The sequence below is a fragment of the Tiliqua scincoides genome, chromosome 5, assembly GCF_035046505.1.
Source record: "Tiliqua scincoides isolate rTilSci1 chromosome 5, rTilSci1.hap2, whole genome shotgun sequence".
NCBI lineage: Eukaryota > Metazoa > Chordata > Lepidosauria > Squamata > Scincidae > Tiliqua > Tiliqua scincoides.
Window position 1 is genome coordinate 139,637,902 of NC_089825.1, and position 123,500 is coordinate 139,761,401.

A 123,500-nucleotide genomic window follows, 5' to 3' on the forward strand; every position below is an offset into this window, starting at 1 on the left:
ATATCCTGCCATTTCATTTGTGTGGAGTGCAAAGGACAAAGTGCCATTGAAAGATTGTGGTGTGAATAGATCCAGATGGAATACAGAAAAGAAATCCCAGTGAGCTGTTACGATCCAAACCCTCTCTATTGGTTTCATTTCATCACATTCACTTTTTGACAGAATCTTGCGTAAACCCTCCATGGAACGAAACGCCCCATGAACGAGAATCACGTTGCTTTTGGCTGAGGAGATGGTAGAACGTGTTCGTTCCAGTTGGTCATGAATCTGCTTTTCCATTTCTTCCCAGAAGGACTTGAGTGTTGGAACAACTTCCCTAAAAGCAATGCAAATGTGGCTCTGGAGGAGCCTGGGCTTGAGGTTCCGCCAGAAGGTCTCTCCGCTGTCGTCATCTGAGACAATGAGGCCAACCCAGGTCCATCCAAAATGCCGAAGCAGCTGCACAATCCCATCGTACTGAGCTTTTTCATTTGGGATCATCCGGTATAAGGAGGGGAACTGAGTTTTGTCACTTAATGCGGGATCAAAGGAGCCGTAACTGAGCTAAAAGGAATGCCAGGGATATTTTCAGAGCTAAGAACCATTCTGCAAATGTCAATCGATGCCCCAAATGTGTGACACAATAGAAGTTTGATTTCAATTTGTGTTTCATTGCCCAGCAAATATTGTGGAGACTTCTGATGCTGCAGTCTGGGCAGGATTACTGGAGTACTAATTATACCTTATGCACAATGCCACATGTCAGAGTCCAATTAAAATTTTTAAAGGGTTCAGGATTTGGCATAGAAAATGGGCAGGTTGTACTTTCTTTCCCTGCCCATTGCTTCTTTACTACCAATTTCTCCAATTTTCCCCTTCCCCTCAGTGTACAAAATGAAGGCCTGCACATGTTATGAACACTACCAGTTGACACATTGCTGGTAGCAGAAGGGCTTAGCTTCTGGTTTTCTAACTAGAAAGCAACCTAACTCTAATATCCTGTATGCACATATTCTCATGCAAAGTGTAATTAGAACCTGATTGAAACATGAATGACCAATGCTAAGCAAAAGAGCAAAACAGAGTCCTTTGGCCCATCAATCTGGGTGAGACATATGTAGAAATACAGCGTGTTTGCCTTCCCTAACTTTTCCATTGCTTGAAAATATACACAGAGATGAAGGCACATACCTGTGGTATCCTATAGAGATTGACAATGTGGGGCATCTGCCTGGCGTTATAAGTGGTGAGTCCTCCAATGATAGCCCTTAGCTTGACTTTTGTTCCACAATTGTAATTGAGGGGATTCTGAAATGCTGAGAAAAGAACTTCCATGGTGCCAGCACAGGATCCTTTTGCATTGTAAGCATTTAGGGAGATTGTGTAATTCAGTGAGTTGTTGGGTAAAAGGTTGGAATTTGTGTTGATCTCACTTATGGCAAACCATAAAACAGAGACATGGTGGAAGTTCTGAGGCACTAAGCTATAAAGAAGTATGCTCGTTGAATATTAGACCTTGTACGTGTAGACAAGCATAGTATCTCTGAACTAAGGTATAGCTACTAGGCACTGAGGTTTGTAATACTTAATATCTCATAGTAGGTCTTTTGTATTTTGATCCTTTAGAACAGGGATGGCCAAACCGCAACATACCCCATGCCATATTTTATGTAGAGAATCTTCATTGTGCAACTCCACTTTAATGTCACTTTTAGCGATTACCATGACAGATAAGTAGAGCTATTAGAGCCTCCAAATTTAAGGGCAGTATATCTCCCAGTGCCAGAAGGTACAAAGCAAGAAGGCTGGGAGTGCTGTCTGGTGCTTTCTAAAGTCATCTGATTGAGACCAGAAAGGTGGCCTGCATCAACCCTGAGTCCAGCCCAGCAGGACTTGTTCCAAGGTGCATGTAATGTATGTTCATTGCCCTTCTGCACAGCGAAGCCTCCCTCTGCCTGCCCATCTTCTCATCCTCAAAGATGATCTTAGCCAGGATCTCTTTGCAGATGGTTTTTCTGAAAATGTGATCTTTGCCAAACTGGGCGTTGCTGATCTTGTTGGTCATCTCTGGTTGGCACCACCACCTTCTCAGTGGCACCACCCCATTCCGTCCCTGCCGCCTTCTACAGCCACCCTTTGCCTTTTCAGTGCTCTACCAATACCAGCCTTCTCAGGTAAGAAAGTAACCCACCAGTTGGCGGAATGCAACTCACTGGCATCCGCCCTATTGGTTTTCTGTCCTGTCTGTCATTCTTTTCCTCCCCTTCTCCCATTTTCCAACTAGAGCAAACCAAGAGGAGTGGGCGTGGCTGCCCTGAATGGACCCATTACGGTGTTAGAAACTTGGGGGCATGCTGTGTAAGGAGTTGCCAAGGAATCAAGCAAACCATCAACTGCTGCAATGCTTTCTTTGTTATGATTTACATGTTTTTCAGAAATGCATGGCGACTTTGTGAGTGCCACTTGGAAAGTGTCCATGTGCCACTAGCGGCACATGTGGCACAGGTCAGCCACTCCTGCTTTAGAACATTGGTACATCGTTGGAAAGGAAAGAAGGATGAGGTGGAGGCTAAGAGGCAAGAATGGGACAGGCACCATTGGGGAAGCAAAGGAAAAGAAGGAGGGGGATGAGAAGTCGCTACTAAACTGGAGTGATGAGAAGCGCAGAGGAAGAGAAGGTGGGGCAGTGGTAGCAGGAAGGAGAAAGAGATGAACACTACAAGGCAATGGGCGTGGCCTGATGTAGAGAGGAGGGCAGGCACCCAAGAGCAGGGGTGTCAAACTCGTTTCATACAGAGGGCCGAAGTTAGCATTCAGGGCTCTAGCTGAGGGCCGGCAGTGATGTCATTAAGCAGAGAGTGACATCATTAATCAACTAATGGTCAGAAATCAGACCCTGTTCTCATATAAAAACTCATTAACTGCAAATGACAGAAGAGAAAGTACGCAAATCTTGATCATATCTCAAGATTTGGGAGAGCCCAATTTTCATTTGGACCGCCTTTTCAGCAGTAACACCTCAGAAGTTGAGAGACTGAGGTCCGGATAAAAAGCTTCCGGGGCCACATCCGGCCCCTGGGCCTTATGTTTGACACCCCTGCCCTAGAGACTGGGGGAGCTTTGTGAGGGGAAGAGGGCTATTACCAAGGAGTGGCCACCAAGGTCCTGAGTTCTGCAAAGGATGGCACTGGAGAAACGGGAGCCCTAATGCAGAAGACTCTAGACTGGGAAGGAGTGGAGGCCAGGAGGAGGGAAGAGAAGGAGGGAAGAAGCAAAGTCTGAAACTGAGCAGAAACGAGAGCAGAGAACCCCTGGCTTCAGCATTTCCAGAAACTACATATCTAGCCATCACTGCATGATATTGAAAGTCAATGCACATTTTTAAACTTCTGCACCTCAAACGCTCCGCATCTGATTCCTCTGAAATTTGACCAGTGTATGCTGCACAATAAGGCTGCAATCCTATACACACTTTCCTAGGAGTAAGCCCAGTTGAGCACAATGGAATTTACTTCTAAGCAGACATGCATAGGATTGTGCTGTCAGTATATTCTCTGAGCATTGGTTGATACAGTTCAGAAAATATTTTTTCATATTACAATTAATGGAGTGTTTATAATGGGGAATGCAGTTGGATTCATCGGCATTAAATGGCCCCATTATAACGAGATCAAAGATAATGACGACTTTCCCCCTTCTAGTCACAGAAATATTGAGAATGTCCATTTTCACACACTGAGGAACTACTTACAAGCCACTTTGTGAGAAAAGTGGGCGTGTACTAAAGTGGAACTCATCCCAAAAGTTAAGGAAAAGAGAGACAAATTCAGCAATCAGTATTTCATCTGGAGAAACTTCAATAGGAGTTGGAGACCTTGGCCTCCAGCCACATTGGTAGTCCTGGTGCTTGCAAAAAAACATGAGGCAGCAAAAGGAGCAGCAGCAATGCCATCTGCCCGCAGTTCTTGTCCACAGCTAAACCGGTCGAAGTTTGTTGTGCGACACACACCAACTGCGCAATTGCCACAAGAATCAGTCTTGAAAGAGGCTCCTAAAACCAAGACACTGCTGCACCCAATTCCCCACCTGGAGTCTCAAACATTCAGTTGATCCTTTCTTGCCTGCCTCCAATTTACCTTGAAGAAGCTGGTAGCTGACAGGTTGCTTTGGAACCAGCCTTCATAGATGGAGTGCCTCATCAGCTCCTGGGATGGATTCATCTGTTTCTGTTTTGAATTCTGCTTGTGGTCTCTGGTTAGCCATGGGACTTTTGGAGCTAGATAAGTATAATTATCTGAATTACAGGGTTGAGAATTGCCATTTCCAACTTGCTCAGTTCTCTTCAAAACTCAAGAAGTTATGTCTGTTGGCTATACAGCCAGGGGCCAGATGCACTGCATGATGGGTATTGAGTAGAAGTTTCTGAATTGATTTAGACTAGCATGAGAACAGTGGAAATAGGAGGAAGAAGTGACCACAGGTGACCAGTTCGGATTTCCATCTGTGGCATTTAGCCAGCAGTAGTGGACCTACCATTCACTGAAAAGGGCTAATGGCCAGATGCAAAGCTCTGCATGCCTCTAGGACCACGCAGAAGCCTTACTGAGACTCCAGATGTGGTCGAACATGTGGGGAAACCTCAGATGCCCTCCTTGGTTTGTTCTGGAGTTGTGCGAGGCTCTGTAGCGATCCCATGAGTGGGGTGTGTGTGGATTCGAGCACAGGGCGGTGGCAGCATCTTGCGGGGGAGCCATCACAGACCTTGACCCTGAGCGTGGGGCTGGGGAAGTCCACCACTGTTAGCCAGCCAACCAAAAAGTCACCCCAGATAACAGGATAAGTGAAATACAGTATTGAGATCGTACTTATTTCTTTTCATATTTTGCATTTAGCTTTTTGCCTAGCATAGAAAATGCTAACAACCCGATCCTATGTGTGAGACAAGCTGGTATAAAGGAGCCCTGCCAGCACTCTGCTGGCAGAAGACAGTTTCTGCTGACAGACGTAGACCTAGTGCCAGCCAAAATGCTGCACCACCGCGTATCAAACACAGACGAGATGCTAGTGCAATCCCAGCAGCATGAGGGCATTCCATGGGTTTGCCACGGAGTATGGCAGTGCCAAATCCGATCCCTGCCCCGCTTCTTGGGTCTTTCTGGGGCCTTTCTTGGGTAGATGGGTGCCTTCCTCTCATAGGACTCTCTATGGGCCCTAGGAGGGAGGGTTTGTCCCTGGGGTGGTGTAGTCCCTGGCCCACTTTGCACTCACCTTCACTAGCTAATGTACTGGGCTGTGATGGGCTCCTGGATGGCAGTGCCTCAGGAACTGCTGGGCTGGCTTTGCATCGGTGGGTGGGATGTCCATGGCCCTTGTCATGAATATGTGCAGTTTAGGCCTAGTTGCATTGCAAAGCCTGAACCAAAGTAACCCAGTAACATAGAAGTGGCTTGCATCCTCCATGTTGGCAAACTTCAGTCTCGAAAGACTCTGGTATCACGCTCTGAAAGGTGGTTCTGGAACAGCGTCTAGTGTGGCTGAAAAGGCCGATTCGGGAGTGACAGTCCCTTCCACACCGGGAGCAAGTGCAGTCTGTCCCTGGTCTGTCTCCCTGGCTATAGGCTTGTATCCTAGCTGCAAGGAATTTACAACTCAATGAAAGGTGAAAATGTACACCTCAGCAGACCGAGAGGTGCCCATGAATCCCCAGTGGGGAGGGGGAGAACTAAGAGGGCTAGCATCCAGCCCCACTTCGAGAAGATTCTGTCCCCAAGAGTTCTGATTGGTCAGTTCAAAAAAGTACAGAGTCACCTCATCCTGTAGCATGAGAAGTATAAGAACAAAGCCCAAAGGGGTGCCTTGTCTCTTATTCTTTGGTCTTTCTCTCTTGGTGGGAAAGGTGGTGGGTGCTCATCCTGCCCCGCCAGGGCCATGTGGCCTCATAGGTAACTGGGGCTGAAGATCTACAACAGAAGCTGACCCAGGTGGGAGTTAGGGAATAATAGAGATAGCCAGTTAGCTTTATTATTTTAATGCTGAGATATTTCCTAGAAGTTTCATGCCTCTAGTATTTGCTGCCTTTTGGAACTTTATGTAACCTTATGTACTTCATAAAGTAAAAATCCTTTTACTAAGTTGTTCATTGTCTGTTGGGGACAAAAGTTCAGAATCCTGCCTAGCCGTTCAGCAAGCTACCAAATACTCATTGAGGACTAGTAACTTGAGATCTGAGGCTTTAAATTAAAGAAAGTACTCAGTGCCTGCAAGGGATAGAATTAAGCCTACAGGGTCTCAGTGTCCCTGGAAAGAGACACTGGCACATACAGGGTGGTGGCAGTTCTACCGAACAGGGGTCCTTGAGGCTCTAGGGTTCAAGAACTAAGAACTCTGAGCACCCAAAACCCTGGGAGTGTACGACAAGTATACGACAGCCCTGAGCCCCCTTCCCCATCAGCCAGGGCTGCTGTGTTCTTCTACAGGCCATACTGTGGAACATGGCACAAACACCTTGGCAACCTTGGTCCTCATCAGAAGCCCCCTGGATAGTTGCAGGCACCAGAAGAACATCTTCAGCATCCCAAACACACATCACAGTCATGGATGGTATGCCATGTTGAACCTGGCCATAGGCCTTGGGGGCTCCATCACATAAGGCATCATGGACTAAGGCCATGGGGGTAGCCATGGTTAAGATGGAGGCAGCTGGCTGTGACTGCATGGCCCTCCAACCCCAAGTCCCAACACCTACCTAGGAGCCAGCCATTCCTCTCTGGCCATGATGGCAAGGTGGCCTTGATGGCAGAGGTGTTGAAAACCTGGGCACCATGGATGCTGCCAAGGAACTTGGCAGTGATGGTGGTGAAGAGTCCCCAGGCATCACAGGTTGCCTAGACATTCAGGGTGTGCTGCTGATGTCTGTTGTAGTTCATCCTGGGCACATCAGGTGGAGTGGATATACCCACATGTGTCACATCAACAATGGAGATGAATTTGAGAAACAACATAACACCATAGTATTCTTACGGAGGTGATGCAGCTATGCCGCAGCAGTGAGGAAGGTGTCATAGACGGACAGGTGCAGGAACGTGGCATTGAGGAACACATCAACTGGTAGATAATTAAGTAGTTCCTATGTTGACACGTGATGACCCCTGGAAGCTTTCAGTCCCCAGGTAGTGGAGGGTTATCAGGAATTTCTGGAGGAAGGGGGTGCTCTTCCAGGTTGGGACTGAATCCTGGGGCTGAAGAGCTGGCACAGTCCCCTATCCAGCTGGCACGCCTGGATGCAGGACACATCTGTAAGAAGGGCCTGATGGATGAGAGGCAGGGTCCTCTAGGGGCGGTACTATGTATGCCAGGGGTGCTCAGACTTTCAACTTTAGGGATGCTGGACCTTTAACAAGTGTATAGAAGAGAGAATTGCAGCAGGTGCAACTTGTCATCCCACAGATGACAAGCTACACCTGCTGAAATTCTCTCTTCTATACACTTGTTAGGTCCAGCATCCCTAAAGTTGAAAGTTTGAGCACCCCTGATGTATGCCATTCCTCTCGCTCGACGAGGTAGTGTGCAGGAGTGGCACATGCAGGGGGTCCTGACAATTGCTGGGAGGGAGGAGTGCCACTGCAAAGAGCTTCCCCAATGGAAAAATGAGTGCCGTGGGATATGACCTGTGTTTTTTGTCCTGCTGGTGTGCATCAGGGTGCTGCCATGGCCTGCTGCTCCCAGCCCCCCAGATGTGCTTGCCACATCTGGAAGTTCACAACATCGCCACAGCTTTTGTGACATGGTTAAGAGGACATAACAGCACTAGAGTGTGAGATCTGCTGCCGTGGGCTCTCTATGGAATTGGGCTGCCCGACTGCTTTTTCCCATGAGTCTGTGAGCCCACCAATTTTCTCTCCCGAGGAACTTCCATGGAACAGTGAGGCACTACAAATCTTTTTGTTGCCTGTGAATTATTTATTTTCAACTTTTGTATCCTGCCTTTCCTATGCTGAAACAAAAGCGGAAGGTGGCTTTTGAGTGGCAGAGTGCAACTTTTGAGTGGCAACTTCAACTCAGCCCTCAATTTAACTTCCCATCAAACAGAAGGAAAAGGTTTCATTTGCTTTAGTAAATAGAGTAATGTTTATAGAGAGACGGCTTCATTCAACATCACCATTGATTATCTTTTGACTATGAGGTGCTTCACAAGCATAAAAGTGGACCAGATTTTGCCTATAGCTTTAAACAAGATAATAGACAATACGGAAAGTGCAACAGTGATAAGAGGAAAGGAAGAATTTAGGTAAGGACCAAAATTACTTTTTCCTTACTAGCTGTTCTTTGGTGTTCAACTCAGGCCTCAGTACAATAATGTAGACTTTAGGGATGAAGATGCAACCCAGCAATCCAGCACTGGAGGCCAAGATGGAGATCTCCACAGCCACCATGTATTTCCCCTTGGTGCTCAAGTAGGCCGGGATTAATGATACCCAGACACTGCAAAACACCAGCATGCTGAAGGTGATCAGCTTGGCTTCATTGAAAGTATCTGGCAGTTTTCTGACTAAGAAAGCCACGGCAAAGCTGATGATGGCCAGAAGGCCCATGTAGCCAAGCACAGTGTAGAACATGGTGGGTGAACCTTCGTTGCATTGCACTATGATCTGAGTGGGCTGAGAATTCATGTCTGATTCTGGGAAGGGGGGAGACGTGGTCAGCCACACTGCACAGATGCCACTCTGAGTCAGAGAAGAGAGTATGATGACTGACACTGCCAGCCTTTTCCCTACCCATTTCCTCATCCTGTTTCCTGGCTTGGTGGCCATGAAGGCCACCACCACAGTGAGGGTTTTGGCCAACACACAAGAAACAGCAATGGAGAAGATGATGCCAAACACGGTTTGACGGAGAAGGCAGGTCACCCTCCCAGGCTGGCCAATGAACAGAAAGGAGCAGAGGAAGCAAAGCAGCAGAGAGCAGAGGAGGGCACAGGTGATGCTCCAGTTGTTGGCCTTGACTATGGGAGTATCGTGGTGTTGAATGAAGACCCACATCACTATTCCAGTGACTGCAGAAAAGAAGAGAGGACACTCAGTAGCAAAATCATCCATGGATTCAGGTCATCATGATTTACTGTTTGTCAAAAGCATTCAGTTCACTAACGGCCCAATCCCAGGCTTCCTGGAGCCCGCTGGAGCAGCAGTGCCAAAGTGGCCACACAGGAAAGCACTTGGAGGTCTTGGGACTTTTTGTTCCTTTTCTCCTGGGTAAAGCCCCAAGCCCTGCAATGGGGGTTCTCAAGTCTGTGCTGGCTATTTTACCAGCGCATAGTTGAAAGACTCCATGTCAGGACAGAAGGCCCAAGGCAGAGTTCTGGATCTGGTGGAACACAGCTCTGCCAGTCCCACCCTCCTCCCGCCCCTGTTCCTCCTCCTCCCACGCTCCCCCTGCCCTCCTCCCACCACTGAACACCTTTGTCCTTACCCTGATGAACCTCACTGCCGCTTGGAGCTTTTCCTTTGCTCCAGGTGGCACATGGCTGGAGCAGCACTCATCACAGACTGGCGCTGGGTTGGCGCCAGGACGGACCCCATGCAAATTGTCAGAGGTGTGACTTATGGAACATTTGCAACACTCTGCACTTGCGGTATGCCAGCAGTACAAGCTCAGGATTGGGCTCTCAGTCAGCACCACAGGCTGAGGAGAACAAGATGTTTACAAACACCATGTTATTCCCCTTTCCTTGGGACAAAGGACCTCTATCACTGAGAAATGCAAGCCTGCTGAAAGTGCAACATGGATTCATTGAAGTAGCAGAAAACTGACTAGCCAAGAAAGCGAAACTGAAGTTGTTTCAGGACCTGTGACTTTGTAGTACTAAGTAATACTTAATCTGTACCTAGAGCAGCAGTTGAGTTGAACCACCTGCCTGTACAATTAGTTGGGATGTGCTATGGGGGTGAGGGAGATGTACATATCTATGTTCCTCCTCCTTGAATTGAGATGCATTGTCCAAACCGACCAACAATGTGACCTACACATCTGCCGCTCTGCTTGAGATTAGTATTTGTATGCATAGAAACCACCAGAAAACGCTGATCAGACTGTTGATCGCTTAAGACGGCCTAGATTATTTTCCAACTATGAAGAAGACACAACTTGTCCGTAGGATTACATAGAGACTGGGGGTGGGAGGTGTGTGATGAACTGGGAACATTAGTTAGTGCTGCAGATGTTTGTGTCTTACCAGCTGCTCTCTGGTATTTAGGTTAGGTCTCAGTACAATAATATAACACTTGGGGAGAAAAATGCATCCTAGTAGCCCAGCACTGGAAGCCAAGATGGAGAAGATCTCCACGGCCACCATATATTTCCCCCTGGTGCTCAGATATGTTGGGACAAAGGACACCCAAACACTGCAAAAGACCAGCATGCTGAAGGTGATCAGCTTGGCCTCATTAAACACATCAGGCAATGTCCTGGCTAAGAAAGCCACAGTGAAGCTGATGATGGCCAGAAGCCCCAGGTAGCTCAGGACTAGATAGAACATGAGGCCTGAGCCTTCATTGCACTGCACTGAGATCTGACAGATCTGGGAGTGCATGTCTAATTCTGGGAATGGTGGGGACATTGCAAGCCACACAGCACAGATGACAGCTTGAATAAGACCACAGGGAACAATGACTGACACGGCCAGCCTCTTCCCTACCCACTTCCTCATCCTGTTTCCTGGCTTGGTGGCCATGAAGGCCGCAATGACAGTGACGGTTTTGGCCAACACACAAGAAATGGCAATGGAGAAAATGATGCCAAACAGTGTTTGACGGAGAAGGCAGGTCACTGTCCCAGGTCTCCCAATGAAGAGAAAGGGGCAGAGAAAGGCAAGCAACAGAGAAGCGAGCAAGGCACAGGCGATGCCCCAGTTGTTGGCCTTGACAATGGGAGTATTTTGGTGCTTTATGAAGCTCCACATCACCAAAACTGTGACCAGAGAAAGGAAAAGAGCAAACAAAGCCAAAGTAATTCCTAAGGGCTCTTCATAGGAAAGGAAGGTTATATATTTGGGGATACACCGATCCTGGTTCTTGTTTGGATGATGACCCTCAGGGCACACGTGGCAATCTTCTGCATCTGGGAAGAAGTGGAGAAGTCTCAGTATTTTAAAAAGTGGATGCCCTGTTGACGCGGATGCATTAAAAAGTGGATGCACTGAATTTAAAATATTCAGTGATAACAGTCTAGTGTAGGTGTGGCATGAAATGTAGCACAGAGTAGAAAATTACAACAGAGTCCTTTCAATTTCTATCAGTGAAAAGTTTTCAAAGGGAAATCACGAAACTACCCTTGAAGCTTTCAGACTTCAATACCATCAGAACTCATCAGTATTTCTACCAAAGGATCATCACAATATTTCACCTGGACATAAGTAATGGCCCAGTTCTATCCCCCTCCATGTTATAGAATGCAACTGTACTTCATACAGCAAATGTTGCATGCTACTGCATGCTGCAGGAGGTAAGTAATTTTTTTTAATCTTTAATTACTATTTTTTACTTACCTCTGATAGGCTGCCTGTTCACCTATGGGTCTACCTTGTCTATGGCAGCTATATTGTTGGCATAAGTCAATGAACAGCCAAGGGGCAGAGAGAGCAGAAAAATGGGGCATCCAGCATGTCACCGAATCTACCCTACTGCCCGGCACAGTCGCTCCCCAACATTCCCTGTTATTCCTCCTCCTCACCCAAGATGCACCCCCATCGCCAACCGGAAGTGATGTCATGGTTGGAAGTGATATCATCAAGCAAAATAAAATAATTATAAATAATTAAATTAAAGAAAAACAAATAATTAAATAATGGGAAGCCAGCCCTGTTTCACCAGGTGAATTTTCTCTGTAGCCTGCCTGCAATAATACACCCACCCCCACAGAAATATCAGTGAGATTTTCAGCCCTCCCCAGTGCCCAGTTCAGTGTAAGTTCTTCTATTGCAAGCATATCACTATCAGGACCCACCTGGCTTTGCAAGTCTAAAAACAAATAAAAATTGACCTTACCAGCTGAAGCCTCTGTTTTATTCTTGGGAGGGGGGTGCTGCTTTCTGGAGCATTTCTTGAGCTCCACTTTCATCACATTGGGACCATGCTGCTAGCTTTGCATTTCCCTGTGCCTGACTTGACCAGCAGCCAAGGCACGTTTGCTTACTCACAAGTAAACACGACTGTGTGGCTTATTTTCACTTTCCATAGGGCTCAATACGTTGGTCTGCTTGGAGGGAGGGACTTCCTTCTTGGGTGTTTTTTGGGGTTGCTTTCATTGGATAGGAACCATTCTGGTGTTGGTGGATTTCTCTCAACCTGCCCATTCCGATGGACTAAGGCAAGTTTGCCTATTTGCGAGTAAACATGTAATATGACTCAGTTTCACTTTCCATAGGACTCCATGCATTTTTTGTTTTCCATTTTTGGGGGCACAACGTTTGATGAAAAGGAGATATTTTATTCCGGTTTTTTGCATTGCATTCTGCTGGAAATTCCACATCCAATGGTATATAGCATGATGGGGTTATTCGAAACCTCCACAATGTTAGCAATGTTGGTTCATTTGTGGTGTCACCCCACCCCAAGGGAGGTAACTGGGGTGGACCGCCCCCTGCCCCTCGCTAGCTATGCCACTGGTTGGTGGTTTGAGGTTTTTATGAACAAATATGCATAGCAAGAAAATGTAGAAAATAAAACTTCATGGAATTATAAGTTCTCAGAAAGACAGGAAGGGAGTGACCACTGAGAAGGCCCTTCTGCAAATCCCAATCAGTCAACCTTCAGATAGGAGGGGAAGGTGCAAAAGCATCTCCCCAGAAGATTTTTGGACAGATCTAGAGATGGGGGTGAAGGCAATACTTTGGATACCCACTCCCCAAGCTGTTTAGGATTTTAAAGGGCACCCAGAAGCAAACTCATAACGAACGGAGCCCCTCTTATTGCTCTCACAGATGCATTTTGTTTCTCAGTATTTTTCAAGGGGTTCTGTGAGACACAAGTGCATGAAGGAATCAGCCGTAAACCCTCCATGATCTGTGAATTCCCATGAACGAGGATCACTTTGCTGTCGGTCAGTGACAGAACAACACTCATGTTGTGGAGTTTATAAAACGGTGTTTCTTTTGACCAGTAAGTCTTCAGTGCTGGAATCATTTCCCGAAAAGCAAAGCAAATACTGTGTTGGAGCAACCTGGGTGCCAGAATGCGCAAGAAGGTTTCTCCAGTCTCATCATCAGAAACCAGGAGTCCAACCCAGGTCCATCCAAAATGCGCCAGCAGATCAACTATCCCAGAGTATGGAGGGTTTTCATTTGCAACTATCTGGAAGAGAGGAGGGGACTGAATTGCATCACTCATTATAGAGCCAAGTGCTCACTCAGGGTCCAGTCCTATTCAGCTTTCCAGCTCTGATGCAGCATATGCAGCACTGAGGTAAGGGAACAAATTCTCCCTTACTGAGGTGGCCTCCATGACTGTTCCCCCACAGCAGGATGCAGCATGTGCCCTGTTGGCCAGGCTGCATCCAGGCTGAAAGGTTGGATAGGATTGAACCCTGACTAAGCTCAGAGGAAAGGCAACTATATTGTTGCAAATAAGACAAGACAGAGTGAACTCTCTGTGTGTCATCTCCAAGTTATATTTTATAGACAAAGGTGTATTTAAAAAAAAAAAAAAAAAACCAAAACCAAAACAGTGCTATACTTGCAAAAGAGTTAATTACATGCCTCCTGCAAATGCAAATCCCATATCCTCAATTTTGTGTTTTCTACCACAAAAGTAGGTTGTGCAGAGATTTTGGAGGAAGAGTGGCAAAATTGGGGTGCAAGTTTGGAAGGGGAAAATTTGAGCAGAAAAGAAATGAGAGAAAATATTTAAACCCTTCAGTGCCCAAGACTTCAATCTAGAATATTTCCCTTCCCCATGGAGTTGAACTCAAGTGTTCAACTAATGTGAATGTGATGGGCAAAGAAGATGGTGGAATTGTGATAGATTCCTAATGGAGAAGATGATGTGCAAAAATGAAAAAAATAAAATTCTTGTAACTGCTTCTCTGCCCCCAAATCCCCCCACCCCCACCCCCAAAAACTGCTTCTCTTGAGGTGGCACAAGTCCAAGGAGAGTGGTGGCTTGAAGCTGCTCTGTTCTCCCTGCGAACGGGGGTTGGGATCCGGGACAACTGCGGAACCCCAGCCCCAACTCCCATTCCTTGCCCCCGCCCGCCCTCCCCCTGCCCAGGAACACCTCCCCCAGCCCCCCCACCTCCTTTCCCTGCCTACCTTTGCTGCTTGTGTCGGCCCAGCTGGCCAATGCAAGCCTCAGAGAGGAAGCAAGTGCAGAGGCTTCCGTCAGCCCCTGCAGGCCAGTGCTTCTTGGAACGCCAGCCTGGCTTCCTCTCAAGGAAGCACAAACATGTCTTATGGTATGTTTCCGACCCTCCTGGGCTGGCGCCCAAGTCATTTCTAGGAATTAGCCCTAAGTAACTAGATCAGAGTCCTTTGACCACTTTCGGGAGGGGGCAGTAAAAACACAAATGCATCTGTTCCTCTACCTTACCTAATGACTGGGCCTGTACCTATGAAAGAAAGGACATGCCTGTGGAATCTTGTAGACCCTTAAGATGTGGGGCATCTGGTTGGCATTGTGGGACGTCAGCCCTCCAATGATGGCCAATAACTTCTGTACCCTACCGCACTGGTGATTCAGAATTTTCCCTTGCCTTCCAAAAAGGAGATCCATAGTGCCTAAACAGGTCCCCATTGAATTGGTGGCACTCTCTCCGATCTGAAATCCCAGTGTCTTGTTGGGCAAGAGGTCAGCATTCTCGTTGATTTCATTGATTGCAAATACAAAGCTCAGGAGTTGGTGGTATTTTTTGGAACAAAGCTGCAATGACAATTTCCCTTACTTAATATGCACATGATTCCTATTTTCATTGTATAGACCAGTGGCGTAGCTAATGATCATTTAGCCTGGTGCCAAGCTCAAAATATTGACCCAGAAGTGACGTCACAACCAGAAGTGACGTCATGCCTGAGTTTTTTAAAAAGTGAATATTGGGAGAAAACCTGCCTTCTCCCCTCAGCAGCTTGCCACCCACTTGCTCTGCTGCCTCCCCCCAATCAGTGGCATAACTAAGGCATCAGTCTGCTACCTGGGGTCAGAGATTTGTAGCCCCACACCAGACAAAATCAAATTTATTTAAGTAAATAAATAAAAAGTATGCCCCTGATTGGTTCAAGACACTCTGCTGGTGATGGAAATATTTTAGGATTCGTTCTCTGACGCAATGCTAAACAGTCATAAAGCCTTTAGATTTCAAAATGTAGACTTTTATTTACAGCTATTTACAGGTTAGAAACAGATTTCAGATTCAGGTTGGATACAGGTTGGATACAGAAGTTTTACCCTTTTGGCTGGTTCCTTTGTTTCTCAGAGAACCACACCCAGACCTTCTTACTTGTACTCTGTAACAAACAACGGACTCATGTGATATTGCATGTGACTTCCACTTCCTTATTGGGCATACTGGTGCATGGTTCCAGCCCTAACTGGGAAGTCTGTTACCCATCTATGGAGAAATTTCTGGCCTGCAACTTTGATTACACAAGAGTCTGGAATTTTACTTCTTGGGATACTATGACGTACATGTTCTTTTGTGAAGGTCAACTTGACATAATGGCTTTCCTATCCTGTTTTTAACAGCAACACTAGTCATTGCTTTGGCTCCTAATTTTGGTTGTTTTTCTCATCTGAGAGAAGTTAGGTTAACCCTTTAAAATCCCCATCACTGGGGTGAAGAGGGATGGTTATTCTCTCCCCGCTGATATATATAAGAGGGGCACCACTTGAAAAAGTGCCTTTTTACCCAGTTAGCAGGGGTAACTATATTATGGTACATTATGGACTCATATTATCACCTTATTGGTTTCATGCTGTATCATGATAACATGTCATTGGCTCTCAGAACAGTTAGTCTCATAGGTCAGTTTTGATTTAATAAAATCCACTTTTTGTACCATAAGGTTTTTCAATTTTTAGTTAATCGGCCATAACTTTTGATAGTATACAGATATTCCAATGCAGTTTGCTTCATTGCATTCAGCATTAAATTACCTTTCCAATGATATATAACATGATGATGTTATTCATACATGCCAAGACTTTCACAATTTGGTCACTAGTGTCAACCTCAACTTGTTGCCCCCCTAAAGCTTGATGCCTGGTGCAACTGCTACCCCCTCAACCTCCTTAGCTATGCCACTAGTATAGACAAAAGGTCAGTTCGATCACACATTTATGGCAGTGGATCTCGCGATCTGCTACTGTTAGTCCATTTACAATGGCATGAGAGGGGTGCTACCATCAGGCACTTGGGAGCTGCTGGTGCAAATGTCCTGAGTCTCCAATCACTGCTAACATGACTGCTTTAACTCCTGGGTTCCTCTCTTCTCCTCTCCCCCTTATCTTTTTTTTTCCCAGCAGCCAAAAAAAGATGTGATTTTGACTTACCAGCACCGTAGAATTTCGCACATTTATATTCATAGTTACTATATGATCAATAGCTTACGCTAAGTGCGTGGCTACAGAAGCCCCTTCCAGACACAAATTCTCCTCCTGTTCAAAATCTCCTTGACAGAAGCAGAGAACTTAAAGGATCCTATTTGCATGCAACATGAAGGGTGCAATCCTAACTGCACCCTGAGCCGGCACAATTTTCCTTGGGGGAAATTAGCAAATACTGTATGTACGATGGACTATCGTTAGTCTCAGGTCAAGTTTTATGATCATCATAGCTTCTTGGAAGCACCTTAAACTTTTCTTTAAAAATATATCACCAGGCTCGACACTGAGGTGGCAGTAGTTCTTCCAGCTTTTAACTCTGGATGGTGCCAATTTTCTCTCTTGCTAAAGCTGGTGGTGGAATGTGTTGTGGTCGATCCCTCCTGTCCACCAGCAGAACATATAAGACATGTTGAGGGACTGTATGCACACTGGGCATTGCACAAGCACCCACCACAAATTGCATGAGACAAGATGGTATAAATTGGGCCACTTCATTGCTGACAGAATTCATTCAACTTAATCATGCTGTGGATCCTGACTGGGGAGCTCCTCCCATCCCCCTTTGGTCTGGACACCTCCCCTGAGGGAGTCAGATGCAGGTGTTCATGTCCCCCTTGGGGTGTTAGCACCCTGGCTCCAACCAGCGATCAGCTCAAGCCAACCTCTGATTCCCCACCAATCCCTGGAAACAGGGTCAAGGCAGCAAAATTGCTCAGCTCATCCCAAGCTGGAAAGCATTTAGGATGCACCTGGCAATTCAGGCTTTAAGGGTCACCAGCCAGCATCCCCAAGACAGCACCTGGAGATGGGTATTTGCTTCCCCTGAGGCCCTTACATACCATAGATGCGCATGAGATCCCTGTTCCTAGCCCCAAACCTGTACTGTTCCTGCCAGAAGTGGCCAACTGGCTAAACCAGGGGTGTTAACCAGGGGTGGGCAGGAGGTCTGGTCTAGAGGGTTGATCCTCCATTTGCCTGAAGATAACATCTGAAGGTCACCAGTTCAAGGCCACTGGCACTGTGCGACCTTGAAGCAGCTGACAAGCTGAGCCGAGCTATTCCATCTGCTCTGAGCGTGGGAGGATGGAGGCCAGAATGTGCAATCAGATCAAGAAAGAAACATCTGATTGTTGTGGTTTCTTGAAACATAGAAACCTTCTTTCAAATTGTAAAAATCCCTGTGGGGATTTAAATTGCCTGCCTATGTAAACCGCCTTGAATAAAGTCTAAGAAGAAATCTGAGGACCAAGAAAGGCAGTATAGAAATACCTGTATTTCTATATCAATTGGGTGGACAAAGTGGGAACGGATGACATTTTGGATGTGGGGGTGATGCAAGGCTGTCATCAGACAGCCATTGTCACAAGGAGGCAGCCTGCTCAGCTGTGTCAGTGTTGTTATGGATATTAGCAGAGTACCTGCACCTGCAAAAATAAGGCAACTCTTTAATGACATCTCTGATTCTTCCATATCTAACAGTTGGACCAATTTACAGTCTAAGTGGAATCTATGAATGCTTCACAACAAATTATCTTCACAACTGTTGTTCGGAGAACTAAAGAAAATAATCCCTTTTGCTGCTATTGTGAGAGAAATGTGTCAGTGCTAATAAGCAAGTCGGAAAAGTCAGTTCATCCTTGTTTATTCCTTGTACGGTTGAAACCTCCTAAATGTTTTACAGACATAGCAACAGACACAAGCTTGTCCACAGCTTTAGGTTAACATTTGGATAAAAGAAAAGACACAATATTGAATGGGAGGAGAGAGAGGCTTAAAAAGATTGGAGGTGATCAATCAAGTGCTAAAATTCTTTTTCTGCACTAGCTGTTCCCTGGTGTTCAGCTCAGGCTTCACCACAATAATGTAGAGTTTGGGGAGAAAGATAAAACTCAACAATCCAGCACTAGAGGTCAAGATGGAGAAGATCTCCACGGCCACCATGTATTTCCCCTTGGTGCTTAGGTAGGTTGGCACAAAGGACACCCAGACACTGCAAAAGACCAACATGCTGAAGGTGATCAGCTTGGCCTCATTAAAAGTATCAGGCAATGTCCTGGCTAAGAAAGCCACAGTGAAACTGATGATGGCCAGGAACCCCATGTAGCTCAAGACAATGTAGAACATGATATTAGAGCCTTCATTGCATTGCATGAGGATTTGGCCCATCTGAGAATGCATGTCAGACTCTGGAAAGGGGGGAGAGGTGGCCAGCCATACTGCACAGAGGCCGGTTTGCGTAAGAGAACAGAGAACGACAATGGACACCGCCAGTCTCTTCCCCACCCATTTCCTTATGTGGTTTCCTGGCTTTGTAGCCACAAAAGCCAGAACCACAGTGACGGTTTTGGCCAACACCGAGGAAACAGCCCCAGTGAAAGCGATGGCAAACCAGGTTTGCCGGAGAATGCAGGACACTTTCCCAGGAAAGCCAATGAACACAAAGGAACATAGAAAGCAAAGCAGCAAAGCAAAGAGCAGGGTGCAAGTAATGCTCCCATTGTTGGCTTTGACTATTGGAGTCATCCGGTGCTGAATGAAGCTCCCCATCACCACAAGCGTGACCACAGAAAAGAACAGAACAGAAGAAGACAAGATGTTTCCCAAGGGCTCTTCATAGGACAAAAACGTTATGATTTTGGGGACACATCGGTCCTGGTTGCTGTCTGGATACTGGTCTTCTGGACACTTGTCACAATGATCTGCATCTGAACAACGAGGACACTGTTTTAACATGTCAAAATGTGCATGGGTCATCTTACCTGCTTAGCCTAGTGGCATCAGTGCCTTAGTCTTATGATAGGTTGACCCTGAATGGTATGAAACATGCCATTGGACCAATACAAGTTGAATCACACACATGGCCTGTGGTCAATATCACTAGTAGTCCAAGAGCATGAGGTGTGGTGGCTGAGTGGTTAAAAACACTAGACTTTAGGCTGGAAGGTCGGCAGTCCAGGAGTCCAAGACCCTGGTGTTGAGGTACAGGGTGACCTCCTGTTACTTGCCTCAGCTCCTGCCAACCTAGCGGTTCAAAAGCATCTAAATGCAAGTAGATAAGCAGGTACCACTTCAGTGGGAAGATAACAGAGTTCCGTGTGCTTCAGCATTTAGTCACGCTGGCCACATGACCGCAGAAGACGTCTTCGGACAACGCTGGCTCCCTCAACGTTGAGATGGAGATGAGCACCACAACTGTGCAGGGGAAACCTTTACCTTAACTTTTTATTCCGATAACAGATTAACGTTCAGGGCTTGATTTTGTTTAGCTGAGTTTGGCATTATAATGATACATCATGGACAGAGAATCATGATCAGACTTCATAAGTTGTAGTATACCATAGAAACAATGAACAAAGCATTAATTAAAAATCATATTCATCATATCCCCCTGCTCTCTCCAAGTGTGAGATCTCTTCTTTTCATTTTGGAGTAAATAAATCAATAAATAATATAGAATTTCCTGATTTACCAGTGGAATAGGAGCTGGCATGTCTCCGTTCAGCTAATTAATTCAGCATCACACATTTCTATGGACATAGCATTCCTCTGGAAATAATGCAACATATACCTATTAAAACGGACCACAAGGAACAGCTTCAGAAAGCTTGAAAACCTGAGAGGCAGTGTAGTGCAGTGGGTAGAATAAGGCACTGGAGGATTGAGATTAAATTCACCATTTGACCATAAGTGATCTTAGCCCAGGAACTCTGAGCCTAACGTAAAGTACTTTTCAGCCCAATCCTATCCTCTTTTTCTGCTGGCACAACACATATTCCACCAGAGGAAAGAGAGGGTAGATTGGCCCATCATTCACCCATTTCTGTGATCACTGTGATTGCAGGCATTTATGCCTATATGAACCAGTCCTTTCTGCAGATCACTTATACAAACGTCGGAATGGCCTCCCCATTTAGCTTTGAATGTGTTTTCTTACCCATCTGGCTTGAAATCCTCCCTTCAGAGCACTGAGCACAGTCATAGCAACAAACTGGCTCCGCCTGACGAACCACTCTGCTCTGGCCAGGACGACAACTCTCAACACATGTGGATTGGGGCAGCACCTCAAAACAACAGAAGAGGTTTTCTGGGGAGAATTGTCATATTGCTTCATGATACTTATACCGTCAGCCACCCCAATGCAGTTACAGATATATGCACTCCTGTAGTGGGAATGCATAGTCCCTCTACTCACTTCCCAATGAATTTAAATTAGACCTCTTAAGCACTCTGGGGAGAGCTGCAAGGTGACAGTAGAATGTTTCCCTGTACTCTTCTGCTTTTAAAAGTAGCATGTTTGAGAGCAGTGTCTGAATATGTCACATTCATAGAGCAGATTTTAAGCACTTCATATGGTATCTGAGGTTCAAACTACACAATGCATTAAATGAGTAGATTGTCCCTTTTCAGATCATTGGTGTCTGTAACCAGGTGGTGTCAGATTGGGGGCAATCTGCATCAGGAGGGTGATGTAAAGAAAAGGGACTTTTTTACTTTTCTCCCAGTGCAGCCCCAATTCAGACCTATCTGCCCCCTTGGCTCCTACGTGAAAAATAACCAACAAGCATACAAGGGCCAAATTATGCATTTAAAGACATGTGCAGTTGACTATAAAAAATAATTACAATAGCTCTTTAAGTATATTACATGCACTTGACCAAAAAAAAAAAAAAAAAAAAAAATCAGAGAAAACCAACAGTTTAAACACTGCAGACAATTTACCACCTGCAATTCCACTTATTAAATGCTTACCCCAGAGTGAGCCTGAGACTGGAGAATGAAGCTGCTATTCTCTCTATAGGTCTCACTTCCCACATACCAATCATAGTTTTTAATGAGACAGCATGTATTTTATGAATAAAAGGATTTGCAAGGTAATTTTGAGTATGTGCAATTTTAACTTTACATGCCGACTCTGGAATGTAACCCTTGAATAAGATGCAGGTTGACTATATATCTTATTGCAAATGCCATCATCAACTAGCTCCACCAGCTTTATAAGAGCAGCCAAGAGTATCTCAACAGTTACCCAACAACCTGGATTACAACTTGCAACTGTAAAACCTACAGTTTGGTTCTTCCTACAGTAATGATTCATTACCTACAGTAATGGTTCTTTCTACCTGGTTAAACCTGTGATTCCACACAATGGCACTTTCATTAATGGCAAACTCTTTTCCTCCAGGAGCCTGGTGGAACATCTCTCCAACTTTGACTTTATGGAAGGATTTATTGGTAAATGCAACCAAATTGATGATATCATATCAGTAGTATAAGGGACCCACCTTCTGTCAAAATACCGGAACCACGTGACCGGATGCAGAAACCCCTCCCCCCTCCCCGCCCCCAGAAGCACGTGACCGGATGCAGAAATACGTCAGCGGAAACCACGCCCCGGAAGGGGTGGAGGGTGGGCATGTGACCCCTCTAGGAACTCCTCACGAGACTCCTGACCACGTGGTGGAGGTTTCAGAATGGCAGGACCAGGGGGGTGGGTGGTGCCCAAAGGGCACCATTTTCTGCGCCGCCCCCCGGAAATGGGGTGCCATGTGACCCCTGTAGGAACTCCCCTCGGGACCCCGGACCAATAGGAGGGGGTTTTAGGGACCACGGGACCGCTGCGTGGTGTGGAGGGTGGTCCCGAGGATATGCCAGGGCATGTCTGGACGAGAGGGGAAATTTAAACTGCCGGGGAGAGGGGAGAAACCCTCTTTCTTTTGCAACCAGTAGAGACTTACCACAACAAACAAGCAAAAATAAATAAATAAATAAAATGGAGAGACCCGTGGAACTTGACTTGCCAGAGTGTTTAGGGACGACAATCAATTTTTATAATCTGGAGCCAGAGCAAGGTGTTGCAACAATAGACTGGGCTGCATATTTGAATCACGGCGAACAACTGAGTGAGAATGCGACAGCCACAGTCGCAGCCACTGTGGAAAATGCACCGGTCTCTTCCCTAGAGACACCCAAGAGGCCTACAGAGCCAAGCAACCATGCAGCAGCCCCACTGCGAAAAAAGCAGAGGAAGCGTTATCACAGTACCAGCTCAGACGATTATGAAAAACCCTCTCTACACCTTATGTACAAGCTTGCCTTAAATGAAGAAAGCTGCTGTTACCCATCTGTCCCATGCAAGTGTGATAAAAACGAGAACAATATTGGACAGCATGATGCTGTGGAATCTTTGAAAGCCAAGAATGCACAGGTAAGATTCTTTTGGAGTTGTGAACAAAAAAAAAATGTTTTAGGATGTGTGAATAGTTCTGAAAGAGGGGTCTAATCAATTTTAAATTACTTTAAGGAACCACCTGTGGAGAAAGAGGGCCCCAGCTTACCTGAGAACAGACAGTATTTGGTAGGTGACCTTCTGGGGTGGGGTGTGGGGGGGGTTTGGTTATATTTTAAAGAAAATTTAATATTTGGCTAAAAATATTTTGCAGGATCTTTTAGAAAAACAAGAATCTTTCGTTACACTAAGACATCTGTTAGGACTGCAATTGACAGAAGCGGATAATGTCCTACCAAGAAACTTCTCAAGTGCAACACGTGGAATAGCCAGAGCAGTTGTTCACAGCGTGCTGAAATTGTGCTTACAGAACTACTTACATGAGCTGTGTCAAGGCTGCCAGGTGAATGCCCCTGGGCAGCTAGCACATGAGTGTGTCAACTGGAGACAGTCTGATATAGACACAAGTTTGATGCAGAAATACGTTGGAACTTGAATGTACCCGCCATACTGCATCTTATTTTAATGCTTGGTTTTCCAATGCACTGTCTAGATGTGGATTGTGAAACAATCCAATACACACTGTCCCTCATTGAAACAGTGCACAAGGTGCCAGAACCCCAAAAAATGTTATACAAGATTTTAAAATTATCAGATCAGAGGTTTGTACAGCACATGCAGCATATCACGGGGAGAATGAATTATCATAGATTCCTTGTGAAATGATTGACTTTTAAATATTGCTGTGTTTTAGATTTTTGTAGCCATTGTACATTTTTTTTATGTTGTATGTGTAAAAGCAGGAATAAAAAGATTTATTTCAATTTAGCATTCTGTAGTTACTATAGTATTTTTTATATTCTATGTGTAAAAAGCAGGAATAAAAAAAAAGTTTTGTTTCAAAACAGGCTGGCTGGTCACAGGGTGTGGAAAACCAGCACAGGCCTCCATTTAAACAGTGATTTAATCAATTCAAACCTAAGGAAACAGTTTAGCAGCACACCTTCCCCAAGCTCACATGCTCATTAACAACCTGAAGCTGCTGGATTTGGGGGGTGGTTGGGTGGGCGGCTCTGATCTTTTCTTTGCAGGAGCTGGGGGGAGGCGGAGACCACTCCCAGAATTCTGAGCAAGCAGCCAAAGGAGCAGCCAATCATAGGAGGCCAGGCAGAGAGCCATATAAGCACCGATCTCAGCCACCATCTTCCTCTCTCCACCTGAACCTGGGTAGACAGACTTATCTCCCACACAGGTGAGTATATACAGACCTCCATCTTGGGTGGCAAGCCCTGTGGTTGTTTTTGCTGCAAGTGGGGAGGGGGGTGGATGTTTGGTGGGGCATGGGGTTTGCTAAATGCAGTTTGTTTGTTTTTTTCCCGTTTTCCTGGGGTCAGCCTGGTTGCCAGCTGTGCTCCCTTGAATCTGGGTAGCTATTTTGGGGGAAAGCTGTCTGCATTCTGGATAAATTCCCTTTTTATAGATTTAGTTTTCTGAGTGAGGCTTGCATTTGTGAGCCTGGCCGCCATCTTGGGTGGCAAAGCATGTGCTTGCTTTTGCTGGAAGGGGGCGGGGTGGGGGTGGATGTTTGGTGGGGCATGGGGTTTGCTAAATGCAGTTTGTTTTTTCCCCGTTTTGCTATGGCAAGACTGGTTTAATGTCCTGTTTATAAAATGTTTATATATGTTTATAAATGTTATAAATGTTTATAAAATGTCCTGTTTATAGATTTAGTTTTCTGAATGGGGCTTGCATCTATGTGATGTGCCTGAAATCATTGTCCGTTTGTTAAATCTTGAATGTTTTTTTCAAGTATTTACTACCCAGGTGACTGTGAAAATGGCAGAGCAAGGAGGCTTCACAGAATCACAGATGGCTGGTCGGTATTCTTGATTATTAGTCTGAAATTGCACCTTTTTTAAAATAAATAAAAAATAGAAATAAAAATGGCAATCAATGTCTATTCTCTTCCCTGACTCAGCATGGTTGGATGAACCCATGTTAGGAGAGGCAGCCCCTTCCAGCATTCCCCAGAGAGATAATTCCTACTGTTTAAAGCTAAAAAGAAAAAGAAAAAAGGGGGGGAGGCCCTTTTCTTGTTTCACAAAACACTAAAGCTCTTCCCCCCCCCCCAGATCCAATGCCACCAAGACAACCAAGACACACAGTGGCCCTAGGTAAGGATCCTTGACCCAGGCCATGATTTTGCTCTGCATGCAGGCCTGTGTTCACACCCGTTTAGGGCTAGTCCGTTTTTAAATTTTTGTTGTTCTTTCTTTCAGATACTGCTGCAACCCCCAGAACAATCTGTGCACCCATGGGACATTATTCCTTTCACAGAGGTACGCATACACCCGCCCCTGTTTTAAATACAGTTTTTTTCAGTGCATTGAGACAGTTGTTTAAAATAAAAAAAAAATTAAAAATTTAATGTCCTGATGTTTGTTTCCCAGGAGATGGCTCTAAGGCTGTGAGCCCAAAGTCACACACCAACACCACCCCCCAGAGAGGTAAGTCCTTTTAAAAAGCCCATTTTATAATGTTCTCCTTCCCAGCAGCCTTTACTTAGCATGTGGTTGGTCTGTGGAACTCCCTGCCACTCCAGCGGGGCTGTCCTTATGTTCTTATGGGCGTTAACTCTCTCAAAAACAAAACACACACATACATACAGGCACTGCAGCGCACAGGTCTGTTTTAAATATTGGGGGAGGGGGGGTTTCCACAGCATTCAGACAATTTAAAAAATTTAATGTCCTGATGTTTGTTTTCCAGGGGAAGGCTCTAAGGCTGTGAGACCAAAGTCACACACCAGCACCAGCCCCCAGAGAGGTAAGTCCTTTTAAAAAGCGCATTTTTAAAAATGTTTTTTCCCCAACAGCCTCCCATTGTCCTTTGGAAAGGTTTCTTAATGTGCTCTTTTTCCCTACAGCTGCCAACCCTCAAAAACGTGTTGCAACACAGAGCACATGTGAAGATGAGCCCCCGTGTAAAAAGGCTACTGACACTACCCCACTGCCAAGCATCAGCCATGAGCAAATGGAGACAGGATACATGTTTTCAGACTGCAGGAACGCCATACAGGAAAGAGAACGCTACCTCACCTCTTTGATCACAACACAAGTTTCAGCATTGAATGCCCGTTTGAAAGAACACTGATTTAGATTCATAGCTGGGACTCTGGAAAAGGCTGAGCTTGTAGCATTCCTAGAAGAAATTAAACATGTCCAAATTTACCCAGGGGTTCTGAGCCAATTTGGGGCAGGGGTCCAACCCACACCAGAAAACCTGGTTGTTGATCAAGGACTCCCTGATTCAGTGGAATCTGATGACACCGGTTCTCCTTCCCCAGAGCTACCAGCCTCTCCAACAACATCTCACAGCTCTGAACCAGACCACGAACCCCTACATGTTCCAGAAACACAGGGTCCTGCTTCAGGAACATCTCACAGTGCTGAATCAGATTCCGATAATGACCCCTCAAAAGTCTATCTGGAGAGGGTGAATCGGTGGGAGTGGCATGCCCCCCATTTACCAGTTTTCCGAATTGGAATGTCTTTTCGGTTTCAAAACCTTGAGCAACTGGGCCACCCCCTTCTGGTGCAAGAGGCAATAAGCAATTGTATTCAACAGCTATTTGATGAATTAAATGGCCTCTTGCAAGATGGCGATCTGGTTCAGATGCGCCTAGAAGGCGGGGGGTTAAATGACCCACTCTTTTCTGTTAGAAGGCATAGAGGGGCTCTGAGTGCTCAAGATTTTTTGAACTAAATCTCACATCTTATGCAGAGCAACACTGAGATTCATCTTGATGGTACACTACGCCTCATAGTGAGTGTAATCAGAAATAAGGGGGGGTGTGGTAGACGCGTGGTCAGCTCTATACTCTATAGCCAAATCATACATAAAAAGCGGCACCACCTTGTGGACCTCGGTAACATTGGTGATAACCTGTGTTTTGGGGGAAGTCTTCTAGCAGTCCTAGCACCTGGGAAAACTGTAACACAGTTAATGCAGGACACCAGACAAATGTATGACGAGTTGTGTATTACGCCTCAGCAAAAGTTAATGTTAACAGATGTGCCAATCTTTGAAAGCCATTTACACGTGAATATCGGGGTGGTCATACACGGCAAAAAAGGGTGGGGTATTTTTAGAACAGGGCCCCCTATATATCCCAAGTCCTGCTTTCTGCTGCTGCACGATGACCATTATTATGGGATCCTAAACATGAAAGGGTTCTTTGGTAGAAAAAATTACTGCACTCTGTGTGGAAATGCTTATACCCATACACACAACTGTGCATATCGCTGCCATTTATGTTTGGAACCCCAGTGTGCACCGGGCAAAGCACAACGCTGTGACACTTGTAAATTATTAGCAAAATCTGCACGCTGCCTGGCAAGACATAAAGAACTGGCAGCTGAGAACAAGATAATTTTAGCACCACAATCTATGTGTGACACCTGTGAGGCATATCTCCCTAGAAAGCACAGATGCACAGTAAAGTGCTGCAAGCAATGCCAAGAACCGCTTGGCCCTATAAAGAGTCACCAGTGCTTCATGCCCCCTCTTAAGGAAGTTGAGGTATCAGAACGGTATATCTTTTATGATTTTGAATGCTCTCAAGACACAGGTACCCATGTAGTCAACTACACTTTTGCAATGGGTATGGAGGAAAAAGATACCTGGGAGTTCAAAGGGGAGGGGTGCATTTCTGCCTTTGTTAAAAAGTTTATTGACAAAAAGTTCAAGAACTATACCTTTTTGGCCCATAACGCCAAAGGTTATGATTCTTATTTTGTAGTTCGGGAACTACTGGCTGAAAAAATGGACATAGATCTCATTGTGCAGGGGGGCAAGCTGATGTGTGTGGCCGTAAAATGACTGGGCATAAGGTTTATAGATAGTTTAAACTTTCTTCCCATGAAGCTGTCAAAACTCCCACAGGCTATGGGGTTTGAGGGGTGTAAAGGATTTTTCCCACATTTTTTTAACACGGCTGAAAACAGCACTTATGTGGGATCTTTTCCTGATAAAAAATATTATGGGCCTGAAAATATGATGCCAGGTGAGAAGAAGGATTTTCTCTCCTGGTATGAGGAGAACAAAAATAACACTTTTGATCTCCAGCGAGAGCTTGCGCACTATTGCCAGCAGGATGTAAAAATATTGAGGAAGGCCTGCCTCTTGTACAGGGAGGAAATCCTAACTATGACTAAAGGAGAGGGTAAGAATGAGGGCATAGATCCTTTCCAGTTGTTGACACTTGCTAGTGTTTGTATGGCCATGTTTAGATACATGTTCCTAAAAAAAGAAACTATTGCTCTTCTCCCCTGGGACAATTACCACAGACAGACAAAGAGATTTTCCACTCCGGCCATACAGTGGCTTCAGTATCTTGAACATAAAGAAGGAATTGAGATCAGGCATGCTCTAAAAGGAGGTGAACACCAGGTGGGGAGTTATTTTCTGGATGGGTTTGCAGTTGTCCAGGGCAGGCCAACTGCCTTTGAATTTAACGGCTGTTTTTTTATGGGTGTCCTAATTGTTACAATGAGAATGCTAGAATCACCATGACTGGTACAAGCTTTCGTGACCTCCATTACAAAATCCAATTTAAAGCAGCCGATCTCAAAAACAAGGGGTTTGATGTCAGGACCATTTGGGAGCACGAGTGGCACCAGATGTGTCAAACAGATGCTGAGCTTAGGGGGTTTCTAAGTGAAAAAAAATTCCCACAGGCTTTAAAACCCCGGGATGCGCTTTTTGGGGGCAGAACCAATGCCATAACTTTGTATTATAAGCCTACAGATGGTGAAGAGATCTGTTATTATGATTTCACAAGTTTATACCCCTTTGTCAATAAGACTAAACTTTATCCAATTGGGCATCCAGAAATCATATTTAATAATTTTGGACCTCTCTCTGACTACTTTGGTCTTGTGAAAACTAGAGTGCTCCCTCCAAGAGGTCTCATTTTCCCAGTATTACCAGTGAGGGTGGGGGAGAAACTCATGTTTCCTCTGTGCCGCACATGCGCAGAGGCTAGGCAGCAGGAAACGTGCCACCACACAGATGACGAAAGAGCCCTAGAAGGCACATGGTGCAGTGGAGTTAATGAAGGCTATAGAAAAGGGGTACACAGTTTTGGAAATTTTAGAAATATGGCATTTTGAAAACAAATCTGAGGATCTGTTTTCAGATTACATTAAAATGCACTTGCGCCAGAAACAGGAGGCTTCAGGGTATCCAGGGTGGTGTACAGATGTGGAGAAACAAAACAAATATATTAATGATTACTATGAGAGAGAAGGGATTCAATTACGCCCGGATCATATCACTGTGAACCCAGCAAAGCGTCAAATAGCAAAACTGTTTCTAAACTCTTTGTGGGGGAAGTTTGCACAGCGTTCAAACCTTCTGAATACCACCATTGTGAGGGACCCTACGGAGCTCATGGGTTATGCCTTTTCTCAAGACTATGAAGTCTCAGGCTTTGAAATTATTGATGATGAAACTGTGAGTGTATCGTGGCGCCATGCTAAGGAGCGTTTTACACTGTCTGGGAAAACTAATGTTTTGATAGGGGCTTTTACAACTGCATATGCCCGGCTGGAGCTTTATAACCTGTTAGACAGGTTACAGGAGAGGTGTCTGTACCATGACACAGACTCTGTGATATTTGTACACCGCCCAGGGGCGTGGTGCCCTCCCTTAGGCGACTATTTAGGGGATCTGACAAGCGAGATTCCGCCACATGAGCGTATCACAGAGTTTGTTTCATCTGGACTGAAGACATATGCTTATTCTTTATATCCTTCTCAAAAACTGTCTATGAAGGTTAAAGGAATAACACTGACATCGGCTAATTCAGAGCATGTAAATTTTCATAGCCTGAAACAGATGGTTCTGGACTACGGGTCAAATCCTAAAGAAATTGTTGTACAGCAAATGGGTATTTTGAGAAATAAAAAGCAGTGGAATATTGAAACAGGGCCCCTAAAGAAAACACTAAAGGTAGTATATGACAAGAGGGTTCTGGTAAAAGATTTCAAAACCCTGCCTTATGGCTTTTAAGATGGATGTGCGCTGGAGGCACCCGTTTTCAGCCATTCTAGCTGGGCCTAGCCACTGCGGGAAAACATACTTTATAAAAAATATGCTGGATAATGCTGATACTGTGTTTTCTGTTATGGCTGAAAATATTATTTGGTGCTACAGCTGCTGGCAACCTGTGTACAAAGAACTCCTGTGTAAATACCCCCATATTCGCTTCATGGAGGGTCTTCCTGAATCCTTCAGTGATGACCAGTTGCTCCCCCCAAATAAAGTGAACTTTGTCATATTGGATGATCTAATGACCTCTGCTTCTAACAGCGCGGAAATTGGCAACGTCTTTACAAAATATGTACATCTCCGTAATCTAAGTGTTTTTCTCATCACACAGAATATATTCTGCCAGGGGAAAACCAGTCGCACGACCACCCTAAATGCAAAATATATGGTACTGTTCAAAAACCCCAGGGATAAACTACAGGTTGTAACGCTGGCCCGCCAGATGTACCCAGGAAACAGTAAGTTTTTCATGGAGAGTTTCCAGGATGCAACCACCAAGCCTTATGGTTATCTATTGGTGGATTTGTGCGCAACCACCCCGGAAGCTTACAGACTAAGAACGGGGTTGTTTCCCCCTGATTGGCCTGTTGTATATATTATGAAAAAAACCACAACCCATAACAAAAGGAGGTGACTTAAGCACCTGGCTTCTCACTTGTAACTGCCCGCCAGCCCACAACATGTCTAACTGCATTAAGAGAAATCTGCCCCTTTTAAAACTGCTGATCAAGGCTTCCCCGCGCCAGAGACACTTCATTCTGTCTCATGCTTCATGTGACTTAATTTCTGCCATCTCAGAAATAGCGCTCAATACTTTAAAAGGCAACGTACCTCTATCTGCCCGGCAGATATCAGTGTTGAGAAAAAAACGTGCGTTTATCAAAAGACTGAGCAATAAAAGGCTGTCTTTGAAAAGAAAGAAGCAGCTTGTTAAGCAGTCGGGCGGTTTTCTTGGCCCCTTACTAAGTTTTGCTATTCCACTAATAACTGGCCTTTTAACTAGCCAGTAATGGAGTATGCTGAAAAAATGTACCTTGTGCCTAGCCACCAGCTAGAGCAACTCAAGGCACCTACTCCACGAGAGGAAAACATCAGGGCTGCAGCCATGTATTCCTTAGATGGTGAAATGCAAGGTGTTCTTCAGAGGTGGGATTTGTCCCAGGACGAGAAAGCTAAACAATATACTGCACTGCTTCAAAAATACCTGGTCCATGTCAAACAGGCTGACGCTGAAAAGGAAAAACTCAGTTTGTTTTTACCATCAGCCCCTGAGCCCGGTGCTGTTGCTGCAGAATCCCCTGCAACTCACGCAGGTATCTTTCATGAGGTCTTGGACAGCCTGCCTGCCCGATTTAAGAATAAAGTGCGGCTGCTGTTAAACAAAATGAAGCAGAATCAAAGTATTTCATCCTGGGATGAAAAAGGTGCTTTTGTTTACAGAGGGGAACCTGCTCCTGGTTCCAATATGCAGTACTTGGTGAAGGGGATCACCCAGTTTCATGCTCTGCCTGCCCGGCACATCCCTAAAGGATGGGATTTATTTCTCCAGGCCATGGCTGAACTTAATGTTCCATCCACAGTTGTTGGGAATCCCACCATCAAGGACATTTTGGAACACATGAAAAATCCAGGCCCTGTTACAGAGTTGCCACAGGTGCCCACCCCATCCAGGAGATCTTCTAGAAAGCAAAGACAATCTAACACCCTTAATTGGCTCAGCTTATGAATAAAATAAGCTTTTAACTCCACCCCCACTGCCTTTGCCTTGTTATTAACAAACAAACAAATAAACCAGGCACATAAATTTCATTTTTAAGCCGGGGGGGGGCACTTTATTGAGAAACACGGCCATGAAAATCATTACAGGAGACACATGTCTGGGCATGTTGAAAAACACAGGGAGCAGATCGGTGCATGTTCCTCTCCTTTTTAACAAATTGCACCACCATCTGGTCATTCCTTGGTAAATCATCAGAATACAGTTCTTGAATCTGTTTAAAACTCCGGCCCCTACAGCGCTGGTCCAGAAAAAACACACAGTGGTACCCACAGGTCACAGCGTCTGGGGCCTGTAGTTGCCTTGTTTGAAATGTCGTTACAGAGGCGTTTTTTCTTAAAAATGTCATGATGGCTCTGGGGAGGCGGGGATGGTCTGGGGGGTGTCCATAGGAGTCAAAAAATTCACCGTGGTTGTCTTCTGTCAGGTATATCGCGAGCCAGTGTTCTCCAGGCAGGTTGTGTGGATGTGTGTTGACCACTAGCCCCAGTGGTCTCTGCAGAAGTTTCTTTTTAGGCAACTGGTCAGAAGGAAATACACCTTTGAACATCTTCCTGGTATAGGAGTTTGTATCCATCAGGCGTGTTAACTGCAGCGTGTCCATCTTTACATATAATTAAACAAAACACTCCTCCTGTGGTTAATTTCAATAATATTGTCAAAAGATGCAGTATGGCGGGTACATTCAAGTTCCAACACAGTTCTCTCAACATTGTGTCTATATCAGACTGTCTCCAGTTGACACACTCATGTGCTAGCTGCCCAGGGGCATTCACCTGGCAGCCTTGACACAGCTCATGTAAGTAGTTCTGTAAGCACAATTTCAGCACGCTGTGAACAACTGCTCTGGCTATTCCACGTGTTGCACTTGAGAAGTTTCTTGGTAGGACATTATCCGCTTCTGTCAATTGCAGTCCTAACAGATGTCTCAGTGTAACGAAAGATTCTTGTTTTTCTAAAAGATCCTGCAAAATATTTTTAGCCAAATATTAAATTTTCTTTAAAATATAACCAAACCCCCCCCCACACCCCACCCCCAGAAGGTCACCTACCAAATACTGTCTGTTCTCAGGTAAGCTGGGGCCCTCTTTCTCCACAGGTGGTTCCTTAAAATAATTTAAAATTGATTAGACCCCTCTTTCAGAACTATTCACACATCCTAAAACATTTTTTTTTTTTGTTCACAACTCCAGAAGAATCTTACCTGTGCATTCTTGGCTTTCAAAGATTCCACAGCGTCATGCTGTCCAACATTGTTCTTGTTTTTATCACACCTGCATGGGACAGATGGGTAACAGCGGCTTTCTTCATTTAAGGCAAGCTTGTACATAAGGTGTAGAGAGGGTTTTTCATAATCGTCTGAGCTGGTACTGTGATAACGCTTCCTCTGCTTTTTTCGCAGTGGGGCTGCTGCATGGTTGCTTGGCTCTGTAGGCCTCTTGGGTGTCTCTAGGGAAGAGACCGGTGCATTTTCCACAGTGGCTGTGACTGTGGCTGTCGCATTCTCACTCAGTTGTTCGCCGTGATTCAAATATGCAGCCCAGTCTATTGTTGCAACACCTTGCTCTGGCTCCAGATTATAAAAATTGATTGTCGTCCCTAAACACTCTGGCAAGTCAAGTTCCATGGGTCTCTCCATTTTATTTATTTATTTATTTTTGCTTGTTTGTTGTGGTAAGTCTCTACTGGTTGCAAAAGAAAGAGGGTTTTTCCCCTCTCCCTGGCGGTTTAAATTTCCCCCCTTGTCCAGACATGCCCTGGCATATCCTCGGGACCACCCTCCACACCACGCAGCGGTCCTGTGGTCCCTAAAACCCCCTCCTATTGGTCCGGGGTCCCGAGGGGAGTTCCTACAGGGGTCACATGGCACCCCATTTCCGGGGGGCGGCGCAGAAAATGGCGCCCTTCGGGCGCCACCCTCCCCCCTGGTCCTGCTGTTCTGAAACCTCCACCACGTGGTCAGGGGTCTCGTGAGGAGTTCCTAGAGGGGTCACATGCCCACCCTCCACCCCTTCCGGGGCGTGGTTTCCGCTGACGTATTTCTGCATCCGGTCACGTGCTTCCGGGGGTGGGGAGGGGGGAGGGGTTTCTGCATCCGGTCACGTGGTTCCGGTATTTTGACAGAAGGTGGGTCCCTTATACTACTTATGAATGGTAAGCAACCCTTGAAAATCATCCATTTTTCTATGTCTTTCACTTTCTTCTCATCAATCCCAGTTACGATTGTGCTCTAAGGGCACAATCTTAACCAACTTTCCAGCACTGACCTAGCCACAATGCAGCCCCCAAATCAGGTAACAAATATGCCTTTACTTTCAGGAGGCCTGCTTGACCTTCTCCCCTCTGAAGGATGTAGTGCATGCCCCATTGGCACAGCTATGTCAGTGCTGGAAAGTCGGTTAGGATTGCACTTTAAATCTCTTGTGCTCTCTCCTCCACAACACTGACTCCTTCAACAATTCACCTCTCAGGAAAGCATGGAGCATGCAACAATAATGCACTGGGCATGTAACAAAAATATTCCGGAAAGCACGTTTGCAACTCCTTGTGAGCAGACTAGGCCAGCGCAAGGACACACATCAGTCTCCTTGTGCTCGATCCCCCACGGGGCAAGGGTAAGTTTGCCCCAGCTAGGCTGGCCAGCATAGGGGGCTGAGGAGGGTGGCAGGAGGTTAGAAAGGGGCATTTTGGGGAAAGGGAAAAGCAGGCTGGTGGGCAGACCTGGACCTGGAGAGGGGTGGAACTAGCCTGGGTGACCTAAGCTGTATTCTAACACACACACCCGGCCAGGGCCTCTCCAACCAGCATGGAAGCACAGTGTCAGCCCATGCGGGCCTCTGTACTGACTATACAACAAGAACGCAATCAAAAATCATTTATTTAAAAAATTTATACTCCACCTTTCTGGAATCTCAAGGCAGCTTACATAATGCGAAACAATAAAACAGCAGTATTCCTTGGAATATTAATCTATTGCAGTGTTTCTCAAACTGTGGGTCGGGACCCACTAGGTGGGTCGCGAGCCAATTTCAGGTGGGTCCCCATTCAATTAAATAGTTTATTTTTAATATATTAGACTTGATGCTCCCATGGTATGTGACTGCATTTGGGGAAATGTTACAGACCTGTACTTTGAACAGGCTACCAGTATATGCTTTTAACAATGATAGTCAATGAAACTTACTTCAGGGTAAGTGTGGGTAGGATTACAGCCTAGGATTCTTAAAATTTTCCTGCTTGATGATGTCACGCCCGGTCATGATATCACTTCTGGTGGGTCCTGGACAGATTCTCATTCTAAATCGTGGGTCCTGGTGCTAAATATGTGAGAACCACTGCTCTGTTGTGATATTCAAATGGTTGCTCTGCCCGTGGACTCTGTAGCCTATTTCAACAATGAACACCCTTTGTGCAGGCACACTGATATGTGTGTTTAAATTCATTTGGACTAGTTGAGAATTACCTTTTAAGCCTCTTTTTAGCCACCTTGATTGGGTTCTTTATATCATTGAAAGGCAGCACACAAATCCTCAAAGTAAACCCCAGCCTTTGAGCGATTGTAGCAAAATACCAAGAGGGCCCTTCAACTTTTATTCTCTAACTTCTTCCAACTTCTTATCCGCTTTGCTGATTCCTTCTTTTTTCCAGTCTGAGGAGAACAGAGAGCCTTGATAGCCCTATCCTATCCACACTTTCCTGGGAGTTAGCTCCATTGACTCTAATGGGACTTACTTCTGAGTAGACATGCATAGGATTGGGCTGCCAGGCTGCAATCCTAGACGTGCAATCCTAAACTTACCTGGATCCTAAACTTACCTGGAAGTAAACTCCATTGGGAAGAATGGGACTTACTTCCAAGTAAACATGCCTGGAGTTATGTTGCAACTGCCCTCCTAGGCACCCTTTCATTGGGGTATGTTTCACTAAACATAGTGAGCCTTGCTTCCAGTATCAACTTGCTCTGTGGAGGAAGAGGGAGGGGGGAGAGTGAGAGAGAGAGAGTGAGATCCAAGGAAGGAGCAAAAGCAGAGGAGGTAGTCAGAGAGGAGCTGTAAGGAAAAGGGACACTGAAGAACGTAAGTGCCCCTGGGTTGCCACTTTTGTTGCTGCTTCCAAGCATTCTGCTAGCACTTCAGCTAAGTACTTCTGGTCACCAGCAGAGATGGGTCTTGCCTAATGGGACAGACTTTCTACGTAGATTTCAGTGCAATGTCACAGATATGTATACACTTTCAGGTATGTACAGGGTATACCCCTACAAGGCACATTTGATTTTTAAAAACATTTATAATGACATTTTTAAAATAGGTAGAACTTTTTATAATGGAATTTTGAAGTCTTCACTGAAACAACTTTAAAAAAAATTAGTATATAAAAACAAGAATAAAATTAATTAACAAATCCTGAGTAATAGTGTGAGTGGGTGGTTTAAAGGTAGCAGAAGAAGTGAACAATCACACTCCTCTACACACTCCATAGAGCACAGAGCTCTATTGAATGTTCTTCTTATTTACACTGTTCTGTCCCCATGTTTTGTAGAAGATGGCAGCAGCAAGATGGAGAATGGAAACCAATCCATTGTGAAAGAGTTTGTGTTGTTGGGTCTCTCTCAGGCAAGAGAGACCCAGCTCTTCCTATTTGTTCTCTACCTTGTCTTCTACTCACTGATCCTGCCAGGAAACATCCTCATCATCGTGACCATCCAAAGCGACCCCCGAATGAGCTCCCCCATGTACTTCTTCTTAGCCAATCTAGCCTTCCTGGACATCTGCTACTGCTCCGTCACCCCACCCAAGATGCTTGCTGATTTCTTCTCCAGTCACAAAACAATCTCCTACAAAGGCTGTATAGTCCAGATCTTCTTCCTTCACTTGCTGGGGGGATCTGAGGTCATCCTTATCATTGCTATGGCCATTGACCGCTATGTAGCCATTTATCACCCATTGCGCTATGCCAGTCTTATCACCAGAGCAGTCTGTTGGACTCTGGTCTTGGCCTCTTGGGGTGTAGGCTTCGTGCACTCTATTATCCAGATCATCTTTATTGTCCCACTCCCTTTCTGTGGACCCAACGAGTTGGACAATTTCTTCTGTGACATCACCCAGATTGTCAAGTTGGCTTGCAATGACACTTATGCTCTGGAATTCTTCATGTTCTTCAACAGTGGCCTGTCCAACATGATGTGTTTCATCCTCCTGCTCATCTCCTATGGAGCCCTGCTGGTCAAGGTGAAGATGGGCTCCTCTGAAGGGAAGAGAAAAGCTGCTTCCACTTGCATCACCCACATCATCATCATCTTCATCATGTTTGGTCCTGCCATCTATATCTATTGCCACCCCTTCTTGGACTTTCCTTTTGACAAGGTGGTGGCTATTTTCCACACAACAGTCTTCCCTCTGATGAACCCCATGATCTACACACTGAGGAACAAGGAGATCAAACAAGCCACAAGGAGGTTGTTGGGCAAACACAGACCTCTTGCTTGGCCAAGCCTGGTATAAACTCTGCCATTCTGAGCCCATGCCTAAACAACAGAACAGTTCTTTCTGCCTATCAAACCAAATTTGATACCAGTGGTCTAGCTTGAAAACAAATCATTCAAGTTAAGTTTGGGCGTGACAGCTACAGTGTGGACCTGGCAGAATCGCACAAAACTGCCTTACCCAGTCTACACCTTCAACAGGAAGCTTTCTACATCCTGTTAATGTTCTCCTGTGTCCCCCTTGCATGCAGGGTGCCTGCCTGCTTGTTGGCTATAAGGTTCAGTTTTATAATACCCTGTAAAAGCAAGATACATTCATTCTTAGCACTATTGGTAAGAATAAAAGTGAATTGGTGCCGGGGGGGGGGGGATGCAAGGTCATGGAGAACCGTGGATCACTGGATCCACAGATACCGGATCTGGGGATATCATGGATGTCTGTACACACTTAGGGCCCAATTCTATCCAATTTTCCAGTGCCAGTGCAGCCATGCCAATGGGGCATGCCCTGCATCCTGTGTTGAGGAGGCAGGCACAGAGGCCTTGTCAAGATATGGGGACTTTTTTCCCTTATCCTAAGGCTGCATTGCAGCTGCACTGGTGCTGGAAAGTTGGATAGGATTGGTCCCTTACGTGGCAGTAGGTCCCAATGGACTCAGTGGAACTTCCTTCTGATTAGACATGTCTAAGATTGCACTGTCAGCCCAACGTGACTTATTTTCAGGTGTTGTTGCTCCTTGTTCTTAAGCCCAAAGAATGAAATGACTTAAAAATCAAAATACATGCGGTCAATTAGACTCACCACCTTTAACAGAAAGAAAAAAAAACTTGAGATATCACCTTGTCCAGTATTAACCTGTTCTGTTCGTTCACTTGTACCATCATATTGAATTAATATGTTTATTGAAAGGTGGTCTCTGATATTCTTTGGAACGATACAGTTTCAGATAGGATTTAGTCAGGTAAGATTGCATTGTTTGTCTATCACAGTGATGGCGAACCTATGGCACGCGTGCCACAGAGGACACTCAAAGCCCTTTCCGTGGGCACGCGCACTGTCGCCCCAGTACAGAGTTTCAACTCTGAGTTTGAAGCCCCAGAAAGCCATGGGGCAGCAGCTCTGGAGGCCCGGTGGGGTGTTGACTGCGAGAGGCGGGCGGCAGCTCTCCATGGCCTGGCCCCCTCCTGTGACCCCGGGCTTCCTCGGCCGGAGTAGGGATGAACTGACAGCGCCGGGGCTTGTTGCGTGCTGGCTGCCGGGCTGAGTGGCCGGCTGCTGGGGGGTGCTGTTGGCTGCCTTGGTTGGTCAGTGGGTCTGCAGGCAGGGTGGTTGTTGGAGCGCCTGCCTCCGCCATGAACAAGCAGCAGCAGCAGCAGCAGTTGGCCATCCAGGCGGAGATCCAGCGCTTAGATCTGAGAGCATGTCATTGCCATCGAAGCTGGGTCGATGCTCCTCAGTCGCTCTCAGGCTCTCTGTCCTGGGCACATTCACTGGCTGCCTGGGGGCTTCATCCCCGCAAATTGGGCATCAGGTTGAAGCTTCAGGCTGCAGTCCTGTCCACACTTGCCTGGGAGTAAGCCCCACTGACTATAATGGGGTTTACATCTAAGTAGACAGGCCCTTAGAGCTCAATCCTACCCAACTTTCCAGCACCTGTGCACCCCAAGGTAATGGACCAAATGTTCCCATACATTGAGGAGGTTTCTGTGACTGCACCCCCCCCGCCCCACAGGAAGCAGTGCATACTTCATTTGCACAGCAGCAGCAGCACTGGAAAATTGGATAGGATTGGGCCCCAACTCTGTAGTTGTCCTCGTTCCACCCCCACCTCTCTTTCACTTGGGCATGAATCTGGTGCAGGCTTTCTCAGAAGTAAGCCTTTTTTCAACTGAATTCTGAGTAAAGTGTCACAGGATCACTCTGCACATTCCCTGTTCAGTTGTGCCTGCTGCCCTATTCCTTTGCTGTTGTATTTATACAGGGGGTGGTAATAAGTATTAATAAGTATTTATGCAGCACTTCAAAAATGCTGACCTGTCTTGTCATTGTCTTGTCCATACCTGCATTGCCTTGTCTTGTCTTGTCCATACCTGCAGTAACTCTCAGGTAGGTCAGTCTTATTATCCTCCTGTTGCAGATAGTTGATGTCTCTTAGCCACTACACTACACTTGCTAAGGTTCATTTCTCCCTAGGTAGTGGAAATGCCCTTCTTATTCAGTGTAACTTTGGTACCTTCCTTATGTTTAACCTTGTCTAATTGGCTCCTAGGCAAAAAGTCATCTTTTAAAGTAGGGGAGAGCAACTGTGTACCCTCTTTACCTGCGTGAAACACTTGAGAGGATAGAAGGGATGACAAAGGACAGCAGTGTGGAATTCTCTGCCAAATAATTTTAAGTCAATGAAAGTACTTGGGATTACTTTGTTTGGATCATCTTATGCTTGTGAGCAGCTGTTTTCAGCTTTGAATGATATCAAATCTGACACCAGAAACAGACTAACAGATGACCTGAGTGCTGCATGTGTTGCTCTCAAACTTACAAAGTATGAACCAAGGTTAGACAAATTATCAGCATGCATACAACAGCAAAAATCACATTAATGGTTCAAAAGCAGGCCAAATGCAGACTTTGACCTTTCAATAAAAGGTTGTATCATTGAAAGCTCTGTTATTGTGTTTTTCTTTAAAGACAAAAGATGTTAATGTACGATTTGTTTTTTCTAAACTAAAACCTCAGTATTCAGGTTTAATTGCCATGTTGGCACTTCGCAATAAATAAGTGGGTTTTGGGTTGAAGTTTGGGCACTCGGTCACTAAAAGGTTTGCCATCACTGGTCTATCATATTAGTTTGTTCTAGATTGCTGATAATGAGTATTCCTTAAACATCAACGTATTTGATTAATAAATCTTGTCTCTACCTGGGGGAGGAGGGTGCTTGGCTTAGCAGGAGTTCCTATGGTCAAAAGAAGGAGCTGCATTACACCATATAATTTTCTTAAACCATCCCCATGGAAGCAGTATCAAATACACAAACATGCCTTCGACTGAATCATGCCCCAACCAAAAGTATTCAAGGTGAGGGAGAATTTTCCAGTTTCTTTTCTTGAATAGGGAGAGTGATCAGCAGATGCTGCTCAGCATTGCATGGTTCAAATTTTCACTCCCTGCCATTAATATCAATAGGATTTCAAAAGACTTGCGTGTGGCTGGATCATGACCACATCCGAACTCCCTTCCCGAGCCTAAAAGCCCTACAGGATACTCTCTCCTGAATACTGGAGTCTAACAGCCCAATCCTATGCATGTCTACTCAGAAGTAATTCCCATTAGAGTCAATAGGGCTTACTCCCAGGAAAGTGTGGATAGGATTGGGTTGTGAGCAAGGTGTTTTCAAACCCACTTTGTGCATGGCTCGGGAGTGGGGGGCAGACAACTCACATCAAGGTGGCTCAAGTACAAGAGCCAAATCATAGGACACTAGGAAAAGAATCATCTGATCAAACGGTGAACTAATTCATGTTCCTAGTCCCCCGAGGGGCTGCTGCAAACTCAGCCACTAACTTTTTTTAACAAGGTCTCTGAGTGCTGGGCTGGGCTTGGTTCCAGGGCTAATCACAGACTGGATCTGTTCTTCCATCATCAGTGCTTCTTAAGGGTCCAGAAGCAACTTGGTTTTGGGATGTGCAGACAACCATGATTTGCTAAGGGCCTCTTTTCCTATCCAGATACTGAGCAGTAAGTCATTTATTCCTGTCTTTTAATTTCTGGACACTCTCTGCCTGCCTTCCTCTTTCTCTGTTTCTTGTCCTAATTGTGACTCTAAGGTTTTTTTTTCTGATAGCTAGAAATTTTAGAGCTCTTTCTCACACTTTTTCTGGTTGTTAATTTGATACCTTCCCATCCACTAGATTTTTCTTTTGAACCACCACTAAAGGCTATTGTGGTCCTTTCAGCACGAACCAGGAAACAACCTTCTGATAACTTAATAAACAGCCCTACCCTTTCTTGAGAGTACATGATCATGAGGAAATGTATCTTATGCTATAGCTGCCTGTTGCTTAGAATAGACTTTACTAACCTCTTAAGGCACCATGTAGGAGAAAATTATGTAATGGAGCTCCCTGAGGCTGGACAATGGCATGGATACCTCCAAGCTCATACTTCAGTTCCTCCACAGAAGCAGAGCAGATAAGCTGCTTTGTGTGGGAGAGGTCATCTTATGAACTGAGGCAAAGTGTTATGAACTTCAGTTGCTCAAATGCCATCTCTCAAAAAGGCTCCTTTGATTCCATGTCATTCTTCACTTCTTCGCTTCTTTTTTTTTAACTTTTGCTACCCCTCTAGTAAATGTTTGTTGTTAGTTGTGGTTGATGCCCTTCATGCTATTCCTTGGCCCTGATTGGTCCTAACGTGACTACATGCAAAGGAGGACAAGAAGCCCTTTGGCAACTGTGGGTTCACCTCTGCATGCCAAGGCGCAATTGCACCTCTCAAAAATACTACATCTAGTCTGCCACTCTGTGCCCAGTTGTGGTTAGATGGCTGCCCCTTGGAAGCTCCCAAACAGGGCATAATGGTTGTGCACATCTCCTACCATTTGTCCCCAAATCATGCAGTCAAAGGTGTACTCCTTCTTAGACCCCATGTGTAGTTAATAATCTTTGGTAGGTCATGGATTTTTCTGTTCTGTTTTTCTATGCCTTCTGGACACACTGGAGCACCTGATATAGTTCAAAATATAAGTGAGAGTCTAGCCATGTGACAAGAATATGCACATCAAGGCTCCACCATGTAAGACTTTCCTTGCTGGATGGGACCAAAGTCCATCTTTGCCACCATGTGCTCCAGTATTCAGTTTCCAGCAGCGCTCAGTCAGATGTGTCTGAGAAATGCACAGATTGTATATGAAAGCAATAGCTTTTCCCTGCTATTTGTCCCTCGCAAGAAATAGGCAGACCACCCTTTGTCATGGAGGTTCCACTGAGCTAGCAAAGTCAGACTTCCCCATTAATATTTTTAAGTGCTATCCAACCCAGTCCCACTATAGTAATGAGTCAATAGTGGATCATGGTGATCACATCATGCACTTCCTTTGCTCTTCTCTGAACCTAAGTCAGCTTCACTGAACCGATCCGATTCTCCTTCCCAGTTGGAAGGTCATTCCAGATGACTGTCGTACACACTGGGATAAGTCCCTGGTTGATAAATGATCACCTGCAGTGGTGTTGCTAGGAGGGTCTATGGGGTGCAAACCACATTGGGTAACACGCATGGGGAGACACACCACTGGTGGCCAAAATTTTTTAAAATCATTGTATTTTTGAATAATACCATCATGTTATACATCATTCAATGTGTAATTTCATGCAGAATGTGATGAAACAAATCATGTTTAAATATCTCTTTGCTATCAAAGGTTATAGCCAAAAAAACCAGCAGGGGGCTGGGCAATGGTACAACACCCTGTCCGTTGCCTGGGCATTGCCCTGCGCACTGCATGTGAGTTGGTCCATCATAGGGATGCCACGCTGGCCTCCCACACTGGGTGATGTACACCCTAGTGACACCACTGATCACTAGTGCTCTCCTTCCGCCTTTGTAAGAGAGAGCGAATCTGGAGAAAATCTGGCTTTGTGTAAAAAATCTTTTTACAAAACCTTGACACGGAGGACAGATGCGACAAAGGTCAAGATGGAAGGCCTCAGAGACAGTTTAAACAAACAGCCATTATTTGTTGTAAGGATGATATAAAGTTGGTGCCTGGTTTCTGAAAAACTAATTTTGAATTCTAAAAAAAAGTATGGTATAGAATATATTAACAAGGAGTCAAAAATGTATACCAGGATGTTTTGGCTCATGATTACAGAGCTACCTGGTACAATTATTTTTGGTCCCCTTAATTGGCAAATTGATATTTTTTTCCTCCAGAAATAATGCTTATAATAATAAAAGGTGTTTTTAAAATAGGAAATACCCTATGCCTATTGAGGGCCAAATCCGATCCAATTTTCCAGCTCCGGTGCAACCGTGCCAATGAGACATGCACTGCATCATGTGGTGGGAGGGCAATCACGGAGGCCTCCTGCAAGTTAGGGAACGTTTGTTTCCTTTCCTCAAGGCTGCATTTCAGCTGCACCAGCTCTCAAAAGTTGGATAGGACTGGGCCCTCCGTCTTTCCTGCAAATCACCTACTGCCCCACTTATAATTTGTAGCCTGTGTTTTACAACCGGACACCAAAAGAGATTCTTGGGGGCTAGCAAGGGCAGACTGTGATTTTGGAGGGACTGCTGCTATATGAGACAGCAGCATTATCTGTGTGTTCACCTGTTTAGCTCCTGCATTTTATAAACGGGTATTGCCAAAGCCGGCTAAGTCCACCAGTACTCACTCCTGGTAAAGAAATCAAGCCTGCAAAAGTCTGACCCTTTCTACTTCCCCAAGCTACAGGAAGTGTTAAGGTCAGACTTTTGCAGGCTTGATTTCCTTACGAGGAGCGAATACTGGATTTGTGAGTAAGTGCAGATTGGATATGTCACAGACGTCTTTTACTTGCCTTTGCAATTCTGTGTGTTTGCTGCAGAATGAGGATGTTAAAAGATGCTGCAAAGGAATCAGACCGTCATGAAAGAGTTTGTACTGCTGGGTCTTTCCCAGGCAAGAGAAGTTCAGCTCTTTCTCTTTATCCTCTTCCTTGTCTTCTACTCACTGATCCTGCCAGGGAACATCCTCATCATCATGACCATCCGAAGCGACCCCCGAATGAGCTCCCCCATGTACTTCTTCTTGGCCAATCTGGCCTTCCTGGACATCTGCTACTGCTCCGTCACCCCACCCAAGATGCTTGTTGATTTCTTCTCCAGTCACAAAACAATCTCCTACAAAGGCTGTATAGTCCAGATCTTCTTCCTTCACATGCTGGGGGGATCTGAGGTCATCCTTATCATTGCTATGGCCATTGACCGCTATGTAGCCATTTGTCACCCATTGCGCTATGCCAGTCTTATCACCAGAGCAGTCTGTTGGACTCTGGTCTTGGCCTCTTGGGGTGTAGGCTTCGTGCACTCTATTATCCAGATCATCTTTATTGTCCCACTCCCTTTCTGTGGACCCAACGAGTTGGACAATTTCTTCTGTGACATCACCCAGATTGTCAAGTTGGCTTGCAATGACACTTATGCTCTGGAATTTTTCATGTTCTTCAACAGTGGCCTGTCCAGTGTGATGTGTTTCATCCTCCTGCTCATCTCCTATGGAGCCCTGCTGGTCAAGGTGAAGATGGGCTCCTCTGAAGGGAAGAGAAAAGCTGCTTCCACTTGCATCACCCACATCATCATCATCTTCATCATGTTTGGTCCTGCCATCTACATCTACTGCCGACCTTTCTTAGAATTCTCCCTTGACAAAGTTGTGGCGGTTTTTCACACTGTGGTCTTCCCTCTGATGAACCCCATGATCTACACACTGAGGAACAAAGAGATCATACAAGCCATTAGGAGGTTATTGGGCAAGCACAGATTTTGGGTGCCATAAAGGGAAGCTGGCAGTAAGAGAGTTTGAAGAGGCCTGGTATTCAAAATACATCATTTGGGTTTATATTCTGTCCTATACTGAGTAGGGCCGGCAACTGACTTCAGAGGACAGGTCTAACCAGGCCCACAACCAGTGTTCCCTGAACTTTTTTCAAGGTGTGCAGAGCCCTACAGTGGCAGTTTGGGGTGGATCTGGAGTGCTTGCCAATGATGTCATCATGGCCAAGCACCAGAGCACTGAGAGGCAAACTGTGAGGGGCTTCCATTCCCGCTGTGTGTCCACAGAGCCACACAGCTTACAGGGAAGGCTGCCTACAACCCCATAGAGACTGGGCCTGGGGCCCAAGAAGGTTTTAGCCCCCTCCCCTGGAAGCTTCCCCATGGGTGCAGGAAGGGCCGATTCCTGGGCTCCATGAAAGACAGCAATACTTTGTGTACCTTGGTGGGGAAATCACACTCAGGTGCAAATTCACCAGTATCCAGTGGTTTATTCAGAATACAGCACAGAAGAGCCATCAGGTAAACTCTTATAGTTCCCCCAGTGGCATTGCTAAGGGGAGACCAAACCAGGTGACCTTCACAAGGGCAGTGACACTACTAGTGGTCAAAATTGTGGAAGACTTGGTGTTTATGAATAATACCATAAACTTATATACCATTTGATAGGTAATTTCCTGCAGAATGTAATGAGACAAACGATGTTGAGATATCTATATTTTATCAAAAGTTATAGCCAAATAACGAGAAAAAGAAACCTTACCCGCTTTACATAACAAGAAGTGGATTTGCTTTACTCAAAACTGACCAATGAAACTGATTGTTCCAAGAACGAATAAGGTGTTTTTATGACACAGCAGGGAACCGATAAGTGTTAGTATAAGTCATCTGTCATTTACATGGATCAGAGCTAATACTAGAACTATTATTCAATGGTGTGAGTGAAGTTGACCACTGGTTTTTTGTTGATTACTGATTTGTTGGGTGACCTGTACTAAAACACTTTTAAATAAATAAAGTTAATTAATGGAGATGACACCAACCCTAGTGATTGCACTGCATTTAGTCTCTGCTTATGATATTGTAATTTATTCTGTATGGACCATTATGGTGATGGTGATGTAAACCCTAGTGATGCTTCTGACCCCCAGTGGTGCCCCCAAACAGGAGCACATCACCACACCACCCTTCAGCAGTCTTCAGGCTGCTTTGGGCCCAGCTGCTGCATGCTGTCACCATGTTTTCATCTCATACTAGTGAGAGCGCATGGCGCCTGGGCCTGAAGTGGACCAAAGATCAACAAAGGGAGGCATTCTTTTACATTTGAATCAGTGTGAGAGCCTGGAAGGTCAGGACTGATATGATTACATGTCACGCCCGGGATGCAGAGCTCCTTCAGGTAAGCACCACTGCCTGGGTGGCACCTACCTCAGGGAAACCTTTGTTGCCTTCAGTAATCATCGGGAGATTTTCTGATTTCACAAACTCTAGATGCATCCAGATTTGGCAGTGTTGGTAGTTGGTACCAACTACATGTTGGTAGTTATATTGTCATAAGAACATAAGAACAGCCCCACTGGACCAGGTCATAGGCCCATCTAGTCCAGCTTCCTGTGTCTCACAGCAGCCCACCAAATGCCCCAGGGAACACACCAGATAACAAGAGACCTGCATCCTGGTGCCCTCCCTTGCACTGGCATTCTGACATGATCCATTTCTAAAATCAAGAGCTTGCACATACACATCATGGCTTGTAACCCATAATGGATTTTTCCTCCAGAAACTTGTCCAATCCCCTTTTAGAGTGAGGGACCATGTCGAACGCCTTCTGAAAGTCCAGATATATAATGTCCATGGGTTCTCCCGCATCCACATGCCTGTTGACCTTTTCAAAGATTTCTAAAAGGTTTGTGAGGCAAGAGTTACCCTCACAGAAGCCATGCTGATTCTCCCTCAGCAAGGCCTGTTCATTTATGTGTTTTGAGATTCTATCTTTGATGAGGCATTCCACCATCTTACCCAGTATAGATGTTAGGCTGACCAACCTATAGTTTCCCGGGTCCCCCCTCTTTCCCTTTTTAAAGATTGGTGTGGCATTAGCTATCCTCCAATCCTCTGGCACCGTGGCCGTTTTGAGGGACAAGTTGCATATTTTAGCCAAAAGATCAGCAACTTCATTCTTTAATTCCTTAATAACTCTTGGGTGGATGCCATCCGGGCCCGGTGACTTATTGATCTTTAATTTCTCAAGGAGGTCTGAAACATCTTCTCTTTCAACCTCTATCTGACTTAATTCCTTGGTCAGGAGGGGCCGTTCAGGCAGCAGTATCTGCCCGAGGTCTTCTGCCATGAAGACAGATGCAAGGAACTCATTTAATTTCTCTGCCATCTCTAAGTCTCCTTTTATCTCCCCTTTCCCTCCCTCACCATCCAGGGGGCCAACCGCTTCACTGGTGGGTTTCCTGCTTCTAGCATACTTGAAGAAGCTTTTATTATTCCCTTAATGTTGCTGGTCATGCATTCCTCATAGTCTTGCTTGGCCTCCCGTATCTCCTTCTTACATTTCTTTTGCCACAGTTTATGTTCCTTTTTATTCTCTTCATTAGGGCAAGACTTCCATATACAGAAGGAAGCTTCCTTGCCCTTTACGGCCTCTCTAACTTGGCTGGTTAGCCATGCGGGCACCCTCCTGGATTTAGTGGAGCCCTTCTTCCTTTGCGATATACACTTCTGCTGGGCCTCTATTTTAAGAGGGCCTCCATGTACTCTGGAGAGATTGGACTCTTTTTACCTTCCCTTTCAACCTCCTTCTAACCAGCCTCTTCATTTGAGGGAAGTTCGCTCGTCAGAAGTCAAAAGTTTTTGTGAGAAATTTGCCCGATATTCTTCCCCCAACATGCACGTCGAAACGGATCACAGCATGATCACTGTTCCCCAACGGCTCCATAACATTGACATCTCTAACCAGGTCCTGAGTACTGCACAATATTAAATCCAAAGTCACCTGTCCTCTGGTGGGCTCCATGACTAGCTGGTCTAAGGCACAGTCATTTAACATGTCAAGGAATCCGGTCTCCTTTTTGTGACCAGAACACAAATTGATCCAGTCTATATGAGGATAATTGAAGTCCCCCATGATTACAACCCTGTCCCTCCTTGTCACCTCCCTGATCTGTTTCCTCATTTTAAGTTCCCCTTCCAGTTTCTGGTCTGGAGGACGATAATATGCCCCCGTATTACATCGCTCCTGAGGCCTGGTAATTTTACCCACAGAGATTCTATGGTGGACCCGCCTTCAATCTCTACTTTGCTGGATTCTATCCCTTCCTTAACGTAAACGGCCACCCCACCTCCAACACGCCCCTCCCTGTCCCTCCTGTAGAGTTTATAGCCTGGGATTGCGGTATCCCACTGATTTTCCGCATTCCACCAGGTTTCCGTTATGCCCACTATGTCAATGTTTTCCCTGGTCTCCTTCTGGTCTCCTTCATTATCTCTACAATATTTAGCTTGGTGGTCTACAAAAATATTCATTTGCTTTGTGAGATTGCAAGGCTTATTCATTCATTCATTCATTCATTCATTCATTCATTCATTCATCATCATCATCATCATCATCATCATCATCATCATCATCATCATCATCATCATCATCATTCAGTATAGTCAAGTAATATGTATTTATAATAGGATCCAAACTGCATCTATATTGCATCTTCCTCTGAAGGCAAGTCTCCATACTTCAATGGATTGACGCCCAAGAAGGAGACCTTGGGGTACAGCTGAAAGGAGGTTCAGATGGCACGAATGGTCTCCATTTTCTCCTGCCTGTGAAGTTGATTAGACGGAAAAATGATGATGAATTCAAGGTCCTCTAATGAGCTTCGTGACTGATAAGAGAAATGAACCAGTTTTGTGTTTTGTGTTAGGGTTAGATTGGAAGATTACAGATTTCACTCTTCTGCTGAATGATTTCATTTATTACAAATACTCTTCATTATTAGGAGTGGAGGGAACACACACCACATTTATGCATTGTTAGAGATTTTAGAGGTTAACCTAACTTCTCTCAGAGGAAGAACATTAGAAAAAAAACATGACTCGTGTTTTCTGTTAAAAACAAGATAGAAAATGTCAAGATGACCTGCAGAGAAAAACATGTGTGTCATAGCTTTCCCAAAAGGAACATTCCAGGGTGTTGTGAAATCAAAGTTGCAGGCCAGAACTTCCATACATGGCTCCCAGTTAGGGCTGGAACCATGCACCAGTATGCTAAATAAGGAGAGGGAAATAACATGTATATCACATGGGTCACTTGTTGTCCATAGAGTACAAGTACTGGAGTTTTGGGTGTGGTTCGGGGAGAAATCAAAAATCCACCATGGGGTAACTTAGAACCTGTATCCCTCCAAATCTATTCTTAATCTGTAAATAGCATGTAAATAAAATTTTCTATATGCTTATAAAGAAGTCTATGTCTGCTTAGCAATTTGACCCAGAGACCAAGTCCCAGAAATCTCTCTATCAGTTGGCTGACCCAGATGGGACTCTGGCTGTTCTCTGCTAAGCAGTTAGGAAAAAAACAAGCAACTTAAATTGGAAAAGACATGGGATACAGGTTCTCCCTGTACATGATGATTTCTCCCCTGATTGCACATGATGTCTACTGGTGTGAGTGATGCAAGCAGGCAAGTATGTGAAAGTGTTGTCTAAGTGTCTGTCTGTCTGGTCGACCAGTGGAGCTGCAGTGCAGTTGTTGCAGTGGAGCTGCAGTGGAGTTGCTGCAGTGGAGTTGCTGCATGAGGGTGTGGACCTCAAAGTAAGTACAGGGTACAGAAGTACAGTAATGTACAAGGTACCTACCACAAGGAAGAAAGAGTACAATAGGAGCAGGTGTCCTTGTCCTGGGTACCTTGTCCTTGGTATCTTAAGTAAACCTTGTTGGGTAAATAAGGGCCCTTGGGGACAAGTGTGTATATCCCCGGTGACTGTCTGGGTAAGACAGGTTCCAGTTCTGGGTGGCCAGAACTGCGGTGAAACAGTTTTAAAAAAAAAAAAAAAAACATTGTCTGGACCCTTGTGTGTAGTAGACATACCTGTGGGAAAGTTAGTAAGCAATCTTTAATTAGTGCTCACTGTCCTTTTAGAGACAGAGAAAGAGTTTAAATTTGTAAATATTAGAGTGACTCAAGCAGTTTCTATAGTTAAAAATTTGCTTTAGCAGCGTAGCAACTTGGCAGTTCTCCTAAAAAAATAGTCAGTGAATCTGCTTCCTGTCTAAGGCTGTGTTGTTTAAGCCAGAGTGATTTAACAGAGCTGTGTGCTTTTATGTGCTAGTTTAAAAAGAATATAGGGCAAAGTAAGAATTTAGGAGGAGCGAATACGAGGAAAGTTAAGAAAAAAATTAAAAGGACACTGTGCCATTGTTGATTCAACAATGAGATCTAACAGAAGTTAGTACCTGAAGTAGTAAGGCTGTCGTGGCATGAAGAGAAGAGAGGTAAGATTGTATTGTAAGTGCTTTCAGTGTTGGAAACCTCGGAATGGAGGGAAGTCTGAAGTAAGTATGAAATGTTTAATTCTTTTGCATGTACATTAGAGCTGTAAATTATAAGCATGTGTAATGTGAAATATGCTATTTATAAGTGCAGATGTGTATAGAGTGAGTAATGTGTTTGGATTAGTCCATGGACATGTGTGAAGTGTGAGAATGAGAGTGATAAAATAAAAATAATACATGCTATAGTATTATGAAGTGCTCCTTGTCAAAGTTCTTCCCTCACAGGAATTGCTAATTGTTATGCAAACGTTAGTAAGCGTCACTTCCAAAGTGACTGTGAACTTAAGTAATGAACTCAGTATGATTCTAACTTTATGCTGCCTGTTTATTTCATGTTTCTGTGTTTCATGTTGTCTATCACATGTGTCTTATCTCCTATTGTCTAAATAAGGTATGTAAACTTCTCTAATTCCTCTAGTTGCAATTAGTGCTTCTAGTTGACTAGTGAAGTCAGCTAACGGCAGTGATTTTTTTTACAGTGGAGTGAAGTCACTCCAGTTTCAGCCTGGCCAGGTGAGGGAAATCTAAGTTTCCCTAGTTATACATGTTTTTTTTTGACTTTAGAAAGTCCTGGGTTTTTTCAGTTTAAATGTTGAAAGAAAAAGTTTTCCTGCTTGTGCTCTTAGCAAAAGTTAAGCTGAAATTGCTAAAATTGTCTGTCTGGGAGTTCACCAGTTGTTTGGCAATTTCCCAGCCTGATTGCGTAAGCTCCCTGTTGCAGCTATTTTTAACTGTGATCTGCTCAGTTCAAGTAAGAATTTTTCCTTTCTGCGCAGTCATGTGTAAAAAAAAAAAAAATTAAAAGGATTTTACTTGAAAGCAAAATAATGCTTAAAATGATTGTTTTAAAGGCTGCACCTCAAGTTACTAGTCCACAAAGAGGATTTTGGTAGCTTGCTGAACGGCAAAGCAAGAGTCTGAACTTTTGTTCCCAATAGACAATGAACCAACATAGTAAAGGGATTTTTACTTGTTGAGTATCTGAGTTGCAAGAAGTAGTAAGAGCAGCAGATGATAGAGGTGTCTGAAGCCTTTGAGGACAGAGTCTTGAGTGAGAAGTGTCAGTGTTATTTAGCTATGTTGCTAGGTGGGTAATGGTGCTGGTTTCCTTTCTTCCTATGCTAGATATATCTTTGTACCTTTGATAGGATTTAGAGCTGCAGTGCATGCCAGTGAGTCTGTATTCTGAAAGAGCCCGATGTGCAATTGCACACCTCTCTGCAGAAAAGTATCTACATTTTGATGGGAGAAAAATGCTAGTCCCCTAAAGTTGGTTGGCTTGGCTAGCTCAGCTGATGTTTCTCAGTCCCAACCTCTGCCCTGTTATTTCTGTGCCAGAACTGTCCCCTCATACCCCAGTCCTCAGACCCAAATTTTTCTACAGCATCACTGTTATGAGTGCAGCAGCAGCCAGAGCTGTGGTAGTGGATTGCTAGCAAGTTCTTGTAGTTGGCTTTTGCTGTAAAGCAAGGTGAAGCCAGCCACCAGCAGTGCAACTAATGCAATGTTGTGCAAGTCGGCTGTGCAGTAGTATGCCTAAGTGTGCAGAAACTTAGAATGACGTAAGAATCAAAATCCCAACAGGATCCCTGCAGAAAGCAGGATAGTTCCAAAAGTGACCCCCACCAAAAGGAGGGGGAGGAGTCCCACCAGTAAATTTTAACTGGGACCATCATCGCACATGCCCAGCTGTCCAAAGACCCTTGTAGCTCCAAAGCCCTTTCTTAGCATAAGGAGGAAGTGGCAGCGAGGAGACCTCTGGAACGCCTTTGTGCTCCAGGAACCCTGAATCGATCCTTTCAGAGAGTGTGTCTAATTCCATGGCAGCTTCTTTTTTAGCTGCACTCCGAACCTGAGTTCTGTACCCAGTCCCCAAAGACAGTCCTATTTCCTTTCTTATCCCTTGAAATTTTTATCCCTTAACTTCTAGGCTGTGTCTCTGTTGTGTGTATCCTTGTCAAATCAGCCCCACATCTAGTCTTGCCAGTTGCTCAGGTGCTGATTTTGAGAAAAGGTGAATTAATTTGTGTGCATTTGAATGTGTAAAGCTAATGTTGCAAAAATGCAAGGCTCAAATAGTGTGTATGTTTAGTTACTACTATAGCAACCTTCAGTCTTGAAAGACTATGATATCTCATTCTGAAGAGTGGTTCTAGAACAGTGTCTAGTGTGACCAAGAAGCCAATTCAGGAGTGGCTGTCCCTTTCATACTAGGAGCAAGTGTAGTCTGTCCTTGGTCTGTCTCCCTGACTATAGGTCTTCCTTCTTTGTCTCTTTGCCTCAGTCTGTTGGCAAAGTGTCTCTTCAAACTAAAAGAGGCCATGCTGTGTAGCCTGTCTCCAAGCAAGCCGCTTGGAGGCCAGGGTTTCCTGTGTTAAGGTCTATTCCTAAAGTTTTAAATCCCTTTTGCAATTTCTGTCAAAAGTTACCTTTGTGTTGAAAGTACACAACAGTATAAATATGTGTTAACAGTGTCTGTGTAAGCTAACTACAGGAAATTTTTTGAAGCACATTCAAACTGTGAATTGAAATAATAATTGGAAAAGTAATAATCTCTTGAAGAAAAAATTTCCTTGCTATGCTACTTTATTGTCATCTTAAAGTCCAAATTGTAACCCCTTCCAGTTCTCTTCTAGTACCAGGGTGGCCTATTCTATTAGTGTGCCACTGTGCTGTTATGTTGTTCATGATGCTGCCATCAGAAGGACGCTTCTGCTGGCAGTATAGAGTTGATTAAGTATAGAGTTTATTAAGTATTAAATGAAGTAATTAATTTTGCTGTGTTTTGCTATTTGGCATATGTGTGTTTTCGTTTGTATTTTCTTTTATTTTCTACCATGTATAGTAACCTGCTTATCAAGTATGTACAGGAAAGTTAAAGAAATTTGCAAATGCAGGAGCAAGGTGATTTAAGTGAATAATTTTTAAAATAATGGAAAAATAATAACCTCAACGTGCCAAAGTCAAACAAGCAGCACTATGCATTCACAAAGTACAAAAGGAATAAGTTTGGGTGAGTTTGTTTTGATCTGTATGTTCTATTTCTTATAAGTTCATTTGTATGCTCGCAATAACAGAGGCTTGTATGTAAACCAAAGGTTTTTATGATCTAAGTTCTGTGTTGAAGTTCCAGGAAATAAGCCAAAAGTTTCTAAGAAGCTAGCCAAGATCGCTCAGAGAAAAGAAAAAAAAATGGGTTCCTTTTATTTCAAAGTTTAAACTAAAGCCTGCAAAGCCAGCCATATGGAAAAGAGTAAAATGTTTCAGTTTTTGATATCTTGTTAGAGCTGATTCTTTTTCAGGTAAACCAAGTGCTTATGTTTGAAGAAATAATCATGAAGCTTGAGAGCTATCAATTTAAAATAAACTACTACCTGCAAACAGTAAAAATGACATAAACTTTGTGACTTTGTGACTTTGTTTGAAGGAAAGGATTACTAAGACAGATGTCCTATGGAGCATCACTTTGAACTTTTCTAACGGACTATTTCAAAACATAGGCTTTTCCAAATGATTTCTTAATAGACTCTTTCTTTAATGATTACAACTGTGTTTGTAGTCTGTTGTGATGTGATGTTTTAAAATGTTTTTTTACTGTTCCAATATTTTTCACATTTCATATTTCATGATTGTTCATTATGTTAATTTGTATTATGTTTTACAATGGTGTTGTTTTCTTATTGATAGATGAATGTGTAAGAGTTAAGCTGTATGTAGAATGCCTAAAGTGTAACCAAATTGTTATTGTTTAATTCTAATCGCTCAAAAAAAAGCAATGAGAGAAAAATAAGCAAAGAAGACATAAACATAGTTAACCTATTGCACACCTATCACACCTAGTTGAAAGAGGTGGTAAAATCCAAAGACACTGCAAGCGTGGGTAAATATAAGTAAAAAAAAAGGCTCTTAGACGTGTTTCCCTATTTCCCAAAAAAAAGGTGTTATGCAGAACATTCCTTATTAGTTAAGTGTGAGTAAAGTAATTAAGGTCTAGCCGTAGTAAGTCATAACTAGTATAACCTAAGTTTTAAAACGTTAAGCTATACAAAAGTATGAGTTTCTTTTCATAAAGTCCTATAAAGTTTTTTCTAAGGTTAGTAAACACAAAGTATCTCTACATAAGAATGCATTTTCATATAGCTTTAGTTAGGTACACTATTCACAAATAAAGTGGTCTGTCCTTAGTATTATTAAAGTTAAAAGAATGGATTTGCAAAGTCTAAAGTACTTCTTTTACAGAATATTACTCTTTTAAAGAGTTATATAGTGTGCATTTGAGCATTGTGTCGGCCATAAAATGAGCTAGCTTCTAACTAGGGCACTGATCTAAAGACAACTTATAGCTAAAGAGACTTAGGTTGGCTTAGATAACAAGGCCTTTGAAGTAAGCAGCCATGGATGCATAGCATCAGGTGACACGGATGCTCGTTGCATGAGCAAAATCTGCATAGTCTAACAAATGTAGAAGTACTACGAACTCAAATATTAAAATTACATATTGATTCACTGAGGATATTGCACTTTATGCAAGGAAACATGTGTTTAAACATATATCTCAGTTACTGCTATCAATAGCAGCTTTGCATGTTACAAGAGACTTCCTAAAAGTTGCGTTGTATTCTTTAAGCTACACCATTAATATAGCAACTCTCTTTCTTGCTATAGTTTCTGTCATCATGACAAGTTCTCTTTCATAGTTAGTCTCCCAAGTATCAAGAATGTGCCTTTCCAAAGCAATGCAAGACACTAGAGTTAGTAAGGCTTCAATACCAAAAAGTTAAAGTGTGCTTAGAAAAGTGTAGTTAAAACTCATTGTTTTAGTTAAATATACATACAGCTGCTAGCAAAGGAGTTCAACCAAACACGTATGTCCCTAAATCAGTAGTATAAAAGTGTGACCAAGATAAACACCGAGATGTTTATTTTGGTCAAGAAAAAAACGAAGGATTGTTAGAGATTTTAGAGGTTAACCTAACTTCTCTCAGAGGAAGAACATTAGAAAAAAACATGACTCGTGTTTTCTGTTAAAAACAAGGTAGAAAATGTCAAGATGACCTGCAGAGAAAAACATGTGTGTCATAGCTTTCCCAAAAGGAACATTCCAGGGTGTTGTGAAATCAAAGTTGCAGGCCAGAACTTCCATACATGGCTCCCAGTTAGGGCTGGAACCATGCACCAGTATGCTAAATAAGGAGAGGGAAATAACATGTATATCACATGGGTCACTTGTTGTCCATAGAGTACAAGTACTGGAGTTTTGGGTGTGGTTCGGGGAGAAATCAAAAATCCACCATGGGGTAACTTAGAACCTGTATCCCTCCAAATCTATTCTTAATCTGTAAATAGCATGTAAATAAAATTTTCTATATGCTTATAAAGAAGTCTATGTCTGCTTAGCAATTTGACCCAGAGACCAAGTCCCAGAAATCTCTCTATCAGCATAAGGAATGTACATGAGCTTCAAGTCTTTCCCAATGCTGAAATTTGGTACCTTTGGCAAGTAATTACAGTTACTGAGTAAATACATAGTTAGTCTAACATAGCACAGAACCGTTTGGAGAACTGGGATGGGATCTGTTTGAATTAATATGTAACAACTGCTTAAGGGCTATGTTTCAATCCTCCACTTAACCCTCCAAAAATTAATCGCGTCAAACATTGCATCAGTGTATCCTGGTTTTCTTTGACATGGAAACCCCAATTTCACTTCTTCATCCGTCTCCACATAGCAGCTTTGATCTCCTTGTTCCTCAGGGTGTAGATCATGGGGTTCATCAAGGGGAAGACCACAGTGTGGAAGAAGGCCACCACCTTGTCAAAGGGAAAGTCCTGGAAAGGATGACAGTAGATATAGATAGCAGGACTGAACATGATGAAGACGATGATGATATGAGTGACACAAGTGGAGGAAGCCTTGCTCTTTCCTTCAATGGAGCCCTTTCTCACTTTGACCAGCAGGACTCCGTACGAGATGAGGAGGAGGATGAAGCAAGTGGTGGTGACCAGACCACTATTGACAAACATGGCAAACTCTAATGCATAAGTGTTGGTGCAAGCAAGCTTGATGAGCTGAGTAACATCACAGAAGAAGTTGTCTAGTTCATTGGGGCCACAGAAAGGGAGTGGGATTATGAGAATAACCTGGATCATGGAGTGCAAGAAGCCTGCAGCCCATGAACCTAGCACTAAGGACTGGCAAACCACTCTGGTCACAAAAGTAGCATAACGCAGTGGGTGGCAGATGGCCACATATCGATCCACAGCCATGGCAATAAGGAGGCAAATCTCAGCCCCACCCAGAAAATGGATGAAAAAAATCTGAGCTATGCAGGCCTTGTAGGAGATGGTTTTAAGGCCAGAGAAGAGATTGGCCATCATTTTCGGAGGGGTGACGCAGCTGTAGCAAATGTCCAGCAAAGCCAGGCTGGCCAAGAAGAAAAACATGGGGGATCCCAAACGAGGGTCATTCCAAATAGTCACAATGATGAGGATATTTCCAGGAAGGATGATGATGTAGAAGAGTAAGAGAAGGGCAGCAAAGAACACATGAAGTTCCCATCTCTGTGACAGTCCCTGGAGAATGAACTCTGTCACCACTGTATGATTCCCATGTTCCATCCTTATAGAGCATAGACCTGCAGTGAAACAGTTGTGAGGATGTGAAAAGGGAAAAAGTATTTATTTTTTTCAGTACTCTTAATAGACCTTGTGATCAGTGCGCAATCTGATGGCAGGGTGGTCCACAGAACCACAGCTGGGTGATCCAGCTAAGCTGCAGGATAAGAATACATCTGGACTAGGTGGTTTTCATGTAAACCAGGATTCAATTTCACCTGAATCTGAAAACAAGCATGCCATACTGTAGTGTAACAGCAGTATAGTAATGTAGAGGCACTGGGCTCTGGAGCTTTTTGCAAGACATGGCAACATTTGGTGGGCACGCCCACCCCCGTCCGAGGCAAACCTTGGAATGGGCTTTGCTCATGAGAAGCTGAAAGCAAGAGGCCCAGTGCAAGGGAAACAGGGATGAGTTATAGGTCTAGAGATAAGGGTTAGTGTTCAGAAGTTAGAGCTTATTCGTTAGGAATGTGTTTTTGCTTGAGAAAGAGCGTCTTATCTGTGACTGAGAGTAATCCAAGCCTTGTGCCAAAGAATAAAATAAAAGGTTGAGGGGCTGGCTCAGAGAAGCAGCTTTTTGCCCCTGACACTCAAACTTGACACCCTGGCACCGTGTCTTTTTTATGTCAACTCATCATTGCTTCACCATACAATATATATCTTTCAGTTTTATTAATAGCAATATGGTCCTTTTTAGTTTAAATTGACCTGTATTGTTCATTCATTCATTCCACCTTTATTGGCATAAACAATCCATCAAGAAAACAAAATTAAAACATTCAGGGTAGCCACCAATCATTGATCAGGCAAACAAATACAGAGGAATTTATGCCTCGACAATGCCTCAATATTTTGCAACATTTGATGAGCGGCACTCATTTCTCCCATGTAAATGTAAATGAAAACACTCACAAAGGCTACAGAAACCAGTCCTAGTTGGAGCAGCACCCATTTTATGGAAATATCTGTGCATATCCCAGATTCTTGGATAGGACCTGATATTCAACAGTCTAAATCCAGCCACCAACATCTGGTGGGCTATGCATAAGAATTACAGCAATGCCCCTGCCAGAGTGTTGGATTAGCTGCAGTTTCCACTTGAATCAACACTCAGATTCACATCTTTGCCATGTGTGAAATGGCCCTCAGATGTTCAGATTAGCTGACAACTTTGGGAGACTTTTGCCATCCCCTGTAATAAAAGGTCTTGGCTCACTTATGACCCAAAACACAAAGAGAGACAAGAGAGAGCCATAGGGAAGATTTCTTTGAGTTGTGGTCTAATTTTGTAATCATCTTACAAGAGACAACTGTACCTTCATATGACATGATCTTAGGAAGCACTTTTCTTGGTAAGCCAAAAACTTCAGAAATCATTGCTCTTGAGAGAGATTTTTTAAAGACAACAACTCCCAAGTTGAGGTTTCAACTCTAACTTGGTCTTACTCACCTTTGAGTGCTATGCTTCCACCCCACCCCCACTTCACAGTGTTGCCCATCTACCCAGAACTATGTTATGACTGCCAGCTGACCAGCTCTCTCTGAAATACAGTAATACTTGGCATAACACCTGCACACAGGAACCTGCATGAAATGTGCATTTCAAAAAGAGAAATGCCACAGGTTCTAAAAATACTGCATCTGACACTAAATTCCTTGCTTATACTCTGTGACCAAAGAATCACAGAACAGATACATACAAACTCACATATGTTGTTCATGAAAAACTAGCAATTAAAAAAAAAATCTATATTACTTGTAAAATTTGCTCTTCCCAAGGGGAAAAAAATACATTTTTTTCTTTGAATTTTTCACTCATAATAATGTACATAATTGTCAAGTCATCATTTGCACTGTTAAAAACAGCAAATATAAATATTTGCTGAAAGAAATATTTGCTGAAAGAAAGAAAGAAAGAAAGAAAGAAAGAAAGAAAGAAAGAAAGAAAGAAAGAAAGAAAGAAAGAAAGAAAGAAAGAAAGAAAGAAAGAAAGATCTATCTTGAGGGGTAGGAATAGAATGCTCATCCCCTTCATTCTTTTTTTTTTTTTTTGACTCTCCTGGATTGACCTAAAGTCCTCAGGAATCAGCATCACTCTCCAGGTAATCCTGGAGCTTTTAACAGGGCCTCCAGGAATTTTCAACTCTACAGTACACCATGTTGGAAAAATAAATATATCCAGACATCACTTCTGAGTTGGAAGCCCTAGTTGTGGCTCACAAGAAAGGAAGAGGAACAAGGAGAAGAAATAAAATTAAAAAGAAGGAGAGAGAGAAAATGAAGCAACCCCTTACCTCTTGCTCCCTCCAAAGAGATGGCAGCCCTTCGGCAGCACAAGGGCTCTTGATCCTCATAGCTATCTTGCTTCTAGCCTTAGGAGAGCCAGAAGCTGGTGGGGAGATGCATGCTGAGCTTCTTCCATCTGTCCCCTGGGGTCTTATTAAAAAGTATAGCAAAAACTATAGCTTTCCCTGTTCTGTTTCAAAGATACTATTGAGCAGCATGTGTGAGAGAATCCAATTTTGTGTTTCTTTCCCTAGCAGGGCTGGCTTTTGGAGCTGTTGGGCACAATTTCAAATATTGTTTGCAGGCTCCCCATTGCACAGCCCCTCTGCTCACAGTGATGAGTGGCAGGCCCTGACTGATGGGACCTGGCATGAAGTGCGCCTTCCCAGAAGTAGGCAGTGGCGACATGATAACATCAGCGTGTCACCAATAATTGCTTCCGGAGGGGGGGGGATTTCAGGCCAATAGGACACAAGGGTGGGCGTGAGGGTCCTCCAATGGTGGCGAAGCCCTGCTAGCCACACCAACCTTGTGACACCTTGGCATGCCAGAGAATGAAGAATGAGTTGCTGGCTGTGGCTGCAGGAGATCCATTTGTCCCCCTAGCGCGGGTCCTGTCCAGGCATAGGGTCCCATTGGGCCCCATTGCCCAATCTCTCTACAGCTGGCTCTGTTTCATAATTATTTAAATCACCCTCTGTAAGCCTCCCACCCTGCAATGGGTCTCCTCCCCACAATGGGTCTCCAGCAACTGGTGTTAAGGAATGGTGTCACTCCAGGTGCCTGCTACAGTTAGACTTGACTCTGATATATGATCAAGCAGCTAAGAGTGCAGTCCCGCAGTTTGAGAAATGCTGCTATACAAGTTATAGAACTGTGCAGCGTGATCCTAACCTGCCCTGGAGTAGGCAGGGCAGCAGGCCTGCGCTGCGTCCAAGGCAGGATTGGGGCTGTTGTACCCTGTCCAGAAAGGCAGCACCTGTTGGTAGACAGGGGTGGGTCTGTCCAGTGCCGCTGAGACCAAATAAGCAAGACACTGAGAGGTGGAAGGCTATGAAGGTTCTTTATTGTTTCAACAAGACACGTCTGTGGCCTCTGGGAGACTCAGCTCAAATCCAGAAAAAGCACTCTTCAAAGGAGTGGGACACTTTTTATACAATTCTAGGAAAATGTAGACTTCTCATTGGCTGAAGTTTGACATCATAGATGGGGCTGATGCTTAATAGGCTATAGATAACTTTAGAGACACTTGATAGACTTGTTTCAGGTTACAGTTTCCATAAAAGGTAAAATTAAACAATTAAACATATTGAATTACAAAGTTTTCAAGAACCAGTAGAGTGTGCTGTAACATTATTTTAGCCAGGACTGACCTGGCATTGACCATTTGGCAGAACATCAGACCCATTAGACTCTTCCATAAGAACATAAGAACAGCCCCACTGGATCAGGCCATAGGCCCATCTAGTCCAGCTTCCTGTATCTCACAGCGGCCCACCAAATGCCCCAGGGAGCACACCAGATAACAAGAGACCTCATCCTGGTGCCCTCCCCTACATCTGGCATTCTGACTTAACCCATTCCTAAAATCAGGAGGTTGCGCATACACATCATGGCTTGTACCCCATAATGGATTTTTCCTCCAGAAACTCGTCCAATCCCCTTTTAAAGGTGTCCAGGCTAGACGCCAGCACCACATCCTGTGGCAAGGAGTTCCACAGACCGACCACACGCTGAGTAAATAAATATTTTCTTTTGTCTGTCCTAACCCGCCCAACACTCAATTTTAGTGGATGTCCCCTGGTTCTGGTATTATGTGAGAGTGTAAAGAGCATCTCCCTATCCACTCTGTCCATCCCCTGCATAATTTTGTATGTCTCAATCATGTCCCCCCTCAAGCGTCTCTTTTCTAGGCTGAAGAGGCCCAAACACCGTAGCCTTTCCTCATAAGGAAGGTGCCCCAGCCCCGTAATCATCTTAGTCGCTCTCTTTTGCACCTTTTCCATTTCCACTATGTCTTTTTTGAGATGCGGCGACCAGAACTGGACACAATACTCCAGGTGTGGCCTTACCATCGATTTGTACAACGGCATTATAATACTAACCGTTTTGTTCTCAATACCCTTCCTAATGATCCCAAGCATAGAATTGGCCTTCTTCACTGCCGCCGCACATTGGGTCGACACTTTCATCGACCTGTCCACCACCACCCCAAGATCTCTCTCCTGATCTGTCACAGACAGCTCAGAACCCATCAGCCTATATCTAAAGTTTTGATTTTTTGCCCCAATGTGCATGACTTTACACTTACTGACATTGAAGCGCATCTGCCATTTTGCTGCCCATTCTGCCAGTCTGGAGAGATCCTTCTGGAGCTCCTCACAATCACTTCTGGTCTTTACCACTCGGAAAAGTTTGGTGTCATCTGCAAACTTAGCCACTTCACTGCTCAACCCTGTCTCCAGGTCATTTATGAAGAGGTTGAAAAGCACCGGTCCCAGGACAGATCCTTGGGGCACACCGCTTTTCACCTCTCTCCATTGTGAAAATTGCCCATTGACACCCACTCTCTGCTTCCTGGCCTCCAACCAGTTCTCAATCCATGAGAGGACCTGTCCTCTAATTCCCTGACTGTGGAGTTTTTTCAGTAGCCTTTGGTGAGGGACCGTGTCAAACGCCTTCTGAAAGTCCAGATATATAATGTCCACGGGTTCTCCCGCATTCACATGCCTGTTGACCTTTTCAAAGAATTCTATAAGGTTTGTGAGGCAAGACTTACCCTTACAGAAGCCATGCTGACTCTCCCTCAGCAAGGCCTGTTCATCTATGTGTTTTGAGATCCTATCTTTGATGAGGCATTCCACCATCTTAGCCGGTATGGATGTTAGGCTGACCGGCCTATAGTTTCCTGGGTCCCCCCTCTTTCCCTTTTTAAAAATAGGCGTGACATTTGCTATCCTCCAATCTTCTGGTACCGTGGCCGTTTTGAGGGACAAGTTGCATACCTTAGTCAAGAGATCTGCAACTTTATTCTTCAATTCCTTAATAACCCTTGGGTGTATGCCATCAGGGCCCGGTGACTTATTGATCTTTAATTTATCAATGAGGTCTGAAACATCTTCTCTTTTAACCTCTATCTGACTTAACTCCTCGGTTAGGAGGGGCCGTTCGGGCAGCGGTATCTGCCCGAGGTCTTCTGCCGTGAAGACAGATGCAAAGAACTCATTTAATTTCTCTGCCATCTCTAAGTCTCCTTTTATCTCCCCTTTCCCTCCCTCACCATCCAGAGGGCCAACCGCTTCTCTGGCGGGTTTCCTGCTTCTAACATATTTGAAGAAGCTTTTATTATTCCTCTTAATGTTGCTGGCCATGCGTTCCTCATAGTCTCGCTTGGCCTCCCCTATCACCTTCTTACATTTCTTTTGCCACAGTTTATGTTCCTTTTTATTCTCTTCATTAGGGCAAGACTTCCATTTACAGAAGGAAGCTTCCTTGCCCTTCACAGCCTCTCTAACTTGGCTGGTTAGCCATGCGGGCACCCTCCTGGATTTAGTGGAACCCTTCCTTCTTTGCGGTATACACCTCTGCTGGGCCTCTATTACTGTTGTTTTAAGCAGCCTCCATGCACTCTGGAGAGACTGGACTCTTTTTACCCTCCCTTTCAACCTCCTTCTAACCAGCCTCCTCATTTGAGGGAAGTCCGCCCGTCGGAAGTCAAGGGTTTTTGTGAGAGATTTGCCTGGTATTCTTCCCCCAACGTGCACGTCAAAACGGATCACAGCATGATCACTGTTCCCCAATGGCTCAGTAACGTTTACATCTCTAACCAGGTCCTGCGTACCGCACAAAATTAAATCCAGAGTCACCTGTCCTCTGGTGGGCTCCGTGACTAGCTGATCTAAGCCACAGTCATTTAGCACATCAAGAAATCCGGTTTCCTTATCGTGACCAGAACACAAATTGACCCAGTCAATATGAGGATAATTGAAGTCCCCCATGATTACAACCCTGTCCCTCCTTGTCACCTCCCTGATCTGTTTCCTCATTTCAAGGTCCCCATCAGATTTCTGGTCTGGAGGACGATAGCACGCCCCCAGTATTACATCGCTGCACAAGCCTGGTAATTTAACCCACAGAGATTCTACGGTGGAGTCGGACCCACCTTCAATCTCTATTTTGCTGGATTCTATCCCTTCCTTAACATAAAGGGCCACCCCACCTCCAACACGCCCCTGCCTGTCCCTCCTGTAGAGTTTATAGCCCGGGATTGCGGTATCCCACTGATTCTCCGCATTCCACCAGGTTTCCGTTATGCCCACTATGTCAATATTTTCCCTTGTCACCAGACATTCCAGTTCTCCCACCTTTGCTCGTAGACTTCGGGCATTCACATAAAAGCATTTATACACGGAATGCCCCAGGATGGGCTGCTTATTCGCTCCTTTGTCCCCGCATCCTCTCATTGTGCCAAACCGTCTATCACATCCCATCACCCTACCTTTCCCAATTTCTTCTCCTACCCTGCCTTTGTCTTGTTGTTCTCTAACCTCCCCATCCTCATCCCATAGGGATGAGGAGTCCCGAACTGGATGCCCCTCGGCTCCTGTCGGCCTTCCCCCAGGGATCAGTTTAAAAGCTGCTCTGCCACCTTTTTAATGTTATGCGCCAGCAGTCTGGTTCCATTCTGGTTCAAATGGAGCCCGTCCCTCTTGTACAGGCCCCGCTTGTCCCAAAACGTTCCCCAGTGCCTAACAAATCTAAACCCCTCCTCCCTACACCACCGTCTCATCCACGCATTGAGACCCCTGATCTCCGCCTGCCTAGCTGGCCCTGCGCGTGGAACAGGTAGCACTTCAGAGAACGCTACCTTTGAGGTCCTGGCTTTCAGCTTCCTGCCTAAAAGCCTAAATTTGGCCTCCAGGACCTCCCAGCTACACTTGCCCACGTCGTTGGTGCCGACATGCACCACAGCCGCTACCTCTCCCCCAGCACTGTCTACTAGCCTGTCTAGACGAGAAGTGATGTCCACAACCTTCGCAACAGGCAGGCAAGTCACCATGCGGTCCTCACATCCGTCGCAAACCCCCCTCTCTATGTTTCTAATAATCGAATCCCCCACTACAAGAAGCCCCCGACCCCCCTCCCGCCGAGGAGTATCCTGAGTGCGCTCGGATACGGGCCCATCCCCTGGAGAAGGGATCCCCCTAGGGGATTGTTTCCCTCCTCTCCAGGATGATTAGGATGGCCTTGCTTGAGCTACCTGTCTTATCTCTTCTGTGTTCCTTTATCTTGTTTTATTCCAAACATGTTTCTAAAGCGTTACAATACAGTCTACAGAGATACAGGCTTAGCGAATGCTTTTGCCAAGACATCTGCCTCTGCCAAAGTTGTCTGCCCAAACTGGTATTTGCTTATCTGAGTTCATTCCAGACTCTGAGATTCAAGCATCTTTAGTCAAGCCTTATTGCTTTTAATAAAATCAAGCAGTTAAAACTTATTTCTAATGACTACTACGTCTCCATATATGTTGGTTACACTTTAGGGCAAAGACTATTTTACTTATTTGTGTCTCTTCCTTATTAACAGTCTTTGAAGCTCAAAGTCCCAGCTTCTGTGAGACTTTTGTGAAAGTTACAAACAGCTTCTAAAATAATTCTGCCAGTGTTTTAATGCAAGGCTTCTAGCTAAGGTAATGACACTGTCTTTTGCTCTAAAAAGCATGAAAGAATAACAATCATTAAAACTATAGGTGGACACAGGTAGACTGTCTTTGCTAAGATGGGTATTCTGTCAAACGATGCCCATCTGCTCGTTGTTATCTGTTTTAGTTGCAATTCAAACAAAGAGAGTTTTCAAAGGCAGAAGTTTTTCCTGGTACTTTCTACTTCTTCTCGCCTCCTCCTTACTTTCAAAAAAAAGGAATAGCCTTGTCTTTATCTAACTAAAATGTGTTGCCTTCTAAAGTTTATCTCTCGCCAATGTCTGTGGTTAGCTAGCTAGATGCTTTGTTAGTTTGCCAAGAAGCATTGCCAACTGATAGCTGAGCAGTGAATTCTTTTAAGCTTAATGAGCAGAAAAGCTTTCCCCTAATTTCATGCTTTTCCTGTGTTTTTCTTGTCCCCCCCCCCCCCATTTTGGTTCTTTGTTTCACTGTATTGATGGTTGCTACAGGTTTGGCTGGGGGAGGGGGGGTCTGAGACAGGTAAGCAGGCGTCAGGTCTGAAAGTGGCTCAGCCCGAGGCAAGGGGAATTGCTTCCCCTTACCCTGGGTAAAGCCACAGCAGCCCCAATGGGGCTATTCCAATCTGCACCAACTTAAGAGGTAGCACAAATTGGAGCAGCTCGGGACTGTCCTGGGACGCCTGGGAATGGGGTTAGGATCCGGCATAACCACTGGATCATGGCCCTCATCCCGCTCCCCATCTGACTACCCCTGGGAACGCCTGCCCTCCTCCCGCCCCAAAACACCTCTCTCCCACCTCCTCCCTGCCGTCCCCATGCCCTTCCCCAGACCCCTGCATCCCTGAGCTCACCCTCTCCCTGGGGCCCGCATCGGCACAGGAGGCTAGTGCACATCTGTACACCAGCCTATCTGCCCATTGAGTGGCGCAAAAGTGCTTTATGGCACTTTTGTGACACTCCTGGGCAGGCACAAGGGACTAGCGGGGTCCCAAGGGCGCATTAGGATTGCACCCTTAGTCTCACAATATCCCGGTGAGGTAGGTTTGCCTCATTACCTACACATTTCCTGGTCACATCTGGTGATGCAAACATCTTATGTGATGCCATCTGGTGTAGCATTTCCTCCCCCCCCCCCCCATGTTACTTCATGGGCTACTGCATGGCGGTGAATGGAAAAATGCTGAGCACAGTGACATTCCACCATATGTCTGCTCCAATGAGATGTTACCAAGAGACATGAGTGATGGATGTGGATCAACCTCAGCATCAGTCACAGCTTTCAAGCAAGCTCTGGTTGAACATGAAATACTCTGTAAAAGGAGGTTTCTCCACAGATTATGCCTACTCAATCCTAACAACAACAACAACAACAACAACATCAAAACCTTTATTTGGCATAAACACTCAATCCTAACATTGCTTTTCAAAATGACTCATAGAATAGATTGAATATTACACTGAACTCTTGTATGATTTTATTTATTATGAATACTCTTCATTATTATCATTATGAGAGAGCATATCCCACATTTTATGTTTAATGAATGCAACATATATACACTTCAAGTCTTTTTCAATGCTGAGATTTGGTAATCTTGGCAAGTAATTACAGTTACTGAGTAAATCATATGGCATTATTACTGTAACACAAGGACTGTGTGATGAGTGGGGAGGGAGGAGAGGCTTCAAAAAATGCCGCCACCGCGTGAGGCATGCAAGCACACACAACCCATGCACTTTTGCACGTGTGCTGTGAGCGCTTGCTCACCTCAAATTGCAATGACGCTTTTCGAAGGACTCCAGTGGGGGGCCCTGCCACCCCACCCACTGCATGTCACTGCTGCAAATAGTCCAACACAGCCCAGAACTGTCTGGAGGCCTGCTGGGGGTCTATTGTTTGAATTAATTTGTAACAAGCACTTCATGGTGGAGATGATTCAACCACACATTTCATACCTCTAACAGAGTTTCTGCAGAGTTACCAGACACTCACTAGTGTGTGACTCTCCACTACAAGAATCTTGAACATAAGAACAACATTTTTGAAAAAGCAAAGCCTTCCTTTCCTAGTATGTTCTGGTTTTCTGTGACTCATTCCTTCAAATTCTATATTTTTTCAGGTATTTCCACATAGCAGCTTTGATCTCTTTGTTCCTCAGTGTGTATATTATGGGGTTCATCAAAGGGAAGACCACAGTGTGGAAGAAGGCCACAGTCTTGTCAAATGGAAAGTTCTGGAATGGGCGGCAGTAGATGTAGATGGCAGGACCAAACATGATAAATACAATGATGATGTGGGAAATGCATGTGGAGGAGGCTTTGCTCTTCCCATGTCTGGAACCTGTCCTCACTTTGAGCAGCAGGGCCCCATAGGAGATGAGGAGGAAGATGAAGCCTACGACAATGACCAGGCTGTTGCTGACAAACATAATGAACTCTGTCATGTAGGTATTGGTGCAAGCTAGCTTGATGAACTAGGTGACATCACAGAAGAAATTGTCCAACTCATTGGGGCCACAGAAGGGAAGTGGAAGGATGAAAAAGACCTGGATAATGGAATGCATGAAGCCTCCGGCCCATGAACTTCCCACCATCGTCCAGCAAGCCATCCTGGTCATTACAGTGGCATAACGCAGTGGGTGGCAGATGGCCACATAGCGATCCACCTTTCACTCTGTATTTTTTTGTCTTCTGAGGCTACCTTTTCTTCTTTCACTTAACTTCCTGCCCATCAATGGCCCATCCTATGCTATAAATCACTGCTACTCAATGTACCATCAGTACGTGCTAAAGACAGAAAATGGCCTCTGCATAGCCGGGTGTTCCTGTCTATCTCTTCATCCGTGTTATGCTTGGCAGGAGGGCCAGACCACAACCCATGCAGAGCATGTGGGCTGAGTGCTTGAGTGCCTCACACGGCAGTGGCGCTTTTCAAAGGACTCCGGTGGGGATGCTCTGCCGCACCTGCCTCCCCACCCACCGCACGTCCCTGCTATATCCACAGTGTAGATTCACAGCCATAATGCCCAGAAATATGCAGTTTATGAAATGTGCATTTTAAAAACAGAACTGCCACAGGTCCTTCAAATAGTGCATCATACCCTAAATTCCATGCTTGTGTTTTGAGATCAAAGAATGGAGAGAGAGAGAGAGAGAGAGAGAGCGAGAGAGAGCAGCAACCCCTTACCTCTTGCTCCCTCCAAAGAGAAGGCCTCCCTCAAGCAGCACAAGGGGCCTTGATCCTCACAGCTTTCTTGCTTCTGGCCCTGGGAGAGCCAGAGGTGAGGAGATGCAGGCTGAGCCCTGGTGTGCCACTTGTCCCCAAGGGCCTTATTAAACAGTTGAGCCTATAAACGAATGCTTTTTTCAGTTCTTTTTCAAGGATAGTAGACTAGTGGCTAAAACTCTGGCTCCCTTTTGGAATATTTGTATAGATGAGATCTGATGGCTGTTGTTTTCAGACAAACAGCATAAATGAAAATGTTATTACAGAGATAATTTAATGCTGAATACAATGCAACAAACTGGATTAAATTATCTGTATTCTGTTATTCTGTCAAAGGTTGTAACCAAATAACCAAGAGGGGGAAAAAAACTGTGGTATGTACAGTGGATGTCCTTAACTCAAAGCTGGCCTTCTGCCCTGCAGTGGGTCTCCTTGGACCTGCACCGGCTCTTCAGCTGCTATATTTCCAAGGAGAGAAAGGCGGTGGGGAAGCTGCTGCTGGAGGATCCAGCAGATGCCATCACCACCAGATCCACCCCCTCTTACGGCCACCGTGCCTCGTTCCTCACCCTCTCCACCCGGTTTTGCCCCTCCCCGCCCTCCCCCATTTCCTCCTATCCACCCTGCTGTCTTAGAGCCCAAGTACGAGTGTACCGCTGGCGCTGGGTGTCATAAACATGCTGTAAAGCACATTTAAGGCACCCTCCGTGTAGGGACCACTGGCGCTGGCCCAGCAGCAGTTGGTGCTGAGCCCATCACTGGACAGACACTGCCCGGAACAAGGGAAGAGCTTCAGGCAGCGATAAGGTTGGTTGGGGCAGGGGAAGGAGTTCCAGGGCAGGGAGAGGGTGGGGAGAGGGTGGGGAGAGGGCACTGCAGGAGGAGGAACCAGGATGGGAGGGGGGTGGGACCTACAGAGCCCTGCTTTGCCAGATTTGATGCTCTGGGTTGGGCTGAAAAGCTGGACAACAAGCTCTTCCAGTGTGTGCCTGCAAAATAGCCAGGCAGACTGGAGGAGACCCATGACGGGGCCTGCGTCTTTACCCAGTGGAAGGGAAGAAATGTCCTCTTCCCCTGAGGAGACTCCAATGGCTGCTGCAGTGCCCATAGGATGCAACAATAGCCATTTTGGCACTGCTGCTCCTCTGGGCTCCGGGGAGCATAGGATTGGGCTACCACCTGCTCTGGCGGGTGGCCAGCAGTCCGGCACCATGTGCTAGAAATCTCCAGTCATCCTACTGGTGTTGCACCAATGCACCACTCTTGTGCTGCTGGAGGGTGCTTTACGGCTGCTTTACAACAGCCAGTAATGGTGGACCACCAGTTCCACCAGTGGGGCAGCCCAACAGGGTTGGGCTGTTTAATTTACTATTGCACACTGTTGCAAGGTGTTGCAAGTTTCAAAAGCAAGACTCAGTAGTCAAGCATGATCGTCTGTAAGCTTTTATTTCATTGCTAGCAATGGGCATCTCATGGGACTCCTGTCCAAAGCATTGAGAGCAAGTATCAGTCTTAACCAGACCCTTTACAACATTTTGGGTCCTTTGTTTGAAGATTTGAACTTCCCATTGGCTGAAGTTTGACATCATAGATGGGGCTAAGGCTGTAGATAACCTTAGAGGCACTTGATAGGTGAGCTTCAAGTTACAGGGTTCCAAATAAGGTAAAATTATACAATTAAACATATTGAATACAAAGTTTTCAAGAACCAGTAGAGTGCACTATAACCTTATTTTATTCAGAACCGACCTTCTTGGCAAGACTTCAGACCTATTTCTTGGCATACATCTCCCTTCCTGATTAATGGTCTTGCTTGAGCCACCTGTTTTATCTCTCCTGCGTTCCTTGTTCTGTTCTCAGCAAAACACTATGGGGCTCTCTGCCAACCTCTGTTAAGCAAGGTCCTTTAAACTTCCCTTTAACAGTTTATGTACTTTGAGTACATTTGAGGAAGCCAGCTTCTTGTGATTTTTCATATATTTTAACATAAAACAAGCTAAACTTTCACTACATATAGGATTCTTCCATTTACCTTCAAACAAATTACTCAGATATTCTGCTTTCTCCCTCCCTCTCTCTCTCTCTCTCTCTCTCTCTGTACCTTCCTAATCAAACCTACACTAACCCCCTTTGACATTCATTTCATTTCAGTTGCAATTCAAACAAAGGCTTTCTCAAGAATGTTCTTGCTTATCTAATTAAATGTATTCTTTTTCTAAACTCGTCTCTGCAGATGTCTGTGTCCAACCAGCTGAACCCTATTTCAGCCTGCCAACTGATAATACTAAGACTTTTCTTACTACAATGTTGCATTTATGTGTGTTTTCCCAGCTTGGCTGGCCGTATACTTCTGCCAAGAAGCAGTTTTATCTATCTTTGAGATGCAACTCCCTTTTCCAAATTCCAAAGTCTGTGAAACTAGCAAAACAGCTTTCTAAGCAGCTTTTCTGTGATACTAACTATGATTTTTAGATGGAAATGGCTTTCACTATTCTATATGGCTTTATGCTTTAGCCAGACCTTTAATAAAATCAGGCAGTTAAAACTTACTTTTAATGGCTACCATATCTCCATATATGTTGGTTACACTTTAACGACAAAGACTATTTTAAAGCTTGGAAGAATGTCAGGCAAGCATGGTGATATCCTTGGCACTTCTGTGAGACTTCTATGAAAATAGCAAACAGCTTCTAAAGTAAGTCTTCTAGTGTTCTAATGTAAGGCTTCTAGCTACACTGTCCTTTGCTCTAAAAAGCATGAAAGAATAAAACTGTAGACTGTCTTTGCTAAGATGGGTATTCTTCTGCCAAATAACACCCATCTGTTCATTGTTATCTGTTTTAGTTTGCTATTTAGACAGAGAACCTTCAAAGGCAGAAGTTTCCCTGGTATTTTCTATTTCTTCCTCTTATCTTCTTGCCTCCCCCTTACTTTCAAATGGAATAGCCCTGTCTAAAATAAGTGTTGTTCTTCTAAAATTTATCTCTTGCCAGTAGCAACCTTGACATTTAGCAGAGCTGCCAATTCAGCAGAGCAGCCAGTTTTCAATTTTTAAGCTTTCCCCTAAATGAAAATAGTGTGGCTTTTAAGCTTTTAACCATTTGCCCTAATGGCATATTACCCTGAACATTCTGTCACCTTCTATCACACACCACTTCAGAACCCTACTGGCTGAAATACTGGAATGAAAATGGAAGAAAAATGATGAGACAGAGCTTTGATCTGTTAACAGCAATGCAGAAAGTTAAGGCCAAGTTAAGATATATACTTGTTTGCATTTCATTTGGTGGATGACAAATTCATTTATTTCATTTCCATCTCACCATTCAAGTTCCCTCCAAAGAGAGAATAAGAACATAAGAACAGCCCCACTGGATCAGTTCATAGGCCCATCTAGTCCAGCTTCCTGTATCTCACAGCAGCTCACCAAATGCCCTAGGGAGCACACCAGATAACAGATAAAAAATTCCCCAGGGAGCACACCTGATAACAAGAGACCTGCATCCTGGTGCCCTCCCTTGCATCTGGCATTCTGACATAGCCCATTTCTAAAATCAGGAGATTGCGCATACACATCATGGCTTGCAACACATAATGGATTTTTCCTCCAGAAACTTGTCCAATCCCCTTTTAAAGGCATCCAGGCCAGATGCCATCACCACATCCTGCAGCAAGGAGTTCCACAGAATGACCACATGCTGAGTAAAGAAAGATTTTCTTTTGTCTGTCCTAACCCTCCCAACACTCAATTTTAGTGGATGTCCCCTGGTTCTGGTGTTATGTGAGAGTGTAAAGAGCATCTCTCTATCCACTTTATCCTTCCCATGCATAATTTTGTATGTCTCAATCATGTCCCCCCTTGAGCGCCTCTTTTCTAGGCTGAAGAGGCCCAAACACCGTAGCATTTCCTCATAAGGAAGGTGCCCTCATAAGGAAGACTAATCATCTTAATCACTCTCTTTTGCACCTTTTCCATTTCCACTATGTCCTTTTTGAAATGTGATGACCAGAACTGGGCACAATACTCCAGGTGTGGCCTTGCCATCGATTTGTACAACAGCATTCGTAATATTAGCTGTTTTGTTCTCAATACCTTTTCTAATGATCCCAAGCATAGAATTGGCCTTCTTTACTGCCGCCGCACATTAGGTCAACACTTTCATTGACTTGTCCACCACCACCCCAAGATCTCTCTCCTGATCTGTCACAGACAGCTCAGAACCCATTAGCCTATATGTGAAGTTTTGATTTTTTGCCCCAAAGTGCATGACTTTACACTTACTGACATTGAAACACATTTGCCATTTTGCTACCCATTGCGCCAGTTTGGAGAGATACTTCTGAAGCTCTTCACATTCACATCTGGTCTTCACCACTCAGAAAAGTTTGGTGTCTTTTGCCACCTCATTGCTCAACCCTGTCTCCAGGTCATATATGAAGAGGTTGAAGAGCACCAGTCCCAGGACAGATCCTTGGGGCATGCAACTTTTCACCTCTCTCCATTGTGAAAATTGCCCATTGACACCCACTCTCTGTTTCCTGGTCTTCAACCAGTTCTCAATCCATGAGAGGACCTGTCCTCTAATTCCCTGACTGTGGAGTTTTTTCAGCAGCCTCTGGTGAGGGATCGTGTTGAACGCCTTCTGAAAGTCCAGATATATAATGTCCACAGGTTCTCCCGCATCCACATGCCTGTTGACCTTTTCAAAGAATTCTAAAAGGTTTGTGAGGTAAGACTTTGCCTTACAGAAGCCATGCTGATTCTCCCTCAGCAAGGCCTGTTTGTGTGTTTTGAGATTCTGTCTTTGATGAGGCAGTCCACCATCTTACCCGTTATAGATGTTAGGCTGATCGGCCTATAGTTTCCCAGGTCCCCCCTCTTTCACTTTTTAAAGATTGGTGTGACATTTGCTATCCTCCAATCTTCTGGCACTGCGGTCATTTTGAGGGACAAGTTGCATATTTTAGTCAAGAGATCAGCAACTTCATTCTTCCTTAATAACTCTTGGGTGGATGCCATCAGGGCCCGGTGACTTATTGATCTTTAATTTATCAATGAGGTCTGAAACCTCTTTCAACCTCTATCTAATTTAATTCCTTGGTCAGGAGGGGCCGTTCAGGCAGTGGTATTTGCCCGAGGTCTTCTGCCGTGAAGACAGATGCAAAGAACTCATTCAATTTCTCTGCCATCTCCAAGTCTCCTTTTATCTTCTCTTTCCCTCCCTCACCATCCAGAGGGCCAAACACTTATCTGGCGGGTTTCCTGCTTCTAACGTATTTGAAGAAGTTCTTATTATTCCCCTTAATGTTGCTGGCCATGCGTTCCTCATAGTCTCGCTTGGCCTCCCGATTCACCTACTTACATTTCTTTTGCCACAGTTTATGTTCCTTTTTATTCTCTTCATTAAGGCAAGACTTCCATTTACAGAAGGAAGCTTCCTTGCCCTTTATGGCCTCCCTAACTTGGCTGGTTAGCCATGCGGGCACCCTCCTGGACTTAGTGGAGCCCTTCTTCCTTTGCAGTATACACTTCCGCTGGGCCTCTTATTACTGTTCTTTTAAGCAGTCTCCATTTCTCCCATCCAACAAGTACCGGACCAAGTATGTATCTGAACCATGAAAGCTTTCCAGGAATGGATATAGAAATCGATGGCATGAATCAATATAGTTGATACAAAGCAAAAGTACATGGGTCAAGGACTCTTTTGAGGTCAGGTTGCAAGAACATGACTGGGGACTCTCCAATGGTCTATTAAATCTTGCTCTTAGTACATTTATAGGTAAGATATTAAACCTACCCTGCGTAAAGGCTCTACGAATCTGAGGTGAACACATGTAGATAGCTTGAACCCAAATCAGAGGGCCATGAACGACCTACGTATGGAGGTGAACAAGACTTATGGACTGCATCTTGCAAATCCTGTTTCTCTATGTCAGGGGTGCCCAAACCCCAGCCCGGGGGCCGCTTGCGGCCCTCGCGGCCTCTCAATGCGGCCCTCAGGGAGCCCCCAGTCTCCAATGAGCCTCTGGCCCTCCGGAGATTTGTTGAAGCCAGCACTGGCCCAACGCAACTGCTCTCAGCGTGAGGGCGACTGTTTGACCTCTCGTGTGAGCTGTGGGGTGAGAGCTCCCTCCACTGCTTGCTCTTTCACATCTGTGATGCAGCAGCGGCAGCAAAGGAAAGGCCAGCCTTGCTTTGTGCAAGGCCTTTTATAGGCCTTGAGCTATTGCAAGACCTTCATTCATTCATATAATTTCATCTTTAATATATTCATTTATGAAAACTTATGTAAATTTATTCAAATTTTCAATGTAAATTAATTCTTTTTTCCCCCCGGCCCCCGACTGTCAGAGAGCTAATGTGTCAGAGAGCTAATGTGGCCCTCCTGCCAAAAACTTTGGACACCCCTGCTCTATATCGAATAGCCATACAATATTTTTTGTTTTAAAGTGGTTTATAGATATGTTAACTATTAATAGTAGATATGGCAATACCTGGAGATGCAAGATTGAAGAGAAAGAACAGAACAGAGTCATGAAATATAAAGATTTGCAAACTGAAGTCGAGGCTAAAATTGTACCAAGTGTTGTCGGCCCTCTAGGCACAAACTAAAAGACTCAGAAAAACACCTGAGGATCATAGGTGTAAATGAAATCACTCACACCTGCTACAGAAAGCAGTTGTAGTTGGAATAGCACCCATTTTATGGAAATATCTGTGCATATCCCAGATTCTTGGATAGGACCTGATATTCAATAGTCTAAATCCAGCCACCAACATCTAGTGGGCTATGTATAAGAATTACAGCAATGCCCTTGCCAGAGTGTTGGATTAGCTGCAGTTTCCACTTGAATCAACACACAGATTTACATCTTTGCCATGTGTGAAATGGCCCTCAGATGTTCAGATCAGCTTACAACTTTGGGAGACTTTTGCCATCCACTGTAATAAAAGGACTTGGCTCACTTATGACCCAAAGCACAAAGTGTGACAAGAGGGAGCCATAAGGAAGATTTCTTTGAGTTGTGGTCTAATTTTGTAATCATCTTACAAGAGACAACTGTACCTTCATATGACATGATCTTAGGAAGCACTTTTCTTGGTAAGCCAAAAACTTCAGAAATCATTGCTCTTGAGAGAGATTTTTTTAAAGACAACAACCCCCAAGTTGAGGTTTCAACTCTAACTTGGTCCTATTCAACTTTGGGTGCTATGCTTCCACCCCCCCTCCCACTTCACAGTGTTGCCCATCTACCCAGAACTATGTTATGACTGCCAGTAATACTTGCCATAATACTAGACACCTGCAGGAGAAATGCAGGGAACAACGACAGCCACTCTTTATAGGCTTCATAGATCTCACGAAGGCCTTCGACCTGGTCAGCAGGGATGGCCTCTTCAAGATTCTCCCCAAGATTGGATGTCCACCCAGGCTCCTCAGCATCATCAGATCCTTCCACAAGGACATGAAGGGCACTGTTGTCTTCGATGGCTCCACATCAGACCCCTTTGACATCCTAAGTGGTGTGAAGCAGGGCTGTGTTCTTGCACCAACCTTGTTTGGGATTTTCTTCGCTGTTCTGCTGAAGCATGCCTTTGGAACTGCAACAGAAGGCATCTATCTCCGGAACAGATCAGACGGAAAGCTCTTCAACCTCTCCAGACTGAGAGCAAAGTCCAAAGTCCAGCTGAAATGTCTGCGTGACTTCCTCTTTGCCGACGATGCAGCTGTCACTACCCACTCTGCCAAAGATCTCCAGCAGCTCATGGATCATTTTAGCAAGGCCTGCCAAGATTTTGGACTGACGATCAGCCTGAAGAAAACACAGGTCATGGTTCAGGATGTGGACTCACCTCCCTGCATTACAATCTCTGCACATGAACTGGAGGTTGTCCATGACTTTGTGTACCTTGGCTCAGCGATCTCCGACACTCATTCTCTCGATACCGAGCTAAACAAACGCATCGGTAAAGCAGCTACCACGTTTTCCAGACTCACAAAGAGAGTCTGGTCCAACAAGAAGGTGACGGAACATACCAAGATCCAGGTCTACAGAGCTTGCGTCCTGAGTACACTTCTGTACTGCAGCAAGTCATGGACTCTTTGCTCACAACAGGAGAGGAAACTGAACGCTTTCCACATGCGCTGCCTCTGATGCATTCTCGGCATCACCTGGCAGGACAAAGTTCCAAACAACACAGTCCTGGAATGTGCTGGAATCCCTAGCATGTATGCACTGCTGAAACAGAGACGCCTGTGTTGGCTTGGTCGTGTTGTGAGAATGGATGATGTCCGGATCCCAAACGATCTCCTCTATGGAGAACTCATGCAAGGAAAGCGCCCTACAGGTAGACCCCGACATTTGGTTTGGTGGGAAAAGTAGCCCCCCAAAAAGTGTTGGAAAGGGGTTCATGTGACCCCTCAAACAACTTATCCCATTACCACCGACCACTAGGGAAGGGTTTTCTAGCACCCCGACATTTGGTTTGGTGGGAAAAGGAGCCCCCCAATAAAGTGTTGGAAAGGGGTTCATGCGACCCCTCAAACAACTTCTCCCAGTTCCTCTCGACCACTAGAGAGGGGTTTTGTAGCACCCCAACATTTGGTTTGGTGGGAAAAGGAGCCCCCCAATCAAGTGTGGGAAAGGGGTTCATGTGACCCCTCAATCAGCTCGTTCCATCACTGTTGACCAATAGGAATGGAATTTGTAGTTCTCGGACCACCGCAGGGACCAATAGGGAATGGGAACAGGCCTGGGCATGCCCTCTGTATTTTAAGGCCCTGGCCTTCGGGGGGAGGGAGAAAGCTGATCAGCCTGATGCAGCCATGGCCTCCCCTCTGAAAAGCTCACCCGCTTTGCCTTCTGGGACCGAGACTCCCCAGTTGGAGTGCGAATCCCCTGCTAGGGAATTGACCAAGATGGAGAGCCCCAAAGAAGAGAAGGAGAACGTGCTGCCTTCTGAGGGGGGGGAGACCCCGGTCAGACCCGCGGATTCTCAAAACTACGTTCGCAAGCTATTCAAGTTGGAGATCTGCGATGAGCCGGAGACCCCAGACAGACCCACTGATTCTCAAAGCCTACCACAGGCACCTATGAAGAAGAAGCAAAAATGTAGGCATTATGAGGAGGAGGAGGAGGAGGAGGAGGAGGAGGAGGAGGAGGAGGATGACGTGTTACCGTTTCCATCTTTGAACCTGGTTTACCAATTTGCAATGGAAGAACCACCTGTACCTAGAGAACCTGAAGGAGAGGTAAATTATTGTGCTTGAGTGCATACGTGAGTGTGTTGCCTGAAAAGTAAAAATCAAAAAAAAAAAATTGTGTTTTTTTTTCCTGTAGGCTATTCCAAAGAAGGACGCTTTCAAAACATTACAAAACCTATGTCTGAAAGTAAACCACAGAATGTGGAACACCTTCTAAATGTCATCAATTGCCATGACCCAACTGAAATCTAACCATAAAGGTGCTCTCATGATTACATCATCTTATTCACTGACAGGTGAAGACAGCTCTGAAGTTCAAAGCAGCATTAAGTATAACTGGAAAATGGGTGTATAATATTCTGTTAAAATACTAAATGGCAAGGTGTTGTAAAGTAATAGCAGCAGCTAATAAATAATGTGTCCCCATCCAACATATTAAACTGTCTTATACTCAGTCAGACCATTAGTCCAGTATTGTCCACTGTGGCTTGCTTTGGCTTTCTAGGGTTTCAGTCCTCAGGGTTCTCAGTCCTGACTGGTATGGACAGGGATGAACCTTGTACTGTACTGCTGAGCTGTGGCCCCTCCTCCCATCATCACAACACTTCAGATTTATCCAGGCAAATGAAATAATTGCAATGTATGTTGATCAGGTTTACCTGAATATTTTATTATTACTTGTAAGGGGCAGATATTGTGGTAGTCTCAACCTTATAAATATTATTTTAGTATGCATGATGTTTCTCTCTGATCTCTGATGGTTTGGTCTTAAGCGTGGTCTAATTTGTGGGTGAGCAAATGTGTTCAGTGCTAAGGGCTATATTAGGCATATTAACATGAACTGAAGAATTGCAAATAGTGTCCGTATCTGAGACACAAAATTCATTGAAAGGATTTGAGAAAAGAGGTAGCTTCATATTACACTGAACTTTGGTTTTTACTGTAATGTTGGCATGACAGGCTGTTGTTTCCTTCTACAGGGATACTGACTGGCCGCTGTGTTAATTACAGTGCCACTTCCCAGACCTGTGAGATCCAGGGTTGGTGCCCTGCAGAGATGGACTCTGTACCTGTGTAAGTGGTTGGAGAGCCCAATCCCTGATTCGTTCAAAGTAAGATACTATTGCTCACACTGTATACCTTCAAACAGAGTTGGAAAAGTGGTCAGTGGAATCATACTGTCCCATTCACCCAGAGTTTTTTTGTTTGTGGGCAAATATTCCTTGAAGCTGAGAATTCTCTTGTGTGGGTGGCCTACATTATTATATTATGCTATTATATTAAGATGCAAACTGATAACAAAGGGAGGAATGATTACTTTCTTTGGCAACAGTTGACTCTTGGTCAAGAGCTCAGATCAAATGCACTTGATCAAGAGAGACATTTAGTGGTACCTTCTACAATGTATGCATACTTTATCCAGATCAAAATGGGCTTCCCAAGGCTAAGGAACAGAGGGCAGTTCCTCTGAGGGTGTGGGGGATACTTTATCCAGATACTTTATCCAGATCAGAGCATATTTGATGGAGATCTGATCCTTCAGCGGTTGACTCTGGTTCAACATATATGCTGAACATATATAACATACATTTTATCTTGATAAGACACAACTGCTGCTGCAGCACAGCTATTGTTGGTCTGTGCCACAGTTTCCTTCTCTTGACACACAGGGCCTCCAACAATCCCCAGGGAATAAGTCACATCAGCCATGGGGCATTTCTGTGGCAGATGACTTTTTGGCAGGTTGTTTTTAACCAAAGTTCACCAAAAATCTACTAAATGCAATGTGAGCTTGAGTTTCTTACTCTAGAGTCACTCTAGTGACTCACTTCTCAAAATTGAAGAGTGGAAAGCGGATGCTGTTCTTAATGAAGAGGGTGAAGTTTTCTGCCTCCAGCATGACGGGTCTGTTGGGAGAAAAATGGTTGGAATCAACCTCTTGGAGCAGTGGATTTGGGGAGTTCTGGTGATGGGGGGAACATACGAAACAAACTAGTACTGAATCACATCCCCCACACCCTCAGAGGAACTGCCCTCTGTTCCTTAGCCTTGGGAAGACCAAAATTCAAATCATACAGGTGAAAAGGAACATTCCAAAAAAAAACTGTGCAGCCTGACCATCTCCCCCTCATGAATAAAGGCAGCATTTTTTTATTTCTAACAGATTCACACAGGAACACAGAACACATGAAAAAGCATATTTCCTGAATAAGCCAGCATATGGAAGTTTTACTCAGACCATGAATGCTCCAGAGCACATGCAGAGTGAACAAAACAGACCCTGAATTAAAGACAGCCTATTAGGCCTCTGACACACACACACACACACACACACACACACACACACACAGAGAGAGAGAGAGGCAAGTTTCACACAGACATGCTGGTTGGCATAGTACAATCATACAAAATTATGCAGCCAGCGATACAGGTGTAAGATTTTCTCAGACCAAGAATGCCCCAGAGCACTTGCAGAGTGAAAAATACAAACCTTGAATAAAAGCAGTCTGACATACAGATTCTGATAGAGAGAAGCAATATTTAATTCTATCAGATTCACATACATGCCCCAACACATACAAATTCCAAAGGCAAAGGAGAGAGAGCAATATGCTTACCAAAAAGAACTGCAACCTTTTTTGAGAGATGTTCTGACACACACAATAAGGTGTCCCCTTTTATAGGAAAAATCTCTGTACCCCTCACTTCTGGACATTCCAATTAGTTTTTTCTTCCCAGGCCCATACAATAAACAAAAATGTTGGTAAGTTAGTATGTTTTTATTTTCACACCATAAATCTTAAAAGAAGTCACGTAAAAAACAGACCCCAAATTCTGTTTCACATGTCAAAAAGTTTGAAAAATTTCCAAGTTATTGGAATGCAATCCTTCAGGATTAACCCCCAGTTGTTGACCTGTGTCTGGCTGAGAGAAGACTGCATTTCCAGAAACGTGAAGAAATTCAGATAAGAAATCCATTCAAACTCTGGTGTTGAAGATTCTGTTATTTGCTTTGGGGGGGAAACATAAATAGTACTGAATATGTTAGCACAGTAGCTGTACTTTATAATCCTAGTATTGTATAACACTAAATAAAAAGCAAGGGAATAAGAAAACATCCGTTTTGTTGCCATTAACATTTCTTTTTCATTTTCTTACAGTGATTAGAGCAAAAAATTTCAAGTGAAAAGGTGGTTCCAGCAAGTGATGATCCACTTGACACTCACAAAATGATCCGGTATGAAATCAAACAAATAAAGGTACATGGACTCCGTTGCCTATTTTATGAATTAAATGTCAACAAATAATATACTGGAACAAATATTTCCACAATATTATTTATTATTATATAGTAAATATATTACTTTTAGTATATTAATATTAGAGCAGCCATTTTCAACCACTGTGCCATGGCACATTGGTGTGCTGCGAGTGGTCCACAGGTGTGCCACAGAAATTTGTGGGAAGGTCATTGAGTCCCTTCGGGGAGAAAGGCGGGGTAGAAATAAAGTTATTATTATTATTATTATTATTATTATTTATTAGTAGGGCCAATGGGGGATGTGAGCCCCCCTCTGGTAACATGGTGTACCTTCTAAATGGTCAAAAATCTGATGGGTGTGGCTTGACAATTTTAATGCCATGAGATGAAAAAGGATGAAAATCACTGTATTAGAGGAACAAAACAAGTTCCCAGCCATTCTAGTGTCAGCTTTATATACATCAGTATTTGTTTATACAAATATTGATATGAACATAAACTAGAAGATAACCACAAATATTTAATCATGTAGATGAATAAATAATCATGTCTGATCATGTTTCTATATCAAATCAGAAGCTTTAAACCTCCCTGCTAGCCAAGCAGAAGGGAAGAGGGAGCCTCTGAGTCCAAGGTTTGCATCTAATCAAGCATATAACCATGTTTTAGCATTGTGCGTTCTATTTATGGGCTTCTGTGTTGCATCCAAATCTGTGTCACATTTTGTAATATGAAGCCCTGCTATTAATTTGTCAGAAGGCACAGTCAAATCACATGTAATCAACATGTGTGTCATGGCATGGGAGACAAGTTCAGGCGAGGGGAAGTTATTGCTTTGTTTCATATTTATGCTCTCATTAGATACGGAGAGATACAAAGAGAATAGTGAGCCACAGGTGAACTTCAGCAAATACTTAGTTCAAGTCAGTTTGGGATTGCTTTCCAAAAAAAGATACAAATAATTAAAAATACAATGACAGATATTTATTTAAAAGATTTATATACCACTGTTCTCGTACTCAACATCAAAGTAAAACATGTAGAAGATAAAACATCTGAATAAAAATATTTAACAATTAAACACTTAAAATTAAAAATATAAGAGTAGATTCAAATATAAAACAGCTATTTCATAATATAAAAGCAGCAACGGAAATTTAAAAAGAGGAACTCTAGATACAAGGAAACTAGTAGGCAGAGATTTAATCAGTAGGTGGAAATTAACATTTTGTGAGGAAACAAAGAACCCACACTGTAATCTTAAGTACAGGGTGGCCAACCCACAGCACAAGATGTGCCACTTTTTATGTAGAAAATCTTGAACATGTCACTCCACTTTAATGTCTTTTTTTAGTGATTATCAAGCTAGCTAAATAGAGCCTCCAAGTTCAAGAGCAGTATGTCTCCAAGTACCAGATGGTACGGAGCAAAAAACATGAGAATGCTGTTGCTTATTTGGGGCTTTCCAAAGACACCTGACTGACTGCTGATGAGGCCAGAAAGACAGCTTGCATGGACCTTTAGTCTGGCCTTGTGGAACCCATTTCAAAGTCTATATAACATGTATTCACTCCCCTTCTGCACAGCCCAGCCCCCCTCTGCTTGCTCACTTTCTTGTTATCAAAGATGATAACTTAGCCAGGACCTATTTGTGACTGATTTTCTCAAAGATAGTATCTCCACACAGCTGGGCCATCTGGCCTTTGCTGATCTCATTGGTCATCTCTGCGCTGTCCCGCTTGTCCCCTGCTGCCTTCCACAGCCCACCCCAAGACTTCTTGGGTAAGCAAGTGACATGCCTGTTAGTGAAATGCAGCTCTCTAGCATTTGCCCTATTGACTTTCTCTCCTATTCAAAATTCTTTTCTTACCTTACTGCCTGTTTTTCAGTCAAAGCAAGTCAAGCACAGTAGGTGTGGCCACCCTTAGTGTGCACACTGCAGCATTAGAAACTTGAAGGTTTGTTGTGTAAGAAGTAGCAAAGAAAGCAAACAAACTGTAAACTGCAGTTTTCTTTCTTTGCTATTTTTTGTAATAATTCTTTGTTATCATTTAAAAGTTTTTCAAAAATATATGGCAACTTCATGCATGCCAATCAGAAAGAGTCAGTGTGCCACTAGTAGCATTTGTGCTGCAGGTTGGCCACCCTTGCTTTAGAACATTATTTTTTCCCACCTGGGGGTCAAATTCTAACCTGTAACTACTGCCACAATGTCCATTAGTTTCAAAGCTGAAGAAAACATCATGCATACTAAAACAATATTTATAAGGTTGAGACTACCACAATATCTGCCCCTTACAAGTAATAATAAAATATTCAGGTAAACCTGATCAGCATACATTGCAATTATTTCATTTGCCTGGATAAATCTGAAGTGTTGTGATGATGGGAGGAGGGGCCACAGCTCAGCAGTACAGTACAAGGTTCATCCCTGTCCATACCAGTCAGGACTGAGAACCCTGAGGACTGAAACCCTAGAAAGCCAAAGCAAGCCACAGTGGACAATACTGGACTAATGGTCTGACTGAGTATAAGACAGTTTAAAATGTTGGATGGGGACACATTATTTATTAGCTGCTGCTATTACTTTACAACACCTTGCCATTTAGTATTTTAACAGAATATTATACACCCATTTTCCAGTTATACTTAATGCTGCTTTGAACTTCAGAGCTGTCTTCACCTGTCAGTGAATAAGATGATGTAATCATGAGAGCACCTTTATGGTTAGATTTCAGTTGGGTCATGGCAATTGATGACATTTAGAAGGTGTTCCACATTCTGTGGTTTACTTTCAGACATAGGTTTTGTAATGTTTTGAAAGCGTCCTTCTTTGGAATAGCCTACAGGAAAAAAAAACACAATTTTTTTTTTTTTGATTTTTACTTTTCAGGCAACACACTCACGTATGCACTCAAGCACAATAATTTACCTCTCCTTCAGGTTCTCTAGGTACAGGTGGTTCTTCCATTGCAAATTGGTAAACCAGGTTCAAAGATGGAAACGGTAACACGTCATCCTCCTCCTCCTCCTCCTCCTCCTCCTCATAATGCCTACATTTTTGCTTCTTCTTCATAGGTGCCTGTGGTAGGCTTTGAGAATCAGTGGGTCTGTCTGGGGTCTCCGGCTCATCGCAGATCTCCAACTTGAATAGCTTGCGAACGTAGTTTTGAGAATCCGCGGGTCTGACCGGGGTCTCCCCCCCCTCAGAAGGCAGCACGTTCTCCTTCTCTTCTTCGGGGCTCTCCATCTTGGTCAATTCCCTAGCAGGGGATTCGCACTCCAACTGGGGAGTCTCGGTCCCAGAAGGCAAAGCGGGTGAGCTTTTCAGAGGGGAGGCCATGGCTGCATCAGGCTGATCAGCTTTCTCCCTCCCCCCGAAGGCCAGGGCCTTAAAATACAGAGGGCATGCCCAGGCCTGTTCCCATTCCCTATTGGTCCCTGCGGTGGTCCGAGAACTACAAATTCCATTCCTATTGGTCAACAGTGATGGAACGAGCTGATTGAGGGGTCACATGAACCCCTTTCCAACACTTTATTGGGGGGCTCCTTTTCCCACCAAACCAAATGTCGGGATGCTAGAAAACCCTTCCCTAGTGGTCGGTGGTAATGGGAGATGTTGTTTGAGGGGTAACATGAACCCCTTTCCAATACTTTTTGTGGGGCTCCTTTTCCCACCAAACCAAATGTCGGGGTGCTACAAAACCCCTCCCTAGTGGTCGACGGTCTTGGGGAGAGTTGTTTGAGGGGACACATGAACCCCTTAGGGTGTGGGATTTCTGGTAAAAAGGGGCAGGACTTTCAGCTGTCAAAATAGTTTGACATAAGGTATGTACTTCCAACTACTCGCGATCTACTCATTTTGCCTCATTTTGGTCTACTGGTAGATCGCGATCCACCTATTGAGCACCCCTGCCATAGTCTTTCGAGACTGAAGGTTGCCAACAATACCTGCACACAGGAACCTGCATGAAATGTGCATTTCAAAGAGAGAAATGCCACAGGTTCTGAAAATACTGCGTCTTACAGTAAATTCCATGCTTTGTGACCAAAGAATCACAGAACAGATTCGGGTACATACAAACTCACATACGTTGTTCATTAAAAACTAGCAATTAAAAAAAAAATCTATATTGTAAAATTTGGTCCTCCCAAGGGGAAAAAATACATTTTATTCTTTGAATTTTTCACTCATAAAAATGTACATAATTGTCAAGTCATCATTTGCACTGTTAAAAACAGCAAATATAAAGATTTTTGTAAGTTGAGTGGAGAAAGAAGGAAGGAAGGAAGGAAGGAAGGAAGGAAGATCTATCTATCTTGAGGTGTAGGAATAGAATGCTCATCCCCTTCATTCTTTTTCTTGGCCCTCCTGGATTGACCTAAAGTCCTCAGGAATCAGCATCACTCTCCAGGTAATCCTGGAGCTTTTAATAGGGCCTCCAGGAATTTTCAACTTTACAGTACACTATGATGGAAAAATAAATATATCCAGGCATTGCTTCTGAGTTGGAAGCCCTAGTTGTGGCTCACAAGAAAGGAAGAGGAACAAGGAGAAGAAATAAAATTAAAAAGGAGAGAGAGAAAATGAAGCAACCCCTTACCTCTTGCTCCCTCCAAAGAGCTGACTTCTCTTCTTTATCTGTCTTCATTTCACTTTCACTTCTTTATCCATCTCCACATAGCAGCTTTGATCTCCTTGTTCCTCAGGGTGTAGATCATGGGGTTCATCAAGGGGAAGACCACAGTGTGGAACAAGGCCACCACCTTGTCGAAGGGGAAGTCCTGGAAAGGATGACAGTAGATATAGATAGCAGGACTGAACATGATGAAGACGATGATGATATGAGTGACACAAGTGGAGGAAGCCTTGCTCTTTCCTTTAATGGAGCCCTTCCTCACTTTGACCATCAGGACTCCATATGAGATAAGGAGAAGGATGAAGCATGCTGCGTTGGTCAGACCACTATTCACAAACATGACGAACTCCAGGGAGTACGTATCGGTGCAAGCTAGCCTGATGAGCTGGGTGACATCACAGAATAAATTGTCCAGCTCATTGAGGCCACAGAAAGGAAGTGGGATTATGAGAATAACCTGGATCATGGAGTGCAAGAAGCCTGCAGACCAGGAGCCTATCACTAAAGTCCAGCAAACCGGTCTGGTCATTATGGTGGCATAGTGCAACGGGAGACAGATGGCTACATACCGATCAACACCCATAGTAATAAGGAGGCAGGTCTCAGCTGCACCCAGAAAGTGGATGAAAAAAATCTGAAGCATGCAGGCCTGGTAGGAGATAGTTTTACAGCCAGAGAAGAGATTGGCCATCATCTTTGGAGGGGTGACGCAGCTGTAGCAGATGTCCATCAAGGCCAGGTTAGCCAAGAAGAAAAACATGGGGGATCCCAGACGGGGCTCTTTCCAAATAGTCACAATGATCAGGATATTCCCAGGAAGGATGATGGCATAGTAGAGGAGGAGAGTAGAGAGGAACAGCTGCAGCTCCCATCTCTGTGACAGTCCCTGGAGAACGAACTCTGTCACTACTGTATGATTTCCATGGTCCATCCTTACAGTGCACAGACCTGCAGTGGAATAGTGGCGGAGATGCAGAAATAGAAAATGCTACATCTTTTTTTCCCTAACTCTTGACAGAATTTGTTATAATGCAAAGAATCATTAAGCTCAGGAGGAGACGTATGGCTGGGAGGTCCAGCTAGATTGCAGTTCACTTCTTAGTGGATGCTCAGTGAGAAAATCCAGATGTTTAGCTGTGCCATGTGTTCAATATCCAGCGTGAGCAGTAATTTTATAAAATCCAAATGTTAACTGAAGTCAAAAGTTAGTGGAAGGAATAGGGCAATAAACGAAAGAAGAGAAATACCCCCCCCCCCCCACACACACACACAGACACAAACATACAGCCTCTGTTCAAAGAGTTACTGGTGTGTGTAACTTCAGAAAATAAGCACATTACCAATCAAAACTGCAGGAATAAATGAGGCCCAGAGATTGAGCACAGAGATAAAAACTCTAGAACACACTTGTCCATTTTACAGACAGCAAATGCTAAGATAAATTCCACAGAGAGTCTGTGAATCCATGGCAGGAAACTCAAATGCAAACACAAGCTCCCCTCTATCACAATTACAACATGAGCCTATGTATGTTTACTCAGAAGTAAGTTCCACTGAGTTCAATGGGGCTTACTTCTGACATGGGGTTAGAACTTCTGAGTTCAATGGGGCTTACTTAGTTCTCAGAAGTAAGTTCCACTTAGTTCAATGGGGCTTACTTCTGCACTGTGGGTTCCCTTCTACAGCAAACAGCAGACAGAAATCATACAGTCATGCATCGAGAGTCATGCCCCCAGGCACACCCATGGCAGTGAAGTGGGACAGAACCAACCAGCCACTCCCAGGAGCTGGAGAGGGATCTATGAATTCCACCCAGTGCCCTTAGACTACACACCAAAGTTTGAGTCTGTCTAGCTGAAAAGGGTATCAGAAAACCCTGTTATACACTTTACCTTTCCTGCACTGGCTAGCAAGAAGGAGATGGGTGGGTAGGGGAGCACTGGAGATGCAAAGAGTGACAAAGCCTGGAGATAAGCACGCCCCTTACCTCCTGCTCCCTGCAAAGGGCTGGCAGGCTGTCCTTCTGGCAGCTCAAGGTTTCCTTCTCCCTGTCACTATATAGCTTCTGGCCCTCTGCGAGCTGGGGGCGGGGGAGGAGGGAGGGAGGGGTGCTCGAGGACACTCTGTGCCCTGCCATGCAGCTCTTGCCATTTGTCCCAAGGGTCTAATTAAAAAGTTAGCACCAAATGAAGTTCTGTTGTCAGGATATTGATTACGGTATGTTCTGCTGTCAGCATTATTGTCCTGATTATGACCAGATCTATGACAGGCAACCCCACTTTGCATTTAAGACTTCCTTCCAGGCTTGTCCCAGCTGATTCAACAAGCAAGAAGAGTGGCTATCTCGATCAAGCCCTTTCGGAGAGCTCTAGTGCAGGCAACTGGTTGGCCATTGTTGACAACAGGCAGAACTATCTCCAGATACGTCTTCCTGTTAATCCTTTCACTGACAGATAATAAATGTGGTTTTGATTGTGGCTTTATTGTATTTTTATTTATTGTATTTTTGTATTTGTATTTTGTATTTGTATTATTTATTGTATTTTTATTATAGTAACTGTTACCCTGCACATGCCTGATCTTGTCTGATCTTGGAAGCTAAGCAGGGTCAGGCCTGGTTAGTACTTGGATGGGAGACCACCTGTTGGAATACCAGGTGCTGTAGGCTTATACCATAGTCTTTTGAGACTGAAGGTTGCCATCCATGTATTTTTATTAACTTGGGAACCAGCTGGTTGGAAAAAAAATTAGATAAAAAACCACAGGGATGGAAAAACAGGTTTCTTGATCACACAGTGAAGGCTGCCAGCATGTACAACTGTATGCGCAGGGCTCTTTTTCAGACTTGCAGCTGAGTGCATGGACGATGAGCAGGCATTTTCCCATTCCTCCTTATGGGGTTCACTGAATGTGTGAAAGGGCTACCAAAAACCTCACGGATTCCCTCTTGTTGCTGTCAATAGCGAAACTGGCCATTGTGGGAAATAGCAGATACTTTCACCTCTGCATAGAATTTGGGATAGTTCCCAGGAACAGCCCATCCATGAGGCCACCTGAAATGGTCGTCTTGGGCAGGAGATTGGTGGGGGGGGGGGTGTCCATCTCTGTCTGAATACTTGTCTGCTCTGCTTCTCCTTTCTTTTCACTCGCTGGGTTGAGAAAGAAAGAGGGGGAGAGAGAGAGAAGAGGAAATGTGGTGGGGGGTGAGAATGCTGAGCAAGAACATTGAAAGGGGCAGAGCCTGGTACATCACCTGGTAAGGGGAAGCAACATTTGGTATGTAGCCTCAGGTATCAGGAGTCCTTGGGTTGACCCTGGCAGTCATACATAGATCAAGGTGTATCATGCCTAATGCAGCCATATGTGGGGACATCCATGTGGCATATGTAATTCCTCACCCTTCCCATTATCCTCACAAAAACCCTGTGAGGTGGGTTAGACAAAGATAGTGAGTGGCCCCAGATTGTGGTGTAGACTTCCTGGCTAAACTGAATTTTGTGTCTGAATCTTCATGGTCCTAGCCTGACATTCTGACTTCAAAGGACTTCCTGTTTTAACCCTGTTATTTCCATTATAATCTCAGAACCAGACTGCGCTACCCAATTCTGTATATGTTTAACCAAAATCAAAACCAACACTCTTCCCAGAGTATTGTACTCATTTGTGGGTGTGGATCTTGGCAGCAGTGGGACGCAACAGATCTGCCCCCTTTCTCAGCCCAGGTCTGCCCCTTTCCTCTCCTTGGACTTACGCTAACTGCACTAGATGCTGTTCAGAACCACTTTTCAGAGTGCAACACCATAGTCTTCCAAGACTGAAAGATGCCAATGATGAATGACAGATGGTATGGATCTAAGAAGACCCATAGGTAGCGGTGGGTGAAAATGGTGATAACAAAATTAAAACACATAACACTTAACACCACTTTTTGTACTTCTCATTTTTGTAAAAAAACAACAAAAAACCTTTAAAATCTGCAAAGAGGGTGTTTTATTTGGTGTTTATTTTATTTATTTATTTATTTATTTATTTATTTAATTCTTGAAAACTGTAGTAGCCTAGTACACTTTTAAAGAGATCATGATTTATATTTTTAATGTAAAATTTGAATAAAAACACACAACATGCTTTGTGCCTTCTACCTTTGGAAAACACCAAAATCTGCAAAAAAATAAAACTGTTTTCACCCACCTCTACCCATAGGTGACTAGAAGGCCTACCAAGGAGAAAGTAAAAAAGGCATTTATTTACCTCTCATTGGCCTTCTGGTCTCCCCATCCCACTGCTCCGTTGGTGCAGTGGTGTGCTCTAGGATTGGGCTGTTAGAATCTTTACCCAACATCTAGATTTCTGGGAGCAAGGAGATATTTCTGAGCATTCCTTGTTTTGGCACCCTATGTCACCCGCAACCTTACTGTAAGTGCTGGCATCTAGAATACACGTAAATCAAAAAGGCAAATTTCTCTCTAACCACTGATGAGCTGATGTTGCAGGTCATAATTTTTATATCATTGATTGAAACTATTGTAATGGCATGTTTCTTGTCCATTGCCTTTTTAGTATGATGACTGGCTGCTCAATTGATTGATTGATTGATTGAAAAAAAACACAAATAATTTGTTCCAATAAGCCTTTGTATTGGTCAGATTAAAATATTTTCAGATTTTTGTTTCTCACTTATTTTTGTATTTTTATTTGGTGGCAATGCCCATGCCCAAGATCAGTTTTCCACCTTCCTCTTCTGTTTGTATGACCCAGGAAGAATTAGAATTTACATAATAAATATAGAAGAGAACATTCTAGAACATTCAAATCTAGGAGAGAACATACTAGATCACATTTACTGAATGAAACTGATTCTACCCTATATGGCAACCACTTCCTAGTCAGTATCTCCTCATGGAAGGTAAATTTTTTAGAGATGAGGCTCTTCCCTTTTCATGCATGTCACACTGTCATATTCCCCTCTGAAGTTACTTCCTTGATTCTCAGCCTTCTCATGGCTGACTTAACCTCCTTATTCCTCAAGGTGTAGATCATAGGATTCAACATGGGTGTGACGCTGTTGTACAGGACAGAGACGAGCTTGTCTACTGAGAAGGTGGAGAAAGGTCGGGCATAGATGAAGATGCAGGGCCCAAAGAACAAGGTCACCACGGTGAGGTGGGAAGCGCAGACACTGAGGACTTTGTGCCGTCCTTCAGGGGAACGGATCTTCACCAGGATGGTGAAGTCACCAAGATGATGAAGCAAGTGGTGGAGATAAGGCCACTGTTGAAGACCATGAGGAGCTCTATGACATAGGTGTCAGTGCAGGCCAACTTAATGACCGGTGGGACATCACAGAAGAAGTTGTCCACCTGGTTTGGCCCACAGAATGGCAGTCTTAAGGTGAGGACAGTCTGGACTGTGGCGTGGATGAATCCTCCAGTCCAAGAAGCTGCCACCAGCCAGCTGCAGATGCTCCTGTTCATGATACTGGGATAGTGCAGAGGCTTGCAAATGGCCACATACCTGTCATAGGCCATGATACTGAGGAGGAACATCTCAGCAGCCAGAACCACATGGATGAAAAACAGCTGAGCCATGCAGGCATCAAAGGAGATGTTCCTCTTCACAGCCAAGAGGTCCATCAGCATCTTGGGGGCGGTGACACTGGAGGTGCAGATATCTAGGAAGGAGAGGTTTCCCAGCAGAAAGTACATGGGCGTACGTAGCCGAGAGTCAGACATTACTGTCACTATGATGAGGGTGTTTCCTACCAGTGTGGTTGAATAGACCAGCAGGAAGATGACAAAAAGGGTGATTTGGGACTGCCACGTTGGGGAAATAGCTGCCAACAGGAACTCACTGACCCTTGTTTGGTTTCCTTTCAGGCTCCCCATTTTTCCTGTAAAGGTGAAATACACATCCCAGATAACTTCCAGATAACAGCCTCCTTGGCCTCCATGTACAGTAAATGTAGGCATCATAAATCATTGGGCCCATAGCAACAGGATGGAATTCAACAGAGACAAATATGAGGTTCTGTCCGTGAGTACAAAAGAAGAGGCACAAGCAGAGAAACAGGAGCACCCAATATAAAAAGAGACCTGCATCCTGGTGCCCTCTCTTGCATCTGGCATTCTCACACAGCCTACTTCTAAAACCAGGAAGTTAGGTACACCCATCATCATAACCTGTGATGGACTTTTCCTCCACAGATCTGTCCAATTCCCTTTTCAAGGTATGCATCTAGGCCAGGTGCCCTCACCACATCCTGTGGCAAGGAGGATGAGGGATGAAATGGACACGGGGACCAGAGGGCTGGTCCAGAGGGCTCAAGTATTATGGCAATGACAGTTTTTAGTAGATGATTTACTGCAGTGTTTTCAACCTTTTATGCACCACAAAAAAAAAATGAATGAATGAATGAATGGACTGGGGACCCACTGCTGTTATAATGTATTTAAGCAGCTTCAAACCTTCCAAAAACAATTTAAACATTCTTTTCCTTGCAGCTTCTTTTTGATAATTCTCCTCCCCTTTTTGAGAAATGGAACCTTCTGGAATTAAACGCACAATGCGTTAACACATTATGGAGAGGGAGGTAGAACATGCCACATGGGAGATGCTGTTTTGGGTGGAACACAGTATTTTTCTCATAATGGTTTGTTCCTTCTGGAGGTGAATGTGTGGCTGGGTCAGAGTGCAAGTGTGCAAATTCATTATCAAAATAATAATGGTCTCAGTAATGAAGGATGAGCAGTAGGATGAATTATGCCTGGTTAGAAGGATAGTGTGAGGCTTCTCTTAAGGACCATCAAACAACAGCATGAACTTCTTTTTAAAAAGGTGCAATTTTAGAGGACCAAACTGGAGATAGCAGAACAGGAAGGAAAAATGGGACATACTGGGAAGTTTGGGTTCTTATGGATTGCACACACACCAAAAAGAGATGTGATCTGGTTGCAGTCTTAAGAATGGAGCAGTCTAGAAATACAAACAAATATAATGAGCAAAACTGTAGCATATGTCTTTAAGTTAAGGAAGTACAACAAGCAATTTAACACCAACATCAGGATCAATGTGCCCAGACACAGGATGACTTAAAAATGAAATGGCATTGAATTAGAAGTGGATACAACATTTGGAGGTGTAGGATATTCAACCAGCATGTGCTTTGTTAGGAAATGGATTTGTTCTTAAATTTTACAGTGGATTATTTTTCTTTAAATGGCTCCCATTTCTGTTCATCCAAAGTCACATCAACAGGACTACGTAAACTTCCACCACAGAATAATTTTTCGCAACAGGCACAATGGAAATGGAAGCCCCCCCCACACACAATATTAATGCTCAGTGTGTATCTTATTAAAAATGCTCGCGCCCTGGCCGGTTCGAGCCTCAGCCTCGCGGGCACAGCAGAAGGGCCACTCCGCGGGGCGGGGCGCGCCCCCGACTCTGAGCCCACCTCTGCGCCCGCGCCCCGGACGCGTACCGGGGGCAGCCTGGCCGGTCCTCGACGCCCCGGACAGGTGACAGGACGACCCCTCCCTGCCACGGGCGCGGGAAAAGACCCCCGGGACTGCACTGTCTGCCTGGGCCAGCCTTTTCTTCTTCTTCTTCATCATCATCATCGTCATCATCATCATCATCATCTATTTATTACCATCATCATCATCATCACCCCCCACCACCATCATCTTCATTATCTATTTATTTATCATCATCATCTTCATCATCATCATCATCACCACCACCATCACCATCATCTATTTATTTATTTAATAGTTGAATAGTTATTAATTAATAGATAATAAATAAATGATTAATCCCCCCCCACCACCACCACTCTCTCTCTCTCTCTCTCTCTCTCTCTCTCTCTCTCTCTCAGCGTATTTGTTTGATATCAGCCCTGCCAGGCTTTCCTTTTCTCTACTTACTTCGGTGTTCCAGAGGATCCGTGTCCCCAGTCAATCACTTCTTGAAATGAGGAGCGGTGTGGCTTGATGACTTTGTATCCTCTTTCCCTAGTATAATGAAGCCAGCAAGAGCAATGAAAAAACTCTGCTGGGTTTATGTCTTTGGATCTTGACAAGGCAAACTGGCACTACGGACATCTTGGTTGCAGAGGGAGTTTCTTTGCAAAGTTACTGCTCTGAGATCCCCCCTGGAATTCAGAGCTCTAAACTTGGAGAACTTACTACCAGAAGCAAAGCCAGCTCCACCTCTGCATCATCCGTAGTTAGTTTGCAGTAACAAAAACCAAAAGAGTGGACTACAGGACTGAGCAAAGTTTTCATGTATCAGGTGTGCACCGCTTAACAACCTTTCCTTTAACAATGGACCGCAAATATGGCGGTCGTCAAAGCACAGTAAAGATGCTTTTAATGTGGCAATTCTGTCTCCCATAGCCTCCAGCAGAGTGCCTTTTTACATAACAGAGAAGCTCTTAATGCAAAGGTGAAGCAATCTGTCTCCAGTAGCCTGTGCAGCCAGCTAGTGTCTGGCAGGCAGTGTTTGTTAACACAACAAAGGCACTAGATTGGCCTGAATGTTCACTTAGTGACCTAATCACATAACAAGAGGGATAGGAGAACGTATCCCCTGTTAACATATTAAGTGGTGCACAACTGTAATTTTTTTGCTGAAAAGCGAGAGCTTCATGGGGAGAGCTTTCATGACACGGGTCCCCTCACCTTTTTTGTCACTGTCACCTCTTTCTGTGATCTGGTCAGGGACATGCAGTGGGTAGGGAGTCAGGTGAGGCAGAGCCTCCCCAACAGAGTCCTTCGAAAAGCCCCGCTGCATGTGAGGTGTGCAAGCACACACAACCCACATGGCGCTTTTCGAAGGACTCTGGTGGAGAGGCCCTGTCTCACCTGCCTTCCAACCCACCGCACGTCCCTGGATCTGGGTAGTTGTTGCCTGACAACCCTTTTATTTCTTTTATTTGCGTGACACGTTTGAGTACATGTGTAGGTGGCATTGGGTGCCTGAGAGGAAAGCAGAACCCGAACCAGTAACGGGTCTTTAGGATTGGACTGATGGCAAGAGGTTTCAGGTCCTATAAGATGAAAGGAGGTGCCTGGGTTTGCCCAGCCTTACCCCGCTCTGGCCTCACTCAGTGGTGTCCTTGATGGGTGTTTGGAGCCTGCAGGGGTCTGGGCTTGGGCTGCACCACCACCAGAGAGCAATGGATGAGTTAACTTGCTGGCCCAGGTGGCACAAAGCGTTTTGAGGCATGCCTCTTCTAGCAGCACCTGTGACGTCACCTGCCCCATTCACTTCCGGCTGCAGCAGGGGAGCCGTGAGGGGGCTGCACTTGCTCGGCAGCCACGCTACAGGCCAAGCTGTGGTGATGCAGCATGAGGGATATCCCCTGGGGCATATCCCAGAGGGGGATATGAGGGAGAGGATATGAGAGGGGGGGAGGGAGCCAGGGGTCAAGAGGGAGCACTATTTGGGCAGGGCGGAGGGAGGAAGACTGTTCAGGGGGCTGTCTTTATTTCAATTCTTACCTGGCCTAGGAGGAAAGCTCAGTCTGGGTAGGCCTTGGCCCGAGTAGCAGCAGCAAGTGATGCTCCAGGAGAACGCCCACTGTTGAGGTGGAAGCAGGGTGATGAAATCTTCATCCTGACCGTGTCTGAGGCCCATATAAGACAGCCCTCCTACAGCCCAAGTCTCAGAGAGAACTCGTCCAGGCAGCATTGCTTGTAACCTGAACCCTGGGCCCCCTCTACTTGGATTTCAGGTTGCCCACTGGGGCCCAAAGCACCAACTGTGACAGGAGGGCAACACCTATAATTTGCTTGTGCAGTCAAACCCCCCCCCCCCACTCTGGGTGACTTTGACCCTGTGAACAAAAGTCACACCTTGAGCATTTCCTGATCTGAAGTAAACACAGTGAGACAACAGAAAGGTTTCCAACCCTAACGGCTCCATGGCTAAACTGAACCAGGGAGACCATCTGAATTAAGCAACAGACCTCCAGAGATAGCGGCTGTACCTTTGGTAGGGTGCAAAACACTAGCAGCGCCCACATAGGGCTGGGGGGGAGCAAGCAGGGGTCATTAAGTCACAGAAGAGGGTTCCTTGAAGAGTCCACCCCACAAATATAAACCTATAGGTTTCTGTGGGATAAAAGGGAATAAATGGTGGGGTTGCAGGACCCCTGAGGGTTCTTCATTCCCCCTTTTGGTATCACTCTGCTAGTTTTATTGTCCATTGATCTGCTGGTGTTGTGTAAAACATCCCACTCCGGTCAGTACTCAATAACCATTGTGCCAAGCTGGCACTCAGGACTGGTAACCAAATACTCCCTTCTCTTTACCAAGCTTTACCCTCTCTTCCCCACTTCCCTTCCCAGTGAAAGCCACTGTGCCAGCATGAGCTGGACCACTATACTTTGTGGGCTGCCTTGCAACATAGGGCCTGCTTGATACAGTCATACATCCCCTTGAAGTTGCGCAGGTGAGCTGCTATCTGTATCTGGGAGCAGAGCTGGAGCCAGTAGTCGTTAGCACATCTCCTGGCAGTCTGCTGGACTTTGCTGCGAGCAGCTCGGAGGACCTGCAGGTTGCGCTCACTGGGACAGGCCTTGTATGCTGCTTGAGCTCTCCTCTTTTCCTCAATGACTGGTGTCAACTCCTCAGAGTGGGCTTCAAACCAATCTGCCGTCTTGTTGGTCTTCTTGCCAAATATGGACATGGCGTTGTTGTAAACGGCATTCTTGAAATGTTCCCATATGTTGGATGCGATTGCGTCGGCCAGGCCTGGAAGAGATTCCTCAAGCGCCTGTGCAAATTCCTCCACTTTTCTCTGATCCCGGGTATCAATGCGAATGGTATCAATGCGAGGTCTTCCTTCTTTTTGGTGTGGTACAGTCGTTTTGTTTGCAGTTTCACTCTGCTGCACACCAGGGAGTGGTCAGTGTCGCAGGCAGCACCCTGATAGCTGCGTGTGATCTTGATGCTGGGAAGGCTGGAGCATCTGGTGAGAATCAGGTCGAGCTGGTGCCAGTGCTTTGATCTTGGGTGTCTCCAAGAGACTCTATGTTGGGGCTTTGTGTTGAAGAACGTGTTGCTGACACAGAGACTGTGATGACAGCAAAACTCTAGCAGGCGTTGGCCATTTTCGTTCATCTTCCCAGTGCCGAACTGACCTATGCAAGTGGGCCATGAACTATGATCAGCACCAACTCTACCATTGAAATTGCCGAGGATGAACAATGGCTCTTTTACGGGGATCTTGTTTGGGATTTTCTTCACTGTCCTGCTGAAGCATGCCTTTGGAACCACAACAGAAGGCATCTATCTCTGGACCAGATCAGATGGAAAGCTCTTCAACCTCTCCAGACTGAGAGCAAAGTCCAAAGTCCAGCTGAAATGTCTGCGTGACTTCCTCTTTGCCGACGATGCAGCTGTCACTACCCACTCTGCCAAAGATCTCCAGCAGCTCATGGATCGGTTTAGCAAGGCCTGCCAAGATTTTGGACTGACGATCAGCCTGAAGAAAACACATGTCATGGTCCATGACTTTGTGTACCTTGGCTCAGCGATCTCCGACACTCTTTCTCTCGATACCGAGCTAAACAAACGCATCGGTAAAGCAGCTACCACGTTTTCCAGACTCACAAAGAGAGTCTGGTCCAACAAGAAGCTGACGGAACATACCAAGATCCAGGTCTACAGAGCTTGCGTCCTGAGTACACTTCTGTACTGCAGCGAGTCATGGACTCTTCGCTCACAACAGGAGAGGAAACTGAATGTTTCCACATGCGCTGCCTCCAAGGCATTCTCGGCATCACCTGGCAGGACAAAGTTCCAAACAACACAGTCCTGGAACGTGCTGGAATCCTTAGCATGTATGCACTGCTGAAACAGAGACGCCTGCGTTGGCTCGGTCATGTCGTGAGAATGGATGATGGCCGGATCCCAAAGGATCTCCTCTATGGAGAACTCATGAAAGGAAAGCGCCCTACAGGTAGACCACAGCTGCAATACAAGGACATCTGCAAGAGGGATCTGAAGGCCTTAGGAGTGGACCTCAACAAGTGGGAAACCCTGGCCTCTGAGCAACCTGCTTGGAGGCAGGCTGTGCAGCATGGCCTTTCCCAGTTTGAAGAGACACTTGGCCAACAGTCTGAGGCAAAGAGGCAAAGAAGGAAGGCCCGTAGCCAGGGAGACAGACCAGGGACAGACTGCACCTGCTCCCAGTGTGGAAGGGATTGTCACTCCCAAATCGGCCTTTTCAGCCACACTAGACGCTGTTCCAGAACCACCATTCAGAGCGCGATACCATAGTCTTTCAGGACTGAAGGTTACCAACGGCAACGGTTGCAACATACCCCTTGTCCCAGGTAAGCAACTCTGGCTCCATTGGTGGCCATTTTGGGAGTGCTGCTGCATGAGGAGAACAATAAAGTTGCAATTAGTCTGTGGAACTCCCTGCCACAGGATGTAGTGATGGCAGCTGACCTGGATGCCTTTAGAAGGGGATTGGACAAATTTCTGGAGGAAACGTCCATCACAAGTTACAAGCTGTGATGGGTATGTGCAACCTCCTGATTCTAGAAGTAGGCTGCATCAGAATGCCAGATGCAAGGGAGGGCACCAGGATGCAGGTCTCTTGTTGACTTGTGTGCTCCCTGAGGCATCTGGTGGGCCATTGTGAGATACAGGAAGCTGGACTTGCTCCCTGGAGCATTTGGTGGGCCACTGTAAGACACAGGAATGGACTAGATGGGCCTTTGGCCTGATCCAGCAGGGCTCTTCTTATGTAACTTTTGTGTGAGCTTTTTCTCCTCCCCTCTTGTCAGACACATTCAACAAACTCCATATCTTTCTGGTGAATTATTTTAACAAGGGATTCGGAAATATTTTTGTGGGGCCTGTGAATAGATGAGGAATGATAGTTCTAAGTAGGGTATGGAACCATTTTCCTACTTTGTGGTTATAAGTGAAAGAAGAGAACAAACAATGTATGAAATAAGGCACTACCAATCATATCAATGGGCTGTTGGATTTCTTTATTATACTGTTATCCCACCATTCCCCCAAAGAGCATTGGGTGGCATCTGAGATTCTCCCCTGCCTGTTTTCTCTTCACAACCACCTGTGAGACAGGCCACACTAGTAATTGTCCCAAGATCACCCACTGAGCATTTCACAACCAAGCAAGGATTCATACCGGAACCAACATGGTTTTAATGTAGTGGAAGAACTTAATGACCTTTTTCTCAGAGGCAAAATAAATAACATTTGAATAACTGACATACTCAGGTTTAGAGATGTATGAACATGTCTTTCACTGCAACCAAAACCCAGTGCCCTTTATGTCTCCAAGAAGGGGGGGGGGGTAGTTCACCTGGACTACACATGCTGAATTGACTCTTCTCCCTTTCAAGGTAAATAGTAGGGAGGTTTTGGGCAAGCAAGTTGCTTACGGACAAAAAATGTTTCCTGTGGTCCTTCAGGAATTTGATGCCACTCAAAGGGATCTTGGAATTTTCATTTGACATATATCTGTGTTATGGTTGTCACCTGTTGTATTGTGATGAACTCTTAGATGTTGGTATTGGAAAGACCTTGGAGTTCTCAACAGGACAGTTCTCAAGCTTGGAGTTCTCAACAGGACAGAAGGAGGTTTCCATCATAAAATCCCTGTTCAGCCATTAATATCCACAGGGAGCGAACTTCCTCAGATGTGCTGACAGTGTGGGTGCTTGGCTTCACCCCTGCCCAAGCCATGAGCAACATGACCATGTATGAGGAGAGCTTCCAGAACTTTCCAGAGTGGTAATCACGAGGAGATAACATTCCCTGTGATCACGGTAGATGAGTGCTGATCCCAGGAGGATAGGAGTGAAGTGCCTGTGTCACTGGCATGTTCTAGAGAAGTCTTCACACATTTGTCTCCCATGGAGATGTACAACTGAACATGGCTAAAGAAGCAGAGATTTCCTTGGATTGTGGGCTGTGAAAGAAACACGGCCTCTAGTATCAAAGGACCACATTTCTTTGAATGTGTGTGTTGGCCATGTTTTTATTTTCTTTAGAAAATAATAGAGCATGGGGGGAGCATGTAAAATGTAATGTAACTGTGGCAGGGTTAGGAGGCATTAAAATTTCCCACTCACTACCAACGCAGGCCACTATTCACAGTAAGAGAAGAATGTCAGTTGAAAGCCAATTGAAACTTTTCCCTACTGAAAACAGTGCTGGAATGTGACTGCAATGGGAGCTACATAACAAAGTTCCCCTATCCTCACCATAGTGCCATATTTCACAACCCCCCCCCCATTCTTTTTTAAAAAGGAAAACACACTTTCAAAGTGCATTTTGACCCTGAATATGTACACTTTAATATTTACTTACTAAAATATACTCTATAAATACAAATATTTGTTAATAAGAAACCTCTAGGTCAGGGAACATTTTATGTGGGATGCCACTAAACTTTCTTGGACAAAACATAGTTGATTTTCCTTGAAATTAACCAGGTTATATCAGTTTTAAGGTGAAAACATCATTGCTAGTTGTTTTTTTTCTCTAATTCTTAGACATGGGTACCCAGCAGAGGATGCCAGGATATAATCATTGATAATTTAAGAACTGAAAATGGGACATATTTTTCTGTGCTTGTATCTCAATTATATAATACGTGCATGTGTGTAAGAGAGCAGCTGTGTTTGTAGGGGAGAGGAAGATCAATATTAAGTACAAGTAATCACTGGAATTCCTGGTGACATTTCCCTATTAAAATAGATTGCGTTTGCTCACCCTTGGTTATGAGGATGAACCCAAAATGGCTGTTAGGGATTCCCTTACTCAGCCATAAGGGAAAACCTGGGACATCTGCTTTCTGCTGTCTTCACTTCCTGCAGAGAAGGTATCTGAGGACCACCTTCTTCATTGCAGTTGTGATCTCCTTGTTTCTGAGGGTATAAATGATGGGGTTCAGGAGTGGGAAGATGATGGTATGGAAGACAGAGACCACCTTGTCAGGGGCATACTCGTCAAAGGGTCGGGCATAGATGTAAATCGCAGGGCCAAACATGAAAATGACGATAACGATGTGGGAATAGCAGGTGGAAAGGGCCTTGCTGGCCGACTCACCGGTGTTCGTCTTCAACACGGTGAGCAGGAAGGCATAGGAAACCAAGAGGGCCACGAAGCAGACAACAGAGATGAGTCCACTGCTGAAAATCATCACCATCTCCTCAGCAAAAGTATTCGCGCAGGTGATCCTCAGCACCTGGGTGATGTCGCAGAAGTAGTTGTCCAGTTCATTGGGGCCGCAGAAAGGGAGACGGACAATCAGCACGACTTGGATGAAGGAATGGACAAAGCCACCAGCCCAGGAGATGAGCACCAGTATGATACACAGTCGCCGGCTCATCATAGTGGTGTAGTGTAAGGGATGGCAGATGGCAACATAGCGGTCGTAGGCCATGACGGTGAGCAGGAACATCTCGGAGGCGCCCACAAAATGGAGGAAGAAGAGCTGAGCGATGCAGCCTCCAAAGGATATGATCTTGCGCTCAGACAAGAAGTCGATTAGCATCTTGGGGGCAGTGATGGAGGAGTACCAGATGTCCAAGAATGCCAGGTTGGCCAACAGGAAATACATGGGTGAGTTGAGGTGGGGGTCACTCCTGATGGTGATAATGATCAGCACGTTGCTTGGAAGAACGATCAAGTAGAAGAGCAGGAAAAGGGCAAAGAGGAAAAGCTGAACTCCCCATTCATGAGACAGCCCCATCAGGATGAACTCTGTCACTTCGGAACTGTTTCTCTCACCCTCCGACTTTGGGGGTGGTGAATCTACCAGTATGGCTCTGCCTGTGCCACTGTCCATCCCTGGAGTAAGGTTTAAGTGGGTGGACCTAGATGGGAAAAGGGGTTTGGATGGAAAGAAGGACGAAATGGTCGAAGAGGAGATAAATATCAGATTAATAGTGGGAAAATGGGCATGAAAGAATGGTGCACTTTCATCTACTTTGGGCACAATCCTAACCCCTTATGTCATTGCTTTCCAGCACTGGCATAGCGGTGCCAATGGCACAGGTGCTGCATCCTGCAGTTGGGTGTCACTCATGGAGGCCTCCTCAGAGTAAGGGAAGGTTTGTTTCCTTTCCTCAGAGCTGCACTGCCCTTATGTCAATGCTGGAAAGCACTGACATAAGGGGTTAGGATTGCGCCCTTATCCACTTAGGGTGCAATCCTGTCCAACTTTCCAGTGCTGATGCAGCCAGAATGCAGCCCCATGGTAAGCGAGCAAACATTCCCTTACCTTGAAGAGGCCTAAGCACCTGTCCTTCCTCAGCAGAATGAAGCTCACGCCCTGTTGGCACAGCTACATCTGTGCTGGAAAGTTGGGGAGGATTGGGCCCATACTCATCCATCTAGTGACAGGCTCAAAAGAGAGAGGACCAGTAGAAGAAGTAGGAAGGTGGACAGGAGAGGGAGAGGGAGAGAGAGAGAGAGAGCCTCAAATGTATGCTCTTCTAATATGAATGTCCTTCAGTGTTCCCATTTCTAGATACACCTGAGTCTCTCCATGCTGAGAAGAGCTGCACCTGTTAGGTTTCTCCTTGTCGTGAGGCTGTTAAAAGCACAGAACCCCCATACATTAAAAGACAGCAAGCTTTCAGGAGGCTTAGATGAGACTAGATGAGACTTTGGGGCTGGCTTAAGATGAAAATGACCAGGGGGAGAAAGGCAGCACATCCAAACCAAATTTACAGTTGATCCGTGAAATAAATTGCACAGGAACTGCTTGGAAATTCCTGCTGAAGCTGTTATTTAATCACACTTTACTCTCAGAATACTCACGCTATAGTCACGCTTTTCTTTGTTTTTAAAGCCCAACTTCCACTGTCGGAGTAAAGATGCAAAACTCAAAGTTAAAAATAAAAACAGACACCATCTCAGTGTATTTTCCACAGAGTAGTAGAGGGAGGGAGTTCTGAAATGGTTTGCAGAAAGCATACTCCCTGGAGCCAGTTGCGTTATCTTAAAATAGCAAAGCCTGAGTTAGCACCTACCAGCTACAATGGATTGTGAAGGGAAAGCAGCCTCTTTCTGCCACCTAAATGCTTGCTCTGCTTAGCAGAACACCTTCCCCAGGACATATAATTTACTCTAAAAAATGCAAGGATCTTAAAACCCATTTCTGCCTGGCCCGCAGGTGTACACATTTGGTCCCTGTTGCCTATATGCAACGTTGGGCTTAAGAAATGGCTTAATGGGTTTGGAAGTTCTGGATCTGCCAGGACCCAAGAGAGCATGAGAAGCCACCAGGCAAGAGGTAGGTTGCAAGGGGAATTATTAAAATGACAGTTTGGGTTTCCCAGTGGGGCACCGAAGGAGAAGATCCCCAGGCAACTGGAAGTCACAGCAAGATATGACAACGGCAATGGGTCTGCAGCCAGAATCATTACAACAGCATGCCTTTTGGCCTGCTCTTCTCAGAATTTCCTGCCTGATCTTTCCCCATGTTTTTGACTTTATGAAGGGTGAAGAGAGCACATAGCAACCTTTGACCACAAGAGGGAGCCTTAGCATTAGAAACTTGAGGATTGAAATGTGTTCCTTTGCTTTGCCCTTCAACAAGCAGAGGGTGGTGGGATTCTTAAAGGGCAGGAAATTAAGTCATTAGGTTATTATTATCATATTTCAGGGGGGCATCCTTGTGACTTTCTCCTTCAGGCACCAGAATGTAGTCAACTGATTCTTCTAGCCTACGAAGTTATCAGTTTTCATGAAAAGCATTAGGAAGGTGCTTGAAGTCAGGTTATTATTTAGTTATTTTTCACATTTTTAGACAGTCCCTCACACAGTTCCTTCCCTCCTTTTGCCCTCACAACAACCCTGTGAGGTAGGGCAAGGATGAGTGAGAGTGACTGGCCCAAGGTCACCCACTCATTGTTCCCAGGCAGGTTTTCACCAGAGCACAGAAATAAGCATTATCCTGCCAATTACAAATACCGTGTCCTCCAGCCTTCCAATTATACTTCCAGCATTTCCGAAGCCAGCAGCAGAGTGGGTGATGTCATGCAAATATATTTGTATTTGTTAGTTAATAACTTAACTAACAAATTCCAGTAAGGAGCCCTGTAACTCATTTTTCTGGCCAAAATGGGGGCCTCCAAAGAAGCAAAGTTTTCCTAAAACCACCACCCCCCGACTGATCCATTGGGTCCTTCAAGGTGGATCTTCTTTGGAGGCCTCTGTGACATGGGTTAAAAGAGTTTGGCCTCTGTGGCACTGGCTAATAGTGATTAACTCCCCCTCTGTGAGTGGGTGAAGTGTTCTATGACCTGTTCCTGGGCTCACTCTTGTCTATAGCCCTCAATTCAGGCAACCATTGCCAGCTGAAGCCTGATCTGCTGCACCCTGCCCCTTTCTTCCCCACAAATTCTTCCTTCTTCCTTCCTTCCCTGTACCCCAAAGTGTTCCCTTTCTGTCTTTGGGTTCCCCAGACAAACCCAATGATGGCAACAAATCTGGCTATGTCCGACCTGCTCTCATGTTTCCCCCCCTCTTGGCTTCTCCTTAGAAGTCATTCTTCTCTCCTGTCCTCTGTAATGGAACTGTGCAAGATCCCTCAAGGAGATAGGGTGTGGTGTCGACAGGGACCCCTTGCTCTGGCAGGCAAGCATGGGGTTCACAGCAGGGCCTGAGATTGCAGTGAGTGTGCTGCACAACTGCAGCTACTCAAAGGCAATAGGGCCCTCAGGGATAAGAACAGCACCTGCAGGAAGGGGAGGGATGTGGGGAGTAGAAGGAAGAAAGCTTGAGAAAGGGAGACAGGATTAATAGACTGAGGAACTAATGGCTGATGGACTATTAGAACTGCTGATGGACTAGCTGACTAAAGGACAGATGGACTTTGGAGATAGGTGTGTGGCTGCCACACCCAAGACCTGCTGAGGACCAAGATGCTGCTGTAGTGGCAGGAGAGAGGAAGAAGGAGGACCTCTGCAGGTTGCACTGGTGTAGCTGGGGGGGGTGGCACACTAAGTTTTGCAGGGAGCTTCCCTGCAATGTGCAAGTGGCTCCTCCCCTTGGGAGCCATGTGGGTAGGGGGGAAACTGAGGCCAACGGCTCCCAAGGGGAGGGGGAGGAGCCACTTGCATGCTGCAGGAAGGCTCCCTGCAAAACTTAGTGCGCCACCCCCCCTCTAGCTATGCCAGCGGCAGGTTGAACAGGCGAGCTACCCTGGTGGTGGGGGCCAGCAGTGCAGAACTAGGGTCATTGTTGGGGAAAGAAGGGGAGCTAATTAGCTTAGAGTGGGCATAAATTCTCTAAGTGAAACTTGGACGGGGAATCTGGCAAAACACCCTCTCTTCTGCTCCTAATGGCTTTCTTTAGGGTTTCACCATGTGTGCATAATAGTGATAGGGTTCTCCCCACTATAGTTTAAAAAGCAGGTGTGCAAATGTCGCGAGTTGCAGTTCAACACCCCTCTTTTGGTTGTTGAGCCGTTTCAAGTAAAAATTTATTTTCCCCATTTTTCTACCGTCCTTTCTCCAAGAAGCTCAGCGTGCTGGACAGGCTTCCTTCCCTCCTTTTGTCCTCACAACAACCCTGTGAGGTACCTGAGACTGCAGCTGGCCCAAGGTCACTAACTTTCATGCCTGAAATATATGGCTGTGCCATTAGTTTCAATACAGAATCCCAGCACATGATTTCTTCCCCCTTATATGTGCATGTTACATGCATTTTTTTAAAAATCACTGTCAGTAAAACCTTGCTCTGTGGACTGCTGGTGGAAAATGCTAGTGGCTGCCACTCACCAGGGTTCCTAGGACCACAATGGGACACTAGTGGCAAATTTGCCACAGTCATTCCCAACCCTGAAAAATAGCCAAAAATATCTGGTGCAAAACAGGAGGTTTGTGTCAGGTGACTTGGCTCTGCCACCTCCTCTGCCCCCTTACAGACCCGATCTTTCCTCCACTCCTCCCCACATTCTGTGGGGCCCCTCCCCACATTCTCCCCACCCTGAGAATCCTCCTTGCCACCTGATGGAGATACCTACTGCCGGGTTCTTGTTTGCAGCACCCTACTGGGGAAGAGGCCCTGGGTTGCCTGGTGCTGGCCTTTTCACTGGCTCAGTGTGATCCCTGCTGGCAGCAAAATGCCTTATGGCACTCACACGGTGGCAATTGCCAGGGCAGCAGTTGGGCTACCAGCGCTGACCTGGCTTAGGTGCAGGATGCCCAAGCCTTTAAGAAAGCTCCTTCTCCCGCCTCCCCCATTTTTAAGGCAGTGAAGATAGACTTCAAATTGGATCACCAATATCTGGTAAAACCCCAGATGCTCACAGGATTTCCAGTGGCATTGGGGTTAGGTTTCATTGGTTTGTACAGCTTTTGACCCCTGTCCTTGGGAAGCAGAAGCAGCAATATAGGATGTTGTAAACCATGTTACTTATAGGCAGAGTGCTGTATTTGCACAATTTCTTCAGGTTACAGAATTCTGTTTTTCTAGGTGCAGAATTTGGGTGGGATTATCTGGTTAGAGACCAAGGCAGGGCATGGGTGCCCTTTCCCTATCACCTACAGATGTTCTGCAGAGCCCTCTCCCTGGCTTCAGCAATTTCACTAGTTTTCACCTGCAATTTAGTTGCACCCGCAGCCTTTGAAAACAATGGTTGCAGGCTTAGTGAGTAAGGCTGCAATCTTTTGCATATTCTCCTGCGAGTAAGCTCCACTGAATACTTATTTACTTCTGAGAAGACATGCATAGGACTGTGCTGTATGAACTTCCAAAAAAATCACCCTAAACAAAATTGTTTTTGCAGGGTTCAGTGCTCCGGGGTTTTAAAAAACTGATATTTTTGGTGTGCTCAGTGGTACACCCTGTCCCAATTTCTATGTTCATATAATGATGAAATCACAGAATACACACAACCCCTAGCAGGAATAATACACTATAGGCATATACAGGTGCAACCTATTTATCCACAGATTTTTTTATTGGCGAATTTGTCTCAAAGCGAATGGGGTGGGGGGAACTGAAAGTACACACACTTTTGCCTCCTTTGCCTTGTGCTGGTTTCTCAATCAGTTTCCAGGCAGCCCAAAACACTGCAAAAAGGCTCCGCCTTGCACAGGCAGGGAAATAGCCCTGGAGCCATGGAAAAGGCTCCTCTTTCAAAGGAAGAGTAACACTCTTGGAGCCCCTGAGCCAGCAAAGAGGCTAAAGAGGGGAAGGGGGGCAGAAAACCTCTGTAGCCAGAGCACAAGCAGCAAGGTGGAGCTCTCTCTCTCTCTCTCTCTCTCTCTCTCTCTCTCACACACACACACACACACACACACACACACACACAGGGGCAGGGGCAGTAGCAGTAGCAACAGAGGGGATTGCTTTAAAAAACCCAAGGAGTGTTTGCTGAATTCCCCCCCCCCCCACTGAGATGGTGCAGGCTCTCCTGCTCCAGCCTACACAAAACAAAACAGCCCAGCAAGCAAGTCTTCCCAGCAAACAAAGCATGAGATTTAGGCTACAATCCAATCCACACTTTCCTGGGAGTAAGCCCCATTGACTGGAATGGGACTTACTTCTGAGTAGAAACACATAGGACTGGACTCTTAAAAGCTCAGCTTCCTTAGTTTCCTTCCAGCCCCAAGTGTCAGGCTGCAGTGTATTTGCTTAACTCTATGGAATTTAGCACAACATGCTTTTTGTTAATTGTGACAAGTCATGGAATGGAACTAATGTGGATAAAAAGGCTCCACTTGTTGTGTCTTCCAATAACCCATTGATAACCCAGGATAGATTATACAGAACAGTGGCATAGCCAGAGGGAGTGAAAAGCACTAAGTTTTGCAGGGAGCCCCACCGCAGTATGCAAGTGGCCCCTCCCACTCCCCTTTGGAGCCATTCCAGGCCCTTCCAAACTTAGTGCTTTGTACCCACTCTACATCACTGGTACAAAACAGGTGCTACCAACATATGGTCAAATGTCCTTCTTTGAATCCAATCACAGCGTTATAATAATTATTAAATAAGGAGTTAGAAAACCTTTTTCCAATGTTATTGTGTTCCAATAATGGCAACTGTGGGGGGGGGGAGTGGTTCAGATTCCCCCCCCCCTTTTGTAAAAATTTGGCCTCCAAGAGCCAAGGGAAATTTTCCTATATGGCAAGACTGCATAAAGTGATGTGGTATTGATGATGGCAATGAAGTTACTGCAAAATGAACAGAAGCTTATCCACCAATCACACAGATTCTGGGTGAGATCTGAAGGCAAGCTGTTTTGGATCTGATTAGTGACTAGATGGGAAATCTCCAAGAAAGCCCATGTATACTGCAATGCCTTGAACTTCCTAGAAGAAAGGCAGACACTAATGAAACGGAACTGATTCCTCTAAAAGCAGCACATCTTAATTTAAACAGTAATGGACCTGCCCTACTATGGGGCAAAGGTCCATGATACCAGCCCCTGCACCATGTGGCCCCCCTGCTTACCCAGCACCACGGAGCCTCGTGCAACGTTGAGACCAACTGGGAAAACAGTCTGAGACTTCCGCACGGTCTTAAACAATACTTTCAGAAAACTGGAAGGCTTTACAAAGCTTCTCACAAGGTCTGGAGCACCGTGTGGAAGCAGCACTGGGGGCATTTGCTCCCTGCCACTGGATTTGCACATCATCTATGTGGAACTGTGAACAACCCATATACATAATGAACAATGAATATTGCATTGACTGGTGTCAAGGAGTTAATTTCACCTTTCTTCTCTTGAATTTTTCCAGGGCAGTGTGGAAATCTTTGTTCCTCAGAGTATAAATAAAAGGGTTCAGAATGGGAGTGATGACAGTGTAGAGGACAGAGACAGCTTTGTCTGTGGGGAAGCTGTGGAAGGGGTGCATGTAGATGTAGATGCAAGGTCCAAAAATCAGGGTCACCACTGTGATGTGGGAGATGCAAGTGCAGAGAGCCTTGCTCTGGCCTACTCCAGACCCTGCTCTAAGTTTGGCCAGGAGGATGGAGTATGACACAAACAATACAACAAAGCACAACAAGGTCACCAGGCCACTGTTGGACACCATGAGCAATTCCACCACAAAGGTATTGGTGCATGCCAGTTTGACCACCTGGGGCACATCACAGTAGAAATTATCTAGTTTATTGGGACCACAGAAGGGCAGCCTCATGATGATGCTCACTTGCACAATGGAGTGGATGAAGCCCCCAATCCAGGAGGCTGACAACAGCCCACCACACACAGCCCTGCTCATGATGACTACATAGCGCAATGGGTGGAAGATGGCGACATAGCGGTCATAGGCCATGATGGTGAGAAGGAAGATCTTGATGCCCCCAATCAAGTGGAAGAAGAAGATCTGAGAAAGGCACCCACCATAAGTGATGGTGTTGACCCTGGCCAGGAAACCAATCAGCATCTTTGGAGCTGTGATGGTAGAGTAGCAGAAATCCAGAAAGGAGAGATTCCCCAATAGAAAGTACATAGGAGTATGGAGGACAGGCTCACGTGTCACCAGGGCCACTATGAAAAGGTTGCCAAGTACAGTTGCACTATACACAGCCAAGAACACAGCAAACAAGAGCAACTTCACCTCTGGCTCCTTGGCCAGTCCCAGGAAAATGAATTCCGCCACCGTAGTGTGGTTCTCTCTGTCCATTGTTTGCTTAGGCCTCACTGATGGATGCTGGAAGAAGATTTACCCATGGAATGGGAGCAGACACTGGAAAGAAAACACATTTTCTTTTTCTACATCTCCAAATGATCCTGTGGGAATTAAAACAAACACACACAACACACACAAACCCCCTCTAGCCACAACACTGAAATCAGCCTCCCTACTGCCTTATTTAGCAATTTAACTGTTATATAGAAGTAAGCATGCACACTGCTCCCCCCTCCCCCCAATTTAGTTATATAAAACTGACATTCACAGTAACTGTTCTCGATGATCTGTCTCCCCAAATCACCTGGAGTTCAAGAAAATGACATCCAGAAACCTAACCTATCAGCTGCCTCAAGCGTAATGTCACAGAGAAATTCAGAAATAACTATAATAGGCAGAGGCATTAGTGACACAAAGTAGGTCAGTCATTCAACTGACTTCAAGATGAGGTCCTAAATAGTTAACTCTGTTTTGTTAAAATGGAGAAAAACAAGTAAAATAGGAACCAAAATGGACTTAGGAAATCATAATTTCCAATTGAATTCCAATCTATTGCCATTTAATCAATTCATTCATTCACAGGCAGGGAGTTAATTGACTACCTGCAATTGACTGATGATGCAGTCCTATGCATGTCTACTCAGATGTAAGTGCCATTGCGCTCAGTGGGTCTTACTCTCTGGAAAGTGTAGATAGGATTGCAGCCCAAAAAGTATTTTAACAGTTGACTGGACAGTTAGATTAGATGGATAGCTTAAATGGAAATTCAGAGGTCTCTCTGCTTCTGGTCACATCTGTCTGTCAAGCTTTTGAAATCACAGGCAACATTAAAAAAAAATAATCACTGCTATTTTTCTTTGGCTGATCACTTCACCTTGCTGTGTTTATTTTTCGATGATCAGTGTCCATTTAAGTATACCCATTACCTTACAGATTAACTTCAGTCATGTGTGATCTTCTGCCCTTGATGATGTCCATCAATGTCTTAATTTAAATTTGCAAAGCAAAGTGCACATCCATGCTCTCTTAACATTAATTCTTCTGCAGTAGGGCTTAAGGAGTACACAGTCTTACTTACGAAAATAAGAACTTGAAAAATACCTTGCTAGATTAGATGCAAGTTCCCCTAGTCAAATTTTCTTTGCAAGATTTCAGCCTCCAGCATGTTTCATCAAAAGATCTTCCTCTTGCATTACAGCCATTTGCCTTCATAGAAGTAGTGGTGGACTTCTGTCTAACTTCCACCATCCCAAACAAAAGCATAGAACAGTATAGTCATACCTCCCAAGGTTGCATCCAGTCTTGGCACACAGAGACTGCACTGCTGCCAGGGCTTGTCAGCAGGATGATATATCAGATCTGAGGCTGGAAGAGGAGGGGGCAAAAAACAGTGAATGAATCAATGGTTCTTGAGAAGCTGGTGATATGATGCTCTTAGGCTGTGCTGCAAAGGGAGTTATTAAAAGCCATTTCTGCCCAATGCATATATGCAACAGGGATCAAATGTGTACGCCTGTGGGCTGGGCATAAATGGGTTAAAATGTGATGACTCACTGCTCATCTGTAGTGGAAAGTGGACTAAACCTCCAGAGCACAGGGAGTGAGTGTTGACATTCCAACATTGCTTGTGGAGAGGATACATAAATTAGGATATGGGGAAGTTGATGTGTCTACGATGAATATATAAATCAATTTCATAGCTGTTAAACCACCTTATCTCCTAAGCAGAGAACTTTAGGTGCTATAAAGCCCCATGAAGGGATAATTCAAATGTGTCATGAATAAAGAATTCTTACTAGCTTCTCAGTGGATCAGTATCCACTGAGAATCCACTGAGTATCCAGTCCCAGAATTTGACAAGCCAGGAATAATTCAAGTGTCTTTCAAGGTTTTTTCTTCCAGCATACCAGATGAGAACAAAAAATATATTACGTATTTTACAGGAAAGATTGCACAGTGCAAGCCCACGTATGCGCGCAGATACTTTGCTCATGCGCATCATTGGATCCCACCAGTCTGCACTGATGGGTGATTTAAGAGGCTCCTTGTGGAAGCCAAGTTACCCTGAAGCAGGGGTAACTTATTTCTGTTAAATATAAAATTTATATAAATAAGATGGAACTTAGATGAGTGAATAAATGAATGAACAGGCTCATTCATTCAAACTCTCTGGCCCTTAGAACACCCTGCAGATGCAACCAGAGCACAGTTCCAGTCATGTTCGGCCAAGTGGGCCAGAGACTTTCAGGCTGGCCACAGGCCGGATAGAAGCTCATCGTGGGCCAGATATGGCCCCCGGGCCGGGGTTTGGAGATCCCTGCCCTAAAGGGTAAATGTGTACATAGGTACCCAATCACTAAGAGACTGCTACATAAACTGCTTATACACCTGAGTGCAAAAAGAAACAACCGCCCCATCTGAATTCCAGCACCATGGACAGAGCTTTCTCTCTCACTTTGAACACCTTGGCTATCAATGGAGGTAGTTCCCATTTAGGCAGGGTGACTAGATGTCATAACTGCAAAAGAGGACAAGGTACCCCCAAAATGTAGGACATCCAAAAATGTAGGACATGACAAAATAAAAGCTAAAAACACTCATTGACCTCATGTGGTTAATTTAAACACTGTATTACTTATTATTAAATTTAAAACTATATTACATATAATTTATTCCATATATGGCACAAGCCTAAACAGGTCTACTCAGAAGTATGTCCTATTGTGTTCAATGGGGCTTACTCTCAGGAAAGTGTGGTTAGGATTGCAGCCATAATTTATTAATTCCAAGAAGGCTCTGTGTTACCTGCTCACAGGGAAAAGAAGGGCATTAAAGATTTTCCAGGACATGAAGCTAAAAAGGAGGACATGTCCTGGAAAAAGAGGACATCTGGTCTGTAGTGACATCATGGAAGATATTACCGAGGAGATAGGGTGTGGTGTCCACAGTGCCCCTTGCTCTAAGTAAATGCAGGGTTAAAGCCCAGGTGGTGGCTGGAGGTGTGCTGCACAGCTGCAGCCACTAGAGGCTAAAGTGAACCTGCCAGCATATAAACAACACCTGGAGGAACTAGTGGTGTGGGTTGTAGGAGGAGTGAATGTTTGGAGGACAGGAGCAGACTGTGACCAGGCATATCATTTCTGGACTCTGATTTGGTACCTTGCATTGACTAACTGGCTTACCTGGAGTCTGACCTTGGACTGTGACCCAGCATATTGACTTTGGACTCTGATTTGGCAACTTTTGTTGATTGGACTGGGAACTGACTCTGGCTTTTGCTTGCTGTACTGGTGAGTCAACCAAGGGAAACTAATCAGCCTTCAGCAGGTATGAGGCCCAGTGGGGAGGAGCTGTGACAAGACATGGTCACCTTGCATTTAGGTGCCTCTATTATGGAATGCTAGCCTCAGGAAGCCTCACAACATTGCTGACTGATGTAAAGACCTTAACATTTGTTGCAACCTTCTAGATGTTTAGACTGACCAGTTGCTGGCTTTCAACTTGCTTTCTATGCAGAGGCTCTGCTTGCTGCTTTTTGAAATGGCCATTGTTTTGCTGTCCTTGAAATCTTTTGGTTTTTGTTTTTTAAAATCCTTGTCAAACATTTGAAAGCCTTTGGACTAACCACACAAAATAAGCAAAATAATTAGAACTCGTGCAAGGAAAGCGCCCTACAGGTAGACCACAGCTGCGATACAAGGACATCTGCAAGAGGGATCTGAAGGCCTTAGGGATGGACCTCAACAAGTGGGAAACCCTGGCCTCTGAGCGGCCCGCTTGGAGGCAGGCTGTGCAGCATGGCCTTTCCCAGTTTGAAGAGACACTTTGCCAACAGTCTGAGGCTAAGAGGCAAAGAAGGAAGGCCCATAGCCAGGGAGACAGACCAGGGACAGACTGCACTTGCTCCCGGTGTGGAAGGGATTGTCACTCCCAAATCAGCCTTTTCAGCCACACTAGACGCTGTTCCAGAACCACCTTTCAGAGCATGATACCATAGTCTTTCGAGACTGAAGGTTGCCAATACTATTGTACAGAGAATACTATTGTATCTCTGTTTCTGTATTGGCAATACTATTGGAGCTTTCTTAAAGGCTTGGGCATCCTGCACCTAAGCCAGGTCAGCACTGGTAGCCCAAGTGCTGCCCTGGCAATTGCCACCGTGTGAGTGCCATAAGGCATTTTGCTGCCAGCAGGGATCACACTGAGCCAGTGAAAAGGCCAGCACCAGGCAACCCAGGGCCTCTTCCCCAGTAGGGTGCTGCAAACAAGAACCCGGCAGTAGGTATCTCCATCAGGTGGCAAGGAGGATTCTCAGGGTGGGGAGAATGTGGGGAGGGGCCCCACAGAATGTGGGGAGGAGTGGAGGAAAGATCGGGTCTGTAAGGGGGCAGAGGAGGTGGCAGAGCCAAGTCACCTGACACAAACCTCCTGTTTTGCACCAGATATTTTTGGCTATTTTTCAGGGTTGGGAATGACTGTGGCAAATTTGCCACTAGTGTCCCATTGTGGTCCTAGGAACCCTGGTGAGTGGCAGCCACTAGCATTTTCCACCAGCAGACCACAGAGCAAGGTTTTACTGACAGTGATTTTTAAAAAAATGCATGTAACATGCACATATAAGGGGGAAGAAATCATGTGCTGGGATTCTGTATTGAAACTAATGGCACAGCCATATATTTCAGGCATGAAAGTTAGTGACCTTGGGCCAGCTGCAGTCTCAGGTACCTCACAGGGTTGTTGTGAGGACAAAAGGAGGGAAGGAAGCCTGTCCAGCACGCTGAGCTTCTTGGAGAAAGGACGGTAGAAAAATGGGGAAAATAAATTTTTACTTGAAACGGCTCAACAACGAAAAGAGGGGTGTTGAACTGCAACTCACGACATTTGCACACCTGCTTTTTAAACTATAGTGGGGAGAACCCTATCACTATTATGCACACATGGTGAAACCCTAAAGAAAGCCATTAGGAGCAGAAGAGAGGGTGTTTTGCCAGATTCCCGGTCCAAGTTTCACTTAGAGAATTTATGCCCACTCTAAGCTAATTAGCTCCCCTTCTTTCCCCAACAATGACCCTAGTTCTGCACTGCTGGCCCCCACCACCAGGGTAGCTCGCCTGTTCAACCTGCCACTGGCATAGCTAGAGGGGGGGTGGCGCACTAAGTTTTGCAGGGAGCCTTCCTGCAGCATGCAAGTGGCTCCTCCCCCTCCCCTTGGGAGCCGTTGGCCTCAGTTTCCCCCCTACCCACATGGCTCCCAAGGGGAGGAGCCACTTGCACATTGCAGGGAAGCTCCCTGCAAAACTTAGTGTGCCACCCCCCCCAGCTACACCAGTGCAACCTGCAGAGGTCCTCCTTCTTCCTCTCTCCTGCCACTACAGCAGCATCTTGGTCCTCAGCAGGTCTTGGGTGTGGCAGCCACACACCTATCTCCAAAGTCCATCTGTCCTTTAGTCAGCTAGTCCATCAGCAGTTCTAATAGTCCATCAGCCATTAGTTCCTCAGTCTATTAATCCTGTCTCCCTTTCTCAAGCTTTCTTCCTTCTACTCCCCACATCCCTCCCCTTCCTGCAGGTGCTGTTCTTATCCCTGAGGGCCCTATTGCCTTTGAGTAGCTGCAGTTGTGCAGCACACTCACTGCAATCTCAGGCCCTGCTGTGAACCCCATGCTTGCCTGCCAGAGCAAGGGGTCCCTGTCGACACCACACCCTATCTCCTTGAGGGATCTTGCACAGTTCCATTACAGAGGACAGGAGAGAAGAATGACTTCTAAGGAGAAGCCAAGAGGGGGGGAAACATGAGAGCAGGTCGGACATAGCCAGATTTGTTGCCATCATTGGGTTTGTCTGGGGAACCCAAAGACAGAAAGGGAACACTTTGGGGTACAGGGAAGGAAGGAAGAAGGAAGAATTTGTGGGGAAGAAAGGGGCAGGGTGCAGCAGATCAGGCTTCAGCTGGCAATGGTTGCCTGAATTGAGGGCTATAGACAAGAGTGAGCCCAGGAACAGGTCATAGAACACTTCACCCACTCACAGAGGGGGAGTTAATCACTATTAGCCAGTGCCACAGAGGCCAAACTCTTTTAACCCATGTCACAGAGGCCTCCAAAGAAGATCCACCTTGAAGGACCCAATGGATCAGTCGGGGGGTGGTGGTTTTAGGAAAACTTTGCTTCTTTGGAGGCCCCCATTTTGGCCAGAAAAATGAGTTACAGGGCTCCTTACTGGAATTTGTTAGTTAAGTTATTAACTAACAAATACAAATATATTTGCATGACATCACCCACTCTGCTGCTGGCTTCGGAAATGCTGGAAGTATAATTGGAAGGCTGGAGGACACGGTATTTGTAATTGGCAGGATAATGCTTATTTCTGTGCTCTGGTGAAAACCTGCCTGGGAACAATGAGTGGGTGACCTTGGGCCAGTCACTCTCACTCATCCTTGCCCTACCTCACAGGGTTGTTGTGAGGGCAAAAGGAGGGAAGGAACTGTGTGAGGGACTGTCTAAAAATGTGAAAAATAACTAAATAATAACCTGACTTCAAGCACCTTCCTAATGCTTTTCATGAAAACTGATAACTTCGTAGGCTAGAAGAATCAGTTGACTACATTCTGGTGCCTGAAGGAGAAAGTCACAAGGATGCCCCCCTGAAATATGATAATAATAACCTAATGACTTAATTTCCTGCCCTTTAAGAATCCCACCACCCTCTGCTTGTTGAAGGGCAAAGCAAAGGAACACATTTCAATCCTCAAGTTTCTAATGCTAAGGCTCCCTCTTGTGGTCAAAGGTTGCTATGTGCTCTCTTCACCCTTCATAAAGTCAAAAACATGGGGAAAGATCAGGCAGGAAATTCTGAGAAGAGCAGGCCAAAAGGCATGCTGTTGTAATGATTCTGGCTGCAGACCCATTGCCGTTGTCATATCTTGCTGTGACTTCCAGTTGCCTGGGGATCTTCTCCTTCGGTGCCCCACTGGGAAACCCAAACTGTCATTTTAATAATTCCCCTTGCAACCTACCTCTTGCCTGGTGGCTTCTCATGCTCTCTTGGGTCCTGGCAGATCCAGAACTTCCAAACCCATTAAGCCATTTCTTAAGCCCAACGTTGCATATAGGCAACAGGGACCAAATGTGTACACCTGCGGGCCAGGCAGAAATGGGTTTTAAGATCCTTGCATTTTTTAGAGTAAATTATATGTCCTGGGGAAGGTGTTCTGCTAAGCAGAGCAAGCATTTAGGTGGCAGAAAGAGGCTGCTTTCCCTTCACAATCCATTGTAGCTGGTAGGTGCTAACTCAGGCTTTGCTATTTTAAGATAACGCAACTGGCTCCAGGGAGTATGCTTTCTGCAAACCATTTCAGAACTCCCTCCCTCTACTACTCTGTGGAAAATACACTGAGATGGTGTCTGTTTTTATTTTTAACTTTGAGTTTTGCATCTTTACTCCGACAGTGGAAGTTGGGCTTTAAAAACAAAGAAAAGCGTGACTATAGCGTGAGTATTCTGAGAGTAAAGTGTGATTAAATAACAGCTTCAGCAGGAATTTCCAAGCAGTTCCTGTGCAATTTATTTCACGGATCAACTGTAAATTTGGTTTGGATGTGCTGCCTTTCTCCCCCTGGTCATTTTCATCTTAAGCCAGCCCCAAAGTCTCATCTAGTCTCATCTAAGCCTCCTGAAAGCTTGCTGTCTTTTAATGTATGGGGGTTCTGTGCTTTTAACAGCCTCACGACAAGGAGAAACCTAACAGGTGCAGCTCTTCTCAGCATGGAGAGACTCAGGTGTATCTAGAAATGGGAACACTGAAGGACATTCATATTAGAAGAGCATACATTTGAGGCTCTCTCTCTCTCTCTCCCTCTCCCTCTCCTGTCCACCTTCCTACTTCTTCTACTGGTCCTCTCTCTTTTGAGCCTGTCACTAGATGGATGAGTATGGGCCCAATCCTCCCCAACTTTCCAGCACAGATGTAGCTGTGCCAACAGGGCGTGAGCTTCATTCTGCTGAGGAAGGACAGGTGCTTAGGCCTCTTCAAGGTAAGGGAATGTTTGCTCGCTTACCATGGGGCTGCATTCTGGCTGCATCAGCACTGGAAAGTTGGACAGGATTGCACCCTAAGTGGATAAGGGCGCAATCCTAACCCCTTATGTCAGTGCTTTCCAGCATTGACATAAGGGCAGTGCAGCTCTGAGGAAAGGAAACAAACCTTCCCTTACTCTGAGGAGGCCTCCATGAGTGACACCCAACTGCAGGATGCAGCACCTGTGCCATTGGCACCGCTATGCCAGTGCTGGAAAGCAATGACATAAGGGGTTAGGATTGTGCCCAAAGTAGATGAAAGTGCACCATTCTTTCATGCCCATTTTCCCACTATTAATCTGATATTTATCTCCTCTTCGACCATTTCGTCCTTCTTTCCATCCAAACCCCTTTTCCCATCTAGGTCCACCCACTTAAACCTTACTCCAGGGATGGACAGTGGCACAGGCAGAGCCATACTGGTAGATTCACCACCCCCAAAGTCGGAGGGTGAGAGAAACAGTTCCGAAGTGACAGAGTTCATCCTGATGGGGCTGTCTCATGAATGGGGAGTTCAGCTTTTCCTCTTTGCCCTTTTCCTGCTCTTCTACTTGATCGTTCTTCCAAGCAACGTGCTGATCATTATCACCATCAGGAGTGACCCCCACCTCAACTCACCCATGTATTTCCTGTTGGCCAACCTGGCATTCTTGGACATCTGGTACTCCTCCATCACTGCCCCCAAGATGCTAATCGACTTCTTGTCTGAGCACAAGATCATATCCTTTGGAGGCTGCATCGCTCAGCTCTTCTTCCTCCATTTTGTGGGCGCCTCCGAGATGTTCCTGCTCACCGTCATGGCCTACGACTGCTATGTTGCCATCTGCCATCCCTTACACTACACCACTATGATGAGCCGGCGACTGTGTATCATACTGGTGCTCATCTCCTGGGCTGGTGGCTTTGTCCATTCCTTCATCCAAGTCGTGCTGATTGTCCGTCTCCCTTTCTGCGGCCCCAATGAACTGGACAACTACTTCTGCGACATCACCCAGGTGCTGAGGATCACCTGCGCGAATACTTTTGCTGAGGAGATGGTGATGATTTTCAGCAGTGGACTCATCTCTGTTGTCTGCTTCGTGGCCCTCTTGGTTTCCTATGCCTTCCTGCTCACCGTGTTGAAGACGAACACCGGTGAGTCGGCCAGCAAGGCCCTTTCCACCTGCTATTCCCACATCGTTATCGTCATTTTCATGTTTGGCCCTGCGATTTACATCTATGCCCGACCCTTTGACGAGTATGCCCCTGACAAGGTGGTCTCTGTCTTCCATACCATCATCTTCCCACTCCTGAACCCCATCATTTATACCCTCAGAAACAAGGAGATCACAACTGCAATGAAGAAGGTGGTCCTCAGATACCTTCTCTGCAGGAAGTGAAGACAGCAGAAAGCAGATGTCCCAGGTTTTCCCTTATGGCTGAGTAAGGGAATCCCTAACAGCCATTTTGGGTTCATCCTCATAACCAAGGGTGAGCAAACGCAATCTATTTTAATAGGGAAATGTCACCAGGAATTCCAGTGATTACTTGTACTTAATATTGATCTTCCTCTCCCCTACAAACACAGCTGCTCTCTTACACACATGCACGTATTATATAATTGAGATACAAGCACAGAAAAATATGTCCCATTTTCAGTTCTTAAATTATCAATGATTATATCCTGGCATCCTCTGCTGGGTACCCATGTCTAAGAATTAGAGAAAAAAAACAACTAGCAATGATGTTTTCACCTTAAAACTGATATAACCTGGTTAATTTCAAGGAAAATCAACTATGTTTTGTCCAAGAAAGTTTAGTGGCATCCCACATAAAATGTTCCCTGACCTAGAGGTTTCTTATTAACAAATATTTGTATTTATAGAGTATATTTTAGTAAGTAAATATTAAAGTGTACATATTCAGGGTCAAAATGCACTTTGAAAGTGTGTTTTCCTTTTTAAAAAAGAATGGGGGGGGGGTTGTGAAATATGGCACTATGGTGAGGATAGGGGAACTTTGTTATGTAGCTCCCATTGCAGTCACATTCCAGCACTGTTTTCAGTAGGGAAAAGTTTCAATTGGCTTTCAACTGACATTCTTCTCTTACTGTGAATAGTGGCCTGCGTTGGTAGTGAGTGGGAAATTTTAATGCCTCCTAACCCTGCCACAGTTACATTACATTTTACATGCTCCCCCCATGCTCTATTATTTTCTAAAGAAAATAAAAACATGGCCAACACACACATTCAAAGAAATGTGGTCCTTTGATACTAGAGGCCGTGTTTCTTTCACAGCCCACAATCCAAGGAAATCTCTGCTTCTTTAGCCATGTTCAGTTGTACATCTCCATGGGAGACAAATGTGTGAAGACTTCTCTAGAACATGCCAGTGACACAGGCACTTCACTCCTATCCTCCTGGGATCAGCACTCATCTACCGTGATCACAGGGAATGTTATCTCCTCGTGATTACCACTCTGGAAAGTTCTGGAAGCTCTCCTCATACATGGTCATGTTGCTCATGGCTTGGGCAGGGGTGAAGCCAAGCACCCACACTGTCAGCACATCTGAGGAAGTTCGCTCCCTGTGGATATTAATGGCTGAACAGGGATTTTATGATGGAAACCTCCTTCTGTCCTGTTGAGAACTCCAAGCTTGAGAACTGTCCTGTTGAGAACTCCAAGGTCTTTCCAATACCAACATCTAAGAGTTCATCACAATACAACAGGTGACAACCATAACACAGATATATGTCAAATGAAAATTCCAAGATCCCTTTGAGTGGCATCAAATTCCTGAAGGACCACAGGAAACATTTTTTGTCCGTAAGCAACTTGCTTGCCCAAAACCTCCCTACTATTTACCTTGAAAGGGAGAAGAGTCAATTCAGCATGTGTAGTCCAGGTGAACTACCCCCCCCCCCCTTCTTGGAGACATAAAGGGCACTGGGTTTTGGTTGCAGTGAAAGACATGTTCATACATCTCTAAACCTGAGTATGTCAGTTATTCAAATGTTATTTATTTTGCCTCTGAGAAAAAGGTCATTAAGTTCTTCCACTACATTAAAACCATGTTGGTTCCGGTATGAATCCTTGCTTGGTTGTGAAATGCTCAGTGGGTGATCTTGGGACAATTACTAGTGTGGCCTGTCTCACAGGTGGTTGTGAAGAGAAAACAGGCAGGGGAGAATCTCAGATGCCACCCAATGCTCTTTGGGGGAATGGTGGGATAACAGTATAATAAAGAAATCCAACAGCCCATTGATATGATTGGTAGTGCCTTATTTCATACATTGTTTGTTCTCTTCTTTCACTTATAACCACAAAGTAGGAAAATGGTTCCATACCCTACTTAGAACTATCATTCCTCATCTATTCACAGGCCCCACAAAAATATTTCCGAATCCCTTGTTAAAATAATTCACCAGAAAGATATGGAGTTTGTTGAATGTGTCTGACAAGAGGGGAGGAGAAAAAGCTCACACAAAAGTTACATAAGAAGAGCCCTGCTGGATCAGGCCAAAGGCCCATCTAGTCCATTCCTGTGTCTTACAGTGGCCCACCAAATGCTCCAGGGAGCAAGTCCAGCTTCCTGTATCTCACAATGGCCCACCAGATGCCTCAGGGAGCACACAAGTCAACAAGAGACCTGCATCCTGGTGCCCTCCCTTGCATCTGGCATTCTGATGCAGCCTACTTCTAGAATCAGGAGGTTGCACATACCCATCACAGCTTGTAACTTGTGATGGACGTTTCCTCCAGAAATTTGTCCAATCCCCTTCTAAAGGCATCCAGGTCAGCTGCCATCACTACATCCTGTGGCAGGGAGTTCCACAGACTAATTGCAACTTTATTGTTCTCCTCATGCAGCAGCACTCCCAAAATGGCCACCAATGGAGCCAGAGTTGCTTACCTGGGACAAGGGGTATGTTGCAACCGTTGCCGTTGGTAACCTTCAGTCCTGAAAGACTATGGTATCGCGCTCTGAATGGTGGTTCTGGAACAGCGTCTAGTGTGGCTGAAAAGGCCGATTTGGGAGTGACAATCCCTTCCACACTGGGAGCAGGTGCAGTCTGTCCCTGGTCTGTCTCCCTGGCTACGGGCCTTCCTTCTTTGCCTCTTTGCCTCAGACTGTTGGCCAAGTGTCTCTTCAAACTGGGAAAGGCCATGCTGCACAGCCTGCCTCCAAGCGGGCCGCTCAGAGGCCAGGGTTTCCCACTTGCTGAGGTCCATTCCTAAGGCCTTCAGATCCCTCTTGCAGATGTCCTTGTATCGCAGCTGTGGTCTACCTGTAGGGTGCTTTCCTTGCACGAGTTCTCCATAGAGGAGATCCTTTGGGATCCAGCCATCATCCATTCTCACGACATGACCGAGCCAATGCAGGCGTCTCTGTTTCAGCAGTGCATACATGCTAGGGATTCCAGCACGTTCCAAGACTGTGTTGTTAGGAACTTTGTCCTGCCAGGTGATGCTGAGGATGTGACGGAGGCAGCGCATGTGGAAAGCGTTCAGTTTCCTCTTCTGTTGTGAGCGGAGAGTCCATGACTCGCTGCAGTACAGAAGTGTACTCAGGACGCAAGCTCTGTAGACCTGGATCTTGGTATGTTCCGTCAGCTTCTTGTTGGACCAGACTCTCTTTGTGCAAAATAATTATGATGGTGATAATAGTAGAATTAATAAAGATATCAACTTGAATTACTGCCAATTATCAGTAGGGCCTGCTTAGCATAGCTAGAGCTCAAAAGGAGTGAGATGGCTGCTAAAACCCTCTCTGTTACTTTGGACAGTTGTAGGGCAATTCCACTTAAGCAACTCTTGGCTTCATGGTTGCCATACAAAAAAAATGTGGGGAAGATATTGCGGCTATCAAATGCTGAATGTTCCTGCCTGAATTAATAAGTATCAGAGTTGTACTTGGCTGAAAAATGGTTAATGCAATTGTTCAAACCAACAGCAGATGGCACTGAGACAGTGCAGACTCTCATATGTTCTTTAGCTCTGTGGCTAGACTGGAATTTTTAAAGCAGCAGGTGGTATCATTTGCCGTCCCACCAGGTTCCAGAAGATCTAGGACATGTCTTTGCATTCATGTGTTCATTGCAAAAAGCACATTTGTCCAGGGAAAACTATGAGGGAGAATCTGTGCATGTTAAATTAGTCAACGGGCAGCCCAATCCTTAGTTGCCCGGCATGTGGAGCTGCCCTGGCACCTAAATGGCTACCACAGCATCCTGAGTGTGCTGAACAGTCGGTGGCAGCTCTTTGGGAGAAGGGGACATTTGTCCACTTCCCCTGAGAAAGGGAAGTCGTCCCTCAGTGGAGCTACTCAATTCTGCGGTGGCTGTTTAGCTGGCCCCCGTGTCAGGCTGTGAGGGCTCTGGATCTGGTGGAGTGTTCACCGTTGATGAGCCAGCGCACAAAGATCTGAATCGGACCCTGAGGCCCTATTTTATTAGGGCCTTGTGCCAGAACTAGTGTTTCTGCAGCGCAACATCCTTTATGGTGATGAAAAAGCCAGGCTACTGTGGGATGCTGCCAGGCCACTGCCACAAATGATAAGAGGTTTAATGTATATGGAAATGGCTCCAGGAGGCTCCAAAAAGGCTGGTAAGTTGGCAGCAGGGACAATAATAATAATAATAATAATAATAATAATAATAATAATAAACAGTATTTATATACCGCTTTTCAACTAAAAGTTCACAAAGCGGTTTACAGAGAAAAATCAAATAACTAAATGGCTCCCTGTCCCAAAAGGGCTCACAATCTAAAAAGATGCAAATGAATACCAGCAGACAGCCACTAGAACAGACAGTGCTGGGGTGAGGTGGGCCAGTTACTCTCCCCCTGCTAAAAAAAAGGAGCACCCACTTGAAAAAGTGCCTCTTACCCAATCCACGGGCAGGGAGAGAGGTAGGGCATGTAGGGGAGGAACCAGGGTTGTGTTGGGGGAGGGAGGGGGTGGATTCCGCAGCAGTTGTGCACATCAGAATTTATATTCCACTTTTCTGCCTACCCCACCCTTCTGGCTCTCCTCAGACTTGGGCCAGCAAGGTCCTAGGCTGGCCTAGGTTTGAGGAGACCCATAGGTGATCAGACAGGCTAATTTCTTACCCCTTGCAGGCTGTCCAATGGCCACCCCCCACCCACCAAAGCATGCAATATGTGTTTTATCAGCACGAATACTATGATGTGGTCGGGGATAGGGTTGGGCAGTTAGCCTAGAGAGAGTTACTGGTTTCTTGCTCAGTTGAGTGATGGTGGGCCAACTGCTTTCTCTTAGCCTAGTCAACATTTGAGGGTTGTTATGAAGATAAAAGGGGAAAGGAACCATGTTCACCATCCTGAGGAAAAGTGGGGTAGAAATTAAATAAATGACATGCAGCGACTTTTGCTGACAGAAGCTCTTCATCCCCGGGGGAATAAATACTTGGAAAAAGCACACAAGCCCTCAAAAGTTCTGCTGTTTACAAGAACTTCAAAACCAGTCTCATAATTATCCCTTTGGGGATTGAGCAGCAGTCAGCAGTGTCCAGGATGTGGATGTCTTTGCCAGCCTTAGGAAGAGGCTTTGAATACAGAGGGTAAAATCCAAGGACCTCAGATTGCTAGAAGATTATAT

General features: G+C 45.1%; 6 protein-coding genes and 3 pseudogenes across 7 annotated transcripts; 3 read left to right on the forward strand and 6 right to left on the reverse strand.

Moving 5' to 3' along the window:
- The first annotated feature begins 36,240 nt into the window (after positions 1-36,240).
- LOC136653901 (olfactory receptor 4N2-like) lies at positions 36,241-37,185 on the forward strand. The gene has a single exon (XM_066630773.1). The coding sequence runs from the start codon at positions 36,241-36,243 to the stop codon at positions 37,183-37,185; it is 945 nt and encodes a 314-aa protein (XP_066486870.1).
- A 6,580-nt stretch (positions 37,186-43,765) lies between these two features.
- On the forward strand, positions 43,766-44,698 carry LOC136653902 (olfactory receptor 4N2-like). Its single transcript, XM_066630775.1, has one exon. The coding sequence runs from the start codon at positions 43,766-43,768 to the stop codon at positions 44,696-44,698; it is 933 nt and encodes a 310-aa protein (XP_066486872.1).
- Positions 44,699-55,855: 11,157 nt separating this feature from the next.
- LOC136653903 (olfactory receptor 4N5-like) lies at positions 55,856-56,872 on the reverse strand (annotated as a pseudogene).
- A 10,067-nt stretch (positions 56,873-66,939) lies between these two features.
- On the reverse strand, positions 66,940-83,877 carry LOC136653904 (olfactory receptor 4N5-like; annotated as a pseudogene).
- Positions 83,878-85,193: 1,316 nt separating this feature from the next.
- Positions 85,194-85,868, reverse strand: LOC136653905 (olfactory receptor 4N5-like). The gene has a single exon (XM_066630776.1). The coding sequence runs from the start codon at positions 85,866-85,868 to the stop codon at positions 85,194-85,196; it is 675 nt and encodes a 224-aa protein (XP_066486873.1).
- A 4,253-nt stretch (positions 85,869-90,121) lies between these two features.
- LOC136653906 (olfactory receptor 4Q2-like) lies at positions 90,122-91,059 on the reverse strand (annotated as a pseudogene).
- An 8,971-nt stretch (positions 91,060-100,030) lies between these two features.
- Positions 100,031-101,017, reverse strand: LOC136653907 (olfactory receptor 4M1-like). Its single transcript, XM_066630777.1, has one exon. It carries the CDS (start codon positions 101,015-101,017, stop codon positions 100,031-100,033), a length of 987 nt encoding a protein of 328 aa, XP_066486874.1.
- A 6,868-nt stretch (positions 101,018-107,885) lies between these two features.
- On the reverse strand, positions 107,886-108,818 carry LOC136651896 (olfactory receptor 4D5-like). The gene has a single exon (XM_066628630.1). It carries the CDS (start codon positions 108,816-108,818, stop codon positions 107,886-107,888), a length of 933 nt encoding a protein of 310 aa, XP_066484727.1.
- Positions 108,819-111,016: 2,198 nt separating this feature from the next.
- Positions 111,017-118,277, forward strand: LOC136651844 (olfactory receptor 4M1-like). 2 transcript variants are annotated; one of them, XM_066628564.1, is made up of 2 exons: positions 111,017-111,027; positions 117,356-118,277. In XM_066628564.1, exons 1-2 carry the CDS (start codon positions 111,017-111,019, stop codon positions 118,275-118,277), a joined length of 933 nt encoding a protein of 310 aa, XP_066484661.1. The 2 variants fall into 2 exon arrangements, with proteins under 2 accessions (XP_066484661.1, XP_066484660.1); XM_066628563.1 differs by lacking the exon at positions 111,017-111,027 and adding an exon at positions 111,300-111,308 and having other exon boundaries at positions 117,354-118,277.
- The last annotated feature ends 5,223 nt before the right edge of the window (positions 118,278-123,500 follow it).

Bases quoted from the DNA above. Each gene is read 5' to 3' on its own strand.
- LOC136653901 (XM_066630773.1), top strand. From the start codon at position 36,241: ATGGAGAATGGAAACCAATCCATTGTGAAAGAGTTTGTGTTGTTGGGT.
- LOC136653902 (XM_066630775.1), top strand. From the start codon at position 43,766: ATGCTGCAAAGGAATCAGACCGTCATGAAAGAGTTTGTACTGCTGGGT.
- LOC136653905 (XM_066630776.1), bottom strand. From the start codon at position 85,868: ATGATGGCCAATCTCTTCTCTGGCTGTAAAACTATCTCCTACCAGGCC.
- LOC136653907 (XM_066630777.1), bottom strand. From the start codon at position 101,017: ATGGACAGTGGCACAGGCAGAGCCATACTGGTAGATTCACCACCCCCA.
- LOC136651896 (XM_066628630.1), bottom strand. From the start codon at position 108,818: ATGGACAGAGAGAACCACACTACGGTGGCGGAATTCATTTTCCTGGGA.